Source organism: Oratosquilla oratoria, chromosome 13, assembly GCF_046742065.1.
Source record: "Oratosquilla oratoria isolate Oo_2021 chromosome 13, ASM4674206v1, whole genome shotgun sequence".
NCBI classification, from domain to species: domain Eukaryota; kingdom Metazoa; phylum Arthropoda; class Malacostraca; order Stomatopoda; family Squillidae; genus Oratosquilla; species Oratosquilla oratoria.
In genome coordinates, this window is record NC_134789.1 from 22,538,539 (window position 1) to 22,642,075 (window position 103,537).

The window sequence follows — 103,537 nt, forward strand, 5'->3', positions numbered from 1 at the left end:
GGCAACAGCAAAGGCGATATATCTCCTCGCCACCACCGGCGAGCGTGTAGAGCGCGTTTCTGATAAGCCACAGGTGGGGCCTGATTAGCCTGCTTTTCCCCAGGTTGAGTTTGAGACCCTGTAGAGTTGATTCTGTGGCGGCGCGAGGGGGGGGGGCAGGCGGGCGGGTGTTGTATTATCTCTCTCCTTCCAATCACAACTCTGAAAGCAGAGAATTACGCGATTGGGAAATGAGTGAACTGATCTCTCGTCTTGGTCTCCCGCCTTATAAAGGAGGCTTGTGCGGACCCAGGCAACTTGTGCTGGCTCCTGATTGGCCCGTTTAATTTTCTTGTGGACGCTCTTGCTCACTACGCTTGCCAACTATGACAAGCGGGGTACGTAGGCCTAAGAGGGGGTTTACATGGTCTAACGGTTCGTCGAACACGGTTTCCGTGCTTCTGATTGGTCAGCTGCCTTGCGTTCGGGCGTCCTTGCTGACTATGCTTGCCCACTATGAGGCATGTATAAGCTTGGGTCGGAATGCGCCACAAACTTAAGCCAAGGACTAATGCCTTCTCCTTTTCACCTAGGTAACTGCGCAGGATGCCTTGAACCGATCGGTTGAGACGCGACGGGTGCAAAGGATACCAACCACGTCGGCTGGGACGCCTCCTTCAAGTGCCAGCCTCCAGAGGATACGGATGGGTTCTTAATTGTACTCACTTGTGATATTGACTTATGGCACACCACCACATTTTAAGCCAAAGGACTACTACCTTCTCCTTTTTCATGTAGGTAACTGCGCATGATGCCTTGGCCCGACCGGATGGGACGCGACGGGTGCAGGAAACTAACCACGTGGGCTGGACCGGATGGGACGCGACGGACACAGAGGACACTACCCACGTCGGCTGGACCATGGGGACCGACCAGGACCGTGCAGCGCTTCAACAATCGACATGATTCTAACTTGTTAAATACATGTACACATAACCTTAATTGTAAAGGGCATACTAGTATGCCTTCTAGGAGTAGTGGGTAGCGACCCAGGCAAGATATGTTTCTTGTAATCAATAAATGTAAAAATGTACGTCACGACCAGTCTGGTTTAGACTGGTGGCGCGTCGCCACAAAACAATCATAATTTAGAGCAAATAGTACTTTTTTGGCGAAGAACATTTGGCACCATCGCTAATGAGAGTTTTTGGAGGTTATTTCGGAAAAAGACATAATTTAGCACTGGAAAAAATCATTCATAAACACTTTTCCTTCTTGTTATTAAGATGTGAAACTTGTCTACCAGTTTCTCTCTACATTCCTAAAATATTCAGTTGGCGATTCCGTCAGGTCCAGGAGTTATCCTCAAATCTAGTGTCATTTGTAGTTTATATGCTCTTTTTCACTTCTAATGCAGAAACTCGATTAAGGAATCTTTAGTCTGAAGTTCGATTCCACGAGTACAACTAATTTATTTGAATTATCTGAAACGAATTTGTTGTAGCATAGCGGGAAGCATGTGCGCCAAGCAGCCGCAGTAGTCACACGTGACAGAGGAGAACTGAAAAGTTTGACTTACAAAGTAAAAGCGATCAGCATTTTTTTTTTTTTTTACCCAAGTGGAGATTAGTGTCCAATCATATCGGAAGGCTTCGTGACTGTGGTCCTTAGGGGTGTCACTAAATATCTAAAGTGTTGCAGGAAAGAACCTATACGAGGATGTATAAACTGGATGGAGTAATAGTATTTCACCTCTGAGGCCTGAGCGAGGGAGCAAATGATGCAAAACAGATTCATCTCCGTTTCCAAGTTTATATAACCCGACATTCCTGGTTTCTCATTTCTTCATTCAAAAAGTGATCTTACTTGTTAAACAAAAATTACTTCTTTATCCTGTGCAGAGCCCTTACACAGTGGCGATTCTAGGACTATGAAAGTGGGAGGGCCAACTGAAAAACTGGGGTGGGGGGCATGGCCTGTCACAATTTTTGAAATTGTGACACCCGGCTCGCTGTCTCACCTTCCCATTTTCTCGTCTGATCCCACACCGCTTCGGCCCTTCATTCCCTATACTCGGGGGAATTACCAGAGTACTTAAGACTTCTAGTAGCTACATCCTGTCCTTTCTCCTCCTCTTTATCCTCTTCAACTGTCATGCCATTTTTGACAATCAATTTCAGTGCCTTAACGAAGGGAGAGACTTCTAATTATCTAGAATCACCCCCCCTTTTGATTTGTGTTCTCAGAGCCAAGCTCAACGGTTTTCGCGCCCAAACACACCCCTCCCCCCCCCCTGCGCGCTGCCACATATTTGTTTTAAGCTAGGCAATTAGAATAATTAGGATTGTGTCTAACCCGCTCGTGAACAGTGTCTACCTCAAGGAACACTTGGAACTGTGTCACCTCCCACATGAACATTATTCGTAGTACCCTTCACAACTAGGGACGGAGACGTAGAACTATTGGCAACGTCGGAAGCCGGCTAGCGGACATCTTGACCTGACCTGCCGCAGGACACAGGCAGTCTAAGCATCGAGTTCATCAAAAGAGGTCAGACCGCTCGTTCTCGGAAGACCAATCGTGTCCTTTCCTCCCTCATGTGACTGTTGGGGATTTACATCCTTGTGAGCAAATCGAGTGTCGATTATTTGGGTATAAACCCCTCAAGCAAAACTCTGAGTGTAGTGCGATTGACCGGGAATACGTCGATGAAGTGACTTACAAGCCCATCACAGCGCCCGCCCAGGCCGTCACCCCCCGCCCCCACCAAAACGAAGCGGCGCCGGTCGGAGCTCAGCAGGAGACCACGCTAATTGAAGACGTCTCCACAAGCAAGACACTTATTAAGTACTAATACTTTAACAATTTCTTAAGCTAGGAACGCGCGCAGGGAATAGATAGGATGTATGTATGAAATCCAACTGTTAAAACCCTTATTTAATGTCAAGATATATTTCTAGTGTTTAATTATTTAATTCATTAAAACTCACAATAGGAGTTCTGGGTTTCATTAGCCTAGGACGGTTCACTTAATGAGTTGTCCCATCATACCCCTCCCCCCTCTTTGATTTTCTCTCACGCTTGCCTTGGAGGGAAGGCGAGTGGTCCCGAGATGTGGTACAAATCGCCTGGACTTCGGTTCCCCAGCTGCAGCTATTTTCCCCCCTCCCTTCATCAATCACTTAAGGTGCGTGTTACCCACACCACTTCATCTACCACCTTCTTCCACTGTCCAGGAATTTGCATCATGGCCCTCCCAGACCCCCCTAGAATCGCCACTGCGTGTGACGCCGTGACGCGGTCGGTACCGCAGTAGTATTTACCATGGTGTGTGTGTATGTATATATATGTATATATATATACATATATATATATATATATATATATATATATATATATACATATATATATATGTATATATATTTATATATATAAATATATATATATATATATATATGTATACATATATTTATATATATATATTAAAAATAGGATATGAAAAAAAAAAAAAAAAAAAAAATGGGAGGGCCAACCTGGGGGCCAGCTGAAAAACTGAGGGACCATGCCCCCCCCCCCAGAATCGCCACTGCCCTTACATACGTAACTGCCGCCCCGGGGCAAAGTTGTCAGTGACGCCCCCTCCCCATTCCCCCATCAAGTGCTACTATAGCGTGAGGTCTACCTCAATATAAGGTAGAGGCCTACCTCAATATAACGTGAGGTCTTCTCGTTTCGACTATAGCGTGAGATCTACCGCAGCATCGAACTATAATATATTGTATGTGTATACATATTTAAACCTTATGTTACCATTTATATATCTATATACTATTTATATTATATTAAAGGCAGAGAGGTAAAAATAAGCACGCTATCAAATACAATACATACATTTATTTTAGCGATAAACACTTCGTACACAGTATCTTCTAGGAATGACATGAATATTTACGAGTATATCTACTGTATATACTATTAATATCTATATTAAAGGCAGGTAAAATAAACACGCTATCAAATACAATAGTACATCTATTTTAGCGATAAATAATTCGTATATCTTCTAGGAGTGACACGAATAGGTCACTGGATTTTTTTCTCATCATCTTCCAGCAAAATGATATCAAGATGTGACTGGAACAGCTACCAACACCTCGCATTTTTATTGAGAATCATCGTTTTAACATCCAACCACGATCGTTTGTAATGACGCGCCGCTGGTCAAAACCAGTCTGGCCGTTACGCAACTACTCTATTCTAACAAATTTGGGAATAGAATTCCCACGGGCTTTTTGGGCTAGCCCGTTTGGAGGGTGATTCGATGTATGAGAGTGTGTGGCTTTGGTCACGCCCACTCATACATCTACTAGATCTGCATACTAATGTGATATATGTATGCACATCACGGTGAATGCACCCTTTCTAACATTATCAATGTGTATACATGTATTACTAAAGTCTGTCTGTCACAGCATGTACATAATTTCACACTATCAGCTCTTGTCTGTGGCCTTCTAGGTCCATCAGAGCAACAATAGCTTAGACTACACCACTACAGTATAACGAAAGAAAATAATACACTAAATGAAAAACACAAGCACCTTTTCATGCAAAACAGATGTAACTTTGATGCTGAACACAAAAACATAATTATTGTCGCGACTCACCTTTGGGCCAGGCTAGTTGCAACATAAAAAAAGGCCACCATGCACAGCACAGTTCAGATGAATGGCAGAGAGTTCAGACAGGATAATTAAACTCTTCATTAAAATTAAATATTATTACAAAACAAAAATAACACATACAACATAAATGAACAAAGAATAATATTATATCAACACATACGATATGAAATAGATCAGGTTAATTACCAAGTAATTGTTGAATGCACTTACTCATATGTTTGCAGCACGTAAGAACAGATGGGCAAAACAAAGTCTTGATCATGGTGTAGACTAGTCTTGATACCGGTTACTGAGGTTACACCAGTGGTCTCAGGGGACAAATAGGTAGTTTGAGGTAAAGATTATGGATGATAACTTCTGGTAGGGGAAGTTTGTGGTAGTTCTTCTGGTAGTCAGGAACAAGTAAGAGGATGATGTTTTGTAAATTGATTAAATAAGAGAGTGTCTAGTCACTTGTAGTCCAGCAGCAATCTGGAGAATGTCTGATACAATTCAAGAAAACATGATGGCTAGGTACTTTGCATGGAGGTGGGCAATGTTGTGGTCCAAAGAAGTAGTTTAGCAGATTTGTCATAATCGACGATGGTAGAAGAATTCCTACGTAGATTCAGGTGGGCCCTGGGCATCTGTTTCTTTTCTTGTCGTCTCGGGTCTTTTCTCGTTCTGGAGTTGTCTCTGGTCTCTCTGCTTCTCTCTGGTCTCTGCCCCTATATTGCCCTTTTATACTCCCGGGTATGGGAGCTGATGTTTCAAATATGGCAAAACATCCGTAAAGTGGCCATTTAAAGATCTTCAGCCAATGGGAAAGCAGAGTGAGCTTTTCCTGTCAAATTATGATGTTTCTGAGCTTGGCATTATCTGATAATACATAATGGGGCACACTCCAACAGACGGGTATTGTGCAATGTTTAACATTTCAAGAAATATATATTTATACATTAGGGAATACAAAATTATAACATTCATGCAAGGTGTGCTTTAAAATTACAAACAAGAGACCTAAAGTCTGAAAAATGCTAACATTGTACCAATATATAAAGGAGGAAACAAGGAACCAACTAACTATAGGCTAGTCTCACTAACAAGCACTATAGCCAAAATTTGTGAGAAAATCATCAAGAATAGATGGGTAAAACACCTGGAAGACAACAATATAATAAACCTAAGACAATTTGGGTTCAGACAAGGAAGATCATGTACCACAAACTTAATATGTTTCTACTCAAGATTGATAGACATAGTGCAAGAAAGGAATGGATGGGCTGATTGTGCCTTCCTGGACTTACAAAAAGCTTTTGACAAAGTACCACACAAAAAATTATTAAATAAACTGGAACATATAGGAGGGATACAAGGGAACCTACTAAAATGGATGGAGGACTTCCTGATTGGTAGAAAGATGAGAGTAGTGCTCAGAGAAAAATATTCAGATTGGAAAGAGGTAATCAGTGGAGTGCCGCAAGGATCTGTATTGGCTCCAATAATGTTTGCTATTTATGTGAATGACATGGATGATGATGTGAAATGTTACATGAGCTTCTTTGCAAACGATGCCAAACTGTTAAGGAAAGTAAAAAATGAAAAGGATTGCGAATCACTGCAGGAAGACCTGAATAAGGTATGGAACTGGAGTCAGAAATGGGAAGCGGACTTCAATATTAAGAAGTGTAGCATAATAGAGTTTGGAAAAAGCAAAAACAGAATATCAGGACAATATGAAATTGTAACCAAGGAGGTTAAAGAAGGAGAGATCCGAAAAAGATTTGGGTGTAATTATCTCAAACGACTTGTCCTATGACAAACATATAAACAAAATTGTTGGAGAATCCTACAACTTGTTAAGATCAATAAAAGTGGCATTTACATATTTGGACAAAGAAATTATTTTAAAAAAATATTAGTCACACTGATAAGCCACCTATCTCCATCCCTAGCCATCTGGTAACTAAATTCTGTGTATCTTGTGGAGACTTTTGGAAATGTCTAAATTCCAATCTATAAGTCTCTGGTGTAAGCTTACATGCTGTTAGGACCTGCACTTCCACGTTATCATATTCAGTGTTTGCTTCATTTACAGATGCCTACACTTTTTGAGCTCTACCTATAAACTTTGTTTGGATGAGTAAACTCCAACAATTCCTATCTACTCCTAATTGGTTCAGAATCTTTTCTGTTTGTTCAAAGAAAACCTCTGGTTCATCTTCTGAAAATTTGGTAGGATACTAGTGTACTTAGAAACCTTGAAGGACTTTGCTTCCTTCTTAATGGTGGGTTTAATTTCAGTTTGGATGCAAGCTAATTCCACTTCTTTTTCAGCCCCAACTTTAAATTTGTCAGCCTCAATTCTTTCCATTTTGTTCATGCCTCAATTTTAAATCTTTCCATTTCTGCCTCTATCTCTAATCTTCTGAACATGATCTGTGCATCTATCTCTTGAACAATGTGAATATGACCTAAGGCATCCTGATCTCATACCTCTTCAACTAAAATTTTGACCAACTCTTGAAAAAGATCTTTCTTTTTTCTCTTACCATCTAACTTTAGATCGTATTCTGTAGCAATGCTTACTAATTGAGCTTTTGTAGCTTCTAATATATCAATGGAGGGATTCTCCACAGTTTTTCAAAAGACATTTTTCTACAAATATGTAATTCCAATGAGCAGCTTACTCACTGCCTGAATTATCTTTTTGTTCTGGCAAGGGTTGCCAAATTTCTTGTCACAACTCACCTATGGGCCAGGCTAGTTGCAACATAAAAAAAAAAAAATTGGCCATGCGCAATTCAAACGAATAAGAGAGAGTTCAGGCAGGATAATGAAATTCTTTGTTAAAATTAAATATTATTACACAAAAATAAAACATACAGCATAAATGAGCATAGAAAAATAACATTATATCAATATATATGACATGAAATAGATCAGGTTAATTACCAATTGTTGAGTGTGCTTATGTTTGCAGCACATAAGAACAGATGGGCAAAACAAAGTCTTGATTATGGTGTAGACTAGTCTTGATACTGGTTGCTGAGGTTGCACTAATGGTCTTGGGGGACAAATATAGTTTGAGGTGAAGATTATGGACAATAACTTCTGGTAGAGGAAGTTTCTGGTAGTTCTTCTGGTAGGTGAACCTTCTGATAGTTGGGAACAAGTAAAATTGTGGATGATGTTTCATAAATTTAGAAAATAACAGTGTCAAGTCACTCATAATCCAGCTTCAATCTAGAGAATATCTGATACAATTCAGGAAAACATGAAGGCTGGGCACTTCGCATGGAGAAGGACAATGTTGTGGTCCAAAGGACTTGTTTAGCAGAGTTGTCATAATCAACAAAGGTAGAATTTCTATATAGATTCAGATGGGCCCTGGGTGGCTGCTTCTTTTCTTGTCTTCTTGGTTCTATTCTCATTCTGGAGCTGTCTCTGGTCTCTCTGCTTCTCTCTGTTATGAAAAATACACTCACCTTATTACAAGGCTTTATTTGATATAAAATCTATACCGTTCTCTGAAAACAGAGAAGAAATGGTAAAGGAATATCAAGCACAAAACATAAATATAAACACACAAACCTGACATAAACATAAACACAACAGTATATTATACACATATACATATAAAACATATACATATAACAACTCATAACAATATAATACTGATGCTACATACAGAATTGTTAACACACACCTTTACAGGGAGAACACTGGCTGAATACTGACTGCTGGAAAACAACATGGCTGCCATTCAAATGCTTCCCACACAGTGTTGCCAGATCAATGATTACAATAGTGTTGCCAGATTAATGATTACAATACACAGTGTCGCCAGATCAATTATTATGATACAGTACTACCATAACATTCTCCCTCTACCTAAAAAAAAAAAAAAAGAAATCTAGTACAGTCATTACAGATCCAAGCGATAAGGTGGGCGACATATATGACCAGACCTTCGTATTGCAGGAGCCTCCTCACCAGGTTGGGCAGGGCCTGGAAGTGTTGAAGTAGCATGTGGAGCCTTGTCACCTCCTTTAGTAGGAGTAGCATCAATTGGCTCCCTTGGAGAAGCAGACATTTTCTGCAACATCCACAAGGGTATCTTGGGATTCCTCATTAAAAGGGGTCTTAACTGGAACTAAGTGCTGAGTGGATACTATAGTCTCTTCAACTTTTTGGTTGCAAATGTGGGCATAATGTGGATTTGCCTGAAGGAGCTCCACTTCTTCAACAAGAGGGTGTGTCTTGCTCATCTGAACATGACACTTTAAGAGAACTGGTCCAGGATGACATAACCAAGAGGGCACTGAAGCTCCAGTAGAGGAGCGACATGAATAGTTCAGCAGGCTCTCGTGTGGGGTAGCATTCGTAGTCGTGCATAATAATGAATGAATGGTATGAAGAGCATCAGGTAGAACAGATTGCCAACATTGAGTAGTTAGACCACGGGACTTGAGAGCCATTGTAATTACATACATACATACATATACCAAGGCTTTTTCCCCCTTACAAGGGGGGTAGCCAAAAAGAAAAAGGCATAAAATCATTCCCATCCATTCCATCCCTCAATACACTCCACACCCCTCCACCCTCCCTCTTATCTTAGTACCTCCTGAATGACGGGTCATCCCTGCACCTTGTCCACTGCCCTGGGTCAGAAGCAGTGTCACAAGACACAGCACATCCACAGCAAGGCCGCTTCATTAAATCAGCGACCCCCGTCTCCATCCCCCCATTGTATAAAATGAGAGGACAGGCAGAAATCCCTTTGGGCTGCATCAAATTTTGATCACACATACTACCTCACCCCCCATCCACCCGCCCATTCCACCTCATGCTATCACAACATCATCCATATACAACCATTCTCCATTCACCCCTGTCTTCTGTCCTCTCCCGTCCTTCCTCAACAGACATTCCCCTCTTCCCCAAAGCCCCCTTCACCCCATCCATCCACCTCATCCTAGGACGTCCCATCATGTTCACTCCCTCCACATCTGCCTTCCATACCTCTTTTACTAGTCTTTCTTCACTCATTCTTTCGATGTGTCCAAACCATCCTAATATTCTTTCATCAACCCTATCTCCCAGCTCCTTTTCCACCCCTGTTCTCCTCCTCACCTCCTCATTTCTCACTCTATCTAGCCTAGTAACCCCCATCATACTTCTCAGACACCTCATCTCAAACACATTCAAACTCCTTCTCTCTTCTTCTCTTATGTTCCATGTTTCTGGCCCATACAGTGCTGTTGGCACAATCACTCCTTCATACAGTCTCCTCTTAGCATCCATTCCCAAATGTCTATTCCTCATTACACTCTTTAATCCACCAAGGCATTTACTCGCTTCTCTCAATCTACATTCTACCTCCACTTTCACTCCACCTTTCCCTGCCACATTTGCACCCAAGTATCTAAAACTATCCACTTCCTCCAGTTGCTCTCCCTTAATGCTCACTTCCAGTCTGCTGCCACTTTCACCCCTTGTACATCTCATCACCTTACTTTTACCCACATTTATCTTTAGCTTTCTTCTATCACATACTCTCCCAAACTCTGCCACCAACTTCCTCAATCCCTCCTCCGATCCTGCCACAAGCGCAGTGTCGTCCGCAAACAACAGCTGGCTCACCTCCCACTTTTCTCCATTTTCTTTAACCATCTCCAATCCCTTGCCCACTACCCTTGCATTTACCTCTCGCACCACCCCATCCATGTATAAGTTGAACAGCCAGGGCGACATAACGCATCCTTGACGAAGTCCCACCTTTACCTCGAACCACTCACTCTCTCCATTCCCAATCCTGACACAAGGTCTACTATTCTCATAAAAACTCTTGAGAGCTCCCAGAAGCTTTCCTCCTATCCCGTATATCTGCATAACCTCCCACAGTGCCTTCCTGTCTACCCTATCATAAGCCTTTTCCAGATCCATAAAAGCCCAAAAAACATCCTTCCCCTTTCCTATAGCTTTCTCACATATCTGTCTTACCATAAAGATCTGATCTACACAACCTCTACCTATCCTAAATCCACACTGTTCCTCACCAATTACTCCTTCTGTTCCTCTCCTAATCCTCTCAACCAAGATCCTCCCATAAGCCTTTCCAACTACACTTAACAAGCTAATCCCTCTGAAACTACTACATTCACACTTGTCCCCTTTTCCCTTGTAATTGCTTTCCATATTTTATCATTAAACTGCTCCACTTGGCCATTTCCTTGGGGGTTGTAGCTTGTGGTTCTGCTGCAGGAAATATCTTTACTAATCAAAAACTCTTGCAGTTCTTTGCTCGGGAAAGATGATCCCCTGTCTGAGTGAATGTAAGCAGGCATGCCAAAATTAGAAAATAACTCAGAAAGACAGCTAATCACAGTCGAAGTAGTCATATTTGCACAAGGGAATACAAAAGGAAATCTAGAGTATTCATCTACAATGTTAAGGAAATATCAATTTCTGTCAGTGCTGGGCAAAGGTCCTTTGAAATCTATATTCAATCGCTCAAAAGGTTGAGTAGCTTTTATGAGATGAGTCCTTTCTAGCTGATGAAAGTTTGCTTTGATTTCTGCACATAATTTACACAATCTGGTCACCCGTCCAACATCTTCCACTAAGTAGGGCATATTCTTAGACTTACCAAAATGGTGCAAGCAGGTGACCCCAGGATGACACAAAGCCTTGTGGAGTGTTACTAGTGATTCCTGTCCATCACATGCTGCCCACAGTGGGACCTAAAGAATATATCAGGGGAAATATTTTCTAGACCAGGTTGATACATAATCTAAAAGTCGTAGCTAGATAGTTCCATTCCCCAACGTAATATCTTATTGTTCTTTATTTTACTCTTATGCTGCTTGTCAAACATAAACCTCACAGATCATTGGTCAGTCCTTATAATGAAACACCTGCCTGTCAGAAAATGCCTCCAATGGCAAACTGCTTCAATGATGGCCTGGGCTTCTTTTTCTATAGAAGCATAGCACTTCTCAATTCCACACAGTGTTCTTGAAAAGAAGGCTACTGGACATCCATCCTGGGAGAGAATTGCTGCGATGGCAACTTCTGAAGCATCAGTTTCTACTTCAAATGGCTGCGACTCATCTATTGCTTGAACTACTGAATTTTCAATGTCCTGCTTGAGAGTGTTAAAGGCTGCTTCTGCTTCCTTGGTCACAGGGAATACAGTGGTGGTGCTCAGGGGGCAGATTTTGCTCATGTAGTCATATATCCAGTGTGAGTAGTATGCAAAAAGGCCCAGGGTTTGGTGGAGTGATTTCTTGTATTGAGGCACTGCCAAATCCTGTAGGGGTTGAAGTCGTTCAGGGTCTGGATGTTTTTCACCACCTTCTACCACATAACCAAGAATTCTAAGCCGTTTTGTTGAAAATGTACACTTTTCCTTGTTGTAACTTATGTTTTTCTTCTTAGCAGCCTCCAGGAACTTAATGAAGTTAGCATCATACTCCTCGTGTGTCATGCCACAAATGGTCACATTATCCAAGTATGCATAAGTTCTAGTGAGTTGCTCCTCTTGAATAAATGAATCCATGATCCACTGGAAGCAAGATACCCCATTGGTGACCTCAAAAGGAATACGAGTAAACTGGTACAGACCACCACCAGCCTCAAATACTGTGTAAGGTTTATCTTCTTCCCTAATGGGAACTTAATGATAGGCATTTTGTAAATCAATAGTGCTGAAAACTAGGTACTGAGCAATTTTATTCACTGTATTATCAATACGAGGTAGAGGGTAGCTATCAAGCAATGTGAATTTATTGATAGTCTCTGAGTAGTCAATGGCCAGTCACCACCTTTTGAGAACATCTTTGACAACAATGACTTATACATGCCAGGGAGAATTACTAGGTTCTATTATACCCTCCTTCAGCAATCTCTTAATTTCTTTGTCGACAAACATCCAGTCCTTATATGAATAGCAGCGTGACCTTGCTGATATAGAACAGCAATCAGCTGTAAGGTTAGCAAACAGCTTTGGTGGGTCCACCTTTATGGTACTAAATTCACAAATAACAAGAGGAGGTAGGTCTCCCCCACACCTCAGAGTAACACTATCATGCATCTTCTGGAAGTCTTGACCAAGAATCACATCTGAGCACAGTTGTGGCAAAAACATTAAAAACATACCTTTATAATCCTGGCCATTAACTCTGAGGTCTACTTGGCAAAACCCTGATATCTAAGTAGAGAGAGATGTTGTTGCCATAGACACTGCACCCAATTAGTGATGGACAATCAAGGAGTGGCACTTAACTAGGTCTGGGTGAATGAACCTTTCAGAGCTGCCACTGTCCACAAGTCCATCCACCTCTGTTCCATTGATAAAGACTTTTACAACTGCCTTTGAGTGATCTTGGGGTAGCTGCAGAAGTAACTGTTACTAGTGTTGCATAGTTACTGGAGTCTGTATGTGCACTAGCTCTTGTTGATGGTTTGGCTTTGCACACTTTGGCAAAGTGACCTTTCTTCTGACATCTATGGCACACTGCTTCATGTGCAGGACACCTTGAGTGGGGATGCCATGAAAGACCACAGAAGAAACACTTAGCATCTATAGCAGCAGCCACAGGCTCAACAGTAACTTCTCGGCTGGTACTTGGGTCAGGAGTTGCATCACTTTCCACTTGAGATGGCTGAGTACTGTACATTTCAGAATTCCTTTGAGCTGAATCCAAAGCTCTTGCTTGATCAAACATAGTGCATAGGTCCAGAGTTTTATTCTCCAGGAGGCATTGCCTTATTGCTGGTGACTGCAGCCCACATATAAAGGCATCCCGGATGGACTCTTCACAATATTGAACAGCTGTTACAGCCTGGAAATTATAATCCTTACTCAGAATTTTCAAAGCTTGAAGGTACTCACCTAAGGATTCACCAGCCTGTTGGCAGCAAGTTCCAAGGCAGTGGCATGCAAAAACTTCATTTATGGGCTTGACATACTGTGACTTTAAGATTTTGATAGCACTATCATAGGTGGTACATTCAGAAATTGTCTCATAGATTTTTGGTGACACAAAGTTGGTAAGTAAACCCAGTTTGTCAATGTTTTCCTGAGGAAGGGCACTCAAGAAGTTTTCAAGTCTTGAACCAATGTTTCCATTCCTGGGCAGCTATTGACAAGGATGGGTCACAATCTAGCCTCTCTGGTTTGAGTAGACATTCCATATTGTAGCCTCTGTTTACCAGTGGTGTAGTAGTCCTTGAGTCAACTCCAGTGCCACACGATAAGAATTTTATGTTGAGTAAATTGTTGTGAAAAATACACTGACCTTATTACAAGCTTTTATTCAACATAAAATCTATACCATTCTCTGAAAACAGAGAAGAAATGGTATAGGAATATCAAGCACAAAACATAAATATAAACACACAAACCTGACATAAACATAAACAAACACAATAGTATATTATACATACATACATACATACACCAAGGCTTTTTCCCCCTTACAAGGGAGGTAGCCAAAAAGGAAAAGGCATAGAATCATTCCCACCCATTCCATCCCTGAATACACTCCACACCCCTCCACCCTCCCTCTTCCCTCTTATCTTAGCACCTCCTGGATGATGGGTCATCCCTGCACCTTGTCCACTACCCTGGGTCAGAAGCAGTGTCGCAAGACACAGCACATCCACAGCAAGGCTGTTTCATTACATTGGCGACCCATATACATATATAACCCATATCAGCGCCACATATACATATATAACACATATACATATAACTCATAACAATATAATACTGATGCTACAAACATACAGAATTGTTAATACAAAAGATGCGGGGAGTTAAAAGACAAGAGGGACAAAGCTTGGATAAAATGGAAAAAAGACAAAAGACCTGAAAAATGGAAAATATATACTAGTTATAGAATTGAATATGTACAAGTGTGCAAAGCAGAAAAGAGAAAGTATGAAAAAGATGTCATAGAAAAATGTAAAGATCAACCAAAACTATTTTACAGATTTGTAAACAACAAACTGAAAAACAAACAAGAATTAGAGAAACTACGACAAGGAGGAGTTGAATACACAGAGGAAATACAAATGGCAGAAATTATGAACAAGCATTTTAAATCGGTGTTTATAAGGGAGAACATACAACCCAGAGATATCGAGTGGGAGGAGAAAGGCCCCCCTATGAAAGAGATAGAAATGACAAGGAATGAAATAATGAACCACTTGAGTAATCTCGAAGTCAGAAAATCACATGGACCAGATGAAATGGCAAACTGGATTTTGAAAGAATGCAGGAATGAACTAACAGACAAAATACATAGTCTAATAAGCAGTTCAATGAAAGAAGGAAAAGTTCCAGAAGATTGGAAAAGAGCAAATATAGTACCAGTATATAAGGGGGGAAACAAGGAAGACCCTACTAACTATAGACCGGTCTCTCTTACAAGTGCAATAGCTAATATCTGTGAAAGAATCATCAAAACTAGTTGGGTAAGGCATCTGGAAAAAACAAAGTACTAAATCCAAGGTAATTTGGATTTAGACAAGGACGATCATGTGTCACAAATTTAATGTGTTTCTATTCAAGGCTAATAAATGTAATACAAGAAAGAGATGGATGGGCTGATTGTGCATTTCTAGACCTAAAAAAAGCTTTTGATAAGGTGCCACATAAAAAATTACTAAAGAAATTAGAAACTGCAGGAGGAATATGGGGCAAATTGCTAAAGTGGATGGAAGACTTCTTGCATGAAAGAAAAATGAGAGTGGTGATAAGAGACAAACACTAATTGGGATGAAGTGATTAGTGGAGTTCCACAAGGAATGGTTCTGGCCCTAATAATGTTTGCTATATATATTAATGATATGGATAAAGGAATTGAAAGTTATATGAGCTTCTTTGTGGACAATGCAAGTGTTGAAAAAAGTGAACACTGTAGAAGATAGTGAGTCACTGCAGAGTGATCTGAATAAAGTATGGGAATGGAGTAGGAAGTGGGAGATGGAATTCAATATTAAGAAGTATAGTATAATGGAATTTGGGAAAAGCAAAAAAAGAATAGTGAGATCATAAAATTGGGAGAAGAAATTAAAAAAGTAGAAAATGAGAAGGACATGGGAGTCATTATTATGAATAATATATTCCCTGAGAAACATATATTCAAAATATATGGAGAAACTTATAATTTAATAAGAACAAAGTGGCATTTACATACCTGGACAAAGAAATGGTGAAGAAAATACTGGTCACTTTGATAAGACCAAGATTGGAGTATGCAGTGACGTGGTCACCAAGTACAAAAAGATTTCTAACAAAACTTGAAAGAATACAAAGAGCAATTACAAAATTGGCACCAACACTCTCAGAATTATCATATGAAGAGAGACTAGCATAACTTGAGCTACAGACATTAGAGCAAAGAAGAGAGGAGACTTGATAACTATTTATAGAATCATGAAAGGCATAGAAACTATTGATAGAGAGCATATAATAAAATGGAATAGTAGAGATACAAGAAGACATGGAAAGAAAATCAAGACAGTTATAGAAGAGACCTAAAAAAGAACAGCTTTCCCCACAGGGTAATAGACATTTAGAATAAGTTAGATGAGAAGGTAGTGTGTGCAAAAGCAATACACGAATTCAAAAACAGTCTAGATAAAACGAGATATGAAGACAGGACACTACAAGCATAGCTCCCCTTACCGTAAAATACAACTAGGTAAATACACCTTTACAGGGAGAACACTGGCTGAATACTGACAGCTGGAAAACAACATGGCTGTCATTTAAATGCTTCCCACACAGTGTTGCCAGATCAATCATTACAATACATAGTGTTGCCAGATCAATGATTACAATGCACAGTGTTGCCAGATCAATGATTACAATGCAGTACTACCATAACAGTCTCTGCTCCTCTCTGGTCCCTGCCTCCGCATCACCCTTTTATACACCTGGGTATGAGAGTTGATGTTTCAAATATGGCAAAACATCCATAAAGCAGCAGTTTAAAGATCTTCAGCCAACGGGAAAGCAGAGTGAGCTTTTCCCACCAAATTATGACATGTTTCTGAGCTTGGTATTATCTGATAATACGTAATGGGGCACACTCCAACCAACAGCTGCCTGGTTGTTTACATACGGGAGGGGAGTGTCGGAGTGACTGAAATGTAGTCTCTGTATCTTAGTTCAATTATTATAATGACAAGATCAGTGATAACAATGGATGAAATAAATGAAGAATTCAGTGATAAGGAAACGGCAAGGCGATGTCTTGACGTAAGTACAATAGAGTCCCCACTTGGTGTAATTAAAAAAAGAATGTGTCTAAATGAGACCCCAAAAACATACCAAAGATTGGATAGAGGTGTCTTCTCGGGGTTTAATAGAGAAAATAGTAATATATATATGGATAGAGAACCTAGGTTTAAAAATATTATAAGAAATAGAGAAATAAATGAGTTGTTAGATGAAATAATTGATCTGAGAAGTGAATGCAAAAGTATATATAAGGAAGTAGCTATATTAAGAAAAGCCAATGAAGAAAATAATAGGGAAATAGATGAATTGAAAATGGAACTGAATAGGATAAAGGGAGAAAATATAAGACTGAAAAATGAAGATATGAATAGGAATGAGGCATTAAAGAAAGAGATGTAGGATCAAATACAGGCGGTGACTGAGAAAATGGAAGAAAAGATTAAAGAAAATGACTTTCAAGAAATTAAGAAACAGTGGAAGGTGGAACAGGAAAATAAAAAATTATCTTTCAAGGAAATAGTGGAACAACAAGTTAAGGAGAATGCGAAAGAAACGGTAATCCAAGTGATTAAAGAGAAAGGAAATTTGGTTATGGATACAGTGGAAAAAAAAGATGCAGTGATTTACGATATCAAAGAAAAGCATGATGTTCCTAGGTATCAGAGAGAAAGAGAAGAAAAAGAGATCACAAAAGAGATTCTGAAGGAGATTCAAGAGGAGAATCAAACCCTGGATAAAGAAATTGAGGAAACATATAGGATGGGTAGATACTCAAAAGAAACACAATATAGGCCACTAAAAGTAAAACTTAGGTCACAATTGATAGCAGAGGAAGTACTATCCAAAACAGCAAAACTAGCAAATAGTGAAAATCACAAAAACGTATGGATAAAGAAAGAAATGTGTGAAGAAGAAAAAGTAAAAGAAAATTTTAGAAGTGAGGTGAAGGAAAAGAATGAAAAGAGAAACAAGAATGAAAAGAATGATTCTTTTTTGGAAAGTGGTGGACCTGAGGCTGAGAAAATGGTATATCATGAAGAAGGAAACAAAACAGACAGAAAAAGAAGAGAAAGAAAAAAATTAAAATTAGCCTATACCAACATTGATGGAATGATCTCAGGAATGAATGAACTGAATGATTACCTGGCATCAGAAAAGCCGGACATAATGGGAATAGTGGAAACTAAATTGAAAGGGAATCTACCACCTAACACTGTGGGACAAGGTCTATACAACTGCTGGATGAAGCATAGAAATGAAAAACAAGGAGGGGGAGTACTATTTCTGACCAAGAAAGACTTAAATGTGACAAAAATAACAGAAGGAAGAAACAATATAGGGTCAATCATTATAAGAATAGAAAACAACCACATGAAAAGTAGAAAATTTGTAGTAGTGTATGTGCCCCCTAAAACACAGGCCTGGACAGAACACGATCATTCCAAATTGTTAGAAGATACAAAACATGAACTAACTGATATACTGAAAGAGGAAATACAGTAATTATGGGTGATTTTAATTCAAAAGAAATATGTTGGGAAGAAATGACAGTGAGGGGTGGAGAGGACATATGGGGCAGCATGCTACTCGATATGACCATTGAATACACAATGACTCAATGGATAAAGGAAAATACCAGATACAGAAACAATGAGGAACCTTCGAGACTGGATTTAGTACTTACATCGGAACCTGAAATTGTAGACAGAATAGATTACAAAACACCATTAGGAAAGAGTGACCATGTACTAATAGAATTCAAACTAAAAGAGCAAATAGACCTAAGAAGAAATGAGAAACATAGAATTGGAAGACCAATGTATAACAAAACAAATTTTGAGAAACTTGGAAAATTCTTTTGCAGTGCAAACTGGGAAAAATTCCTAAATGAAGAAACAAGGATGGATGGAAGAAAAATGGAATATACTATATGAAATTTATAATGAGAGTGTGATCAAATATGTTCCAAAACAAAAGCAAGAAAGAATATATATAAAGAACTGGTACAACAAAAAATGTAGTGAAGCCAAGGATAAAATGGAAAAAAGACCCCCCCCCAAAAAAAAAAGCAAATGGCAAACATACATCAAACTAAGAAAAAATTATGTAAAAACAAGCAGAGAAGAAAAGAGAAATTATGAAAAGGAAATAATAGAAAAATGCAAGGAACAACCAAAACTATTTTATAGATATGTGAATGGTAAACTAAAAAACAAACAAGAAATAGAAAAGCTGCGCCAAGGAAGTCATGAATACACAGAAGAACAAGAAATGGCAGAAGTTATGAGCAACCACTTCAAATCGGTATTCACAATTGAGAACTCACCTAACTGTGAGGGAATAGACAGAAATCTCCCCCAATGAAGGAAATAACTGTAACAAAGAAGGAAATCAGTGACCAAATAAAAAACCTTGATGTTAGAAAATTGCATGGTCCAGATGGAATTGCAAATTGGATACTGAAGGAATGCATAGACAAATTAACAGGTAAAATACACACAATAATTAAATGCTCACTCAAAGAAGGAAAAGTACCACAAGACTGGAAAAATGCAAACATTGTACCAATATATAAAGGAGGAAACAAGGAAAATCCAACTACAGTCCGGTCTTCCTAATAAGCACAGTAGCTAAAATATGTGAAGAAAAATCTATACTAAACCCGAGCCAATTTGGATTTAGACAGGGAAGATCATGTACAACAAGCCTAATCTGCTTCTATTCAAGACTAATAGATATAATAGATAGAGAGATGGATGGGCAGACTGTGCCTGTCTAGATCTACATAAGGCATTTGACAAAGTACCACACAAGAAATTAATAGGAAAATTAGAATCAATAGGTGGCATTGCAGGTAAGTTATTAGAATGGATGAAAGATTTCCTGACTGGGAGAAAAATGAGGGTAGTAATTAGAGACAAATACTCGAAATGGGAAGAAATGATAAGTGGTGTTCCACAAGGGTCAGTGCTGGCTCAAATCATGTTTGCCATATACATAAATGACATGGACAAAGGAGTTGAATGTTATATGAATTTCTTCGCAGATGACGCAAAAATATTAAAGTATCAACAGAAGAGGACTGTGACTCATTACAATCAGACCTGGACAAAATCTAGAAATGGACTCAAAAGTAGGAAGTGAACTTCAATATCAAGAAGTGTAGCATAATGGAGTTTGGAAAAAGCAAAAACAGAATTTTAAAAAATTACAAAATTGGTGAAAAAGAAATAAAAAAAGTGCACTCGGAAAGGGACCTTGGAGTGATAATCAGCAAAGACATGACACCAGATAGACATATAAACAAAAGTCAGTGAAACCTACAACCTACTAAGGTCAATGAAAGTGGCATTTGAATACTTGGATAAAGAAATGATAAAAAAAATATTAGTCACATTGATTAGATCAAAACTGGAATATGCAACGACACTATGGACATCCAGTACTAAAAAGAATATAAGGACACTAGAAAGCATACGGAGAGGAACAACAAAGTTGGCACCAGCTCTTTCCAAATTAACATACGAACAAAAATTATCAAAATTAGAACTACTAACACTAGAGCAAAGAAGAGAAAGAGGTGATCTGCTGACTATATTTAGATTCATGAAAGGAATGGAAATCCTTGACAGAAAAATTTACTAAAAAATGACAATGGAAAAACAAGATGTCATGAAAAGAAACTCAAAAAGGACAACTACAGAAGAGATCGGAAAAAGAACAGCTTCCCACACAGTGCTGGATATATGGAAAAACTTAGATAAAAAAAGTGTGTGCAAATACTATTCAAGATTTTAAGAAAAAACTTGATGCTGAAAGATACAAAGACGGGTCACCACGAGCATAGCTCCTTTCCTGTATAATACAACTAGGTACAACTAGTGACTCCTCCAAGGTGTTGTGCAATGTTTAACATTTCATGAAATATATGTTTATACATTTGGGAAGACAATACAAGATTTTAACATATATCCATAAATTACAAACAGGAGACTTTATTCACACAAAGGCATGACACAGAACAACCACATGATTATTAATGTTAAGGACATGACAATTATGAACATTAATGAAAAAACTAGAGAGCAGGTGGGACTTGAGTTTTACTAACATTGCAAATCATCAACAAATTCAGCAGCCACCTCTGCATCCAGTGAAGGTTTTCTCCACACACCACACTAAATTATATGCCACACTGGGATATGAAAAGATGATTTTTCAGCACTTCCTCTTTCTCTGCAATGGGCAGTGTATGATGATTGAGCTTCATACCACTTTTTTTTTCTTCTTCTTTTTCTATTTTATGCCTGGATCCATATTTGGGATTATACAGCAACAGATGTATAAAAACAAGTGACTGTCTGATACTAATGTCTGGAGTACTGCAGCAGTGTGACACTGCCCACTAGCACTAGTCTGATACTGCATGTCCAGCATGTGGCAGACTGCAGCAGTGTTGCCAATACACTGGTTTGGAATTACCATACTGGGCACTTTGAAAGTGTGCTCATTGACTGCATGAAGAATGCCACCAAAGAAACTGAAGTTTCTGAATAATCAATATCATAACAGGTCTTCAGTCCTTAACTGGTGTTGGTATTATCTGAAAAAGTATTTGTGATCTACTTTCCTTTTTATAATACTTCAATGAGATTGCTTGTTGTTACCTTTTGCACATATGACACAAGCAAGACTTAAGGCCTGAGAAACAGCTTTTCAGGACAGATTCTAATGCATCAATCATGTTAAAGAGGGCTGGATACTTGTTACTGCACAAGTCACGCTTGAAATTGTTCCGTAAGAGCAGAACAAATTGAAAGGAACCTTGGAAGGTGTTGAGGATATCTGTAACAGCCCTGTGGATCATGAAAAAATAAATTAGTAATAAGAATGTGATTTTTTTTAATGTATGTATGAGAATGTGATATGCAGATCAACATAGATCCTTAAGAAATCATTTAAGGATATATTTATAAGTTGTTTACAAGAGTTCAAGGGTCCCAATCTTTACCTTAAAGAGCCTCAACCTCATCACAGGTGATTAAACCAATACCCACATGTATTTTTAAACATATAGCAATGAAAATAATCTACATTTCTTCAGACACATTCTAATAACCAAATCCTTCCATTGGAAAAGGACTAAAATTCATTTGATACTTTTTTTTTTTTTTTTATTAGGAATGTCCCCTTTGGGGCTACAGAGAGTAGGATGCCTAGATCTATCCCCGTCCCATTCTTGTAGCCTTTTATGATTCAAGTGGGAACACTCAGTGGCAGGATTCTTCTCCCATACCATGGAGTTTGGAGAAAAAAGGAAATAAATATTCTGAGAAATGGTACAGGACAGTATTAAGAGTAGGGGGACATTTGCAGTATAATAGAGTATTATTTCTCTATGAATAGAGATTTCCTCTATCAATGACAAAATGATGCGTGGCTCTGGTCCACAGGGTGCCCCATATAAACTCTACAGTATCAGCTGCATGCTACTGAGCAGCTTTTAACTCCTACAATAACATGCAGCCAATACCCCAGATGGGGTATTGGACGGATGGGGCAAAAGGGGCACTGGGAAAGAGGGGAATGTCTGTTGAGGAAGGAAAGGAGACAACAAGATAGGGGTGAGTGGAGAATGGTTGTGTATGGATGATGATGTGATGCATGGAAGGGAGTGGATGGGGAATGGGAGGATAGGGAGAATGTGTGAATGATATTTTGACACAGCCTGATGGGATTTCTCCCAGTCTACTCTTTTCCTGCATGAGGGGACAGAGAGAAGGTCACCAATTAAATGAAGTAACCTCACTGTGGATGTGCTGTCTTCATACACTGCTTCTGACACGGGGCAGTGGGTGAGATGCAGGGATGGCCCATCATCCAGGAGGAGCCAAAATGGGAGGGAGGGGGGGGTGAATGGGGTGGAATATGTGGGAATGGAATGGGTTGCATTGGTTTTATGCCTTTGTTTTTGGCTACCTCCTTTGTAAGAAGAAAGCTATTGGTGTATATGCCCCCAAGTATTTCCACTTGGATCATAAGAGGCAAGAAAAACAGGGATTGGGACCAGGCATCCTTCTCCCTGTAGCCCCAAAGGGGACATTCCTAAAAAAAGTAAAGGCATAAGAGGGTCTAGGAGTTTTCCAACCAGCACCCTAAGGTTTGGGTCTTTTAATGTGCATGGATGTGGTACAGATGAGAGTAAAAGGGAAGAGATAGGTAGTATGTTTGTGAGAAGAAAGATGGATGTGTTGGCCTTGAGTGAAACTAAGTTGAGAGGGAAGGGCGAGTGTGAGTTTGGGAATGTAATTGGGAGGTATTCAGGAGTGAAGAGAGGGAGAGAAGGGGTGGCTATACTAGTAAGTGAAGAGATAGGTAAACATGTAGTGGAGTGGAAGGAGGTTTCCTCAAGGATAATGTGGATGAAGGTGAAACTGGGAAAGGAGATGTGGGTTTTTGTAAGTGCATATGGGCCTGGTAGTGAGAAGAGTGTAGAAAAAAGGGAGGCTTTTTGGATAGATTTAAATGAGTGCATAGAGGGATTAGGGAGGAACGTCAATGTAGTAGTATTGGGAGACCTTAATGCTAGGGTAGGAAATGAACCAATTGACGGAGTGGTTGGGAAATGTGGAGTTCCAGGAAAGAATCTTAGTGGAGAGTTGATGGTGGAGATGTGTCTAGAAAGAGAGTTGATGACAGCAAATACAGTATTTCGTGAGAAAGTCAATCATAAGTACACATGGGAGAGGGTGGTGGATGGAAGGATGGTAGAGTGTTAATGGACTAGATAGGAGCATAATAGGAAGAGTTAAGGATGTACATGTGCTAAGGGGAGAGAGTGGGGGAATATCAGATCATTTTTTGTTGGAAGGTAAGATGAGAGTGGAGGATAGATGGAGAAAGAGGAAAAGGACAAAAGGTAGGGAGGTGCTTAGGGTGAACTATCTACATGAAAAGGAAAAGGAGTACAAGAAGAAGCTGAAAGAGGAGTGGGGGGGAGTGTAGGATAGAGTAGAGCTAGGAGTGGAGGAGGAATGGGGATGGTTCAAGGAGGGAGTCACAAAGTGTGCAAAGATGGTATGTGGAACAAGAAGGATGGGAGGAAATAGAAGGAAGGGTAGTAAATGGTGGGATGAGGAAACAAAGAAGGTTGTAGAAGAGAAGCAAGCTTTCACAGATTGGTTACAAAATAGAATGAGTCATATGAGAGGTACAAAGAAAAGAAAAGAGAAGTAAAGCACAAGGTAAAGGAGGCAAAGAGGAGACCAGATGTGAAAAGGGGTAAGAGTATGACAGAAAATTTTGAAAGTAATAAAAAGATGTTTTGGAAAGAAATTAAGAGAGAAAGAGGAGGCAAATCAAATAGAGAAGAAAATGTAAAAGGTGTAGATGGAAAGATGATAATGGAAGAGAAGGCAATAAGGGGAAGATGGGCAGAGTATTTTAGGGAGTTGCTAAATGTGAAGGAGGATAGGAAGGGAAAGATAGTTGCAGTGGGAAGTGCTAAGAAAATGACTATGATGAGTGAGGAAAATGGAGGAGAAATAAGGAAGGTACAGTGATGGTGGACTGGCTGGTGGACTGGCTGGTGAAGTTATCTAATGTTTGCTGGAGAGAGGGTAGAGTGCCAGAGGACTGGAGGAGTGCCTGTATAGTTCCACTTTACAAGGAAAAAGGGGACAAGTGTGAGTGTGGTAGTTTCAGAGGGATTAGTTTGTTAAGTATAGTTGGGAAGGCTTATGGGAGGATCTTGATTGAGAGGATTAGGAGAGGAACAGAGGGAGTGATTGGCGAGGAGCAGTGTGGATTTAGGACAGGTAGAGGTTGCATAGATCAGATTTTTGTGGTAAGAGAGATATGTGGGAAAGCTATGGGAAAAGGTAAAGATGTTTTTTGGGCTTTAATGGATCTGGAAAAGGCTTATGACAGGGTAGACAGAAAGGCACTGTGGGGGGTCTTGCAGATATATGGGATAGAGTGGTGGACACTTGGAACAAACTGGACAATGAAATAGTGTGCACCAAAACCATTCATGAGTTTAAGAGCAAACTAGACACTACGAGATACAAAGGCAGGACACCATAAGCGTAGCTCCCCTTCCCGTAAAATACAACTAAGTGAATACAATCTCCTCTTAGCCTCCATTCCCAAATGTCTATTCCTCATTACACTTTTTAATCCATCAAGGCATTTACTCACTTCTCTCAATCTACATTCTACCTCCACCATTCCACCCTTTCTTGCCACATTTGCACCCAAGTCTCTAAAACTATCCACTTCTTCCACTTGCTCTCCCTTAATGCTCACTTCCAGTCTGCTGCCACTTTCACCCCTTGTACATCTCATCACCTTACTTTTACCCACATTTATCTTAAACTGTCTTCTTTCACACACTCTCCCAAACTCTGTCACCAACTTCCTCAATCCCTCTTCTGATCCTGTTACAAATGCAGTGTCATCTGCAAACAACAGCTGGCTCACCTCCCACTTTTCTCCAATTTCTTTAACCATCTCCAATCCCTGACCCACTACCCTTGCATTTACCTCTCACACCACCCCATCCATGTATAAGTTGAATAGCCAGGGTGACATAACACATCCCTGACAAAGTCCCAACTTTACCTCAAACCACTCACTCTCTCCATTTCTAATCTTGACACATGCTCTAATACTCTCATAAAAACTCTTGACAGCTCCTAGAAGCCTTCCTCCTATCCTGTATATCTGCAAAACCTCCCAAAGTGCCTTTCTGTCTACCCTGTCATAAGCCTTTTCCAGATCCATAAAAGACCAAAAAACATCCTTACCTTTTCCTATAGCTTTCTCACCTGTCTTACCACAAAAATCTGATCTATGCAGCCTCTACCTGTCCTAAATCCACACTGTTCCTCACTAATTACTCCCTCTCTTCCTCTCCTAATCCTCTCAATCAAGATCCTCCCAGCCTTCCCAACTACACTTAACAAGCTAATCCTTCTGAAACTAATACACTCACACTTGTCCCCTTTTCCCTTGTAGAGTGGAACTATACAGGCACTCCTCCAGTCCTCTGGCACTCTACCCTCTCTCCAGCAAACATTAAATAACCTCACCACCCAGTCCACCATCACTGTACCCCCTTTTCTTAGACATTCTTCATGGCATCCATCCAGACCAGGTGCCTTACCTGCTCTCATCATCTTAACAACTGCCTTCACTTCATCCTTCCTTATTTCTCCTTCATTTTCCTCACTCATCATGGTCATTTTCTTAGCACTTCCTACTACAACTATCTTTCCCTCCCTATCCTCCTTCACATTTAGCAACTCCCTAAAATACTCTGCCCATCTTCCCCTTATTGCCTTCTCTTCCATTATCATCTCTCCATCTGCACCTTTTACCTTTTCTTCTCTCCTTGATTTGACTCCTCTTAATTTCTTTCCAAAACATCTCTTTATTACTTCCAAATTTTCTGTCATACTCTCACCCCATTTCACATCTGCTCTCCTCTTTGCCCCCTTTACCTTGTGCTTTACTTCTCTTCTCTTTTCTTTGTACCTCTCACATGATTCCCACTGGGTGTTAGAGGAATAAAAATAATAAAAAAGGCAATCACTGTAAAAACACACAAACAAACTGCTATATACATACCATATTTCATCAGGTTTAATGAAAGCAGAGGCCACTTCTGTTGCCCAACACACTATCATTAATGTGAAGATGAACACCTTATGCCAAAATCTGGTGACAAATATTTTAGGGTATATAATACTCATGGGTGCTAGCTATACCATAATTTGAAATTTTACATTAGTTCCTAAACATAGAAATCCTACAAAATGTATTAGTGCAATGAATTACTGTCTTTACCATACAAGTAACATGTGAAATATGGTACTTTTAATATGCATGATATGGCACAAAAATAAGAAAGTTTTAAGTAGATACATACTCAACTGTGAAATCTTTCTTAGCATATTTCCTCATGCCAGATGTTGTTTGTCTCCGTGCTGGTTTCTCTAGTTTGTGGTCAACATTTTCAGAATCATACATTTTTTCAACCTTTGCCTCAGATGAGTCCATTGCAGTGTCATTTCTAGTATTTTGATTAATGTTTGAAAGTGATTCAAGAGATGAGCTTAAAGTGGCCAATGACTGAAGTTCTTTACCTTCTGATGATGAGCTTTCTTCATCATTGCCCTCTTTGGTTGTGTCATCTTCATTATTAGATGCAGACTCTTCTGTTTCTGATTTGCCTGAATTATTTTTGGAAAGCTTGCTTCGGCATCTATCCAAGAAGTTTTCCAGGATATTTTTTAAAGAAGCAATCCCTTCATTCTTTGGAGGGAGACTGTAAATCATCAAAAGCTATAATACTTCAGACTTATGAAAAATATACTATATACTGTTAAATCAATATACTATTTCCAGCCTAATACCTCTATGAATAAAAGATACATAAATAAAGCATACATGAGAAATGAATCACACAGACAGGTCATACATAATTTTGGGAAGACAAATTTCTTTGGTTTGAGGAAATTTCTTTGAAGGAGTAAATTGAAAGGAATCCATGAATACATAAGAAAAAAAAATATTTATATAACCTTCTACAACTTGCATGTAAACAAATGTACCATAAGTTAGAGCAGAGAAGAATCAAAGGACTGGTGAACATACTGTAGGAGTACACTATAAAACTACTGAATGTGTCATTTATACTATCCTCACTTTTTTGAGTGCCCAAAGATAGCATTGCAGAACCAACATGCACACAGGTATTCACCAATGATGCACCAATATGAAAACTTCAGAGATATTATGATTCAAATTGATAGCCAATAACTATGCCATCTATCCACACATCTTGGCTATGAAGTATTTAGGGACTCGAGACTGCTCTCAAAAGACAATGAAAAACTCTCAATATCACTGAATATCATCTGTCTTGCAAGGGACATCTGGATTCACAGATAAATATTTTCATCAAAAAGTCTCTCAAATAGTATTTTTGAAACAACATACTTGTTTTAAACATGGTTCTCATTAAAATGAATAATGTTACTATATAGAAAATAGGGCTTGGTTACCCTTTAAAGGACAAGTATATCTAGATATGGAAGAGGACATAAATGAAGTCTGTCCAGAAAGTATCCACCCATTATAAAAAATATATAAATAAATAAAAGCAATGGTCATTCATCCCCTTCAAAGTACTTCCCATGGGACCTCACAACCTTACCCCAGAATTTATTCAATCGAGAGAGAGAGAGAAAAAGAGAAAATCTATATACAGTAGGTCTCTTTCCAAATTTACATCAGATGTTTCATCACATTCTCCTAAATCTCATCCACAATTGGAAATCTATGTTTTAGGCAGGAGAAGCCAAAGTTGAAGGGAGCCAAATCTTAGCCAACAGACTGGGATAATGTGATGTTTTGTCAAAAAAAACCTTACACAAGATATGAAGAATGGGCAGGCACACTATCATGACAAAGCTGACACTCATAACTTGCATATTGCAAATAGAATGTATGTACATTCAGTAATCATACCTAGAATTAGTTGTAGTGGCTTTGCTCTGCTCCTGATATGTTTTGGTGAATTGCGATATATTTTTGAGGGCTACTGCCAGCACAACCAGGTTGACAGTGAAAAGAATACCCATTGGGATATCAAAGTAGAGCATTCTGGGAATTCTGTTATGAACTGTAACAAAAATTTATATTTTAGTAATTTTTAAGAATTGTTTCCTATTTCAATATATTATCTTATTAGAGAATATGAAAACTCTTTTAACTCATGATTTCATGCAAACCAAGTGTGATGCTGGGATTGTGTATATATATGAGGAGGTGAGGAGGAGAACAGGGGTGGAAAGGGAGCTGGGAGATAGGGTTGATGAAAGAATATTAAGATGGTTTGGACACATGGAGGGAATGCGTGAAGAAAGACTAGTAAAAGAGGTATGGAAGGCAGATGTGGAGGGAGTGAACATGAGGGGACATCCTAGGATAAGGTGGATGGATGGGGTGAAGGGCACTTTGAGGAAGAGGGGAATGTCTGTTGAGGAAGGATGGGAGAGGACAGAAGACAGGGGTGAATGGAGAATGGTTGTATATGGATGATGTTTTGATTGCATGAGGTGGAATGGGCGGGGGGATTGGGGGTGAGGTAGTATGTGTGAGCAAAATTTGACGCAGCCCGAAGGGATTTCTCCCAGTCTTCTCCTTTTATGCAATGGGGGACGGAGAGGGGGGGTCACCGATTTAATGAAGCGGCCTTGCTGTGGATGTGCTGTGTCTTGCGACACTGCTTCTGACCAAGGGCAGTGGACAAGGTGCAGGGATGACCCGTCATCCAGGAGGTCCTAAGATGAGAGGGAGGGTGGAGGGGTGTGGAGTGTATTCAGGGATGGAATGGGTGGAAATGATTTTATGCCTTTTCCTTTTTGGCTACCTCCCTTGTAAGGGGGAAAAAGCCTTGGTATATGTATGTATGTATGTGTATATATATGTAGGTTTAGGAGCATATCAGGAATCAGGGTACTCATGAATCTAATTATACATAGGTCATAGGTTATATCACCCCCTGGGGACCCCCTTCCTTACATAATGCATACATGACTTTTTACAAGCCCACTTTCTCTGTTTTACTGCACTTTTCAGGTTAGAGGATGATAAGGTGCTCCCTGGCTTGGAGTATTTCCCTTGTAGTCTAGGCAAACAAACGACTTCTTTAAAACTCAATACAGAACAACAACCAAAAAAAGCCAATGCTTATCTATTATAGGTGTTAACACATGGAATAAACTGGAAAAGGATTTACCTAAGACAAAATGTTTATCATCATTCAAACGATACTTAAAAAAGTCTTTAATCTATAAGTATTAGTATATTGAACACTTCAGGTCCATTTCATGGTTGTATTCATGGAGAAACTGTCATGCACTGCCCAAGTCTGCCGCTCTTTTTTTTTCTATTCCAGCAGGTCACGGTGACCCAGATCTGCACATTAAGCAATTATCGTCCCGTCAACAATCGACCTGACCTATCACCTCTCACCTGACCCCCACAAGTTGCGATGCTCGTTCGTGCCCCCGATTTCTACGTGAGGTCGGAGTTAGCGGACGTCGTGACGCATGTCATTGTGTGTGTGTATATATGTGATGTATGTGTGTATATATGTGTGTAGATGTGTATGTACCATACTGACATGTAACAAAAATAAATAAATAAAAATAATTTTTTTTCCTTAAGGGAGAGCAACTCCCCATAAGCTTTGCTTCTCGCTCTCCCTTTTCAACTACCAATTTTGTAAAAAAAAAAAAAAATGTATATATGTATGTCTAATTGTATTTAATATTGTTGAATAAACCTATAATAAATAAATAAAAAAAAGTATTGAGCTAGGACTGAGTTATTGACAAAATTCTGTATTCTGTGAGTAACTGGGAAACTGGGATAGTCATATAAAACAAAGATTCTGATTAATTTATGTCATCCAAGGAGAAAAATTGGCTGGGGTTGGAGACAACATAAAAGAGTTTAGGTGGATGAAACCAACTCCAGGAGTTAGGAATGGGAGAACACTCAAAGAGGGCTCATGCCATAAAGTAGCATTGCCTGATCATTCTAAGATGTGATGCCCTCTGTACAGGTTAGTATATGTGCTCCTCACTCAAAGGCATCAAGAAATATTGAACACAAAAATGAAATTATATTTGTAGTCATAAAAAGATTTTGATAGGGAGGGCGAAGTTTTGTGCAGTGTAGAGTAGTGATACCATATTTTACAGCTTACAAGATGCAGGGTTTTTTTTTCCTAAGATGAATATTGTATTGTAAGGCAACACCCAAGCTCAAGTGAGCTTGGACAATTGACTGACAGCGACCTGGATTTGTATGTTCAGTCATTACACTATGATGTTAGCTTAAGTACTATTTAATTCAGCGTTTTATATGATGTAAACTCAGTACAGTAGTGATAACTCTGCAGATGAGAGTTCAGAACTTTTACACGAAACCAGTGGTGACGAGTTCTCGGGATTTGGGGATGAATAAATTTCTTTCAAGTTCTATATTTCTACATGCATATTTTTTTACATATTTAGTTTATTTTTATGAAAATAAATCCACCCTTGGACAATGAAAAATGTATAGTATATTTACTAATCACCAACTAGTATCATCGCCATACAAACAAAATCAGACAAGTGATTTCGTAATGTAAACAATACCTCCAATACACATCGTCACCCGCCACTAAAACAAGAAGAAGAGATGGACTGCTTCACTGTGTGTACGTATTTACCTATGGTATTTCTATTTACATAGTTGTAGATTTGTGGTGAGTGCTCCAGCAAATTTGTAATGAGTGCTGAGACAATAGTGTCTTGCAGACTCCTTACTTCTTATGTTTTTGTGTTCAGTGATCAGGTATATGGTGAATGTGTTCTTGTATGAGAATGACTTTTTTTTTTTTAGAAATTTCTTTCAAATATTAGGGTGCGTCCTCCAAGCGTCTTACAAGCCATAAAATATGGTACATGGACCTTGGAAAATTTTGCATAAAATCTACAAACTGTGTCAAATGGTAACACAAATTAGTCAGACTTAAGAATATAACTACATGATATTGGGAGCCAATGATACCCACATCAACCATACAATGAACAAGGAAACCCAAAACTCACGTTCAAAGAAGCAATTAGTCTTGCCAAAGTTGGGGTTATAAAGAGAATTTTCTTCCAGAATGTGAACCTGCATGACAATGGTAATGATGCACAAGATGAGGGGTAAACCAAAGGCAAACGTGCAGTAGATGACCAAGTTTTTCTTGTTTGTAGAATACTGCCGCCTAACCAACAACTTGAAGTCACTGCAGATTCTGTAAAGAATGGTCATAATTAGAAAAATAGTGTTTTAATTGTAAAATGTTTAATATTATCTATTAATACTGAATATTATTTTTACAGAATATTAGTAAGCTTAGCCCTCCAAATATATATATATATATATACATATATATATATATATATACATATATATATATATATATATATATATGTATATATATATATATATATATATGTATATGTATATATATATATATACATATATATATATATATATATATATATATATATATATATATATATATTTGTATATATATATATATATATACCAAGAGCTTTTTCCCCTTTACAAGGGAGGTAGCCAAGTCAAAGGCATGTACCTACTCCCACCCATTCCACTACCCTCCACCACCCTTTCCTCCCTCTCACCTTAGTTTCTCTTGGATGATGGGTCATCCCTGTATGCCCATTGTCTTAGGTCAGAAGCAATGTAGCAAGACATGGTACAACCACAGCAAGGCCACTTCATTTAATCAGCGAACCCCCCGTCTCCTTCACATCATGTAGAACAATAGAAAAGACAGAGAAAATCCCTTCGGGCCGTATCATACTATCATTCACACATAAGCACATCCTAGGCCCCTACCCCCCCAATCCCCTGTCCTTCCCTTCCTTGGATAACATTATCATCTATACACAGCCACTTTCCAGTCATCCCCATCTCCTGCTTCCTCCCATGCTCAGCAGACATCCCCCTCTTTCTCAACAACCCTTCACCCCATACGTCCATCTCACCCTTGGTCATCCCTTCATGTTCACTCCCCCCACCTCTTACTTCCACACCTCTTTTACTTATATATATATATAAATAAATATATATATATATATATATATGTATATATATATATATATATATATATATATATATATATATATATGTATAATATATATATATATATATATATATGTATATATATGTATATTTATATATATTTATATATGTATTTATACATATATATATATATATATATATATATATATATATATATATATGTATATATAAATATATTAGATCATTTTTTGGTGGAAGGTAAGCTGAGAGTGGAGGATAGATGGAGAAAGAGGAAAGGGACAAAAGGTAGGGAGGTTCTTAGAGTGAACTCTTTGAATGAAAAGGAAAGGAGAAGGAGTACGGAAAGAAGCTGAAGGAGGAGTGGGAGGGAGTAAAGGATAGAGTAGAGCTGGGTGTGGAGGAGGAATGGGGATGGTTCAAGGAGGGAGTCATAAAGTGTGCAAGGATGTTTTTTTTGTGTGGAACAAGAAGGACTGGGGGAAATAGAAGAAAGGGTAGTGAATGGTCGGATGAGGAAACAAAGAAGGTTGTAGAAGAGAAGAAGCGAGCTTTCACAGATTGGTTACAAAATAGGATGAGGGAGTCATATGAGAGGTACAAAGAAAAGAAAAGAGAAGTAAAGCAAAAGGTAAAGGTTGCAAAGAGGAGAGCAGATGTGAAATGGGGTAAGAGTTTGACAGAAAATTTTGAAAGTAATAAAAAGATGTTTTGGAAAGAAATTAAGAGAGGAAGAGGAGGCAAATCAAGTAGAGAAGAAAAGATAAATGGTGCAAATGGAGAGATGATAATGGAAGAGAAGGCAGTAAGGGGAAGATGGGCAGAATATTTTAGGGAGTTGCTAAATGTGAAGGAGGATAGGGAAGGAAAGATAGTTGCAGTGGGAAATGCGAAGAAAATGACCATGATGAGTGAGGAGAATGGAGGAGAAATAAGGAAGGATGAGGTGAAGGCAGTTGTTAAGATGATGAAAGCAGGTAAGGCATCTGGTCTGGATGGATGCCATGCAGAATGTCTGAAATAAGGAGGTACAGTGATGGTGGACTGGTTGGTGAGGTTATTTAATGTTGCTGGAGAGAGGGTAGAGTGCCGGAGGACTGGAGGAGTGTCTGTATAGTTCCTCTTTACAAGGGAAAAGGGGACAAGTGTGAATGTAGTAGTTTCAGAGGGATTAGCTTGTTAAGTGTAGTTGGGAAGGCTTATGGGAGGATCTTAATTGAGATGATTAGGAGAGGAACAGAAGGAGTAATTGGTGAGGAACAGTGTGGATTTAGGACAGGTAGAGGTTGTGTAGATCAGATCTTTGTGGTAAGACAGATATGTGAGAAAGCTATAGGAAAGGGGTAGGATGTTTTTTGGGTTTTTATGGATCTGGAAAAGGCTTAGGATAGGAGATATACAGGATAGGAGGAAAGCTTCTGGGAGCTGTCAAGAGTTTTTATGAGAGTAGTAGAGCTTGTGTCAGGATTGGAAATAGAGAGAGTGAGTAGTTCAAGGTAAAGGTGGGACTTCGTCAAGGATGTGTTATGTCACCCTGGCTGTTCAACTTATACATGGATGGGGTGGTGCAAGAGGTAAATGCAAGGGTAGTGGGTCAGGGGTTGGAGATGGTTAAAGAAAATGGAGAAAAGTGGGAGGTGAGCCAGCTGTTGTATGCGGACGACACTGCGCTTGTGGCAGGATCGGAGGAGGGATTGAGGAAGTTGGTGGCAGAGTTTGGAAGAGTATGTGATAGAAGAAAGCTAAAGATAAATGTAGGTAAAAGTAAGGTGATGAGATGTACAAGGGGTGAAAGTGGCAGCAGACTGGAAGTGAGCATTAAGGGAGAGCAACTGGAGGAAGTGGATAGTTTTAGATACTTGGGTGCAAATGTGGCAGGGAAAGGTGGAGTGAAGGTGGAGGTAGAATGTAGATTGAGAGAAGTGAGTAAATGCCTTGTTGGTTTAAAGAGTGTTATGAGGAATAGACATTTGGGAATGGATGCTAAGAGGAGACTGTATGAAGGAGTGATTGTGCCAACAGCACTGTATGGGCCAGAAACATGGAACATAAGAGAAGAAGAGAGAAGGAGTTTGAATGTGTTTGAGATGAGGTGTCTGAGAAGTATGATGGGGGTTACTAGGCTTGATAGAGTGAGAAATGAGGAGGTGAGGAGAACAGGGGTGGAAAAGGAGCTGGGAGATAGGGTTGATGAAAGAGTATTAGGATGGTTTGGACACATGGAAAGAATGAGTGAAGAAAGACTAGTAAAAGAGGTATGGAAGGTAGATGTGGAGGGAGTGAACATGAGGGGACACCCTAGGATGAGGTGGATGGATGGGGTGAAGGGGGCTTTGGGGAAGAGGGGAATGTCTGTTGAGGAAGGACGGGAGAGGACAGAAGACAGGGGTGAATGGAGAATGGTTGTATATGGATGATGTTGTGATTGCATGAGGTGGAATGGGCGGGGGGATGGTGGTTGAGGGAGCATGTGTGAGCAAAATTTGACGCAGCCCGAAGGGATTTCTCCCCGTCCTCTCCTTTTATGCAATGGGGGGACGGAGAGGGGGGGGGGTCGCCGATTTAATGAAGCAGCCTTGCTGTGGATGTGCTGTGTCTTGCAACACTGACCCAGGGCAGTGGACAAGGTGCAGGGATGACCTGTCATCCAGGAGGTGCTCAGATAAGAGGGAGGGTGGAGAGGTGTGGAGTGTAGTCAGGGATGGAATGGGTGGAAATGATTTTATGCCTTTCTCTTTTTGGCTACCTCCCTAGTAAGGGGGAAAATGCCTTGGCATATGTATATGTATATATATAAATATATATTTATTTATATATATATATATATATATATATATATATATATATATATATATGTATATATATATATTTATATACAGTATATGTATATATATATATATATATATATATATATATATATATATATATATATATATATATATATATATATATCATATATATACATACATACACATACCAAAGACTTCTTCCCCCTACATGGGGGACCAAAAGGAAAAAGGCATAGAAACCACTCCCACCCATTCCATTTCCTTTATATTCCACTCCCCTCCACCCTCCCTCTTATCTTGGCACCTCCTGGATGACGGGTCATCCCTGCATCCTGTTCACTGCCCTGGGTCAGAAGCAGTGTCACAAGACACAGCACATCCACAGCAAGGCCACTTCATAAATTTGGCAACCCCCCCTCTCCATCCCCCATGCAGAAAAGGAGAAGACGGGGAGAAATCTCTTCGGGCTGTGTCAAATCTTTTCTCATACATACTTCCTCACCCCCCATCCCCCATCCATTCCCCCTCATGCACCACTGCATCATCTATACACAACCCCTCTCCATTCACCCCTATCTTCTGTCCTCTCCCGTCCTTCCTCCACAGACATTCCTCTCTTTTGTAATGCCCCTTTCACCCCATTCATCCATCTCATCCTAGGATGCCCCCTCATATTAACTCCTTCCATCTCTGCCTTCCACACTTCTTTTACTAATCTTTCTTCATTCATTCTTTCCATGTGTCCAAACCATCCTAAAACTCTTTCATCAACCCTATCTCCCAGTTCCCTTTCCACCCCTGTTCTCCTCCTCACCTCCTCTCTCACTCTATCCAGCCTAGTAACCCCTATCATACTTCTCAGACATTTCATCTCAAACACATTCAAACTCCTTCTCTCTTCCACTCTCATGTTCCATGTTTCTGCCCCGTACAGTGCTGTTGGCACAATCACTCCTTCATATAACCTCCTTTTAGCATCCATTCCCAGATGTCTATTTCTCTTTACACTTTTTAATCCACCAAGGCATTGACTCGCTTCTCTCAATCTACATTCTCCCTCCACCCCCACTCCTCCCTTTCCTGCCACATTTGCACCCAAGTATCTAAAACTATCCACTTCCTCCAGTCTTTCACCCTTTATGCTCACTTCCAGCCTGCTGTCACTCTCTCCCCTTGTACATCTCATCACCTTACTTTTGCCCACATTTATCTTCAGCTTCCTTCTTTCACACACCTTCTCAAACTCTGTCACTAACTTCCTCAATCCCTTCTCTGATCCTCCCACAAGCGCAGTGTTATCAGCAAACAACAACTGGCTCACCTCCCACTTTTCTCCATTTTCTTTAATCATCTCCAATCCCTGACCCACTACCCTTGCATTCACCTCTTGCACCACCCCATCCATGTAAAGATTGAACAGCCAGGGTGACATAACACATCCCTGACGAAGTCCCACCTTTACCTCAAACCATTCACTCTCTCCATTTCTAATCCTAACACAAGCTCTACTACTCTCATAAAAACTCTTGACTGCTCTTAACAGGTTTCCTCCTATCCCATATATCTGCAGTACCTCCTACAGTGCCTTCCTGTCTACCCTGTTGTAAGCCTTTTCCAGATCCATAAAAGCCCAAAAAACATCCTTACCTTTTCCTATAGCTTTCTGATCTACACAACCCTTACCTGTCCTAAACCCACACTGTTCCTCACCAATTATATACATATGAGAGAAATTTGGTAGTGACAGTGACATTAATCTGATAATCTTTATGACAGTCCCATGTAGGATTCAAACCCACTCCTTTTGGCCACCCGTAAGATTACCTTCACAGAGCCTTAACCCACGTCACCACACAGACTTAAAATTTAAGCCTTGTAACCTGAAATCGATCTGATTCCCAAGGATAGGAAAGATCACTAATCTGTGACCCCAGTTCCTGTTTTACACAAGGCCCAAGCCCATTAGTGGAAGTGGGTAAGGATCACAACAAATCCCTTTCATGCTTTCGCCATTGTAACTATGAGAGAAATTTACTAGTGACAGCGACATTGATCTGATAATTTTTATGACAGTCCCATGTAAGATTCAAACCCACTGCTTTCAGTCACCCTTAAGATTACCTTCACAGAGCCTTAACCCACTACACTGTAACCCTAGCTCCTGTTTTACACAAGGCCCAAGCCCACTGGTGGCAGGGGGTAAGGATCGGAACAAATCCCTTTTACGCTTTCACCATTTTCAGTAAGGGGAAGATGGATAGAGTATTTTAGAGTTGTTGGTTGTGAGGGAAAATAGGGATTGATTGATTGTGGCAGTGGGAGGAGCTAAGATAATGACTTTGATGGGAGATGAAAATGGAAGAGATATAAAAAAGATGAGTTACAAGGAGCTTTGAAAATAGTGAGAGCTAGTAAGGCACCTGGATTGGATGGGCATCATGCTGAGTGTCTGAAAAAAGGAGGTAATAAAAGTTATAGTGGATTCCTTAGTGAAGTTGTTTAATGTGTGTCAGGGATGAGAGTGTGTTGGATGACTGGAGGGTTGCATGTGTAGTTCCTTTTTACAAAGGAAAAGGGGCAAAAGTGAATGTAGTACTTTTGGGGAATCCATCTGTTGATTGTATTTGGAAAGGTTTATGGGAGGGTTTTAATTGAGAGGATTAGAAGAACTGAAGGCAAATTGGTGAGTAGCAGTGTAGGTTTAGGAAAGGTAAAGGTTGCATGGATCAAATTTTTGTGGCAAGGCAGATTTATGAGAAGCTTTTGGCAAAAGATAACGGTGTTTTTTGGAACATTGTGGATTTGGAGAAGGTTATGATAGGGTAGACAGGAAAGCACTATGGGAGGTATTGTAGATATAAGGTATTGGGGAAAATTGTCAAGGGCAGTCAAGAGTTTTTTTGAGAGTAGCTGAGCTTGTGTTAGGATTGGAAATGGAGATAATGAGTGACCAGTTTGAGGTTTTGCAGATATATGGTATTGGGGGGAAATTGTTGAGGGCAGTAAAGATTTTTTTTGGGGTATTTGAGCTTGTGTTAGGATTGGAAATGGAGAGAATGAGTGGTTTGAGGTAAAGGTGAGGCTGCATTAGGGCTGTGTCATGTCATCATGGCTGCACAACTTGTACATGGATGGAGTGGTAGGGGTGGTAAATGAGAGGGTGATGGGTAGGGGATTGGAGGTGGTTAGAGATAGTGGAAGGAAGTGGGAGGTTTGCAAGTTGTTGTTTGCAGACAACACTGTGCTTGTGGCAAGGTCAGAGGAGGGCCAAAGGCAGATAGTGACAGAGCTTATGAAGATGTGTGATAAAATGTTGAAAGTAAATGTGGGTTCAAGTAAGGTGATGAAGTGTACTAGGGGAGTGGGTGGTTTTAAGTAATTGGGGTTGCATGTGGCAGGAAATGGAGGAGCGGGGTTGGAGGTAAACTACAGAGTGAAGGAAGCAAGTAAAAGCGTTGGGGGATTGAAGTGTCATGGGAATGAATGCAAAGAGAAAATTATATGAAGGGGTGATTGTGCTTATGACATTGTATGGAGTGGAGACCCGGAATCTAAGTGAGACTGAGAGGAAAAGTTTAAATGTCCTTGATATGAAGTATTTAAAAAATATGGTCAGGTTGACAAGGTTGGATAGTGAGAAATGAGGAGGTGAGGAGGAGGGTGAGGTAGAAAGGGAGCTGGTGGATAGAGCTGATGAAAGCTTATTGGAATGGTTTGGGCACATGGAAAGAATAAGAAAGATTAGCAAAAAGAGTGTAGAAAGGAGAGATGGATGGAGTGATCTTGAGGGAATAACCAAGATGAGATGGATGGATGGGGCAAAAGGGGCTTTGAGTAAGAGGGGAAGTCTACTGAGCAGGAAAGGAAGAAGGGGATCAGTGTGTGTGGAGAATGGTTGTGTATGGATATTTTGATGCAGCTTGAAGGGATTTCTCCCTCTCTTCTCTATTTTCCACACGAGGAGGCAAGGAGGGAGGGTCACAGCGTAAATAAGGAGGGCCTGCTATGGATGTACTGTGTCTTGCTACATTGCTTCTGATCCAGGCATTGGGCAGGAGACAGGGATGACCCTTCATCCATGAAGAACTAAGATGATAGGGAAACAATGAGTGGTGGATGGGAGTGGAATGGGTGGAAGTGGGTGTGTGCCTTGGCTGGCTACCTATAAGGGGAGCGAGGCCCTTGGTATATAGATAGATATGAATAAAAATGTGAACCATTAGTTAAAATTAATATAATAGACAAAAGCCCAAATCTATATACAAGGTGTGTTTCATAGTTATCTTTATCTAAAGATACCAGCAATACTGTTTGCTTGAGAAAAGAGGAAAAGGTTAATCTCTAACCATTATTCATATTATCTAATGGAGTGCTTCTACATGCTTCTTTTATGAGACAACCTTCACTAACCTGGTCTGCTGTAGAACATCTATACACATGACAGTGAGCCAGCAAAAAGTAGAAGAACCGAAGAACAGAATCATGAAACCTGTAAAAGCATGACTTTTGTTAAAAAAACTCTACAGAATATAAGATCATGAAGCACAGCATGAATTAATCCTCTCCATTCACAAGTTTCCCTCAGCTGAGCACAACTGTCTGGCATCAACCACAGCAGATGTATGTCATAAATAGTAATGAAAAGATTGAATAAGATTAGTTTAACCCTTTCACTGTTTAATAATAGCTGACCAATTGGGCCTTTCCCTTTAAAGACATGAAACTTTCCACAAAGCTAGAATACTACAATACAGATTTTTGGTCCTTGATCCACCTGGAATTTCACCATGGCGGAACTGTTATTTTACTTTCCCAGAGTAGATATCAAGTTAGTTGAATTGCCTACACCTACATATTTGGTGTCAAGGAATCCAACAATGGAAATGTTCATATGTGGAGAGCATCTTGAAATCCAATATGGTCACCTCCAAAAGGCTCTTTTTTACTATCAAAGAGCAGTAAGAGATGTCAATACAGTTTTCAATCCTATACCTGTATTTCATGATCTAGGAATACAGTGATGACACATAATGCTAATAAAGATGTAAAAACCATCTTGAAACCCATGGTAGCCACCATCAAAAAAGTGTTTTGCTTAATAGCTTTGAAGGTAGCAAGGATATCAGTGTATTTCTACTGCATGTACCAATACTGTCTGGGAATTATATGGTCACAAAAAATTTAACAAATAGGTGACACCCATCTTAAAATCCGAAATTGCCCCAAACAAGGTTAAGCTTGGCATAAAGGTAATCCATTAATGGATTAGTTTCAATTCTGACAACACACAATAAGTTTTAACTACTACAATGGGTATATGAATATTAAAGTATTATTTATTATTGCTTGAACATCACATACACTACCATTCTTGGAATAATGTGATCACATCAAAATTATACAAATATGTGGCATTGATTACCAAGTTTGCATTGATGCCTGATAAAAATATCAATATAATTCTATTACACCTCTTGCCAGAGGACCCCAAATACTTTCATATGATTATTCTAATTTTTGTTATATTCCAGATCGCATGTGCAAAGCAAAGTACTAGTGTGTGCAGCCTTCTTACAGTAGCAGATTCCAATGCACCCTTTTTTGCATCATCTGCAAACATGTTGGCATAGTTTGCTGTATCTTCCATCATGTCCTTGACATAGACAAGAAACATTGCTGGTGCAAGCACTTAACATTGTGGAACTTTGCTCGCCATCTTGACATCTTAATCCTTCAAAAATAATTCATCCATTTACGTAATTTGCCTCTCAGTCATCTGTGCTCCAGTTTCCAAATAAGTCAACTGTGAGGTACTTTATCAAAAGCCTTTTCTACGTCAAGGTGCACACAGTCCACCCACCCCTGTCTGTCTCGCAGCACATAAACCACTCTTGATTTAAAGTTTAAAACATTCAACACACAGCCTTCCAGAACTGAAGCCAAATTTAATGGCTGTCAGAATGTTCATCTCTTCAAGATATTTGATCCACTGATCTTTCACAATCCTTTTACATAATTTCACTATTGTGCTTGTCAAGGATACCAGCCTGTAATTTAGCAGTGTCTCCATACTTACACCTTTGTGAACTGGTACCACATTTGCCCTTTTCCAATCAAGCAGCACTATCCCTTCTTTCAATGAACAATAAGACTGTGAATCTCGTCCAGTAGTTGTTCTCTATATTCTAAGTATTCAATTTGAGATCCCATTAGGTCCTAAACCTTTTTGCACATACAATGATTGCAAAAGATTGAGCACTTCCCTCACTTCTGCATTTATATATTCTAAACCTGACTTTTTGCTCCCTTCACTTTTCTCCAAAAAATTGCTCTCTATTGTGAAGACTGATTGGAAACTTTCATTCATTATTTCTGCCATAGCTAAGGCCTGTTCAAAGACCTCCACACACTTTCAACTTGATTATTTCTGTGTCTCAATTCACCATTTATAAACCAGTAAAACAGTTTTGTATCATCTTTGCATTTATCTACTACACCTCTTATTTGCTTTCTTCTTCCCTGTGAACTTTTGTAGTTATTTCTAGTTTGTAAGCTTCTTTTGTTTTATTGTTTCTTCTCTTCCTCCATTTTCCCTAAGCCACATCCTTAGCCTTCTTTACAATCTTACACATTTTCTTAAACCAGTCCTATTTCTGCTTCTTACCCCCACTAATCTTTGGCACATGTTTGTTCACTCCCAGGTTGTCAATGTCAAGAAAGATTTCCCATTTCCTCCTTATTCCCATTGTGTTCATGAATTCCTCCCAGTTTGCTTCTTGTTATTTTTTCAGCCCTAAGTAATCTGCTTTCCCAAAATTGAGTCTTCCTTGCCTGTGCAACTCATTCTTTGGCTCTATTTCCTCATCCTCCAACTGAAATATAATTGCTGCATATACGGTAGGCTCCTTGAAGACGAATTATCACACATTAAAAACATTCAAAATTTTGAAATACCCAGGAGGCCTAATTAATAATACAAAACACAAAGCATAGAAAATCCACGAAAAATCAAACGCCCAGACCAACGGACCAAATGTCCAGGCATCCAGGTCAAATGACCGTGCAGTGACGAAAGATCATTTCACACTATATTTTATAACTGTACCTAATTCTGAAAACACCGAGGATATTGATCAATATTTATTCAAAGGTGAGATAGACATTGCCAAGGCATCCTCTAATAAAATAGGAAATATATCTAAAGACCACACTAATAATCACAACAACCTCAGTGTGATTTATCGCATTCCTTGTAGCGGCTGTCCCTTAGCATACATCGCTAAATCAGGTCGAGGGATTGAAAAGAGATTGAGTGAACACAAAAATGATGTAAGAGCACACAGGACATCCAACTCCCTTGTTTGCCACATCGAACATTGTAATAACCTACCTGATTGGAACAAAGTCGAGATTTTACATAAGGGATTACAAAAGAAAATGAGAAAGACAGAGGAAGCTGTACATATTATCCGAGTAAACAACAACGATAGAGAAGGGTTTATATGCCTTTCCAAAGCAGCTAGTCTCTTAATAATTATCACGGCAGCAGTTGGAATTATCGCCACAAGCTGGCGCAATCCTCAGTGTAACGTCACAAGCTGACGTAAGTATTCATCAACCAGATTACTTTTATTAGTTCTAGAAAATCTGCCTACAGCGGAACCGGAGAAAAAAGTAGGTCGTCGAAGCCACTTCTGTCGTCCGGAATTCTCGCAACCTAGTCCCATACCGGGATTGGATCTATCCTGCGGTAAGCACCCTACCTTCTTTGTTCCTCGATTAAGTCCTGCCTTTGTTGTAATAGACTAATTTTGAACATAAAATCCTTTGCAGTGCAATAACCGGAATAATTGCATAATCGGTGTTATCCTTTATCTGTGCAATCCAAATGTTCTTCGGTCTAGACACTTTGGGACCTATAGGCCTATTACTACTAAAGTCAGTGAGTTGATGTATAATTTCAAACTTAGACCTAGCCAGGCATTTCAATTTTTATTTTTTATTTTTTCATCCTCGGTTTAACATTTGAATTCCCTTTTGTTAAATTTTACATCACACGCTACGCCACACGCTACGTCACACGTCACGTCAGTTTTACGTCGCGTTCTCCTCTCGATCTCAGTCTAACCCACTTAGTGATTTCAATCTTTGGTTCATGTTCTTGCCGATTGTTTTACTATTATTAGGCCTGAACGTTTACGCTAATTTCGATTTCCAGCTTGGAGCCACGGGATTCCGGTCTTACTTATCCGACGAATCCACCTTCCGGGATCTCCAGCCTGCTTTCTCCGTCACCTCGTTACAAGACAATTTTCAATCTTTTATGAAATCTCTTGTTAACACCATTAAGAATTATATATATATATATTTTGTTCATACATGCTATTTTCTTGTTCCTCCTTTCTATACTTTGTACCTCATCCATATTGCGACCGAGTGGTCCTCGATCATGACAGAACTGGCGCCCAGAACTCTGTAAAAGTACATATTATCGCTCCAGTGGGTCTATAATGACCTAGTATTCTTTCAATCTCCTCCCACTGTGCCTATCCGAGCCTCGCGACGATTCAACTCGTCGCCGTCACACATATATATACATATATGTATATATACATATACATATATGTATATATATATATATATATATACATATATATGTGTGTATATATATTTTTATATATATATATATATATATATATATATATATATATATATATATACATATACCAAGGCTTTTTTCTCCTTACAAGGGAGGTAGCCAAAAAGGAAAAGGCATAAAATAATTCCCACCCATTCCATCCCTGAAAACACTCCACACCCCTCCACCCTTCTTATATACATACATACATATATAGAGCTGGGTTGAACGCAAACTTTCGTGTATGTGTATGAACTCGAGCATACAGATATATATAAGAAAACTTGCGCTTAACTTATAGCTCTCTTGATGGTGTATTGGTTTAAGTCACTCGGCACTTGTAACGTTCTCGCCGCATGGGTTTGAGTCCTTGGGCGTCCCTCGTTACAATTTCTGCATGCGCCTATATGGCTTAGAATTAAAGTGCATTGTGGTTGATAAAACATATATATATATATATATGTATGTATATATATGTATATATATGTATATATATATATATACACATATATGTATATATATATACATATATATATATATATATATATGTATATACATATATATATATATATATATATATATATGCAATAAAACAATAGGAACGTGTGTTCACAAATGGGTAACCATTAGGAAAAGTAAACTAACGAAGCAGAGCGATTTCGTATAATTACATCTTCAGTGCTGATACACAGAAGGAATTATAAAATGAAAAAACAAGGTACAGAGTATATGACTGGAGACATGAAGAGGGAATTCGGAGAGGTAGTGGAAAAAATACACGTGACAAGTATGGGACAATTGCTCATAACTGGTATATTACAATTTAAATAATTTTGGAATTTCATGGCAAATATAACTATCTAATTTGTACAAACCTTGATGGAAATTAACATTTTAGTAAGGGAATAAAAAAAGTATTGAAAATGTCACAAGGAAATTTTTAGATAAAATTTCCATAGGAATCGTAATACGTAATGTATCACCAATGGATTTAAATAATGCGAATTAATATATTTGTAGCGGTTGTAATGAAATGTAATGTAATATAATGTAATGTAATGCGTAATTTATAAATGTGCATTTACCAATGCCTATCCTACAGCGCAACAAGCTCCATACGCCAATGCGTCCGAGCCACACCGAAAGTGGAAAAGAGCAGTTAAAGTGTGGGTTGTTTAAGAAAAGAAATATTGAACGTATTTTTTGTTAGATATGACAATTATATGCATCCCAGTTATCCTGTAGGAAGTAATCAAATTACTGGAAAGCAATGAGCAGAATATTGGAGGCCTTGGAGTGTGGCCAAAAAAGTCAACCAATTCTGCTCGGGGATGAGAATTCCCGTTTATTGCAATGAACTACTTCACCGGGGCAACACTCTTAAGTTGAATCACATCGTTTAGCGTTAACTACAACAAGCTATATTTATCCCGTCACCGTGTTGATGTGCAACTGCCCAGAAGCCAACAAGCAAACAAACAAACAAACACCTACGATGCTTACCTCGCATTCTGTGGCCTTGAGCCGAGGCTCATTCTAGGAAGACGAGCTTTTCTCTCGAAATATCTATGTAAATGTTCTTTAACCTTTTCTGTGACTGATAACGGAGTCAACATTTTTTTATATAGGAGAGTACACCGAGAGAGAAGTAATTTCCTTAGTAACTAAGGACCAAATGGACACAATGACATATACCTAAATATGCAGTTGTTCACACACCCACATAGCAAGCATCGTAGGTGTTTGTTTGTTTGTATGTTTGCAATTCGGCCTCGCAACAGGAATAGTGCACGCAGAATATACATCACCAAGTACAGTATGCCAAATACAACAACATACTCTCATGGAACTTGAATGTTCGACAGACGAAACGAACTGAATTATTACAATATCTACATATCACCGGTGAGAAATGTAGTAACACATTTATAAATCACAACTAACACCACAGTCGGAAAAAAAGTTGAATAAGCGAGTCTATATTTCGACTGATAACTGCATAGATTATCTTCCCACTATGAATATTTCTAATGGTCAATGGACCCCAAACATAATCTCAGGGTTGTTTATTACAATCAAATTGTTATAGGCATCCCTCTCCCCACTGACTCGACCTCATGTCATCCTCAGGTCACTAGATAGTGAGGAAAGTTGTATTTACTACTTCCCTAGTTCCTTTTCTTTCGTAAGAGGTTGCTGATAAAGATGGCATCTTCCTCCCACTTTGTACAACTGAAGAGGATTGCAGTTAGCGGTCGAAATATAGACTCGCTTATTCAACTCTTTTTTTTTTTCCACTGTGGTAATAGTTGACATATACAAATATAATACATAAATAGATAAATGAATGAATAAGTAATAACAATGATGACCATAATAATGATAATAATAATGATAACAATAACGATGATGATGATGTGGTGACGCGCCGCTGGTCAGCCAATCAGGAACTTGGAAAGCTCCCCACGTTCCCGCCAGCCTCCTTAAAAGGTCGGCGTTTCGCCGAGATGAGCACATTTCCTAGAGATTCAGATTCAGATGAGATATATCTCCTTTGCTGCTGCCGGCCGACCTCTTCGTTGACGTCGGCAGACGGGTTTACACCGCCCGCCTGCCCCCCCCCCCCCACCCCTCGCATCGCCACTGGATCAATTCTACAGGATTTCAAACCCAACCTGGGGAAAAGCAGGCTACTCAGGCCCCACCTGTGACTTAACAGGAACGCGCTCTACACACGGGAAGTGAACTCTACTCACTTCCCGTAAGATACACACACACACCTCTCTCGAACATAGCCACGCCTCACGCACAAACATCTACACTTACTTTTTCTTCGACTAAAATTCGCTTCCTTTCTAACTTTCTCCTATACTACATCTTCTCATTTCAGTTTACTTCCCACTAAAGATTTTTCCGTTTTTCCACCTTTCTCTACTACTACGCCTCCTACCATTTTCTAAACTTTTGTTGGTGATCCTAATCCTAATCCCGGCGTCGGCGCCCCTGTCTAAGCTCCCAGTCCCTTTCTCCCAAGCCACGACCACCAACTGCCCCAAATCGCTCGCTAATTCGCCCGGTGGCAATAGCCCTCTTTTATACGCTACTATCTTTTCATTTTCTCACAGACATTCTTCCCCTCCCACAAAAACCGATCCCGCACAAGCGGATGGTCTTTCCTAGGCATTCAGATGAACAGATGTAGTGACCTCATTCCCGACGAGACTGTTGATCTCTCTCAGTTAGATGAAGATGATCCCTTTATCTACCCCCATCCTTTTGGAGGAGGTAAAGGGGGTTATCTCGGCTTTAAAACTAAAATCATCTGGCCCCTCAGGCATCGATGCACACATACTCAAACGTATGCCAGACAACATAATCTCACACATGACGACACTATACAATAGCTCACTAGCATCTGGGTACTTCCCACAGCTTTTCAAAGCCTCACATACCATCTTCATTCCCAAACCCCAGAAACCCGTCTCCGCCCCCTTTTCATACCAGCCAATCTCCCTTTTGGAGTACTTTGGTAAGGTGTTTGAGCACGTCTTCTGCCGCCGCCTGTACGGGTAACTGGAGACGGAGAATGTCCTAAGGGACTGCCAGTTTGGTTTTCGGCCGAAACGCAGTGCAGACGACGTACCCATGATCACTCAATGGGCTCAAAGACCGCCAGACGGTCCTCTGGTAATGCCATTTTGGTTTGTAAGGATGTGGAGAAGACATTCGATACTATCTGGCATGAAAGCCCTAAGTACAAATTGTACTACAATTTCGACTTTGCCCTGTCGTTTACAAGGTTGCTATGCAACTACCTGGACGACAGGACAATAAGAATAAAGTGGCGACGCTGTCTTTCCTGAACTTTTATGCCGAAGGCTGGAGTACCGCAAGGGTCAGTCCTTGCCCCCACTCTGTACAATCTATGTTCGAATGATCTGCCAGAGCCGGTTTACCCACGCAATCAGGCTCTTACTATTTAGTATGCGGACGGCACTAATCACATCAGCAGACATAAAACACGGCAGGGAGCTTTACATGTAATCCAGGACATACTAGACGGGGTACACGCATGAGAGCAAGTGCATCGCGTCGAAATGCAAAACTGTACACCTCCACTGCAAGAAAACCAACAGATCAATCACAAACACTCCTTAAGATAAACAACACAAACATCCCAGTGAAGGACCATACCTGTGTGCTGGGTAGAACACTTGATAGTGGCCTTACCTGGACCCCACACTTCCGCAAAGAGGGAGCGAAGGCTAGGGCTGTGCTGGGAAAGCTAAGACGCTTCAAACCTGCAACACTGACTACCAAACGTCGATTGTACCTAGCCCTCGTCAGACTGATTCTGTGCCAGTCCCCGGGACTAAGCCAGCTGATATGTCCCACTAATAACTACGAGCATCAGAAGGTTCAGAATGCCGCTGTCAAGTTCATCACGGGTTTGCGATGGAGCGACTTCAGAACTACTGAGTCTCTACACCGAATTTCCAACATCCGTCCACTCAACCAACACAAACACAAACTTCACTCAAGACACCTAGAAAAACTGCACGACAGACACAAACACCTGATACAACACATTACACCTAGACCACACCGTACAGACTATCTGTCAGCTGCGCCCGTCCCACGTGCGGTGTACACGATAAGACGTGTATAACCGTACCTATTAATAATACACCCCTTCACCAGCTTTGACTGGTGATAGCAATAATAATGAAATAATAATAATATTGCATGTAGCCCATTAATTGACAGGCTACAAGCATGCACAAACAACTCTGACCCAATCTGGGGAAAAGCAGGAGAGCTCATGCCTTACCTGGGACTAATCAGGACCGCGCTCTGGACGCGGGAAGTGAACTCTACTCACTTCCCGTAAGATACACACACACATCTCTCACGAACATACCCACGACCCACGCACAAACATCTACACTTACTTTTTCTTCGACTAAAATTTGCTTCCTTTCGAACTTTCTCTTATACTACATCTTCTCATTTCAGTTTACCTCCCTCTAAAGATGATTCCGTTTTTCCACCTTTCTCTCCTACTACGCCTCCTACCATTTTCTAAACTTTTGGTGATTTTAATCTGTTCTTAATCCCGGCGTTCGGCGCCGCCGTCCAAGCTCCCAGTCCATTTCTCCCGAGCCACGACCACCGGCAGCCCCTAATCGCTCGATAAATCGCCCGGTGGCAAAAGCCCTCTTTTATACACTACTTTTTTCATTTTCTTACAGACATTCTCTCCCTCCCACAAAAACCGATCCCGCGCAAGCGGTTGGTCTTTTCTTGCAAGTCGCAAGTCGCAGATCTCTCCCGACTTCTCTACCGAGTTCTCTCCCGGGCTCAACTCCAAACAGCAGTTCTCCACAGCAAGCTGCCTCGGGACCAGTTCTCCCCAGCAAGCCGCCTCGGGACCAGTTCTCCCCAGCAAGCCGCCTCGGGACCAGTCCTCCTCTCCAGCAAGCTGCCTCAGGACCAGTTCGCTCCAGCAAGTCGTCTCATTCCCTCCTGTGTGTGGCTCTTGGCCCACAGCCACGACGTTTGATGAGGCCTTCACTCCAGACCTTCTCCCAACCAAGATCTATATATAGACTTTGCTCCCAACGAGACTACATCCGTTCCCTCCGAACATATTAACCATTAAACCCTAGTTTTAGTGTGATTGTGAGTCTCATTTTCCCTGGCTTGTCCATGCCAAACCCACCACGACAATGTTAATTATAATGTTAAACAAACGAAACGAACTGAACGATTGCTACGTCAACAAACAATAAATAGAGAAATAAATAAATGAACAAGTAATAATGATAATGATGATAATAATGATAATTATAATCAAAATAATTTAATACTACTACTACTAATAACAATAATAATAATGATAATAATAATAAATAATAATAATGATGATAATAATAAATAATAATGATAATAATAATAATGATAATGATAATAATAATAGGGAACCAGGCACACATCGTCATATACGGTTCACAAAAAAAAAATGAAAGTCGAAAACAACGCACATATAAATGCAATTATAAACGGAAAAAAAGTACAACTTAATAACTATATTTGAAGACTACTGTAGATAGCAGCGACACTAGGGTGACCTTTAGGGAGGACACTCCTCCTTTTGAGCACTTTGTCCTCCATTCGGCACAACCTCACGCCGGACGTGCATTTGTCCTCCTTTCTTGGGGTATGACAAAAATAAAAAAAAAAATAACTACATAAAAATGAATGAATAACATATAAATAAACAAATAACGTTAGGTATACAATAATGCCGTACAATTAAATTATGTGGGAGTACCTAGGCCAAGGTCAACGTCGGAATTCGGCAACCGAAGTAGACAGGAACTGCACAGGACCAACGTTGTGAACGTGTGATTGCATGATTCAAATCTCACATATTGGGCTGCAGGCCCGAGGTGGCCACGGTGCAGTGTGGTTTGGCAATTAATTTATGAGGTTAAGGAGTCTCAAAATGCCGAAAATAAAGACTTTGTTTAACTCTGACTGGGCTAAAGAGTTTGGATTCATTGCTAAAAGCAGAAAGGATTTCATGGTTTTTTGTACACTGTCGTTGTGATGTGGAGATAGGAGGTATGGTAAAGAATGCAGTTGAACGACATGCAGCCACAGACAAACATAGACTTAACACTAGCAGTTCTGGCACCTCGTCACTGCTATCATTTGTTTCCTCAGCTCGATCATCTCACGATGACAAAATCACAGCTGTAGAACTTTGTAAAGTGAAACATCACCAGTCATAAAGACCTGAGGTGGCCACGGTGCAGTGTGGTTTGGCAATTAATTTATGAGGTTAAGGAGTCTGAAAATGCCGAAAAGAAAGATTTTGGCAATCAAGGTGAGTATACACTCTGTTTTGTTTGTGTTGTAACTTAGTAAGAAATACAGGTATTTTTTCGGTATCATTACAAGTGAAAAATATTTACTTTCAGTTTTTTATCACACACACACACACACACACACACACACACACACACACACACACACACACACACACACTTTCAACGAACGGACGGCTTGACGAACGCTCTGAAGAAAAGTGCAGATTGTGGATACCAACGCAAAGAGAAGTGCCTTTTTGTATTTGCAGGGGGGGGAAATTGCTCGTGAGGCAGTAGGTAAGTAGGAAAAGAGGAGAAGGGGAGGGATTGCTGGGGAAATGGAAGGAAATGAGGATGTGGAGGACTTGGCCCAGGCAGACGGGCGTAAGGTCAACATGAAACGACCACCGGATGACGAAATGGCAAATAAAAATGTAAAGATTAGAAGTATAGAGAGGAGAAATACAGTAGAAAGTGACGAGAATATGTTCCAGGGATTTAAAGAGGGTGGGGGGGACACAACCCCCCCCCCGACTGATAAGACTAGAGGAGAGAGTTGATAAGGTGATCGAGGACTTGGAACATAAGTTAGGTAAGGTAGACTCCATCTTCCAGAGAATTGAAAGATTGGAACAACTAGAGAAGGCTAACAGAAACTTAACTGAAGAAGTAGAGGACCTAAAAAGACAGTTAGGAAATGTAAAGGAGGAGAATGAGAAATTGAAGAAGAATAGTAATGAAAACAGTGAGAAAATAGCTACAGAAGCTAAAAATTGGAGAATAACTCAAGAAGGGAATAAGGTTTCATTCACTGACATAGTCAAACAGCAATTGAAAGAACATAATGAAGACTCAGTTATTAAAGTGATGAGACAGAAGGAGAATATAGTAAGAGAATTAGCTGACAAAAAGAAATGTATAATTATATTAGGAATGGAAGAGAAACATAACCCAGATAGAACCGCAAGAATCAAGGAGGAAAATGAAAGGGTAAGCAGTTTATTAAAATTAGTCCAGGAAGATGAACCAGAAATTATAAAGGAAATTGAGGAAAAATTCAGACTCGGAAAATATAGTACAGATAAGACCAGACCAATTAAGATTAAATTCAGGTCACAAACAACGGCAGAGAAAATTCTATCCAAGACAGGGAAACTAGCAACAAATGATCAATATAAAAAGGTATGGATAAAAAGAGAAATGAATAAGGAGGAAAGAGAGGCAGAAAAGCAGAAAAGAATTGAAGCTAAGGCAAAAAAACGAGGAAAGAACGGAGTCAGAGAAAGAGAGATTCTATTGGAGAGTAGTGAACATGAAAATAAAGCAGTTCGACATACTAAAGAAAAACATAAGGGAAACAGAGAACACAATGGAAGTGGCAGAAAACTAAGAGTGTCTTACACAAATATAGATGGATTGATAACAGGATTGAATGAACTGAATGATTATTTGAAAGAAAAAGAACCGGACATAATGGGAATTGTAGAAACAAAATTAAAAGGCCCACTACCACCCAACAGTGTAGGACATGATACATACAATTATTGGATTAGAAACAGAGAGAAAAAACAAGGGGGTGGAGTTATGTTCCTGACAAAGAAGGATATAAACGTGAAAGGTGTCATATATGGAAAGAATACAGTAGAGATGATTATGATAGAAGTGGAAGACCGAGATAAGAAGAGCAGAAAATTTGTGATCAATTATGTGCCTCCGAAAACAGCCTCATGGGAGGAGAGTGAACATAAAAGTATGTTAGAGGACACAAAGATAGCATTAACTAAAATAATGGAAGACGGAGGAAGAATAGTTATGATGGGCGACTTTAATTGCAAAGAAATCTGCTGGGAAGAAATGACAGTAAAGAGTGGTGATGACTCATGGGGAAATGCTCTACTTGAGATGATTACTGACCATTCAATGACACAATGGATACAAGAGAACACTAGGTATAGAAATGAAGAAGAACCATCGAGGCTAGACTTAATAATTACATCTGAACCTAGAATAGTGGACAAGATTGAATATAAAACACCAATAGGTAAAAGTGACCACATATTGATTGAACTGGAACTTAATGAAGAAAAATATATGAAAAGAAATGAACAATATAGAAAAGGAAGAATGATGTATGAAAAAACAAACTTTGATAAAATAAGAGAATTCTTCCAACAAGAAAACTGGGAAGAAATATACAAAGAAGAAACATCAGTGGAAGAGAAATGGAATATTTTGACAAAAATTTACAAAGAAGGAGTGGAAAAGTATGTCCCAAGACAAAAACAAGAAAAAGAATATGTAAAATGCTGGTACAACAAAAGTTGTAGGGAGTTAAAAGACAAAAGAGACAAAGCCTGGACCGGATGGAAAAAAGACAGAAGACCTGAAAAATGGAAAATATATACTGGTTATAGAAATGAATATGTACAAAAGTGCAGAGAGGAAAAAAGAAAATATGAAAAAGATGTTATAGAAAAGTGTAAAGATCAACCAAAACTATTCTACAGATTTGTAAACAATAAACTGAAAAACAAACAAGACTTGGAGAAATTAAGACAAGGAGGAGTTGAATACACTGAGGAAATGGAAATGGCAGAAATTATGAACAAACATTTTAAATCAGTGTTTACAAGGGAAAATATACAACCTGAAGAGATTGAGTGGAAGGGAAAAAGTCCCCCCTATGGAAGAAATAGAAGTAACGAAGAATGAAATATTGACACACTTGGGTAATTTTGATGTCAGAAAATCGCATGGGCCAGATGAAATAGCAAACTGGATTCTGAAAGAATGTAGGAATGAACTGGCAGACAAAATACATAGCATAATAAGCAGTTCCTTAAAAGAAGGAAAAGTTCCAGAAGATTGGAAAAAAGCAAATATAGTACCTATATATAAAGGAGGAAATAAAGAAGAACCTACCAACTATAGACCAGTCTCTCTAACAAGTACAATAGCAAAAATATGTGAAAGAATTATCAAAAGTAGATGGGTAAAATACTTGGAAAAAAACAACGTACTAAATCCAAGGCAATTTGGATTCAGACAAGGACGATCATGCGTCACCAATTTAATATGTTTCTATTCAAGACTAATAGATATAATACAAGAAAGAGATGGATGGGCTGATTGTGCATTTCTAGACCTAAAAAAAGCTTTTGACAAAGTACCACATAAGAAGTTGCTTAAGAAATTAGAATATGAAGGAGGAATACAAGGTAAATTGCTAAATTGGATGGAAGACTTTTTGCAAGAAAGAAAAATGAGAGTAGTGATAAGAGATCAGCACTCAAAATGGAATGAAGTAATAAGCGGTGTCCCGCAGGGAACAGTTCTGGCCCCAATAATGTTTGCTATATATATTAATGATATGGATGAAGGAATTGAAAGCTATATGAGCTTCTTTGCAGATGATGCAAAATTACTGAAAAGAGTGAAAACTGAAGAGGATTGTGAATCACTACAGAGAGATCTAAATAAAGTACAAGAATGGAGTAGGAAGTGGGAGATGGAGTTCAATACAAAAAAGTGTAGTATAATGGAATTTGGAAAAAGCAAAAACAGAATAACAGGATCATATAATTTGGGAGAAGAAGGAATAAAAAGAGTAGAAAATGAGAGGGACCTGGGAGTCATTGTTATGAATAATATGTCACCTGAGAAACATATAAATAAGATTTTTGGAGAAACTTATAATTTAATAAGAACAATCAAAGTGGCATTTACATACCTGGATGAAGAAATGGTGAGGAAAATCCTAATCACCCTGATAAGACCAAGATTGGAATATGCAGCAACGATATGGTCACCAAGTACAAAAAAATGTATAAAAAAACTTGAAAGAATACAAAGAGCAATTACTAAACTGGCACCAACACTCTCAAAACTATCATATGAAGAGAGACTACAAAAACTTAAACTACAGACACTAGAGCAAAGAAGAGAGAGAGGAGATTTGATAGCTATTTACAGAATCATGAAAGGCATAGAAATTACTGATAGAGAGAATCTGATAAAATGGGATGACAGAAATACAAGAGGACACGGAAAGAAAATAAAAAAAGACAACTATAGAAGAGATTTGAAAAAGAACAGCTTTCCTCACAGAGCAATAGACAGTTGGAACAAGTTAGATGAGAAAGTGGTGTGTGCAAAAACAATACATGAATTTAAAAATAGTTTAGATAAAATGAGATATGAAGACGGGACCTCACGAGCATAGCTCCCCTTCCCGTAAAATACAACTAGGTAAATACAACTAGGTAAATACACACACACACACACACACACACACACATATATATATATATATATATATATATATATATATATATGTGTGTGTGTGTGTGTGTGTGTGTGTGTGTGTATTCACTTGGATCACGTGTTGGACTCGTGATCGACAGCTATTTCCCTCCTGGAAGAGAGCTCAGAGCTCGTAGGTCCGATCTATGGGTAATGCCCACGAGAGTTGGAGTAACACCCCTCAGCGCTGCGATACTGATATTATTTCAGCCCCGGGCGAGGGTCGAACCCGGACCTCCGTAGTGGCAGGCCAGAGCTCTAACCACAGCGCCATGAGAGGTGTGTGTGTGTATTTACCTAGTTGTATTTACCTAGTTGTATTTTACGGGAAGGGGAGCTATGCTCGTGAGGTCCCGTCTTCATATCTCATTTTATCTAAACTATTTTTAAATTCATGTATTGTTTTTGCACACACCACTTTCTCATCTAACTTGTTCCAACTGTCTATTGCTCTGTGAGGAAAGCTGTTCTTTTTCAAATCTCTTCTATAGTTGTCTTTTTTTATTTTCTTTCCGTGTCCTCTTGTATTTCTGTCATCCCATTTTATCAGATTCTCTCTATCAGTAATTTCTATGCCTTTCATGATTCTGTAAATAGCTATCAAATCTCCTCTCTCTCTTCTTTGCTCTAGTGTCTGTAGTTTAAGTTTTTGTAGTCTCTCTTCATATGATAGTTTTGAGAGTGTTGGTGCCAGTTTAGTAATTGCTCTTTGTATTCTTTCAAGTTTTTTTATACATTTTTTTGTACTTGGTGACCATATCGTTGCTGCATATTCCAATCTTGGTCTTATCAGGGTGACTAGGATTTTCCTCACCATTTCTTCATCCAGGTATGTAAATGCCACTTTGATTGTTCTTATTAAATTATAAGTTTCTCCAAAAATCTTATTTATATGTTTCTCAGGTGACATATTATTCATAACAATGACTCCCAGGTCCCTCTCATTTTCTACTCTTTTTATTCCTTCTTCTCCCAAATTATATGATCCTGTTATTCTGTTTTTGCTTTTTCCAAATTCCATTATACTACACTTTTTTGTATTGAACTCCATCTCCCACTTCCTACTCCATTCTTGTACTTTATTTAGATCTCTCTGTAGTGATTCACAATCTTCTTCAGTTTTCACTCTTTTCAGTAATTTTGCATCATCTGCAAAGAAGCTCATATAGCTTTCAATTCCTTCATCCATATCATTAATATATATAGCAAACATTATTGGGGCCAGAACTGTTCCCTGCGGGACACCGCTTATTACTTCATTCCATTTTGAGTGCTGATCTCTTATCACTACTCGCATTTTTCTTTCTTGCAAAAAGTCTTCCATCCAATTTAGCAATTTACCTTGTATTCCTCCTTCATATTCTAATTTCTTAAGCAACTTCTTATGTGGTACTTTGTCAAAAGCTTTTTTTAGGTCTAGAAATGCACAATCAGCCCATCCATCTCTTTCTTGTATTATATCTATTAGCCTTGAATAGAAACATATTAAATTGGTGACGCATGATCGTCCTTGTCTGAATCCAAATTGCCTTGGATTTAGTACGTTGTTTTTTTCCAAGTATTTTACCCATCTACTTTTGATAATTCTTTCACATATTTTTGCTATTGTACTTGTTAGAGAGACTGGTCTATAGTTGGTAGGTTCTTCTTTATTTCCTCCTTTATATATAGGTACTATATTTGCTTTTTTCCAATCTTCTGGAACTTTTCCTTCTTTTAAGGAACTGCTTATTATGCTATGTATTTTGTCTGCCAGTTCATTCCTACATTCTTTCAGAATCCAGTTTGCTATTTCATCTGGCCCATGCGATTTTCTGACATCAAAATTACCCAAGTGTGTCAATATTTCATTCTTCGTTACTTCTATTTCTTCCATAGGGGGGACTTTTTCCTTCCACTCAATCTCTTCAGGTTGTATATTTTCCCTTGTAAACACTGATTTAAAATGTTTGTTCATAATTTCTGCCATTTCCATTTCCTCAGTGTATTCAACTCCCCCTTGTCTTAATTTCTCCAAGTCTTGTTTGTTTTTCAGTTTATTGTTTACAAATCTGTAGAATAGTTTTGGTTGATCTTTACACTTTTCTATAACATCTTTTTCATATTTTCTTTTTTCCTCTCTGCACTTTTGTACATATTCATTTCTATAACCAGTATATATTTTCCATTTTTCAGGTCTTCTGTCTTTTTTCCATCCGGTCCAGGCTTTGTCTCTTTTGTCTTTTAACTCCCTACAACTTTTGTTGTACCAGCATTTTACATATTCTTTTTCTTGTTTTTGTCTTGGGACATACTTTTTCACTCCTTCTTTGTAAATTTTTGTCAAAATATTCCATTTCTCTTCCACTGATGTTTCTTCTTTGTATATTTCTTCCCAGTTTTCTTGTTGGAAGAATTCTCTTATTTTATCAAAGTTTGTTTTTTCATACATCATTCTTCCTTTTCTATATTGTTCATTTCTTTTCATATATTTTTCTTCATTAAGTTCCAGTTCAATCAATATGTGGTCACTTTTACCTATTGGTGTTTTATATTCAATCTTGTCCACTATTCTAGGTTCAGATGTAATTATTAAGTCTAGCCTCGATGGTTCTTCTTCATTTCTATACCTAGTGTTCTCTTGTATCCATTGTGTCATTGAATGGTCAGTAATCATCTCAAGTAGAGCATTTCCCCATGAGTCATCACCACTCTTTACTGTCATTTCTTCCCAGCAGATTTCTTTGCAATTAAAGTCGCCCATCATAACTATTCTTCCTCCGTCTTCCATTATTTTAGTTAATGCTATCTTTGTGTCCTCTAACATACTTTTATGTTCATTCTCCTCCCATGAGGCTGTTTTCGGAGGCACATAGTTGATCACAAATTTTCTGCTCTTCTTATCTCGGTCTTCCACTTCTATCATAATCATCTCTACTGTATTCTTTCCATATATGACACCTTTCACGTTTATATCCTTCTTTGTCAGGAACATAACTCCACCCCCTTGTTTTTTCTCTCTGTTTCTAATCCAATAATTGTATGTATCATGTCCTACACTGTTGGGTGGTAGTGGGCCTTTTAATTTTGTTTCTACAATTCCCATTATGTCCGGTTCTTTTTCTTTCAAATAATCATTCAGTTCATTCAATCCTGTTATCAATCCATCTATATTTGTGTAAGACACTCTTAGTTTTCTGCCACTTCCATTGTGTTCTCTGTTTCCCTTATGTTTTTCTTTAGTATGTCGAACTGCTTTATTTTCATGTTCACTACTCTCCAATAGAATCTCTCTTTCTCTGACTCCGTTCTTTCCTCGTCACTTGCCTTAGCTTCAATTCTTTTCTGTTTTTCTTCCTCTCTTTCCTCTTTATTCATTTCCCTTTTTATCCATACCTTTTTATATTGATCATTTGTTGCTAGTTTCCCTGTCTTGGATAGAATTTTCTCTGCCGTTGTTTGTGACCTGAATTTAATCTTAATTGGTCTGGTCTTATCTGTACTATATTTTCCGAGTCTGAATTTTTCCTCAATTTCCTTTATAATTTCTGGTTCATCTTCCTGGACTAATTTTAATAAACTGCTTACCCTTTCATTTTCCTCCTTGATTCTTGCGGTTCTATCTGGGTTATGTTTCTCTTCCATTCCTAATATAATTATACATTTCTTTTTGTCAGCTAATTCTCTTACTATATTCTCCTTCTGTCTCATCACTTTAATAACTGAGTCTTCATTATGTTCTTTCAATTGCTGTTTGACTATGTCAGTGAATGAAACCTTATTCCCTTCTTGAGTTATTCTCCAATTTTTAGCTTCTGTAGCTATTTTCTCACTGTTTTCATTACTATTCTTCTTCAATTTCTCATTCTCCTCCTTTACATTTCCTAACTGTCTTTTTAGGTCCTCTACTTCTTCAGTTAAGTTTCTGTTAGTCTTCTCTAGTTGTTCCAATCTTTCAATTCTTTGGAGAATGGAGCCTACATTACCTAACTTACGTTCCAAGTCCTCGATCACCTTATCAACTCTCTCCTCTAGTCTTATCAGTCTGGGGGGGGTTGTGTCCCCCCCACCCTCTTTAAATCCCTGGAACATATTCTCGTCACTTTCTACTGTATTTCTCCTCTCTATACTTCTAATCTTTACATTTTTATTTGCCATTTCGTCATCCGGTGGTCGTTTCATGTTGATTTTCCGCCCGTCTGCCTGGGCCAAGTCCTCCACATCCTCATTATCTTCCATTTCCCCAGTAATCCCTCCCCCTCTCCTCTTTCCTTACTTTCCCACTACCTCACGAGCAATTCCCCCCCCCCCTGCAAATACAAAAAGGCACTTCTCTTTGCGTTGGTATCCTCAATCTGCACTTTTCTTCAGAGCGTTCGTCAAGCCGTCCGTTCGTTGAAAGTGTGTGTGTGTATACATATATATATATATATATATATATATATATATATATATATATATGTGTGTGTGTGTGTGTACAGTATATTACTGTATATTATAATCATCGATATGCGGTGTCCTCCTTTGTCCTCCTTTTCGGAAATCAGTGTCCTCCTTTTTGGAAATTTGGAAATGGCCACCCTAAGCGACACAAACATTAAAGAATAATGGGATTATAATATTAGCAAAAATATACATCCGTAAGAAGCTAAGAGCGAAACCGGTCAGGAATAAAACTGAAGAATCGGATGCAGGTCCGTGGCTTTCCCTTTCCACCTTTCTCATCCTGTGGAAATCAAATCAATCGACCCACGACATACGAGGACTGACCTGAACACTAATGTCCATCCACGTCTATTACTGGACTTTCATGCTAAACACTGGACTCTGGGACGCACACACAGTCAGAACAAAAATCTCACTGTGAACCAGACTTTCCTACAAACATGACAAGGAATCTCGGACATAGGCGAAATTCTAACAGACCTCAATCACCACACACGACCCAGACAGTTATTTGCATTCAATCACATGTTCACACATAGCAACAAAACGCGTATCGATACTCACACCACGAAAACACGTTCTCGTAAAACAAACCGGGGCTAATTTAGAAATGCATTGGACAAAGAAACAGTTTTACAATAGGCAAAGAACGAGAACTGCCAGGAAAAATTAGTTCACAGAAAACGAACTGCATACATTATATGCAATGCTAACAAAGGCTTAACCCGAGACGTGCCAACACTTACAATGGAAAACTTTACTCCAGAGTAGCGCCATGCCTTGGGACGTGGATACGTACAATGTGTGTATGTATTGTATGTGTGATTCACCATAGTCTTGGATCACGTGTTAGACTCGTGATCGACAGTTTTTACCCTTCCGGAAGAGCTCAGAGCTCGTATACTGTATGACCGATCTTTGGGTAATGCTGTGACCTTACACGCACACACACACACACACACACACACACACACACACACACACACACACACACACACACACTTCAACGAATGGACGGCTTAGAAGACGTTCTGAAGAAAAGTGAAGTCTGTGGATCCCAACGCAAAGAGAAGTGCCTAGTGTTTTTGCAGGGTGGGGGGGAAATTGCTCGTGGAGTAGTGGGAACGTAGGGAAAGAGGAAAAGGGGAGGGATTACTGAGGGAAATGGAAGGAAATGAGGAGGGAGTAGACTTTGACCAGCCAGACAAGCGGAAGGTAAACAAAAGACTTAGCGAGGATCAAATGTCTAATAAAAATGTAAAGATTAGAAGTATAGAGAGGAGCAATACAGAAGAAAGTGACGAGAATATGTTCCAGGGATTTAAAGAGGGTGGGGGGGACACAACCCCCCCCCCCCCGACTGATAAGACTAGAGGAGAGAGTTGATAAGGTGATCGAGGACTTGGAGCGTAAGTTAGGTAACGTAGACTCCATTTTTCAAAGAATTGAAAGGTTGGAACAACTAGAGAAGGCTAACAGAAACTTAACTGAAGAAATAGAGGACCTAAAAAGACAGTTAGGAAATGTAAAGGAGGAGAATGAGAAATTGAAGAAGAATAGTAATGAAAACAGAGAGAAACTAGCTACAGAAGCTAAAAATTGGAGAATAACTCAAGAAGGGAATAAGGTTTCATTCACTGACATAGTCAAACAGCAATTGAAAGAACATAATGAAGACTCAGTTATTAAAGTGATGAGACAGAAGGAGAATATAGTAAGAGAATTAGCTGACAAAAAGAAATGTATAATTATATTAGGAATGGAAGAGAAACATAACCCAGATAGAACTGCAAGAATCAAGGAGGAAAATGAAAGAGTAAGCAGTTTACTAAAATTAGTCCAGGAAGATGAACCAGAAATTATAAAGGAAATTGAGGAAAAATTCAGACTCGGAAAATATAGTACTACAGATAAGACCAGACCAATTAAGATTAAATTCAGGTCACAAACAACAGCAGAGAAAATTCTATCCAAGACAGGGAAACTAGCAACAAATGATCAATATAAAAAGGTATGGATAAAAAGAGAAATGAATAAGGAGGAAAGAGAGGCAGAAAAGCAGAAAAGAATTGAAGCTAAGGCAAAAAACGAGGAAAGAACGGAGTCAGAGAAAGAGAGATTCTATTGGAGAGTAGTGAACATGAAAATAAAGCAGTTCGACATACTAAAGAAAAACATAAGGGAAACAGAGAATACAATGGAAGTGGCAGAAAACTAAGAGTGTCTTACACAAATATAGATGGATTGATAACAGGATTGAATGAACTGAATGATTATTTGAAAGAAAAAGAACCGGACATAATGGGAATTGTAGAAACAAAATTAAAAGGCCCACTACCACCCAACAGTGTAGGACATGATACATACAATTATTGGATTAGAAACAGAGAGAAAAAACAAGGGGGTGGAGTTATGTTCCTGACTAAGAAGGATATAAACGTGAAAGGTGTCATATATGGAAAGAATACAGTAGAGATGATTATGATAGAAGTGGAAGACCGAGATAAGAAGAGCAGAAAATTTGTGATCAATTATGTGCCTCCGAAAACAGCCTCATGGGAGGAGAGTGAACATAAAAGTATGTTAGAGGACACAAAGATAGCATTAACTAAAATAATGGAAGACGGAGGAAGAATAGTTATGATGGGCGACTTTAATTGCAAAGAAATCTGCTGGGAAGAAATGACAGTAAAGAGTGGTGATGACTCATGGGGAAATGCTCTACTTGAGATGATTACTGACCATTCAATGACACAATGGATACAAGAGAACACTAGGTATAGAAATGAAGAAGAACCATCGAGGCTAGACTTAATAATTACATCTGAACCTAGAATAGTGGACAAGATTGAATATAAAACACCAATAAGTAAAAGTGACCACATATTGATTGAACTGGAACTTAATGAAGAAAAATATATGAAAAGAAATGAACAATATAGAAAAGGAAGAATGATGTATGAAAAAACAAACTTTGATAAAATAAGAGAATTCTTCCAACAAGAAAACTGGGAAGAAATATACAAAGAAGAAACAACAGTGGAAGAGAAATGGAATATTTTGACAAAAATTTACAAAAAAGGAGTGGAAAAGTATGTCCCAAGACAAAAACAAGAAAAAGAATATGTAAAATGCTGGTACAACAAAAGTTGTAGGGAGTTAAAGGACAAAAGAGACAAAGCCTGGACCAGATGGAAAAAAGACAGAAGACCTGAAAAATGGAAAATATATACTGGTTATAGAAATGAATATGTACAAAAGTGCAGAGAGGAAAAAAGAAAATATGAAAAAGATGTTATAGAAAAGTGTAAAGATCAACCAAAACTATTCTACAGATTTGTAAACAATAAACTGAAAAACAAACAAGACTTAGAGAAATTAAGACAAGGAGGAGTTGAATACACTGAGGAAATGGAAATGGCAGAAATTATGAACAAACATTTTAAATCAGTGTTTACAAGGGAAAATATACAACCTGAAGAGATTGAGTGGAAGGAAAAAGTCCCCCCTATGGAAGAAATAGAAGTAACAAAGAATGAAATATTGACACACTTGGGTAATTTTGATGTCAGAAAATCGCATGGGCCAGATGAAATAGCAAACTGGATTCTGAAAGAATGCAGGAATGAACTGGCAGACAAAATACATAGCATAATAAGCAGTTCCTTAAAAGAAGGAAAAGTTCCAGAAGATTGGAAAAAAGCAAATATAGTACCTATATATAAAGGAGGAAATAAAGAAGAACCTACCAACTATAGACCAGTCTCTCTAACAAGTACAATAGCAAAAATATGTGAAAGAATTATCAAAAGTAGATGGGTAAAATACTTGGAAAAAAACAACGTACTAAATCCAAGGCAATTTGGATTCAGACAAGGACGATCATGCGTCACCAATTTAATATGTTTCTATTCAAGGCTAATAGATATAATACAAGAAAGAGATGGATGGGCTGATTGTGCATTTCTAGACCTAAAAAAAGCTTTTGACAAAGTACCACATAAGAAGTTGCTTAAGAAATTAGAATATGAAGGAGGAATACAAGGTAAATTGCTAAATTGGATGGAAGACTTTTTGCAAGAAAGAAAAATGAGAGTAGTGATAAGAGATCAGCACTCAAAATGGAATGAAGTAATAAGCGGTGTCCCGCAGGGAACAGTTCTGGCCCCAATAATGTTTGCTATATATATTAATGATATGGATGAAGGAATTGAAAGCTATATGAGCTTCTTTGCAGATGATGCAAAATTACTGAAAAGAGTGAAAACTGAAGAAGATTGTGAATCACTACAGAGAGATCTAAATAAAGTACAAGAATGGAGTAGGAAGTGGGAGATGGAGTTCAATACAAAAAAGTGTAGTATAATGGAATTTGGAAAAAGCAAAAACAGAATAACAGGATCATATAATTTGGGAGAAGAAGGAATAAAAAAAGTAGAAAATGAGAAGGACCTGGGAGTCATTGTTATGAATAATATGTCACCTGAGAAACATATAAATAAGATTTTTGGAGAAACTTATAATTTAATAAGAACAATCAAAGTAGCATTTACATACCTGGATGAAGAAATGGTGAGGAAAATCCTAATCACCCTGATAAGACCAAGATTGGAATATGCAGCAACGATATGGTCACCAAGTACAAAAAAATGTATAAAAAAACTTGAAAGAATACAAAGAGCAATTACAAAACTGGCACCAACACTCTCAAAACTATCATATGAAGAGAGACTACAAAAACTTAAACTACAGACACTAGAGCAAAGAAGAGAGAGAGGAGATTTGATAGCTATTTACAGAATCATGAAAGGCATAGAAATTACTGATAGAGAGAATCTGATAAAATGGGATGACAGAAATACAAGAGGACACGGAAAGAAAATAAAAAAAGACAGCTATAGAAGAGATTTTAAAAAGAACAGCTTTCCTCACAGAGCAATAGACAGTTGGAACAAGTTAGATGAGAAAGTGGTGTGTGCAAAATCAATACATGAATTTAAAAATAGTTTAGATAAAATGAGATATGAAGACGGGACCCCACGAGCATAGCTCCCCTTCCCGTAAAATACAACTAGGTAAATACAACTAGGTAAATACACACACACACACACACACACACACACACACACACACACTTCAACGAATGGACGGCTTAGAAGACGTTCTGAAGAAAAGTGAAGTCTGTGGATCCCAACGCAAAGAGAAGTGCCTAGTGTTTTTGCAGGGTGGGGGGGAAATTGCTCGTGGAGTAGTGGGAACGTAGGGAAAGAGGAAAAGGGGAGGGATTACTGAGGGAAATGGAAGGAAATGAGGAGGGAGTAGACTTTGACCAGCCAGACAAGCGGAAGGTAAACAAAAGACTTAGCGAGGATCAAATGTCTAATAAAAATGTAAAGATTAGAAGTATAGAGAGGAGCAATACAGAAGAAAGTGACGAGAATATGTTCCAGGGATTTAAAGAGGGTGGGGGGGACACAACCCCCCCCCCGACTGATAAGACTAGAGGAGAGAGTTGATAAGGTGATCGAGGACTTGGAGCGTAAGTTAGGTAACGTAGACTCCATTTTTCAAAGAATTGAAAGGTTGGAACAACTAGAGAAGGCTAACAGAAACTTAACTGAAGAAATAGAGGACCTAAAAAGACAGTTAGGAAATGTAAAGGAGGAGAATGAGAAATTGAAGAAGAATAGTAATGAAAACAGAGAGAAACTAGCTACAGAAGCTAAAAATTGGAGAATAACTCAAGAAGGGAATAAGGTTTCATTCACTGACATAGTCAAACAGCAATTGAAAGAACATAATGAAGACTCAGTTATTAAAGTGATGAGACAGAAGGAGAATATAGTAAGAGAATTAGCTGACAAAAAGAAATGTATAATTATATTAGGAATGGAAGAGAAACATAACCCAGATAGAACTGCAAGAATCAAGGAGGAAAATGAAAGAGTAAGCAGTTTATTAAAATTAGTCCAGGAAGATGAACCAGAAATTATAAAGGAAATTGAGGAAAAATTCAGACTCGGAAAATATAGTACAGATAAGACCAGACCAATTAAGATTAAATTCAGGTCACAAACAACAGCAGAGAAAATTCTATCCAAGACAGGGAAACTAGCAACAAATGATCAATATAAAAAGGTATGGATAAAAAGAGAAATGAATAAGGAGGAAAGAGAGGCAGAAAAGCAGAAAAGAATTGAAGCTAAGGCAAAAAACGAGGAAAGAACGGAGTCAGAGAAAGAGAGATTCTATTGGAGAGTAGTGAACATGAAAATAAAGCAGTTCGACATACTAAAGAAAAACAGAAGGGAAACAGAGAATACAATGGAAGTGGCAGAAAACTAAGAGTGTCTTACACAAATATAGATGGATTGATAACAGGATTGAATGAACTGAATGATTATTTGAAAGAAAAAGAACCGGACATAATGGGAATTGTAGAAACAAAATTAAAAGGCCCACTACCACCCAACAGTGTAGGACATGATACATACAATTATTGGATTAGAAACAGAGAGAAAAAACAAGGGGGTGGAGTTATGTTCCTGACTAAGAAGGATATAAACGTGAAAGGTGTCATATATGGAAAGAATACAGTAGAGATGATTATGATAGAAGTGGAAGACCGAGATAAGAAGAGCAGAAAATTTGTGATCAATTATGTGCCTCCGAAAACAGCCTCATGGGAGGAGAGTGAACATAAAAGTATGTTAGAGGACACAAAGATAGCATTAACTAAAATAATGGAAGACGGAGGAAGAATAGTTATGATGGGCGACTTTAATTGCAAAGAAATCTGCTGGGAAGAAATGACAGTAAAGAGTGGTGATGACTCATGGGGAAATGCTCTACTTGAGATGATTACTGACCATTCAATGACACAATGGATACAAGAGAACACTAGGTATAGAAATGAAGAAGAACCATCGAGGCTAGACTTAATAATTACATCTGAACCTAGAATAGTGGACAAGATTGAATATAAAACACCAATAGGTAAAAGTGACCACATATTGATTGAACTGGAACTTAATGAAGAAAAATATATGAAAAGAAATGAACAATATAGAAAAGGAAGAATGATGTATGAAAAAACAAACTTTGATAAAATAAGAGAATTCTTCCAACAAGAAAACTGGGAAGAAATATACAAAGAAGAAACAACAGTGGAAGAGAAATGGAATATTTTGACAAAAATTTACAAAAAAGGAGTGGAAAAGTATGTCCCAAGACAAAAACAAGAAAAAGAATATGTAAAATGCTGGTACAACAAAAGTTGTAGGGAGTTAAAGGACAAAAGAGACAAAGCCTGGAACAGATGGAAAAAAGACAGAAGACCTGAAAAATGGAAAATATATACTGGTTATAGAAATGAATATGTACAAAAGTGCAGAGAGGAAAAAAGAAAATATGAAAAAGATGTTATAGAAAAGTGTAAAGATCAACCAAAACTATTCTACAGATTTGTAAACAATAAACTGAAAAACAAACAAGACTTAGAGAAATTAAGACAAGGAGGAGTTGAATACACTGAGGAAATGGAAATGGCGGAAATTATGAACAAACATTTTAAATCAGTGTTTACAAGGGAAAATATACAACCTGAAGAGATTGAGTGGAAGGAAAAAGTCCCCCCTATGGAAGAAATAGAAGTAACAAAGAATGAAATATTGACACACTTGGGTAATTCTGATGTCAGAAAATCGCATGGGCCAGATGAAATAGCAAACTGGATTCTGAAAGAATGCAGGAATGAACTGGCAGACAAAATACATAGCATAATAAGCAGTTCCTTAAAAGAAGGAAAAGTTCCAGAAGATTGGAAAAAAGCAAATATAGTACCTATATATAAAGGAGGAAATAAAGAAGAACCTACCAACTATAGACCAGTCTCTCTAACAAGTACAATAGCAAAAATATGTGAAAGAATTATCAAAAGTAGATGGGTAAAATACTTGGAAAAAAACAACGTACTAAATCCAAGGCAATTTGGATTCAGACAAGGACGATCATGCGTCACCAATTTAATATGTTTCTATTCAAGGCTAATAGATATAATACAAGAAAGAGATGGATGGGCTGATTGTGCATTTCTAGACCTAAAAAAAGCTTTTGACAAACTACCACATAAGAAGTTGCTTAAGAAATTAGAATATGAAGGAGGAATACAAGGTAAATTGCTAAATTGGATGGAAGACTTTTTGCAAGAAAGAAAAATGAGAGTAGTGATAAGAGATCAGCACTCAAAATGGAATGAAGTAATAAGCGGTGTCCCGCAGGGAACAGTTCTGGCCCCAATAATGTTTGCTATATATATTAATGATATGGATGAAGGAATTGAAAGCTATATGAGCTTCTTTGCAGATGATGCAAAATTACTGAAAAGAGTGAAAACTGAAGAAGATTGTGAATCACTACAGAGAGATCTAAATAAAGTACAAGAATGGAGTAGGAAGTGGGAGATGGAGTTCAATACAAAAAAGTGTAGTATAATGGAATTTGGAAAAAGCAAAAACATAATAACAGGATCATATAATTTGGGATAAGAAGGAATAAAAAAAGTAGAAAATGAGAAGGACCTGGGAGTCTTTGTTATGAATAATATGTCACCTGAGAAACATTTAAATAAGATTTTTGGAGAAACTTATAATTTAATAAGAACAATCAAAGTGGCATTTACATACCTGGATGAAGAAATGGTGAGGAAAATCCTAATCACCCTGATAAGACCAAGATTGGAATATGCAGCAACGATATGGTCACCAAGTACAAAAAAATGTATAAAAAAACTTGAAAGAATACAAAGAGCAATTACAAAACTGGCACCAACACTCTCAAAACTATCATATGAAGAGAGACTACAAAAACTTAAACTACAGACACTAGAGCAAAGAAGAGAGAGAGGAGATTTGATAGCTATTTACAGAATCATGAAAGGCATAGAAATTACTGATAGAGAGAATCTGATAAAATGGGATGACAGAAATACAAGAGGACACGGAAAGAAAATAAAAAAAGACAGCTATAGAAGAGATTTTAAAAAGAACAGCTTTCCTCACAGAGCAATAGACAGTTGGAACAAGTTAGATGAGAAAGTGGTGTGTGCAAAAACAATACATGAATTTAAAAATAGTTTAGATAAAATGAGATATGAAGACGGGACCCCACGAGCATAGCTCCCCTTCCCGTAAAATACAACTAGGTAAATACAACTAGGTAAAATACACACACACTTCAACGAATGGACGGCTTAGAAGACGTTCTGAAGAAAAGTGAAGTCTGTGGATCCCAACGCAAAGAGAAGTGCCTAGTGTTTTTGCAGGGTGGGGGGGAAATTGCTCGTGGAGTAGTGGGAACGTAGGGAAAGAGGAAAAGGGGAGGGATTACTGAGGGAAATGGAAGGAAATGAGGAGGGAGTAGACTTTGACCAGCCAGACAAGCGGAAGGTAAACAAAAGACTTAGCGAGGATCAAATGTCTAATAAAAATGTAAAGATTAGAAGTATAGAGAGGAGCAATACAGAAGAAAGTGACGAGAATATGTTCCAGGGATTTAAAGAGGGTGGGGGGGACACAACCCCCCCCCCCCCCCGACTGATAAGACTAGAGGAGAGAGTTGATAAGGTGATCGAGGACTTGGAGCGTAAGTTAGGTAACGTAGACTCCATTTTTCAAAGAATTGAAAGGTTGGAACAACTAGAGAAGGCTAACAGAAACTTAACTGAAGAAATAGAGGACCTAAAAAGACAGTTAGGAAATGTAAAGGAGGAGAATGAGAAATTGAAGAAGAATAGTAATGAAAACAGAGAGAAACTAGCTACAGAAGCTAAAAATTGGAGAATAACTCAAGAAGGGAATAAGGTTTCATTCACTGACATAGTCAAACAGCAATTGAAAGAACATAATGAAGACTCAGTTATTAAAGTGATGAGACAGAAGGAGAATATAGTAAGAGAATTAGCTGACAAAAAGAAATGTATAATTATATTAGGAATGGAAGAGAAACATAACCCAGATAGAACTGCAAGAATCAAGGAGGAAAATGAAAGAGTAAGCAGTTTATTAAAATTAGTCCAGGAAGATGAACCAGAAATTATAAAGGAAATTGAGGAAAAATTCAGACTCGGAAAATATAGTACAGATAAGACCAGACCAATTAAGATTAAATTCAGGTCACAAACAACAGCAGAGAAAATTCTATCCAAGACAGGGAAACTAGCAACAAATGATCAATATAAAAAGGTATGGATAAAAAGAGAAATGAATAAGGAGGAAAGAGAGGCAGAAAAGCAGAAAAGAATTGAAGCTAAGGCAAAAAACGAGGAAAGAACGGAGTCAGAGAAAGAGAGATTCTATTGGAGAGTAGTGAACATGAAAATAAAGCAGTTCGACATACTAAAGAAAAACAGAAGGGAAACAGAGAATACAATGGAAGTGGCAGAAAACTAAGAGTGTCTTACACAAATATAGATGGATTGATAACAGGATTGAATGAACTGAATGATTATTTGAAAGAAAAAGAACCGGACATAATGGGAATTGTAGAAACAAAATTAAAAGGCCCACTACCACCCAACAGTGTAGGACATGATACATACAATTATTGGATTAGAAACAGAGAGAAAAAACAAGGGGGTGGAGTTATGTTCCTGACTAAGAAGGATATAAACGTGAAAGGTGTCATATATGGAAAGAATACAGTAGAGATGATTATGATAGAAGTGGAAGACCGAGATAAGAAGAGCAGAAAATTTGTGATCAATTATGTGCCTCCGAAAACAGCCTCATGGGAGGAGAGTGAACATAAAAGTATGTTAGAGGACACAAAGATAGCATTAACTAAAATAATGGAAGACGGAGGAAGAATAGTTATGATGGGCGACTTTAATTGCAAAGAAATCTGCTGGGAAGAAATGACAGTAAAGAGTGGTGATGACTCATGGGGAAATGCTCTACTTGAGATGATTACTGACCATTCAATGACACAATGGATACAAGAGAACACTAGGTATAGAAATGAAGAAGAACCATCGAGGCTAGACTTAATAATTACATCTGAACCTAGAATAGTGGACAAGATTGAATATAAAACACCAATAGGTAAAAGTGACCACATATTGATTGAACTGGAACTTAATGAAGAAAAATATATGAAAAGAAATGAACAATATAGAAAAGGAAGAATGATGTATGAAAAAACAAACTTTGATAAAATAAGAGAATTCTTCCAACAAGAAAACTGGGAAGAAATATACAAAGAAGAAACAACAGTGGAAGAGAAATGGAATATTTTGACAAAAATTTACAAAAAAGGAGTGGAAAAGTATGTCCCAAGACAAAAACAAGAAAAAGAATATGTAAAATGCTGGTACAACAAAAGTTGTAGGGAGTTAAAGGACAAAAGAGACAAAGCCTGGACCAGATGGAAAAAAGACAGAAGACCTGAAAAATGGAAAATATATACTGGTTATAGAAATGAATATGTACAAAAGTGCAGAGAGGAAAAAAGAAAATATGAAAAAGATGTTATAGAAAAGTGTAAAGATCAACCAAAACTATTCTACAGATTTGTAAACAATAAACTGAAAAACAAACAAGACTTGGAGAAATTAAGACAAGGAGGAGTTGAATACACTGAGGAAATGGAAATGGCAGAAATTATGAACAAACATTTTAAATCAGTGTTTACAAGGGAAAATATACAACCTGAAGAGATTGAGTGGAAGGAAAAAGTCCCCCCTATGGAAGAAATAGAAGTAACAAAGAATGAAATATTGACACACTTGGGTAATTTTGATGTCAGAAAATCGCATGGGCCAGATGAAATAGCAAACTGGATTCTGAAAGAATGCAGGAATGAACTGGCAGACAAAATACATAGCATAATAAGCAGTTCCTTAAAAGAAGGAAAAGTTCCAGAAGATTGGAAAAAAGCAAATATAGTACCTATATATAAAGGAGGAAATAAAGAAGAACCTACCAACTATAGACCAGTCTCTCTAACAAGTACAATAGCAAAAATATGTGAAAGAATTATCAAAAGTAGATGGGTAAAATACTTGGAAAAAAACAACGTACTAAATCCAAGGCAATTTGGATTCAGACAAGGACGATCATGCGTCACCAATTTAATATGTTTCTATTCAAGGCTAATAGATATAATACAAGGAAGAGATGGATGGGCTGATTGTGCATTTCTAGACCTAAAAAAAGCTTTTGACAAAGTACCACATAAGAAGTTGCTTAAGAAATTAGAATATGAAGGAGGAATACAAGGTAAATTGCTAAATTGGATGGAAGACTTTTTGCAAGAAAGAAAAATGAGAGTAGTGATAAGAGATCAGCACTCAAAATGGAATGAAGTAATAAGCGGTGTCCCGCAGGGAACAGTTCTGGCTCCAATAATGTTTGCTATATATATTAATGATATGGATGAAGGAATTGAAAGCTATATGAGCTTCTTTGCAGATGATGCAAAATTACTGAAAAGAGTGAAAACTGAAGAAGATTGTGAATCACTACAGAGAGATCTAAATAAAGTACAAGAATGGAGTAGGAAGTGGGAGATGGAGTTCAATACAAAAAAGTGTAGTATAATGGAATTTGGAAAAAGCAAAAACAGAATAACAGGATCATACAATTTGGGAAAAGAAGGAATAAAAAAAGTAGAAAATGAGAAGGACCTGGGAGTCATTGTTATGAATAATATGTCACCTGAGAAACATATAAATAAGATTTTTGGAGAAACTTATAATTTAATAAGAACAATCAAAGTGGCATTTACATACCTGGATGAAGAAATGGTGAGGAAAATCCTAATCACCCTGATAAGACCAAGATTGGAATATGCAGCAACGATATGGTCACCAAGTACAAAAAAATGTATAAAAAAACTTGAAAGAATACAAAGAGCAATTACAAAACTGGCACCAACACTCTCAAAACTATCATATGAAGAGAGACTACAAAAACTTAAACTACAGACACTAGAGCAAAGAAGAGAGAGAGGAGATTTGATAGCTATTTACAGAATCATGAAAGGCATAGAAATTACTGATAGAGAGAATCTGATAAAATGGGATGACAGAAATACAAGAGGACACGGAAAGAAAATAAAAAAAGACAGCTATAGAAGAGATTTTAAAAAGAACAGCTTTCCTCACAGAGCAATAGACAGTTGGAACAAGTTAGATGAGAAAGTGGTGTGTGCAAAAACAATACATGAATTTAAAAATAGTTTAGATAAAATGAGATATGAAGACGGGACCCCACGAGCATAGCTCCCCTTCCCGTAAAATACAACTAGGTAAATACAACTAGGTAAATACACACACAACTCTCCGTCTACGAGAGTTGAAGTAACGACTCGCAGCGTACCAGGTTCTCATGTAAGGATATTTGGTGTTGCTATGTGATCATTCTTGGAGTACTCATCAATTTTTCATAGGGATGATTCAAAGAGGCATTCAATGTTTTTGATAAGTCTTCCATTATACTTGATATCCCGGCGACAACAGACAAATTTCACCATAGAATTCAGTAATGACAACAAATTACCATTCTTGGACATGCTTGCCCACCTAGTGTTATGACTAGTGTGTATACAAAACCAACCAACCCTGGGTTTTGCCTTGGAATGAGTGTGTGCCCAAAACGCTACAAAGGCCACATAAAGCCTTTACCCATTCAAATAGTTAGGATGCCGTTCACCAAGAATTATAGAGAGCAACCCACGTCCTTGCTAATAATGGCCCAAACAAGAATATCGACAGAGTAATTGAAAATTAAATAGATAAGTGTTACCCTGGAACCACATCTTTGCCAAATATATACAGTAATTTAGTCACATCTGTTAAGATATATTATAGGAATAACCCAAGTCACTGCGTGCAACTACACACTTTATACTAACGTCGTCTGTTCTTTACATCCGAGTTTTTACATAGACATACTAACTTTGTGACAACATCCATATCACTTGAGTCACGCTTTACTTGTTGCTTCAATAAAATGCTACAACCCACCACCCTTAAAATTGTTACAACCCAGAAAAACAAATACTTTGACGCAATGAAGAAACGCTCTTAAAGTGTCGGCTGCCCAGTTTATAAAAATAGAGTCATGATGTCATATCGTTATTTTTCCTTACAAAGTGAATTTTGTTCTTACATAGATAGATTGTTTATATGTTTCTTGGTGTTTTCTGTAGCAATTCCACACAAGTAGGTGAGTTGGTGCTCATTTGTGTCGGCCTAAATTGATATAAGAAAATGAGGTTGGAGAGATCTTCGCCTTGCTACTCACAGCATCCGCCGCTTGATGGGACATGATATCAGAGCTTGCATCCTGGCTAATGCTTTGGTGCATACCCGATTCCCAATACCATGTTCAGCAAGGCACTTTTTTGTATTGTATTCAATGATAAATCCTCCCGGTAGAAGACCATCCAGTTCGTAACGAGGTCGCACGCAGGATGGAATAAAATAAAATAAAAGTAATATGATATCTTTTCGCTGCGTAAGGAGTTTCACATAGATGAATAAAGTGTCCTGTGAATAGTCATAAAAATGTATGACGTCAGTAGCAATGGATAAATCGAGTAAAGGGCACCAAACGGACAAGCAGACAAACTTAGACGTGGTAGCAAGCACAAGATACCTCGCCCAAGAACCGTTTAATTTTTTAATGTAGGTCATAGGGTGCCTCTCCTGTATTTGTGACTTTGACCTTGAGTTTTACCTATGAAGGTCAAAGGTCTTTATGGTAGATGAAAACACATGTTCGACTTCCTGTATTCTGGTAATAATAAAAATATATACTGTGTATATTTTTTAATCTGGGTCCTTCAGAAATATGGAACCTCAAATCTCATCTCTCGAAACCACTCAAAGCATTTTCCACTATTGTAATGTATCCGACCGTGGCGGAGAAGTAGTATATTCTTTGAAGTAAATCTGACATGTTAGAGAATTGCAAATGTGGCGGAATTAGTTCCTTTGATATTAACTGAGGTCTCATTCAGATACTGTCAATTTTCATGAGAACATCAAGAGCCATTAGTACCAACCTCCGCGGTGAAACGGATACCGGATGTTCTTTCGAATGATTATGTTCGGTCGCGCTCCCCACGGAGGCGTGAGGATACAAGGGAGCGTAAAGTTATCTGTTCAAAAATCGTTGTTTAATAAGAATAATCAAATCATGTAAGTGTTTACATTTCAGTATTATGAGAAGTCGATGTATTGAGTATGGGGAATGACTTCATTGTTTCATAATCACGTAGTTTATGGAATTGTGGATGTCAAAAAAAATTCTTTACTGAAGTGTCTTAACATTTCATTATATTAGAACTCGAAATGTTATGTATGTATGTGTCATGCATTTGTACTTTTATATTTAGTTTATGAAATTGGATATCCTGGAATCTGTGGTTTAATTGATGTTTATTTGAGCCCCATGATTATTTCCAAATGCTATATGCCATGTTTAAAAAATATATATATCTTTGAACTGCAAGTCTATTTTGATAATTTGCCAGGTTTCTTACCTTTTCGCTACCTTTGAAGAACATGTTTAGTAACTTTAGTTACTTGGTAAAATGGCCCATGCACGTATTATTTGTTTCATTTGTTTTAATCCATGCAAAATTATTTGTTTTCGACCTAAACAGTGCTAGGATATAAGCAGAAAAAGTATATAATTTTATATAGAAACAAAGAGGTGGTGAGGGGGATTGCGCGGGTCTGCTAGAAGTAGAAACTGGACGTCACATAAGAGAAGTTGTGAAACACTGCTCTTGTCCAACGAGTCCCTCAAGAAGCCATCAATGTATCTGCAATACATTTTTGGTTTTTGATATTGGTTAAAGTTTTTAGCTTCCATAGTACCCATGAAAACGTGAACAGGATCCCTCAAGGGGGGGACTCCTTCACGTTTAGCTGGAGGAGGATTCTGAGGGGTCTTTTCGTCGCATTCATCGAGAAAGTATAACGATACCAAAAGTCGAGCGACGTGCTGTGGGACGCTGAGCACCGTGCCTCGGTCATATTTTGCCCGTGCCAACCCCCCCCCCCCAACTTGTTATGTCTCCTTCTCTTTTATTTTTCATGCTCGGATCATTGTGCTTTGGCAAAATGAAATAATTAGCAGACATAAAAGTGTATTACTTATTTATTGAACTGCATCTTAGATTTTCTTTTAAGAATACTCTCTGCCACTGTCCAGCAAATTTGTTCCATTGATATTTGAAAATGAGGCTGGGGAGGTTTTCGCCTTGCGAATCACAAGGCTGTAATAATCTGGTTGCAACCAGAATGAAGTAGGCAGCAACGGATTATCTCGTGCGTATTTCATTTTTGGTTAATACCATACGATTATATTTGACCGAGAAAAAAATAGTTAGAGGAAAATGATCATTTGCAGTTTGGGAGGTACTTCTCCCTGCTGGATAAAATCGTTTAATATGAACCAGTAAAAATCAACCCAACCATTTGACACAGTAAGGGCATTAAATCCAGGAATGTATTTTACAAGGTTTCGATCCCGAATTGCCATTTCAAACCGCCTGACAACCGAAATAGACAAATATGTATAACGTAAATGTAAGTAGGAACCACAACAGTCTTAGTCTGATTTTATTCCTGACTAGTTTTCCAAAAAAAAAAAAAAAAAAAAAAGATTAAAAGGAAAATTCGATAAAAATGACACTTTTGCCCTGGCTGAATGAAGCAGCCGGGCACCATGATAGTATTGTCTTTTCAACGTCAGGCAGTTTGACTGAATGTACCTGAGGCTTTCGCGGGCTCTCGATCGACCGACATCCAAAAAATCTGCTAAATAAAATTGTGTGACGTTGAGTCAAGGTGGTGAAGTTATGTTGACTCAGAAACAAACTCTCTAGACCCCGGGCCCCAGGGTTAGATCGGCGTGATGAAAGGGCTGAATTGACCCAAAAGAGGCTTACCTGTGGCTTGGCAGAACCGGTAAGGAAGGACGGGAGACAACAGCTGTGCTATCATTACGTTGATATCGACTATCATTAGCGAAACAATGTAGCAATTTAAATACATGTTGTTCGACTTCCGGAGCTTGGGCTCGCTGAGATGGAAGAAAAGGGTTACACAGAGGAAGAAAATGGAGACGGAGTACCCGATGGGGAAGATCTTGAACCGGAGACGCTCCCAAACTGTCTGTGGTACGATGCATACCTGAACTCTCAACAGCATGGTCTTATTCTTATTCATGAAGTAGTCGAGGCAGTAGTCATCGTAAACATAACCTGTATCAGAGTGCAAGTATCCTTCGGTTCCTAATACGAACTTGTCAAGGTAGTGCATACCATGCTCACACCGAAGTTGATGGGGACGTACCGTATACCCCTTCTCTGACGCCCATTTTTGGAATGGATCCGGCCAGCTCTTCTCGCTGTTGGTGGAGCTGGAGGCTTGGTATGCCTCACACGTGTCTGTCCAGCACCTGACCACACAAGCAGCACTTGTTGACGTGCACTCGGCCCTCATTGTGACAGAGCTCTGGATTGTGTATTGTCTTGCACCACAGTGCTTTTTCTTTGCCGTCCCAACTAATTCCCACACAAAAGTCCTTCTTCAAGCCATCTTTTCTCAGGAAGGCAATATTCGTGAAGCACATTAATGTATTAGACGTTATGTCCAAAACACTTAACTCCTGCTGCGGAGAGCAGGTGACAGGCTTCACGAGGGACAGATCCCCACATTGCTTGTTTCGGACGAGTCGGTTCAAGTTTAAAACTGGTGTCTTGGCGAAGACACAACCCCCCTTCTCCTAGGTCACATAACCCAGGGGGCAACATCGGCGCAGGGAACTCAGCTCTTGTCTGCGAGGACCATTTTGATCCACAGGTGTCGGAGAACGTGGTGTTTGCGGTGGTGGCTGTTCGGCGTTGAAGGTCTGTCGTCCCTGAGGAGAAGGAAGCTGTGATGCAGTGGCGCCTGTACTGTTAAGAAGTTTATCGACTGACTCGTTGATGGACGTCACATTCTTGTGTTTAGTACGAGAATCTTTAGGGATTAGGCCCAACGATGGGGCAGGGCGTCGTGGGACTCCCAATCCCTGATCCAACACTAACAGTACTAGCAATAGTGTCAGTGAACAGGACCACGGAAGACGACCACTGGCCAAAGTGGCTCGTCCCCAATACCTGTCTAACTGTCTTTGATGCAGCCAGCTCATTGTCGGTCTTTACACCACGACTTGAAAACGGATACTGATAATGGCGTGATGGTGCTAGTTGCGTCAGTATGAAGACAGGAAACTCCTTAGAGTGACAATGAAATATCCCAGACAAAAGAAAAAAATCCTTGACTTTGTGGTTATTAGTTCACCCGAAGTAGCTCCAAGGAAAAATGTTGTTTTTGGTCGACATTAATTTTACTTCAACTACGTCAAGGCTGGATCAGGTGGTACAACATTTTAAAGAAATGTTGGCAATAGTCTCTATATCATCTTATCAAATATTGGGAGTAATTGGGTCAAGATAAATTTAATCGAAAATGTGAACATAGTTTTTGGGTGAAAGAAAAGTCTTTTGAGAAATTTGAGAATGAAGGAAAAGAGAAGGTTGTATGAGGGAATGATTGTACCCATGGCACTGTAGAGTAGAAACTTGGAATATAAAGATGGCAGAGACTGAAGATGTTTTAAATGAAGTGAATGAGAAGTATATATATATATATATATATATATATATTATATATATATATATATATATATATATATATGTATATATATACATATGTATGTATATATATACGAGTATATATATATAGATATATATATATATATATATACGCACACACACACGCAAACACACACACACACAGACATACACACACACACACACATATATGTATACATATATATATATATGTGTATATATATATATATATATATATATATATATATATATATATATATATGTACAACACTGAATGGGTCCCAGTGATTAGAAATACATTTTAACAACCACAATGCACTTTAATTCTAAGCCATCAAAGGCCAGCATGCTTGAAATTGAAATGTGGTACTACCCAGGACTCGAACCGGGTATCCTCATGACAAGTGCGACAGTGACTTTCCACAAATAATTTCCGACTGTTGCACCGGGACGCGAACCGGGGCCTTGCTTATTTATTCTTGAATAGTTTCACAGGTGTGCTTTATCAAAGGTGTGCTTTATCATTCCTTTGATAAAGCACACCTGCGAAACTAGTCAGGAATAAACTCAAGACTAAGACTCCTGTGTTTCCTACTCCGCTTACGTCATATATATATATATATATATATATATATATATATACAAAAGCATATATATATACACATATATAAACATATACAAACGTATATATATATATATATATATATAATACAAATGTGTGTGTGTGTGTGTGTGTGTGTGTGTGTGTGTGTGTGTGTGTGTGTGTGTGTGTGTGTGTGTGTGTGTGTGTGTGTATGCTCCAAGTAGTAGGCATTACGCCTGTCAGTGGTACCAGCATGTTTCTCCATCTGGCTCTATAGTGGAAGACTCCTTTCTCCCTCAGAGTTTCGATGTTAGACAAGTCATGTCTACTGAGGGCTTCTTCAACATTCTCTTTACATCTCTTTCTCGGTTTTCCTTGTGGTCCTCACCCGCCCGGCATCCATTCCTAGCATCCCTTAGCAACTCTTTCTTATTCCATTCTTTCTAAATGTCCCAGCCATCTTAGATGGGCAGCATCTATTTTGCATAGCATGAAAAAGATACCAATATTTTTCCTTATATATTCATTCTTTACTCTATCTCTCCTTGTCTTTCCAAATATGGGTCTCTAGTAGATGTCAAGATAGTATTGAAAATAATCCTTTTCACTTCTAAAGGTATATGTATATAGATATATATATATATATATATATATATATATATATATATATATATATATATATATATGAATATACATATGTGTGTGTGTGTGTGTGTGTGTATTTACCTAGTTGTATTTACCTAGTTGTAATTTACAGGAAGGGGAGCTATGCTCGTGGGGTCCCGTCTTCATATCTCATTTTATCTAAACTATTTTTAAATTCATGTATTGTTTTTGCACACACCACTTTCTCATCTAACTTGTTCCAACTGTCTATTACTCTGTGAGGAAAGCTGTTCTTTTTCAAATCTCTTCTATAGCTGTCTTTTTTTATTTTCTTTCCGTGTCCTCTTGTATTTCTGTCATCCCATTTTATCAGATTCGCTCTATCAGTGATTTCTATGCCTTTCATGATTCTGTAAATAGCTATCAAATCTCCTCTCTCTCTTCTTTGCTCTAGTGTCTGTAGTTCAAGTTTTTGTAGTCTCTCTTCATATGATAGTTTTGAGAGTGTTGGTGCCAGTTTTGTAATTGCTCTTTGTATTCTTTCAAGTTTTTTTTTACATTTTTTTGTACTTGGTGACCATATCGTTGCTGCATATTCCAATCTTGGTCTTATCAGGGTGATTAGGATTTTCTTCACCATTTCTTCATCCAGGTATGTAAATGCCACTTTGATTGTTCTTATTAAATTATAAGTTTCTCAAAAAATCTTATTTATATGTTTCTCAGGTGACATATTATTCATAACAATGACTCCCAGGTCCTTCTCATTTTCTACTTTTTTTATTCCTTCTTCTCCCAAATTATATGATCCTGTTATTCTGTTTTTGCTTTTTCCAAATTCCATTATACTACACTTTTTTGTATTGAACTCCATCTCCCACTTCCTACTCCATTCCTGTACTTTATTTAGATCTCTCTGTAGTGATTCACAATCTTCTTCAGTTTTCACTCTTTTCAGTAGTTTTGCATCATCTGCAAAGAAGCTCATATAGCTTTCAATTCCTTCATCCATATCATTAATATATATAGCAAACATTATTGGGGCCAGAACTGTTCCCTGCGGAACACCGCTTATTACTTCATCCCATTTTGAGTGCTGGTTTCTTATCACTACTCTCATTTTTCTTTCTTGCAAAAAGTCTTCCATCCAATTTAGCAGGTTGCCCTGTATTCCTCCTTCAGTTTCTAATTTCTTAAGCAACTTCTTATGTGGTACTTTGTCAAAAGCTTTCTTTAGGTCTAAAAATGCACAGTCCGCCCATCCATCTCTTTCTTGTATTATATCTATTAGCCTTGAATAGAAACATATTAAATTGGTGACGCATGATCGTCCTTGTCTGAATCCAAATTGCCTTGGATTTAACACTTTGTTTTTTTCTAAATATTTTACCCATCTACTTTTGATAATTCTTTCACAAATTTTTGCTATTGTACTTGTTAGAGAGACTGGTCTATAGTTGGTAGGTTCTTCTTTATTTCCTCCTTTATATATAGGTACTATATTTGCTTTTTTCCAATCTTCTGGAACTTTTCCTTCTTTCAAGGAACTATTTAGTATGCTATGTATTTTGTCTGCCAGTTCATTCCTGCATTCTTTCAGTATCCAGTTTGCTATTTCATCTGGTCCATGCGATTTTCTGACATCAAGATTACTCAAGTGTGTTAATATTTCATTCTTTGTTACTTCTATTTCTTCCATAGGGGGGACTTTCTCTTTCCATTCGTTCTCTTCAGGTTGTATGTTCTCCCTTGTAAACACTGATTTAAAATGTTTGTTCATAATTTCCGCCATTTCCATTTCCTCAGTGTATTTAACTCCCTCTTGTCTTAATTTCTCCAAGTCTTGTTTGTTTTTCAGTTTATTGTTTACAAATCTGTAGAATAGTTTTGGTTGATCTTTACACTTTTCTATGATATCTTTTTCATATTTTCTCTTTTCCTCTCTGCACGTTTGTACATATTCATTTCTATAACAGGTATATATTTTCCATTTTTCAGGTCTTCTGTCTTTTTTCCATCTGGTCCAGGCTTTGTCTCTTTTGTCTTTTAACTCCCTACAACTTTTGTTGTACCAGCATTTTACATATTCTTTTTCTTGTTTTTGTCTTGGGACATACTTTTCCACTCCTTTTTTGTAAATTTTTGTCAAAATATTCCATTTCTCTTCCACTGATGTTTCTTCTTTGTATATTTCTTCCCAGTTTTCCTTTTGAAAGAATTCTCTTATTTTATCAAAGTTTGTTTTTTCATACATCATTCTTCCTTTTCTATATTGTTCATTTCTTTTCATATATTTTTCTTCATTAAGTTCCAGTTCAATCAATATGTGGTCACTTTTACTTATTGGTGTTTTATATTCAATTTTGTCCACTATTCTAGGTTCAGATGTAATTATTAGGTCTAGTCTCGATGGCTCTTCTTCATTTCTATACCTTGTGTTCTCCTGTATCCATTGTATCATTGTATGGTCAGTAACCATCTCAAGTAGAGCGTTTCCCCATGAGCCGTCTCCACCCTTTACTGTCATTTCTTCCCAGCAGATTTCTTTGCAATTAAAGTCGCCCATCATAACTATTTTTCCTCCCTCTTCCATTATCTTGTTTAATGTTATCTTTGTGTCCTCTAACATACTTTTATGTTCACTCTCTTCCCATGAGGCTGTTTTCGGGGGCACATAATTTATCACAAACTTTCTGCTCTTCTTATCTCTGTCTTCTACTTCCATCATTATCATCTCTACTGTATTCTTTCCATATGTGACACTTCACGTTTATATCCTTCTTAGTCAGGAACATAACTCCACCCCCTTCCTTTTTCACTCTGTTTCTAATCCAATAATTATATGCATCATGTCCTACACTGTTGGGTGGTAGTGGACCTTTTAATTTTGTTTCTACAATTCCCAATATGTCTGGTTCTTTTTCTTTTAAATAATCATTCAGCTCATTCAATCCTGTTATTAATCCATCTATATTTGTGTAAGACACTCTTAGTTTTCTGCCACTTCCATTGTGTTCTCTGTTTCCCTTTTGTTTTTCTCTTGTATGTCGACTTTCTTTAGTTTCATATTCACTACTCTCCAATAGAATCTCTCTTTTTCTGACTCCGTTCTTATCTCGTTTTTTTCCTTAGCTTCAAGTCTTTTCTGTTTTTCTTCCTCTCTTTCCTCTTTATTCATTTCCCTTTTTATCCATACCTTTTTATATTGTTCACTTGTTGCTAGTTTCCCTGTTTTGGATAAGATATTCTCAGCCGTAGTTTGTGACCTGAATTTAATCTTAATTGGTCTGGTTTTGTCTGTACTATATTTCCCGAGCCTGAATTTCTCTTCGATTTGTTTCATTATTTCTGGTTCATCTTCCTGAACTAATTCTAGTAAATTTCTTACTTTTTCATTTTCCTCCTTGATTCTTGTGGTTCTGTCTGGGTTATGTTTCTCTTCCATTCCTAATATAATTATACATTTCTTTCTGTCTGCTAAGTCTCTTACTATATTCTCCTTCTGTCCCATCACTTTAATAACTGAGTTTTCAGTTTGTTCATTCATATGCTGTCTGATTATGTCAGTGAATGCAACTTTGCTATTTTCTTGGATTTTTTCCCAACCCTCCTTGTTCTCCTTATTATTCTCCTTTAAGACTTTATTCTCTGTGGAAAAAGGAGGAAGGGGGGAAATAGAAGGAAGGGTAGTGAGTTGTGGGATGATGAAGCGTTTGGCATAGTCATCCATATTATATAGTGGGAGTGGTTGACCTGAAAGTTTATCATATGGAAAAATTAGGCCTTGCCCAAACACTATATAATGGGAGGTCATCTTTGTTGCTAAGCTGATGGAGTCATTTACTGAGGCTTGGACCTGAGGTAGCCAATCCTCCTCGGTGCCGTTCATCCTTTGGAGAAGAGGTCATGGTACTTCGACGACCCTCCGGTTCGTTTTTTCCACTAACCCTTTTCCTTGGGGATGGTGGGCCGTGATGAAACATCTATCTATCTTGTAGATTTCTTGAATATTTTTTATGATATAATTCTTGAATTCTGACCTGTTATCAGACAATATCCGACGTGGCATATTCAAATTAAAAAAGACATTGTCTACCAGTCCTTGAACTACTGCTGATTTACCCTATAGGGGGATGAGGATGGAGAGTTTGGAGAAAGTCACACTGCGGGCCGGCACTTCAACTCTGGTGGGAAAGGAGTTGAATGCGTGTGTGTAATGTCACACTCTCACTCATAGAGCTGGCCATATATGAGTTCTAAACTGTATTCAAAAGGGTAATAGCTTTCGTTCATGAGTCCAACACGTGATCCAAGACCGTGGTGAATCATACACACACACGCGCGCGCACACACACACACACACACACACACACACACACACACACACACACTTCAACGAACGGACGGCTTAGAAGACGTTCTGAAGAAAATTGAAGTTTCGTGGATCCCAACGCAAAGAGAAGTGCCTATTGTATTTACAGGGTGGGGGGAAATTGCTCGTGGGGTAGTGGGAAAGTAGGGAAAGATGAGAAGGGGAGGGATTGCTGAGGGAAATGGAAGGAAATGAGGAAGGAGAGGACTTGGCCCAGGCAGACAGGCGAAAGGTAAACAAACGGCCCCCCGACCAGCTGAGCGACGATGAAATGTCTAATAAAAATGTAAAGATTAGAAGTATAGATAAGAGCAATACAGTAGAAAGTGATGAGAATATTTTCCAGGGATTTAAAGAGGGTGGGGGGACACAACTAGACAAGACTAGAAGAGAAGGTCGATAAGATGATCGAGGACTTGGAGCGTAGGTTCGGTCATGTTAACAACATTGTACGGAGGGTTGAAAAATTGGAAGAACTAGAGAAGGCAAACAAAAACTTAACTAAGGAAATTGAAGAATTAAAAAAACAGTTAAAAGAAGTAAAAGAAGAGAATAAAGTCTTAAAGGAGAATAATAAGGAGAACAAGGAGGGTTGGGAAAAAATCCAAGAAAATAGCAAAGTTGCATTCACTGACATAATCAGACAGCAAATGAATGAACAAACTGAAAACTCAGTTATTAAAGTGATGAGACAGAAGGAGAATATAGTAAGAGACTTAGCAGACAGAAAGAAATGTATAATTATATTAGGAATGGAAGAGAAACATAACCCAGACAGAACCACAAGAATCAAGGAGGAAAATGAAAAAGTAAGAAATTTACTAGAATTAGTTCAGGAAGATGAACCAGAAATAATGAAACAAATCGAAGAGAAATTCAGGCTCGGGAAATATAGTACAGACAAAACCAGACCAATTAAGATTAAATTCAGGTCACAAACTACGGCTGAGAATATCTTATCTAAAACAGGGAAACTAGCAACAAGTGAACAATATAAAAAGGTATGGATAAAAAGGGAAATGAATAAAGAGGAAAGAGAGGAAGAAAAACAGAAAAGACTTGAAGCTAAGGAAAAAAACGAGATAAGAACGGAGTCAGAAAAAGAGAGATTCTATTGGAGAGTAGTGAATATGAAACTAAAGAAAGTCGACATACAAGAGAAAAACAAAAGGGAAACAGAGAACACAATGGAAGTGGCAGAAAACTAAGAGTGTCTTACACAAATATAGATGGATTAATAACAGGATTGAATGAGCTGAATGATTATTTGAAAGAAAAAGAACCAGACATATCGGGAATTGTAGAAACAAAATTAAAAGGTCCACTACCACCCAACAGTGTAGGACATGATGCATATAATTATTGGATTAGAAACAGAGTGAAAAAGGAAGGGGGTGGAGTTATGTTCCTGACTAAGAAGGATATAAACGTGAAGTGTGTCACATATGGAAAGAATACAGTAGAGATGATAATGATGGAAGTAGAAGACAGAGATAAGAAGAGCAGAAAGTTTGTGATAAATTATGTGCCCCCGAAAACAGCCTCATGGGAAGAGAGTGAACATAAAAGTATGTTAGAGGACACAAAGATAACATTAAACAAGATAATGGAAGAGGGAGGAAAAATAGTTATGATGGGCGACTTTAATTGCAAAGAAATCTGCTGGGAAGAAATGACAGTAAAGGGTGGAGACGGCTCATGGGGAAACGCTATACTTGAGATGGTTACTGACCATACAATGACACAATGGATACAGGAGAACACTAGGTATAGAAATGAAGAAGAGCCATCGAGACTAGACCTAATAATTACATCTGAACCTAGAATAGTGGACAAAATTGAATATAAAACACCAATAAGTAAAAGTGACCACATATTGATTGAACTGGAACTTAATGAAGAAAAATATATGAAAAGAAATGAACAATATAGAAAAGGAAGAATGATGTATGAAAAAACAAACTTTGATAAAATAAGAGAATTCTTTCAAAAGGAAAACTGGGAAGAAATATACAAAGAAGAAGCAACAGTAGAAGAGAAATGGAATATTTTGACAAAAATTTACAAAAAAGGAGTGGAAAAGTATGTCCCAAGACAAAAACAAGAAAAAGAATATGTAAAATGCTGGTACAACAAAAGTTGTAGGGAGTTAAAAGACAAAAGAGACAAAGCCTGGACCAGATGGAAAAAAGACAGAAGACCTGAAAAATGGAAAATATATACCTGTTATAGAAATGAATATGTACAAACGTGCAGAGAGGAAAAGAGAAAATATGAAAAAGATATCATAGAAAAGTGTAAAGATCAACCAAAACTATTCTACAGATTTGTAAACAATAAACTGAAAAACAAACAAGACTTGGAGAAATTAAGACAAGAGGGAGTTAAATACACTGAGGAAATGGAAATGGCGGAAATTATGAACAAACATTTTAAATCAGTGTTTACAAGGGAGAACATACAACCTGAAGAGAACGAATGGAAAGAGAAAGTCCCCCCTATGGAAGAAATAGAAGTAACAAAGAATGAAATATTAACACACTTGAGTAATTTTGATGTCAGAAAATCGCATGGACCAGATGAAATAGCAAACTGGATACTGAAAGAATGCAGGAATGAACTGGCAGACAAAATACATAGCATACTAAATAGTTCCTTGAAAGAAGGAAAAGTTCCAGAAGATTGGAAAAAAGCAAATATAGTACCTATATATAAAGGAGGAAATAAAGAAGAACCTACCAACTATAGACCAGTCTCTCTAACAAGTACAATAGCAAAAATTTGTGAAAGAATGATCAAAAGTAGATGGGTAAAATATTTAGAAAAAAACAAAGTGTTAAATCCAAGGCAATTTGGATTCAGACAAGGACGATCATGCGTCACCAATTTAATATGTTTCTATTCAAGGCTAATAGATATAATACAAGAAAGAGATGGATGGGCGGACTGTGCATTTTTAGACCTAAAGAAAGCTTTTGACAAAGTACCACATAAGAAGTTGCTTAAGAAATTAGAAACTGAAGGAGGAATACAGGGCAACCTGCTAAATTGGATGGAAGACTTTTTGCAAGAAAGAAAAATGAGAGTAGTGATAAGAAACCAGCACTCAAAATGGGATGAAGTAATAAGCGGTGTTCCGCAGGGAACAGTTCTGGCCCCAATAATGTTTGCTATATATATTAATGATATGGATGAAGGAATTGAAAGCTATATGAGCTTCTTTGCAGATGATGCAAAACTACTGAAAAGAGTGAAAACTGAAGAAGATTGTGAATCACTACAGAGAGATCTAAATAAAGTACAGGAATGGAGTAGGAAGTGGGAGATGGAGTTCAATACAAAAAAGTGTAGTATAATGGAATTTGGAAAAAGTAAAAACAGAATAACAGGAGCATATAAATTGGGAGAAGAAGGAATAAAAAAGTAGAAAATGAGAAGGACCTGGGAGTCATTGTTATGAATAATATGTCACCTGAGAAACAATTAAATAAGATTTTTGGAGAAACTTATAATTTAATAAGAACAATCAAAGTTGCATTTACATACCTGGATGAAGAAATGGTGAAGAAAATCCTAATCACCCTGATAAGACCAAGATTGGAATATGCAGCAACGATATGGTCACCAAGTACAAAAAAATGTATAAAAAAAACTTGAAAGAATACAAAGAGCAATTACAAAATTGGCACCAACACTCTCAAAACTATCATATGAAGAGAGACTAGAAAAACTTGAACTACAGACACTAGAGCAAAGAAGAGGGAGAGGAGATTTGATAGCTATTTACAGAATCATGAAAGGCATAGAAATCACTGATAGAGAGAATCTGATAAAATGGGATGACAGAAATACAAGAGGACACGGAAAGAAAATAAAAAAAGACAGCTATAGAAGAGATTTGAAAAAGAACAGCTTTCCTCACAGAGTAATAGACAGTTGGAACAAGTTAGATGAGAAAGTGGTGTGTGCAAAAACAATATATGAATTTAAAAATAGTTTAGATAAAATGAGATATGAAGACGGGACCCTACGAGCATAGCTCCCCTTCCCGTAAAATACAACTAGGTAAATACAACTAGGTAAATACACACAAATATATATATGTATACATATATATATATATATATATATATATATATATATACACACACACACACACACACACACACACACACACACATATATATATATATATATATATATATATATATATATATATATATATATATATATATACACATACTAGGGACTATTCAGTCTGTGTTGTAATACTATCCCACTTGTGTACACACTACCAATTACGATATCATGGAGGGGTTGGGTTGAGTATAAAATTCGTGTATATGTAAGTAATTCGATCATACATATATAAGAAATTTTGCACACCTTTAACCCTTCATGATAGTGCAATGAGTTAATTCAGCGTCCAATTGTTACATATCGGCTAGGTTTGGGCCCTCAGCCGGACAGCATATCAGTTTCCGAATATGCTTCCATCGAGCTCCTTGTTATTCTCGATCGTGTTTGTAATGACTTAAATTGAAAAAGTTAATGTGCGTCTTTTTTTTTTCAACCTGCGTACCTACCTGGACAAGTTATGCCATTTTGGATTCAGGGTAATACCCTGAGTTCAAAAATAATATATTTTGGCAATACTGAGTTAACTGAATGGGAACCCTGTATTGACAGAATACGACTTTTCAAGAAGCTCCTTAGGAGCACCGGCTCTTAGGGAACCCCGCCCCTAAAGGAACTCCGGCTCCAAAGACCAATCGTCTGCATTATTTTATGCAGTCAGGGATTTTAGTGACTCTTACTAAGTAGAGTCGAACAACATTATTCAATGACTAGAGACAAATAACTGCTATAAAAAATGGTGATCAGTCTGGTATCCCTTCTCTCTACTAACTTCTTGGAATCTCTCCCTTACCATCTTTATGATTCCACCTCTTTGGCGCGATATCGTCCCCGAGGATAGATGCGCTGGTTATCAATGACGAAATACAATAATAATAATGCCACGGAAGGGTCTTACCTGAGATGATGCAGAGGTTTCTGGCAAGGCGATTGGGAAATACTTGAACCACCGCTAGGAGGGCATTGCTCATCAGCAGTATAATCATGTAAAAGATGATGTAGAGGTGCTCTGACTTCCGCAGTTCGGGCATACTGAGGTGGAGGAATATATTGGTGAAGAGGAGAACCACGGAAATGAAGAGGCCAACAGGAAGGATATAGAAGCGAAGCCATTGCCACAATGTCTGAATTTCGATACACCCCTTAGCTTTCATCTTCATGGTCACATTCTCGTACATGTAGTAGTCGAGGCAATAGTAATCGAAAACAACCCATGTATCAGAGTACAAGTGTCCTTCGGTCCCTAATGTGAAATTGTCAATTAAGAACGCACCATGCTCACACCGAAGTTGATGGGGGCGTACCGTATACCCCTTCTCTGACGCCCATTTTTGGAATGGATCCGGCCAGCTCTTCTCGCTGTTGGCAGAGCTGGAGGCTTGGTAGGCCTCGCACTTGCCTTGGTTCAGCACCTGACCACAATGGCAGCACTTGTTGACATGCATTCGGCCCTTATTGTGACAGAGCTCTGGATTGGGTTTTGCCTTGCACCACAGTGCTTTGTCTCTGCCGTCCCAACCAATTCCCACACAGAAGTCCTTCTTCAAGCCCCCTTCATTCAGGACGGCTTTATTCTTGGAGCATATCAATCTTTTATATGTTATGTTCAAAACACTTAACTCCTGCTGCGGAGAGCAGGTGACAGGCTTCACGAGGGACAAATCCCCACATTGTTTGTTTCGGACGAGTCGGGTCAAGTTTAAAACTGGTGTCTCGGCGGGGACACAATCTCCGATCTCCTGGGTCACGTGACCCGTGGGGCAACATCGGCGCAGGGAACTCAGCTCTTGTCTGCGAGGACCATTTTGATCCACAGGTGTCGGAGAACGTGGTGTTTGCGGTGGTGGCTGTTCGGCGTTGAAGGTCTGTCGTCCCTGAGGAGAAGGAAGCTGTGATGCAGTGGCGCCTGTACTGTTAAGAAGTTTATCGACTGACTCGTTGATGGACGTCACATTCTTGTGTTTAGTACGAGAATCTTTAGGGATTAGGCCCAACGATGGGGCAGGGCGTCGTGGGACTCCCAATCCCTGATCCAACACTAACAGTACTAGCAATAGTGTCAGTGAACAGGACCACGGAAGACGACCACTGGCCAAAGTGGCTCGTCCCCAATACCTGTCTAACTGTCTTTGATGCAGCCAGCTCATTGTCGGTCTTTACACCACGACTTGAAAACGGATACTGATAATGGCGTGCTGGTGCTAGTTGCGTCAGTATGAAGACAGGAAACTCCTTAGAGTGACAATGAAATATCCCAGACAAAAGAAAAAAATCCTTGACTTTGTGGTTATTAGTTCACCCGAAGTAGCTCCAAGGAAAAATGTTGTTTTTGGTCGACATTAATTTTACTTCAACTACGTCAAGGCTGGATCAGGTGGTACAACATTTTAAAGAAATGTTGGCTATAGTCTCTATATCATCTTATCAAATATTGGGAGTAATTGGGTCAAGATAAATTTAATCGAAAATGTGAACATAGTTTTTGGGTGAAAGAAAAGTCTTTTGAGAAATTTGAGAATGAAGGAAAAGAGAAGGTTGTATGAGGGAATGATTGTACCCATGGCACTGTAGAGTAGAAACTTGGAATATAAAGATGGCAGAGACTGAAGATGTTTTAAATGAAGTGAATGAGAAGTATATATATATATATGTATATATATATATGTGTATATATATATATACACATAAATATATACTTACATATATATATATATATACATATATATATACATACATATATATATGTATGTATATATATATAATATATATATATATATATATATATACGCACATACACTAACATACACACACACACACACACACACACACACACATATATTATATATATATATATATATATATATATACGTATATATATGTATGTATTTGTACAGCACTGAATGGGTCCCAGTGATTAGATATACATTTTAACAACCACAATGCACTTTAATTCTAAGCCATCAAAGGCCAGCATGCTTGAAATTGAAATGTGGTACTACCCAGGACTCGAACCGGGTATCCTCATGACAAGTGCGACAGTGACTTTCCACAAATAATTTCCGACTGTTGCACCGGGACGCGAACCGGGGCCTTGCTTATTTATTCTTGAATAGTTTCACAGGTGTGCTTTATCAAAGGTGTGCTTTATCATTCCTTTGATAAAGCACACCTGCGAAACTAGTCAGGAATAAACTCAAGACTAAGACTCCTGTGTTTCCTACTCCGCTTACGTCATATATATATATATATATATATATATATATATATATATATATATATATATATGTATATATATATATATATATATATATATATTTGTGTGTGTGTGTGTGTGTGTGTGTGTGTGTGTGTGTGTGTGTGTGTGTGTGTGTGTGTGTGTGTGTGTGTGTGTGTGTGTGTGTGTGTATGCTCCAAGTAGTAGGCATTACGCCTGTCAGTGGTACCAGCATGTTTCTCCATCTGGCTCTATAGTGGAAGACTCCTTTCTCCCTCAGAGTTTCGATGTTAGACAAGTCATGTCTACTGAGGGCTTCTTCAACATTCTCTTTACATCTCTTTCTCGGTTTTCCTTGTGGTCCTCACCCGCCCGGCATCCATTCCTAGCATCCCTTAGCAACTCTTTCTTATTCCATTCTTTCTAAATGTCCCAGCCATCTTAGATGGGCAGCATCTATTTTGCATAGCATGAAAAAGATACCAATATTTTTCCTTATATATTCATTCTTTACTCTATCACTCCTTGTCTTTCCAAATATGGGTCTCTAGTAGATGTCAAGACAGTATTGAAAATAATCCTTTTCACTTCTAAAGGTATATGTATATATATATATATATATCTATATATATATATATATAGATATATATATATATGAATATACATATGTGTGTGTGTGTGTGTGTGTGTGTGTATTTACCTAGTTGTATTTACCTAGTTGTAATTTACAGGAAGGGGAGCTATGCTCGTGGGGTCCCGTCTTCATATCTCATTTTATCTAAACTATTTTTAAATTCATGTATTGTTTTTGCACACACCACTTTCTCATCTAACTTGTTCCAACTGTCTATTACTCTGTGAGGAAAGCTGTTCTTTTTCAAATCTCTTCTATAGCTGTCTTTTTTTATTTTCTTTCCGTGTCCTCTTGTATTTCTGTCATCCCATTTTATCAGATTCTCTCTATCAGTGATTTCTATGCCTTTCATGATTCTGTAAATAGCTATCAAATCTCCTCTCTCTCTTCTTTGCTCTAGTGTCTGTAGTTCAAGTTTTTGTAGTCTCTCTTCATATGATAGTTTTGAGAGTGTTGGTGCCAGTTTTGTAATTGCTCTTTGTATTCTTTCAAGTTTTTTTTTACATTTTTTTGTACTTGGTGACCATATCGTTGCTGCATATTCCAATCTTGGTCTTATCAGGGTGATTAGGATTTTCTTCATCATTTCTTCATCCAGGTATGTAAATGCCACTTTGATTGTTCTTATTAAATCATAAGTTTCTCTAAAAATCTTATTAATGTTTCTCAGGTGACATGTTATTCATAATAATGACTCCCAGGTCCTTCTCATTTTCAACTTTTTTTATTCCTTCTTCACCCAATCTATATGCTCCTGTTATTCTGTTTTTACTTTTTCCAAATTCCATTATACTACACTTTTTTGTATTGAACTCCATCTCCCACTTCCTACTCCATTCCTGTACTTTATTTAGATCTCTCTGTAGTGATTCACAATCTTCTTCAGTTTTCACTCTTTTCAGTAGTTTTGCATCATCTGCAAAGAAGCTCATATAGCTTTCAATTCCTTCATCCATATCATTAATATATATAGCAAACATTATTGGGGCCAGAACTGTTCCCTGCGGAACACCGCTTATTACTTCATCCCATTTTGAGTGCTGGTTTCTTATCACTACTCTCATTTTTCTTTCTTGCAAAAAGTCTTCCATCCAATTTAGCAGGTTGCCCTGTATTCCTCCTTCAGTTTCTAATTTCTTAAGCAACTTCTTATGTGGTACTTTGTCAAAAGCTTTCTTTAGGTCTAAAAATGCACAGTCCGCCCATCCATCTCTTTCTTGTATTATATCTATTAGCCTTGAATAGAAACATATTAAATTGGTGACGCATGATCGTCCTTGTCTGAATCCAAATTGCCTTGGATTTAACACTTTGTTTTTTTCTAAATATTTTACCCATCTACTTTTGATCATTCTTTCACAAATTTTTGCTATTGTACTTGTTAGAGAGACTGGTCTATAGTTGGTAGGTTCTTCTTTATTTCCTCCTTTATATATAGGTACTATATTTGCTTTTTTCCAATCTTCTGGAACTTTTCCTTCTTTCAAGGAACTATTTAGTATGCTATGTATTTTGTCTGCCAGTTCATTCCTGCATTCTTTCAGTATCCAGTTTGCTATTTCATCTGGTCCATGCGATTTTCTGACATCAAGATTACTCAAGTGTGTTAATATTTCATTCTTTGTTACTTCTATTTCTTCCATAGGGGGGACTTTCTCTTTCCATTCGTTCTCTTCAGGTTGTATGTTCTCCCTTGTAAACACTGATTTAAAATGTTTGTTCATAATTTCCGCCATTTCCATTTCCTCAGTGTATTCAACTCCCTCTTGTCTTAATTTCTCCAAGTCTTGTTTGTTTTTCAGTTTATTGTTTACAAATCTGTAGAATAGTTTTGGTTGATCTTTACACTTTTCTATGATATCTTTTTCATATTTTCTCTTTTCCTCTCTGCACGTTTGTACATATTCATTTCTATAACAGGTATATATTTTCCATTTTTCAGGTCTTTTGTCTTTTTTCCATCTGGTCCAGGCTTTGTCTCTTTTGTCTTTTAACTCCCTACAACTTTTGTTGTACCAGCATTTTACATATTCTTTTTCTTGTTTTTGTCTTGGGACATACTTTTCCACTCCTTTTTTGTAAATTTTTGTCAAAATATTCCATTTCTCTTCTACTGTTGTTTCTTCTTTGTATATTTCTTCCCAGTTTTCCTTTTGAAAGAATTCTCTTATTTTATCAAAGTTTGTTTTTTCATACATCATTCTTCCTTTTCTATATTGTTCATTTCTTTTCATATATTTTTCTTCATTAAGTTCCAGTTCAATCAATATGTGGTCACTTTTACTTATTGGTGTTTTATATTCAATTTTGTCCACTATTCTAGGTTCAGATGTAATTATTAGGTCTAGTCTCGATGGCTCTTCTTCATTTCTATACCTTGTGTTCTCCTGTATCCATTGTATCATTGTATGGTCAGTAACCATCTCAAGTAGAGCGTTTCCCCATGAGCCGTCTCCACCCTTTACTGTCATTTCTTCCCAGCAGATTTCTTTGCAATTAAAGTCGCCCATCATAACTATTTTTCCTCCCTCTTCCATTATCTTGTTTAATGTTATCTTTGTGTCCTCTAACATACTTTTATGTTCACTCTCTTCCCATGAGGCTGTTTTCGGGGGCACATAATTTATCACAAACTTTCTGCTCTTCTTATCTCTGTCTTCTACTTCCATCATTATCATCTCTACTGTATTCTTTCCATATGTGACACTTCACGTTTATATCCTTCTTAGTCAGGAACATAACTCCACCCCCTTCCTTTTTCACTCTGTTTCTAATCCAATAATTATATGCATCATGTCCTACACTGTTGGGTGGTAGTGGACCTTTTAATTTTGTTTCTACAATTCCCATTATGTCTGGTTCTTTTTTCTTTCAAATAATCATTCAGCTCATTCAATCCTGTTATTAATCCATCTATATTTGTGTAAGACACTCTTAGTTTTCTGCCACTTCCATTGTGTTCTCTGTTTCCCTTTTGTTTTTCTCTTGTATGTCGACTTTCTTTAGTTTCATATTCACTACTCTCCAATAGAATCTCTCTTTTTCTGACTCCGTTCTTATCTCGTTTTTTTCCTTAGCTTCAAGTCTTTTCTGTTTTTCTTCCTCTCTTTCCTCTTTATTCATTTCCCTTTTTATCCATACCTTTTTATATTGTTCACTTGTTGCTAGTTTCCCTGTTTTGGATAAGATATTCTCAGCCGTAGTTTGTGACCTGAATTTAATCTTAATTGGTCTGGTTTTGTCTGTACTATATTTCCCGAGCCTGAATTTCTCTTCGATTTGTTTCATTATTTCTGGTTCATCTTCCTGAACTAATTCTAGTAAATTTCTTACTTTTTCATTTTCCTCCTTGATTCTTGTGGTTCTGTCTGGGTTATGTTTCTCTTCCATTCCTAATATAATTATACATTTCTTTCTGTCTGCTAAGTCTCTTACTATATTCTCCTTCTGTCCCATCACTTTAATAACTGAGTTTTCAGTTTGTTCATTCATATGCTGTCTGATTATGTCAGTGAATGCAACTTTGCTATTTTCTTGGATTTTTTCCCAACCCTCCTTGTTCTCCTTATTATTCTCCTTTAAGACTTTATTCTCTGTGGAAAAAGGAGGAAGGGGGGAAATAGAAGGAAGGGTAGTGAGTTGTGGGATGATGAAGCGTTTGGCATAGTCATCCATATTATATAGTGGGAGTGGTTGACCTGAAAGTTTATCATATGGAAAAATTAGGCCTTGCCCAAACACTATATAATGGGAGGTCATCTTTGTTGCTAAGCTGATGGAGTCATTTACTGAGGCTTGGACCTGAGGTAGCCAATCCTCCTCGGTGCCGTTCATCCTTTGGAGAAGAGGTCATGGTACTTCGACGACCCTCCGGTTCGTTTTTTCCACTAACCCTTTTCCTTGGGGATGGTGGGCCGTGATGAAACATCTATCTATCTTGTAGATTTCTTGAATATTTTTTATGATATAATTCTTGAATTCTGACCTGTTATCAGACAATATCCGACGTGGCATATTCAAATTAAAAAAGACATTGTCTACCAGTCCTTGAACTACTGCTGATTTACCCTATAGGGGGATGAGGATGGAGAGTTTGGAGAAAGTCACACTGCGGGCCGGCACTTCAACTCTGGTGGGAAAGGAGTTGAATGCGTGTGTGTAATGTCACACTCTCACTCATAGAGCTGGCCATATATGAGTTCTAAACTGTATTCAAAAGGGTAATAGCTTTCGTTCATGAGTCCAACACGTGATCCAAGACCGTGGTGAATCATACACACACACGCGCGCGCACACACACACACACACACACACACACACACACACACACACACACACTTCAACGAACGGACGGCTTAGAAGACGTTCTGAAGAAAATTGAAGTTTCGTGGATCCCAACGCAAAGAGAAGTGCCTATTGTATTTACAGGGTGGGGGGGAAATTGCTCGTGGGGTAGTGGGAAAGTAGGGAAAGATGAGAAGGGGAGGGATTGCTGAGGGAAATGGAAGGAAATGAGGAAGGAGAGGACTTGGCCCAGTCAGACAGGCGAAAGGTAAACAAACGGCCCCCCGACCAGCTGAGCGACGATGAAATGTCTAATAAAAATGTAAAGATTAGAAGTATAGATAAGAGCAATACAGTAGAAAGTGATGAGAATATTTTCCAGGGATTTAAAGAGGGTGGGGGGACACAAACCCCCCCCCCCCCCCCGACTGACAAGACTAGAAGAGAAGGTCGATAAGATGATCGAGGACTTGGAGCGTAGGTTCGGTCATGTTAACAACATTGTACGGAGGGTTGAAAAATTGGAAGAACTAGAGAAGGCGAACAAAAACTTAACTAAGGAAATTGAAGAATTAAAAAAACAGTTAAAAGAAGTAAAAGAAGAGAATAAAGTCTTAAAGGAGAATAATAAGGAGAACAAGGAGGGTTGGGAAAAAATCCAAGAAAATAGCAAAGTTGCATTCACTGACATAATCAGACAGCAAATGAATGAACAAACTGAAAACTCAGTTATTAAAGTGATGAGACAGAAGGAGAATATAGTAAGAGACTTAGCAGACAGAAAGAAATGTATAATTATATTAGGAATGGAAGAGAAACATAACCCAGACAGAACCACAAGAATCAAGGAGGAAAATGAAAAAGTAAGAAATTTACTAGAATTAGTTCAGGAAGATGAACCAGAAATAATGAAACAAATCGAAGAGAAATTCAGGCTCGGGAAATATAGTACAGACAAGACCAGACCAATTAAGATTAAATTCAGGTCAAAAAACTACGGCTGAGAATATCTTATCCAAAACAGGGAAACTAGCAACAAGTGAACAATATAAAAAGGTATGGATAAAAAGGGAAATGAATAAAGAGGAAAGAGAGGAAGAAAAACAGAAAAGACTTGAAGCTAAGGAAAAAAACGAGATAAGAACGGAGTCAGAAAAAGAGAGATTCTATTGGAGAGTAGTGAATATGAAACTAAAGAAAGTCGACATACAAGAGAAAAACAAAAGGGAAACAGAGAACACAATGGAAGTGGCAGAAAACTAAGAGTGTCTTACACAAATATAGATGGATTAATAACAGGATTGAATGAGCTGAATGATTATTTGAAAGAAAAAGAACCAGACATATCGGGAATTGTAGAAACAAAATTAAAAGGTCCACTACCACCCAACAGTGTAGGACATGATGCATATAATTATTGGATTAGAAACAGAGTGAAAAAGGAAGGGGGTGGAGTTATGTTCCTGACTAAGAAGGATATAAACGTGAAGTGTGTCACATATGGAAAGAATACAGTAGAGATGATAATGATGGAAGTAGAAGACAGAGATAAGAAGAGCAGAAAGTTTGTGATAAATTATGTGCCCCCGAAAACAGCCTCATGGGAAGAGAGTGAACATAAAAGTATGTTAGAGGACACAAAGATAACATTAAACAAGATAATGGAAGAGGGAGGAAAAATAGTTATGATGGGCGACTTTAATTGCAAAGAAATCTGCTGGGAAGAAATGACAGTAAAGGGTGGAGACGGCTCATGGGGAAACGCTCTACTTGAGATGGTTACTGACCATACAATGACACAATGGATACAGGAGAACACTAGGTATAGAAATGAAGAAGAGCCATCGAGACTAGACCTAATAATTACATCTGAACCTAGAATAGTGGACAAAATTGAATATAAAACACCAATAAGTAAAAGTGACCACATATTGATTGAACTGGAACTTAATGAAGAAAAATATATGAAAAGAAATGAACAATATAGAAAAGGAAGAATGATGTATGAAAAAACAAACTTTGATAAAATAAGAGAATTCTTTCAAAAGGAAAACTGGGAAGAAATATACAAAGAAGAAACAACAGTAGAAGAGAAATGGAATATTTTGACAAAAATTTACAAAAAAGGAGTGGAAAAGTATGTCCCAAGACAAAAACAAGAAAAAGAATATGTAAAATGCTGGTACAACAAAAGTTGTAGGGAGTTAAAAGACAAAAGAGACAAAGCCTGGACCAGATGGAAAAAAGACAAAAGACCTGAAAAATGGAAAATATATACCTGTTATAGAAATGAATATGTACAAACGTGCAGAGAGGAAAAGAGAAAATATGAAAAAGATATCATAGAAAAGTGTAAAGATCAACCAAAACTATTCTACAGATTTGTAAACAATAAACTGAAAAACAAACAAGACTTGGAGAAATTAAGACAAGAGGGAGTTGAATACACTGAGGAAATGGAAATGGCGGAAATTATGAACAAACATTTTAAATCAGTGTTTACAAGGGAGAACATACAACCTGAAGAGAACGAATGGAAAGAGAAAGTCCCCCCTATGGAAGAAATAGAAGTAACAAAGAATGAAATATTAACACACTTGAGTAATCTTGATGTCAGAAAATCGCATGGACCAGATGAAATAGCAAACTGGATACTGAAAGAATGCAGGAATGAACTGGCAGACAAAATACATAGCATACTAAATAGTTCCTTGAAAGAAGGAAAAGTTCCAGAAGATTGGAAAAAAGCAAATATAGTACCTATATATAAAGGAGGAAATAAAGAAGAACCTACCAACTATAGACCAGTCTCTCTAACAAGTACAATAGCAAAAATTTGTGAAAGAATGATCAAAAGTAGATGGGTAAAATATTTAGAAAAAAACAAAGTGTTAAATCCAAGGCAATTTGGATTCAGACAAGGACGATCATGCGTCACCAATTTAATATGTTTCTATTCAAGGCTAATAGATATAATACAAGAAAGAGATGGATGGGCGGACTGTGCATTTTTAGACCTAAAGAAAGCTTTTGACAAAGTACCACATAAGAAGTTGCTTAAGAAATTAGAAACTGAAGGAGGAATACAAGGTAAATTGCTAAATTGGATGGAAGACTTTTTGCAAGAAAGAAAAATGAGAGTAGTGATAAGAAACCAGCACTCAAAATGGGATGAAGTAATAAGCGGTGTTCCGCAGGGAACAGTTCTGGCCCCAATAATGTTTGCTATATATATTAATGATATGGATGAAGGAATTGAAAGCTATATGAGCTTCTTTGCAGATGATGCAAAACTACTGAAAAGAGTGAAAACTGAAGAAGATTGTGAATCACTACAGAGAGATCTAAATAAAGTACAGGAATGGAGTAGGAAGTGGGAGATGGAGTTCAATACAAAAAAGTGTAGTATAATGGAATTTGGAAAAAGTAAAAAACAGAATAACAGGAGCATATAAATTGGGAGAAGAAGGAATAAAAAAAGTAGAAAATGAGAAGGACCTGGGAGTCATTGTTATGAATAATATGTCACCTGAGAAACAATTAAATAAGATTTTTGGAGAAACTTATAATTTAATAAGAACAATCAAAGTTGCATTTACATACCTGGATGAAGAAATGGTGAAGAAAATCCTAATCACCCTGATAAGACCAAGATTGGAATATGCAGCAACGATATGGTCACCAAGTACAAAAAAATGTATAAAAAAAACTTGAAAGAATACAAAGAGCAATTACAAAATTGGCACCAACACTCTCAAAACTATCATATGAAGAGAGACTAGAAAAACTTGAACTACAGACACTAGAGCAAAGAAGAGGGAGAGGAGATTTGATAGCTATTTACAGAATCATGAAAGGCATAGAAATCACTGATAGAGAGAATCTGATAAAATGGGATGACAGAAATACAAGAGGACACGGAAAGAAAATAAAAAAAGACAGCTATAGAAGAGATTTGAAAAAGAACAGCTTTCCTCACAGAGTAATAGACAGTTGGAACAAGTTAGATGAGAAAGTGGTGTGTGCAAAAACAATATATGAATGTAAAAATAGTTTAGATAAAATGAGATATGAAGACGGGACCCTACGAGCATAGCTCCCCTTCCCGTAAAATACAACTAGGTAAATACAACTAGGTAAATACACACAAATATATATATATATATATATATATATATATATATATATATATATATATACACACACACACACACACACACACATATATATATATATATATATATATATATACACATACTGGGGACTATTCAGTGTGTGTTGCATGTTGTAATACTATCTCATTTGTGTACACACTACCAATTACGATATCATGGCGGGGTGAGTTGAGTATAAATTTTGTGAATATGTAACTCGATCATACATGTATGAGAAACTGTGCGCACCTTAAACCCTTCATGATAGTGCAATGGGTTATATCAGCGTCCAATTGTTACATATCGCCTAGGTTTGGGTCCTCAGCCCGACAGCGTATCAGTTTCCGAATGTGCTTCCATCGAGCTCCTTGTTATTCTCGGTCGTGTTTGCAATGAATTAAAATGGATAAAAAGGTAATGCGAGTCTTTTTTTTTTTTCAACCAGCGTACCTACCTGGACATGTTATGCCATTTTGGAATCAGGGTAATACCCTGAGTTCAAAAATAATATTTTTGGCAATACTGAGTTAACTGAATGGGAACCCTGTATTGACAAATTACGACTTTTCAAGAGGGTCCTTAGGAGCCCCGGCTCTTAGGGAACCCCGTCCCTAAAGGAACTCCGGCTCCAAAGACCAATCGTCTGCATCAATTTTATGCAGTCAGTATTTCAGGGATTTTAGTGACTCCTAGAGTCGAAGAGCATTATTCAATGACCAGAGACAAATAACTGCTATAAAAAATGGTGATCAGTCTGGTATCCCTTCTCTCTACTAACCTCTTGGAATCTCTCCCTTACCATCTTTATGATTCCACCTCTTTGGCGCGATATCGTCCCCGAGGATAGATGCGCTGGTTATCAATGACGAAATACAATAATGATAATAATAATAAAAAGGATCGGGATGAAATGCCACGGAAGGGTCTTACCTGAGATGATGCAGAGGTTTCTGGCAAGGCGATTGGGAAATACTTGAACCACCGCTAGGAGGGCATTGCTCATCAGCAGCATAATCATGTAAAAGATGATGTAGAGGTGCTCTGACTTCCGCAGTTCGGGCATACTGAGGTGGAGGAATATATTGGTGAAGAGGAGAACCACGGAAATGAAGAGGCCAACAGGAAGGATATAGAAGCGAAGCCATTGCCACAATGTCTGAATTTCGATACACCCCTTAGCTTTCATCTTCATGGTCACATTCTCGTACATGTAGTAGTCGAGGCAATAGTAATCGAAAACAACCCATGTATCAGAGTACAAGTGTCCTTCGGTCCCTAATGTGAAATTGTCAATTAAGAACGCACCATGCTCACACCGAAGTTGATGGGGGCGTACCGTATACCCCTTCTCTGACGCCCATTTTTGGAATGGATCCGGCCAGCTCTTCTCGCTGTTGGCAGAGCTGGAGGCTTGGTAGGCCTCGCACTTGCCTTGGTTCAGCACCTGACCACAATGGCAGCACTTGTTGACATGCATTCGGCCCTTATTGTGACAGAGCTCTGGATTGGGTTTTGCCTTGCACCACAGTGCTTTGTCTCTGCCGTCCCAACCAATTCCCACACAGAAGTCCTTCTTCAAGCCCCCTTCATTCAGGACGGCTTTATTCTTGGAGCATATCAATCTTTTATATGTTATGTTCAAAACACTTAACTCCTGCTGCGGAGAGCAGGTGACAGGCTTCACGAGGGACAAATCCCCACATTGTTTGTTTCGGACGAGTCGGGTCAAGTTTAAAACTGGTGTCTCGGCGGGGACACAATCTCCGATCTCCTGGGTCACGTGACCCGTGGGGCAACATCGGCGCAGGGAACTCAGCTCTTGTCTGCGAGGACCATTTTGATCCACAGGTGTCGGAGAACGTGGTGTTTGCGGTGGTGGCTGTTCGGCGTTGAAGGTCTGTCGTCCCTGAGGCGAAGGAAGCTGTGATGCAGTGACGTCTGTACCGTTAAGAGGTTCAGCGAGTGACCTGCTTGTGGACGGCACGTCCGAGTGTTGAGTACGAGAATCTTTAGGGACGGGGCCGAACGACGGGGCAGTGTGTTGTGGGACTCCCAATCCCTGATCCAACACTAACAGTACTAGCAATAGTGTCAGTGAACAGGACCACGGAAGACGACCACTGGCCAAAGTGTTTCGTTCCCAATACCTGTCTAATTGCCTTCGATACAGCCAGCTCATTGTCGGTCTTTACAGCAAGGCTTCATATCGGATACTGGCAGCGCGTAACTGTACTAGTCAAAGGTTAAGACTAGAAAATCCCTCGACCACCAACACTAAAATAACCCTAGGCTAAGTTGTGAATTCCTAGTTTGAAAGTCTTGTACGTTTTTTGGGGAAGAAACTAAAATGGAATTTTTTATTTGTTGTGTATTACGATATTACTAGTAGATGAACGTGATATAGTCGTCTGTCAATACGAACGTATCCAAAGATCAAGTTTCTCTTAAAATAGCAAAGCTGTATACCGACCTAAGATCGATCCTAACGACGTCGGATTCAGATAACAGCGACAAAATAACTGATTGGCATGTATTCCAACATATGTCTTCAGTGTTTAAACAAGTAAATCTAAAAATTCAACCCGTGCGTGATTGCATTCCATCGCATCTACGTTCAATCGCTGTCGTTATCAATACCGTACGCCTAACTTGACACCATTATTTTCGTTTAGCTTCGTGTGGAAAAAAAGAATAATTTCTAATGTCATCGACTCCTTTAAAATGTCGAAAACTTACATAAAGTTCTCCCCCCCTTAATCCGTATTTTTCATTTTTGTTTATATATATATATATATATATATATATATATATATATATATATATATATAATATATATATATATATATATAATATATATATATATATATATATATATATATACATATTCTTATTCATTTATCTACTTTTTATTTATCTGTTTATGCATTTATTCATCTGTTTAAGTACTTATTTGTTTATTTATTCATTGATGTTTTCAGGAGAACTAGGAATGTTAGAGAGTTTTCGTATGATTTGTTTGGTTCGAAGCTGTATTCTTCCCAATTTGTTAATGTCTTCATTGAGATTTGAAGATCATACAGAAACAACATGTTCCTAATATCTGCGGACTAATTTTAATCTATATACATACATACATATACCAAAGGATTTTTCCCCCTTACAAGGGAGGTAGCCAAAAAGAAAAAGGCATAAAAACCATTCCCACCCATTCTATACCCATTCCACCCCATTAATCTATA

General features: G+C 38.1%; 1 protein-coding gene and 1 pseudogene across 1 annotated transcript; both read right to left on the bottom strand.

Annotated features, from left to right (window-relative positions):
* Positions 1-11,110: 11,110 nt before the first annotated feature.
* LOC143032196 (uncharacterized) lies at positions 11,111-13,847 on the bottom strand (annotated as a pseudogene).
* Positions 13,848-19,572: 5,725 nt separating this feature from the next.
* Positions 19,573-90,262, bottom strand: LOC143032121 (uncharacterized). Its single transcript, XM_076196579.1, has 7 exons — positions 88,911-90,262; positions 39,792-39,870; positions 31,581-31,774; positions 28,441-28,594; positions 26,837-27,235; positions 26,536-26,625; positions 19,573-21,761 (listed from the first exon to the last, which is right to left on the bottom strand). The coding sequence occupies exons 1-7, from the start codon at positions 90,157-90,159 to the stop codon at positions 21,569-21,571; spliced, it is 2,358 nt and encodes a 785-aa protein (XP_076052694.1). The 5' UTR covers positions 90,160-90,262; the 3' UTR covers positions 19,573-21,568.
* Between the last annotated feature and the right edge of the window lie 13,275 nt (positions 90,263-103,537).

Excerpts from the sequence above, each read along its gene's own strand:
- LOC143032121 (XM_076196579.1), bottom strand. The coding sequence starts at position 90,159 with ATGAGCTGGCTGCATCAAAGACAGTTAGACAGGTATTGGGGACGAGCC. Across the intron at positions 28,595-31,580 it reads GACTAATTGCTTCTTTGAAC|TTCATAACAGAATTCCCAGA; the intron begins GTGAGTTTTGGG and ends TTTTTGTTACAG. Across the intron at positions 26,626-26,836 it reads AAGAAAGATTTCACAGTTGA|ATTTTGGCATAAGGTGTTCA; the intron begins GTATGTATCTAC and ends ATTTGTCACCAG.